General features: G+C 36.7%; 1 protein-coding gene across 4 annotated transcripts; it reads left to right on the forward strand.

Moving 5' to 3' along the window:
• Window positions 1-10,980: 10,980 nt before the first annotated feature.
• On the forward strand, window positions 10,981-105,585 carry FUT9 (fucosyltransferase 9). 4 transcript variants are annotated; one of them, XM_079298796.1, is made up of 3 exons: window positions 10,997-11,181; window positions 82,131-82,224; window positions 104,487-105,585. In XM_079298796.1, exons 2-3 carry the CDS (start codon window positions 82,158-82,160, stop codon window positions 105,572-105,574), a joined length of 1,155 nt encoding a protein of 384 aa, XP_079154922.1. In that variant the 5' UTR covers window positions 10,997-11,181; window positions 82,131-82,157; the 3' UTR covers window positions 105,575-105,585. The 4 variants fall into 4 exon arrangements, with proteins under 4 accessions (XP_079154921.1, XP_079154922.1, XP_079154920.1 ...); XM_079298794.1 differs by lacking the exon at window positions 10,997-11,181 and adding an exon at window positions 68,780-68,848; XM_079298797.1 differs by lacking the exon at window positions 10,997-11,181 and adding an exon at window positions 84,449-84,606 and having other exon boundaries at window positions 82,139-82,224.
• The last annotated feature ends 38,594 nt before the right edge of the window (window positions 105,586-144,179 follow it).

A 144,179-nucleotide genomic window follows, 5' to 3' on the forward strand; every position in this document is an offset into this window, starting at 1 on the left:
CAGAACCACTTATCTTTGATTACCCTGTTCATGGAGAGGTCTGAACTACAAATGTTTGAGTTTCAATAAGCAAAACTGCCACCTTCCCCCATCACCATCCTTGGCTTTTGACATGTCACTATTAACAATGGTAGCTCAAAATCTGTCATTGCATACATTTCTGGTAATTTCAAACCAAGCAAAAAGTCCTTTGTATGGAAGGATCCTAAGTAGAAGGATATCCAGTCAGCTAGTAGAAAATGCAAAGGAAGGAATGTCAAACTTTAGACAAGCTCGAAAAAAGTTAAACCTGATTATATTTTTGTATAAAAATGCCTTCTGATTTGGCTGTCAAGCAGAGTAAAGCGGAGCTTAATTGTTCCAGTGTGAAGTAATGCAGTTCTAAGGTGAACCTTCATTTAGTGCATCATTGTTCTGTGGTAAAATGATAATCTTCTGTAAAGTAAAAGGATTTGATTGGTGACAGAAAACAGTACAATGAGCAGAAGATACAGAGGGGAGCTCACAAAGAACAGATAATGTTCAATGAATGTGGATATCAGCCTTCTTTCTTTGACCAAAACTCCAGTTTGCATTTCTGAAATGTGCCAAAAAGCATTCTTCAGCTATCAGCAGCCAGGAACCTAAGCTATTTTCATTAAGGCTTCATTTGGTTTTTGTTAAAATATATTAAATGAGGAGAAGCAAGTGTTATTTTCAACCCTCAAAAAACCTCAAGAAATCACAAAGCTATGCCTTCAGTCCCTCCTGTGAACAGATTTAAGAGATGCCTGCTGAATAGTTGTCCTCAGACTTCCCAGTCTCTACTTAGATTGACAACATAAGGATTTGCAATACGTTTTTTTCTCAATAATCACTTCCTCCTTCAAATCATGTTTTATTATTATCATGCATACCAAAAGATTGCTTTACAGAAGATAACTTCCTGCTATTCCTGTGAAATGTCTAAAATGTACTTCCTAATGTTCCTGTGTGCCTTCTGCAATGCCCATTCATTACACAAGAGCAGCAAATGTTGCATATGCTGTATATTGTTACAGTATAAGATGGTTTATAGTCAGTGCCATCAGATGGAAAGTGTTTGATTCCTGCTCAAAGGTTTGCTAGGGACTGTGCAATCCTCAGGGATTTTAGAGGCTTGCCAGATTTGAAATACAGAGATTTTATACAGTGCTCTGTGGTGCCTGCTGAGTGCTTTTCTGCAGGTTGCATCAATTCACCACACTAATCAACTGATGACAGTAAACAAGACTCATTTAATTACTATTAAAGACCACTTTCTTCTTCTGGATATGAATGAGCAACTGCCAGTGACTTTAAAAAGAGGTACTAATCTGAGCCTAGGATCTAATTCTATGTTGTTTGGTCTTTTTCTATTGCTTAGTGGTTTCACTGCTAGTCCAAAGACCCAGACTATGTATTCAGGTACTATTACATTCCACATGCAGCCTGGGCAAGGCTAAAGTGGGAAGACTGCTGCTGCTGATCCTCCAAATTAAGGTCTTCACAGGGGCAACTCACCAGAACACGGCACATGTTGCTCAGTATTCCTCTTCTAAAATGTTACAATGCTGGTAGAGGTCACTATAAACTCTTAAACTCTGTGGTTGGTGTGAGAATGTGGAACCAGAGTCTGCCCACACTGTGACAAACAGGAAACCACACGGATGTGCCAGCATGGCTTATACTTTTTATTGCAAGTAGCCCAACAAAGATCCTCCTTCTCTTGGTCTCATTTTTCTACTAATTTTAGCAAAGCTGGGGCCAACATTATTCAATAACTGAATCATTCCTTAGAGTCATGAATTGAGGAAGAAATAAATGAAAAATCCAATCTAGTTGGTGTGATGTAAATTCCACCTTGCAACTACTACAGTAGGAGCTTCATTCTTGGAAATTCATAGGAAATTATTCAACATTAGAAATTAAAATGTTGGAGAGCTCATTATACTTTTAAGATTACCAGCTGTATTTGGTTTCCTGACTGGTACAACCCAAAGAGCTCTGAAAATGTATCTTTACCATGATTAGTATGTCAGGCTCAGGAACACGCATTTTGCTTCTCACCATTGCTAGTAGCCTGGTTTCCAAAAACTTGATTCACCTAATCTAATTTTCTAATTTTAGATTCTCAAATGAGATAAATAGTAGTAAAGTACATGCAGTATCCCCATGGCTAGTGACAAGTTACAGGTTTTTAATAACTGCAGGGGCTCAGGATGAGGTTTTCCTGATTCTTCCTGTCTGCTCTTGCCTTTGCCAGTGAGAAGGTTTACTCCAGTTTGCACAGCTGAAACTGCAAGTGCCTAATGGCCAGGTGAGCATCACCTAATTTATTTTAGCCTTTCTCAGCTTTGCATAATTTTGTGCTACAGCACCTATTGCTGTTATAATGTTGATATATGTCCTGTATATAACAGATATTGGTCAGAGGTAGCTGTTCTGGCAGCAGTCTGAGTAGAACAAAGTATCTATGGTTCCAGAAAAACAATGTGGTGTAGGGGGGAGGAGGAGGGGGAAAGAGGTAATGAGTAACAGATAACTTGAAAGAATTTTTGTAAATAATCAATCCAAGACATATGAACACTGATTTATAACAGTGTTGAGTGCTCACATCCACAAGGAAAAATATACTTGACCTATGTTGGATACATACTAAGTTCCCTAGAAAACCTAAGTATTGTGACCCTAAGGCTACAAAGGAGATTTTTAAAAATATATTTAGGCACCAAAAATCATGCCTATGAGGATTATCTCAGAAGATGAGAAATTAGATCCCTAACACGCATGAGTCAGAATTAGCATATCCTTAGGCTAATGATATCCTCAAACTAATTTGCTTACCTCCACTTTTAAGGTTTTAAATAATCTGTCTCCAAGTATGTGAAAACTGGCAGCTTGAACTTATATTATTGATAGGGCTGTCAGAAAAATAGTGGGAAAGCTATCGAAACATCTTAGCACCTGATGATGAGCAGGTTTACCCCACAGTAAAATGGACAATGCAAAAGAAACACAGCTCAAGCTATAGCTAGTCAGGTAAATCAAGTCTGTGTTGAGGGACAAGATATTTGTTTTTCTTCTTATTTTATTTTTTTTAAGAACCTGTAAGCATAACTAAAAAAAAGATAATGAATGAATGTACCGATACCCTTAAGAAATTCTTCCAAATGTCACACAATTTTCTCAGCCAGAGTGACTTCAACACCTTGTGAAACTTATTTCCAGGTTTTCTATGTGATCCACAACCTATTTAGGTGTATCAAAAGAAGTTTAAAAGGCAACTTGATCACAGTTCATAAGAAACCCAGAGGAAAAGACTTCAGATATTTGAGACACTTTAATCTGACAGACAACACCATAAAAAGATTCAGTTTCTGAGTAAGTTGGAGACAGAAAAGTAAAAATTATGAAGAAGAGACAGATTTTAGGAAGAACAGCAATTAATCATTGTTGCAGCTTGCCAAGGTAAGTGGCAAATTTATCATAACTGAGTCTTTAATTCAAGATTGAATGACTTTCCAAAGAATGGGAGGGAAACAATACATTTTGGTGCTATATAGCAAAAAAGAAAAAAAACTTCCTGAGGGAGAATATCTTCTGTCCTGTGATGTGCACACAATCAGGCTAAGTCCATGACTAGGATGCCTCTCATGATAAACAAGAGATGGACACATACTACAGGATGTACAGCATGCATTCACTGAATTCAGCACTTGTCTTCTGGCCATGGGGTGTGCCTTTGGTTTTTGTAATTGTTTGGCGTTTTTTTTCTCCAATAAATTAATTGCAGGTAAATATCATTAATTTTTTAACATTATATATCTGTTTCTTAATATGTATAAACACAAACACTCCTAGACTTCTGTTCTATAATAAATCCAATTAAAACCTGATCAAAGATGAAGGAAAACTACTATAGGGTGCAAATTGTTTACATCCAAAAATATACAATGACATTCCTGTTTTTTGCTTCTGCTGACATTTGTTTGCATTTGGTTTCAATACCATTATTTACAATTATATGAAGGTTTTAGATGCTCCAGAGATTGCATTCCTTATCAAGGGTAATATGAATAGTAAGAATAGATTTTATAATGGACTTTTTTCCCCAGAATTAAACATAAATATATATACACATATAGAAGTAAAAAAATAGGAGACATTAATTTTGAAAGATTTGTATTATTTTGTAGAAACCATAAATCTACATCTGAATTGTATGTTTCTAAAATTCAATGAAGCCTAAAAGATAGTCAGGAAACCTTGACAGGGAACAAGTTACTCTATATTGGACACTCCCTCAGGGATATTTTAGTCAATAAAGAGTGGTCATAATTAAGATGGTAGCAACTGGAAAAAGGGGAAGCGGAGGTGATTTTCCAAATCTATCACTTAGTTTTGCAACAGACATTTCCTTCCTCCACAGAACTTGCCTCTCTTACATCCCTAGGTTATCACAACTGCAACAGTAATTCTACAAATTAATACCTTTTTAATACTCTGACTCATCTTGTGGTTTGAGGTTGAGTAGTACATCCAAGGTTTTTGGAACATGTTTCCTTGGGAGAGTGAATTAAGCTGGAATATTGACATTCAGTGTAACTGATCATGTTTTGAATGCACAAATGGAGTTCTGGAGTTTGTCAATGATCAAAATACATTAATTACTGTATGGACTTTATTGAAATAGATCTTGGTGAGAAAAAAAATTTATCACCATTCAACTTGTTATTCAATCTTACAAACTCAAAAAAAAGTGGAAGCTTTTCCAAATCTACTTTCTTATAAGTTTCAATTGTTATATGCAAGTAGATTTTGTCCCTATTCTTTCTCTAATGGTTCATAAAGTATACAAGTGATTTATATGTTTAACCTCAACCAATATAAACAGTTCAAAATAGTGTCCTACTTTCTCTGCAATTTTTCAAACAATATTTAAACAATAATTCACCATTATCTGTCATGAAAACCTTTGACCTCATATATACTTGCAGTGGAGGTTTCCTAAGCTCCAAGTGTTCTTTTTCATCACATCTTCTGCATCTCCTGTGGTCAGCACAAAGGCAGCCTTTCAAATCCTTCTGTGGGTTACTAACTTTGGCTTGTCGACATGTCTACATACACAATCTTTTCACGGCTGCTTCCCACTCCATTGCATATTTTGCCAACATCAAAGGAATTTGAGGCTTTCCATATGTCCCAGCTGTCCAGCCCACGTGATTATAGGATTTGAAGCTGATGCATTGTTGTTATTGCTAGCTACTAGATGGAACCATGTTGGTGGACCATGATCCTTTTGTCCTACATATTGTAAGATGTGAGAACAAATGATGGTTTGTGACTCCACACACCTTATAGTCCTTCCAGACTAATGAGAGAAGCCAGGAATCTAAGAGAACAGTGAAAAAAAAAAAAAAAAGAGTCAGATCTATAATTAATCTTTAACCGTTGTAACTGATACTGAAGAAAAACACTCTGAGAGAATAGAGGATTAACCCTCACATGGGCAAGAAGGCTTTTAAAGTTTAATATGTCCCTTCAAGGACACTGTAAAATGAGTTACTGTGGAGTTAAATGTTTGTACTTCTCTTCATTAGTTTGGTCACACACATACAGATCAGCCTGTTCTAGTGGAAAATGTCCCTTTCCAGCACAAGGAGGGTTGCTACCGATCTGTAAGGTCCCTCCCAGCTCAAACCATTCTCTAATTGACTTTAGTTTCAAATAGAAAACATGCCCATTTTTCCAACTGTATGCTCTGCCTAGCCACACTGGGCTCTCACATGAAGAGGCTGTATTTCTATTCACCTCAGTGTTAGCAGCAAAAATGGTCAGACCAGCTGGGTCCTTATTTTCTTCCAGTAATGCACCCAGTAACAGTTTCTACATTCTACTGCCAGTTCCAACTTGAAATTCAGCTATGCCTACATTGCAGATTTCTCTGGACATAGACCTGTGATCCACTGATATGAAAATGTCTTACAGAAGCTCCTCTTAGAAGCATATTCGCATTTTAAAAAGAAAAGCTAAACAAAACAACCCACAAAAAACCCCAGAGCTTTTAGCTGTTAAATTTGTTCAGCTGCTTAGCTTGTTTAATTCAAAGGCAATCAAGTAAAGTATGCAATACATAACTTTCACAAGAGAAGCCACATCCTTTTTTAGGAAGATTTACTGCTATGGCACACCACTGTAGGAACAACTTCAAACCATTCCTAGTGAAGACACTGCCCTTAGTGAACAATTCTGTTGATGATACACAGAACAGACAGAGTTTTCAACCTAGTTGTATTGACTTGGTAGCACTGGACAATTTTCAAGAAAATTGGTAGATTTTTTGTTTCCAAAACCACCAGATTTAACACTGAACTAATATAGGAACAAATCTGTTGAAGTTTTTGTTCTTCCTTTTTCCTGTATTGAGCTTCCTTTTAGTGTACCATCAGTGAAATATATATATATATATATATATATATAAGGTATGAACAGTATAATACTGGTGCACAAGATAAGAGTCAAGGCAGGAAAGAGGCAGGAGAAATCTATAATTAGATTTTTCTCAGTGCATCCATCTTCATTTATCCAAGAGGCCAAAGTCATTATTATTTACTCAAGAACCTCCTTGGAGAGCAGAACTGTAAAGATTTACTGGATATTATGAGAATCTGTAAGTATATTGAAGTTCCTTAGTTCAATTATTTGTCCCTTTTACACTTGATTAAAATGGGAAGAAAGTTGTACCAGTGTCTGTATGTTTGGTTTCTGATTATATCTTCCCTCTCCTAAGTTGTTTCTGTAATAGAAAAGGAGTAACTTTAATGTATTTCATTTCTTCTCTCACACTTTTTACACCAGCTGAAATAAGCTTGCTTGTAAAATTCTTTGTATTTGGTAAGAGAAAACGACTAAATTTGCTAAGAAATTCATGACAGAAAGTCTTAACTAGAATAGTTGCAGTTTTCAGAGCCATCCTTTGAGCTCAGTGGAGTTTGAGGCTTAGATGCAAAAAGGTCCTTTTAAAGACAGTGCTACTTCATACCAGTCTGGATTCAAGAACTAAGTCCTTACTTTGTCTTGGCCAGTTAGAGCAAAACACTTTTTCAGGATCAGTCCTATGAGTCATAGTGAAAAAGCATTTAATTTTAAATTTTAAATCTGATTGTCCTGTATAATGTGAAACTGCTGTTTAGCAAACAGCTTTACTTAACAAAAGTGGAACTATGCATATACACACGAAAAAAACCAAACCCAAACCCCAAAGCTTCACAACAGATTACTCATTCTCACTTAATCTTTGTTTGTCCTTGATAAAACATAGGGCAAACAAATTTTCTGTGAATTACAGAAAGCTTTAATTTACCCTACTATCTACATTTCCATATAGAAAATATTTTTCAAAGTGATGTATTTTATTTTCTCTAAAATAAAGACATTGACAGTATAAAAGTGCCTAAAAAAGAGAGAATTAAACCCGTCAGATGTCAGTGTGTTTAGAGCACAAAGCTCTTTCTCAGATTCAAATATTAGCAATATTTTGTGTTATTTGTTTAACTTAATCAAACCCAAAGCCTCAGCCGGGGTTCAGTTCTCACTGTACAACACAGTTCTTGTCCCAGTCTAGAATCCTATGCCTTGTCCACAGCTTTGCAAACTGCATCAAGTCCCTGTGCTTATCAAGGTCATTAAGGCTGATTGCACAGCTCCAGGTACTGGCATCAGGCAATCCAGCTGAGAAACAGGGCCAAGTCTAAGGCAAGCCATGACTAATGGGTGTCAAGAACAGCAAGCCAGAGGATGATAGATTTTAAAATTATTCACTTAACCCCCAAGCCAACAGTCAATTACAAATAGTTAAATACACATGGGACTCCCACAAGCATTGGGTTCTGGGTCCATTTAAAATGCATGGACAAAAAGAGGAGTCCTATCCTTGCAAACACTGATGGGACTAACATTTGGAAACAACATCAGTGGAAGAGCACACATTTATGTATAGCATGTAGGAATTTCAGTAAGCTCTTAAATATAAATATTCAGATCATGTTAGATAAAAGACAAATCTTTTTACATGATCTTGATGAATATCAACTTTTGCAGTTGGGGAACTGATTGAGAATGGAATTGTTTCTTTTATTTTTGTATTATTGTTCTGTTTCTTTTGACCCTGACAGTATCGTGCTTTTTTACTTTTAAAATATTTATTAGTATCCACATTTTCCATTATGTGGATAAAACCTATTACTGTTCTCTCAGAAAATATTTTGGAACCTTCAGAGAGAAGACAGCATAAGTGTATTTCCAGTGTAAGGTGGCAAGCTCAGCAGCCAGCATTTGCAAAGGCAATTTATATAGCAACAGTATAATCACAAAGGGCTTACATTTTATCTTCAATGAGAAAAAAAATATTTACTGCAATTACAAATGTTTTATAGAAGAGATGAAAGCTCATATCTGAGAATATACTAGTTCACTACAATGACTTTGAAATGAAAAGGTCAATATTTGTATTCTTCATAAGCAAAATGCTGCTATAATTTAAAAACAGCTAAATCCTTGTACATAAACATAAACCCTTGCACAAATATATAAAGAACATGCAAGAATCTCAAGCAAAACCTGTAATTTCCTGAAGAACTGACCAATTTTCAACAAAATAATTTTGGTGAAAAAGATTTCTGTCGGCATATACGAGCTTGCTTTAATGCAAACTGAATTTGTAGTCAAAGATAGGAGAGCTGAAGCCCTTCATCTGAGGAAAGGCAGGACCTCAACAGTTCATTTCCTATTCTAAATTTCAGTGAAAAAATTGTTTACACTCAGTCTCTCATTTCTCAGGAATGACTCTAACTACCGGGCTACTATTACATTGTCTCTACTGAAGTCATTCATCAACACTAGAGAGCAAGTGAGAAGCAAGTGAGAGCCCAAATCTTTCCCACTGCCCAATTTCCCTTTTCTGACTTCTTCCATTTCTCTTGATAGCCTGGATCCTGTGCTGGAGAAGGCAAAGAGGAGGAGGGAGAGGGAAAAACACAGGCAAAATACAAAAATCTGCGAGTTAGAGGGCTGCTTAGATCTAATCCCAGGACTGAGAGCAGAGAAGAAAAAAGCACTGAAAGATTAATTTGTTCAGTTTTTCTGCAGGCAGCAATGGTTCAAAAGGAAACATTAAGATCTTCTCCTACTGACTTTAGTGATGCCCCAAACTGGACCTGTAATTTCCCTTCCCCTTCTTTTTGTATTTGGTAGCTTGGTTGAGCCTACAAGGACAGGAGACATCCTTTAGCCAGGGTCTGTAACCTGCCTTCTAGTACATATTTTTTGCCAACAGCTGCACGGAAACAGAGAGAGGTCCCTGACCTTCTCTGAATAATCTTATGAAAAAGATGCATATTTTAGTACCTTTTCCTACTCCCTGGGAGTAATTTTTCCTGTTCCCAGGGAGTTCTCACTAGAATAACTGCACTCCAAAATACATTCACGCCAACAGTAAGCTCACAGTGGTTTGAACCAATTCCCATCATGGTTATAGAAATATTAATATCGTCTACAGTGAATTTTGGGTCAGGCCTCTCTTTCCGAATAAACCTGCTAGAAGACCAGACCGACTCTCTAAGTGACTCTAGCCCTTACAGCAAATCAGCAGTTTGTGGAGCTACGTGGAAATCTACCCAATCTCTCTCTTTCCTGGCTTCACAAGCGGGAGCTGTTGATACCTGCACAGCTCCTGGTACAAGGCAGAGCAGGAGAGCACAGTAAGTTAATCTGCAAGCCATTCAGAAACGTCTAGGACAGAGACAGTGACACCAGGGAATCATATGTCTGCACTGAACATCTAGTAAATTGTTTACTTGCAGGGTTGATGAGAAACGTGCAAATGAACCTCTGAAGCAACTACTTGTCAGGTAAGGATACTAATGTGCTCTGATAAAAAGCAGTGTGCTCTCATCATTGCAGTATCTTTTCCCCAAACGTACTTGCAGCAGTTTATCAACATTATATAATGCAGGGAGAGTTCAGGGCAAGGATAAAGAGTTGATAGCCAGCTTTTGGTGTGCTTGTTTATTTGACTCACTTGATTCATAGGTCTCCTCTTTACACAATGTACTTTGAGTTGTTTTTTCCTTTATTTTTAATCATCAGTATTACTCTTGATCCTGAATAAACATCCAAGAAATCCTTTAGGTTTCAGGAGCAGACTTGAAAGACTGCTTTTTAAGAACTAATCCAGCATGGGGTTTATTTCTCATACAGTCAATGCTTGTTGTATTCTATGTTTCCTCTTGTTTACCCCCTTTTTTCCTACCACAGATCTGTTTTTTTCCTCCTGCCGTATGGGGGGGGGGGGGGGGGGGGGGGGGGGGGGGGAACCAAACCAAACAAAAAAAAAAAAGCAGAAGAAAGGAAGAGTAGGATAGGAAAGCTCGAACAGTGCTTTTTTTTTTTTGGTTTTTTTTTTTTTTTTTTTTTTAGGAGTTGTGGGGGCAGTGAGGGAGCGGGCTGGGAACCTGCTGCCCTTCAGAGGGGCAGGTCGCCCTTCCCGGGAGCAGGGAAAGAGGGGAGGGGAATGGTGCGAAAGCCCGGCGGGAGCAGCATCACGGCTGCCGTGGCCCCGGGGAGCTCCGGGGACACCCTGCAGCGAGAGGGACCGCGGGGGGACGGAGGCTCCGCGGCCCGGGGAGCGGAGCGGCTGAGGAATGGCGGGAACCATGGATGGATGGATGGATGAGGGATGAAGGATGAAGGAGGATAACGGGTGGAGGGGTGGAAGGATGAGGGAGGAATGGATGGGAGGATGCGGGATGCAGGGATGAGGAGAGAGAAGAGGTAGAAGAACGGGAAAATAAAGGGATGGAAGCGCCGAAGGACAGAGGGCTGCCAGAGAGAGCGCCCGAGCTTCCCAGCTGCTCCCCCTGCGCTGCGCGCCCCCGCGCCGCTCCCGGTCCCCCCTCCCCGCTCCGCCGCTGCGCGTGCCCGCGCCCGGGGCTGACTCTCCCTCGCATCCTCCTCCGGCGGCGGCGGCAGCGCCGGGGATGGGCAGCGAGAGCGCGCCCAGGAGCAGCCCGGGCCCCGCCGCTCGCCCCTGCTCCCGCGCCCGCTGCTGCTCCTGCCCCGCAGCCCCCCGCGCCCCGGGGGCAGCGCCGCCGCCGCGCCAGCCGCAGCCCCCTCCTCGGACGGGTGAGTCACGGGCCCTGCGCCTTCGCCCCAGGAGCACCTGCCCTGCGTCCCCCATCCCGGAGCGGCCCCGGGGATGAGCGCGGGGGGAGCGGGGGGCCCGGGGGAGGCTGCGCACCCCCTCCCTGTCCCCGCCCCGGGGGACCGAGGGTCCCGGCCCGCGATCGCACCCCCGCCCGTGCGGGAGGTCCGCGGGCAGCAGGGATGTCCCCGGGGTGTGAGGAAAGGGGCTCCCGCCCCGCTGCCCTCCCCGGACACCGCTGCCCGTTCCCACAGGATCTCGCACAAGCGGGCACGGACACCCCGACAGCGCCGCTGCCAGCCGGGGCCGGGACACCCCGAGCCCCCTTCTGCCGCAACCCCGGGCACCCGGGCAGGGGGCAGCGCCTTAACTTTTTGCAAGGGTCCATTTGGAGGTGGGCAGGCAGGACCCAGCCCAGCAGGACTGGCGGCTTCCCCGGAGCCGCCCGCAGGGAGGTGGCGGAGGTCCCGGTCCCCTCCCGGAGCCGCCGAGCGCGGCCCTTCCCGCGGGGCTCGGGGCGGCTTCGGGCAGGGTCAGCGCTCAGATGGACTTTGCTAACACTCCCTCCTCCATTACTAAATAAATAAAGTGCCGGGGGAGGCGGGGGGGAGGGCTAGGAGTCTGTGCTTCCTCTGCTTTCGCCACCCAGAGCCGCGAGTGCAAACGACGGGATGCTGCCTCTGAAAAGGGTTTTCTGGTTTTTATGTGTCATGATGCACACGGCTGGTGGTAGCTAGTATAGTAACTATCTGTATCCCAATAGTTCCCTGTCGAAGGGTTGTTATGGCAGCAGCGCTCCCCGCTTCTTTCATTTTTTTGTCTCTGGCACAGGGTAATGTTAACGACCTGGAAATTGCCTTAAATAAAAGGGGGGGAAAAGGAAAAAAAATTAATAAAGCAGCCTCTTGTCTCTTTGCCAAATAGACAACAAGTAGAAAAATAAGATTCGCACTCAATCTTCACTCCCTTCTCCAGAAGCTGGTGCTGTGATAACACTAATGACTGGAGGAGGCTGGGGGAAGATGTCATTCCCTCCACGCCTAATTCCTGCTTTTTGCTAAATTTTGTTGAATTTTTTCCTTGATTGTGCCTTGTGCTTCTTCATGTGTTTTACTGACACTTTTTCGTGGTGTTGTTTCTTACTCCCGAGGATTCCTTAGTCCTGTGTAATGCTGGGTAAGGGATTCAAGTGGTCTTGCATACAAGTAGAGCACATCATTTGCAAAACCTTGCAATTCTGTAGTTTTTGCTTTTCTGTACAAGTCACAGGATGATAGTTTTTTCCTTGTAATGCAGTGAGGAATCTCTCTGAGACTCATCTGAATGGTTTCAGCTGGTGGCAGTCTCAAACAATAAAATTTAAAGGTTATTGTGGAAGTGAGTTTCTCTATCACCTTTAATGGGCAGCCTATTCTCAGTCAAAACACATATAGTTCTAAGGGAATCACTCTGATTCTGATTTCAGTTCAGCCAGATTTTGGAACACAGTGTTCAAACCTGAAACTATTGAGGGGTATGGATGTTAAAAACACGTAAAATTGGTAGCAGGATATACCACTTGGACATTTTTACTCTGCACTTTTGTAGACACCATTTTTTGTCTTTGACCAGAGTTTGCTTGGGTAGAGACTGAGCAGTAAATGATAAGGACAGAGGATTTTGTCCTGGTAGCCCCTGCATTTTGATTTCCACCAGAATATTTGAAGACTGATATTGATACTGCAAAATGAAATGTTATTGAATTGTGATATCTTGTTTACAATTGTACATTTTGAAATGTTTGGCTTATCAGTAGGAAAGCAACATGTAAATGTAAACATGTAAATGTTTATTTAAGGATGAAAAAATGCTGTCCCAGGGTGATTCATGTGTAGAAACAGACTAGATTCAGGTTAAATAAGTGAACTAAAATAATGTAGTGCAAGTGATCCGTAACTAATTTTCACTCTTTATAATGAAAACAGGCACTCTTATCTTCGAGTTGGAATTTAGAGATGCTGGAAGAGATATGAAAAACAGCAAAATACATATCTTTAATGACAGATAAAACTCATGAATAAAGATCAGATATTTCTGAGGGAATGCAAGCACATTTCTTAGTATAACTTTGGTCATGATTCTGATCCCAGCTAAATCAGTATGAGATTCTCCCCAGGCACTGCTGTGAGCAGCATCAGAGAAAGACCTGCTATCCATTTTTGAGGAATGGGGACATGAAAAGATCATTTGTATTTTTCCCCATTATCATCACTGGAAGGGTTTATTTTGTATCTTATGTAGAATATTCCACACTTTACCCTCCTAAGCAGTAGTCAGGCCTACAATTCTTACCTGCCCACACAGCTCAGATAATTCTTGTGAGAAAGAATAATACATGTTGTGCTAGGGGCAGCTTTATTGTGATCAAATAATAGTCATGTTTACTGGAAAAAGGTTTGACTTTGAATGATATTTTCATATCTGTTACCACTAAATTTTCATGTTAGGGAGTGGGAATAACATGTTTCTTAAAATGGCATTATTTGCTGTTAGGTTCTGGTGCGAAAGGACTAGATTAATTTAATCAAGATGGAGGGTAGTTATTTCTATCTTTGGTGATTAAAAATATCCTTACTGATTTAAAAATAACTTTAAGTCGTAATGAAGAAAAGACAAATTTGGACACTCTGAAGAGGGTTCCAAATAAAGTTATTTGATATAAATGAACCAACAGATTGCACTTTTTTAACACCAGACAGAGATAAAATGAAACAATAGGGAAATCTGGCAAAAACTAGTCATCATGGGAAAAAATACACAGTATAAATCCTGAAAGACATGCAAAAATTGCCCAAGAGACCCCAACGTTATCTGTTTGACTCCCTTATGGAAGTCAAATGAAAAAAGCCCCATTGACTTCAGTAAACATTGACAGCATGAGCGTATGCTAAGGGAAAAGTAATTCAACCAAGTACCACGAGAATCCAGAGTGATAGTTTCTAAAATCAGATTAGAAATGTATGGGCTTTCTTCATTTGGAAGGAAGTCCTGATTTCACTGAAAATGAATTGGAGGCTTGCTATCTATTTTTGGGGGCCAAAATGTCAACCTGAGAATAACATTTCGAGTAGCTTTTGAAAAATGTGGCACTTTATAGTTAATCTGGTTTCAATTGATGTGATATTCTATTAAAATGATGCTACTTTTGCCAAGCTCAAGTTATTAATTAGTTATTAGTAATGGTTTTCCCTTTCTTTTTATATTTTTTTAAATGTCAGTTTTTAGAAATGGCAAGAAATACAAAACAGTCTTCTTGCAAGACTGCACTCATAAGCTGAATAATTCAAAGCCTGTACTGTCATAGTGGAATCAAATTTTTAATATGATGCTGTCAAAGTCATAAAAAAAGAAAATCAAATGTGACATCATAGAAGACAACATATATAGCTGACATGACATCTGAATGTTTTAATTTCCCCACGTTATATTTAGTGTTCAATGAAGATAGACTTTTCTTTCTTTCCTTTGAGGAAACTCTTAATACAACATATTAAATACAACCTACTGAAAACCTACTTTATTTTCATAAAAACATATGCAAGTTTTGTGAAGATAAGCCCTGAACATAAAGGAGATGCAATCATTTAAGAGATAATGTAAAGCCTTCACTGGGAAACAGAATTGAGATAATTTGTGGCTGATGAGAAAAATTACTGTCAGACAAATTTCCTAGAATATGGCAGGTAATATTTCAGCAAAGAACATTTTATTAACTGTCCTAACTACTGATGAACCTCTGTCTAAAGAAAGAGATAAAGGCACCCTTGCCCTCAAAAAATACAGCAATTTGTTTCTGCAGAAAGAAGCATTTTTTCTGCCGTATTTCTTCCTAAATTAAGTATATTTAATGCCAATGAAAAGTGCAAAGTAACAAATTAGCAGAAGTGGAAAATGAAACTGTTTTCACCCAACCTTTGTGGAGCACAGGAAGCAACAGTGCAGTGTGGTCACCCCAGAATGATCAGCTATTTCAGCCTGATTTGGCTGTAGCTTCTTGACATGGAGAAAATGTTTGCTCACCGAGATCTTCCAGGTGGCTAAGGACCAATTTGCTCCAAGTGATCAGAGTACTGAGGAAATTTGTCTGGAATGGGATTTTAGTTGGTAACCTCAGTCCCTGCCTTCCTCAAAGAAAGCAGCCCTGGCTGTGACTCCGTGAGGGGGTCCTGCAAGGAGCTTTCAGAAGTGCCAAGTGCCTGCTCAGGGTCCTCTAAGAAATGCAGGGAAATACCAGCTCATTTCACACAGGCCACAAACCAGCTTTCAAATCTCAATGATTTTCCATCACTACTGCATGTTGGCTGTATTTGAATCAGTGAACTAGAGGTGAAAGGCTCCAAAAATGTGATTACCAGTCCCCTGGGACATTTAGCTCTTCAAGGATAGCTTACTAGAAACACTTGTTTGTATTTCAGAAACTGGAGTAGAGAGAAATGAATTTAAAACACACAAACATTTTTATTTTGTTCTAAGAAAGCACTTTCACCATTTATTTTTGGTTTTATTTTCTTTGTTTTGTTTTATTTTATAGAGAGACTGTAAACATCTGATATCTGATTCTGGAATACGTACATAATCTGTGAGCATATACCCTCATAGATTCGTATTTCCTTACCATATAATGCTGCATTTTTGATCTGACAGTAGAAAATTATTTAGCCATACACTCCCATATCTGGATCTCCCAATCTAATTGAAACATTCTAATACTAATGTTTGGAGTGTTGGGTTTTCCCCCTCACATCTGCCACTAAAATATCAAATAAATACATAGATGTAAAAACAAGTGTAGACTAAATAAACATCTGTTATCATGGATTTTTATGTAAAATGGCTTATTTTGTCTAATTTAAGCCTAGTACTCTTTTGGGAAAAAAAAATCAGCTTATAGTTATTGTAATCATTTTATGTTATAGTCCAAACCTACTATGTAAATAATGCTACTGAATTAAGGAAAGCCACCAATACTGAAAATGAATATTTAATTAATAATCCATCTGTTCAATGGTGTCTCATCTTTTCTACAGATGTCTTCTTCCTCTTAGTTTATCCAGGACAGCTACTATAGGAATTTCAAACTGAGAAAGTGTGTTAGAGCTGAAATTGCAGGAAAGCCTGTTTTCCATTCCAGTGTTAGAATAGAGGTGAGAGGCAGGTATCCATAAGGTATAAACTTTGAAGATCACAATGACATAAAGCATATGCTTCCTTCAAGATTATTCTTCTCATTGAGGCAACAAATATGGGCTTTTAAAAATATGGAATATTGGGGGGAGTGGGCAGTGGGGTGCGTATTTTGTATTTTTCAAGAGCCTTTATTTTTAAAATTTAGCAGCATTAACTTCCTGTGTGTTCAAAGACTTTCTTGAAATGAGTCACCACATCTTGTGAAGTCAGGTACCAGCAGCAGTAGCCAGAGCAGATTACTAACCAAGGACAGATGGACGCAGGTGGCAAGGAGACCATGCCAGACACCACAGGGTGAAGCAGGCTCACAAAGCAGCAAAACCAATTTTCTCTGTTTATCAGAACAACATTTCAAACACCTCCTTTTGAAATAAAAGGCACAGATTCAGAAGTCCTCAAAAAACAGATTCTTCACTAAAATGTTTTGGATAGAATAAAAGGTATTGTATGTGTATTGTAATACACATACCAGCATATCAGAAACAATTTAAATATTTTTTTTCTGAGGTTTGTTCTTTTTTCAAACTAAAACCAGCAAAATTATTTGAGTTATGGGAAGCAAAATGTGTGGAACTCATACTCTGACAGGATAAGATTTCAGTAAAGTTTCTTCCATGGCTTAAGCAAGAGAAATAACACTTTCCATAAAATTAAGGTTGCGGTGAATGAAAGCATCAATCCTAAAATTATTTGTGTAGATGCAGAGCATGGGGAATGTGTGTATTCCAATAAATTAAATGATCATGTACATCAAGTTATTAATGTGACAAGTACTTTGTATTTATCAGGATTGAGTCCTTGCTGTTTGGCAAAGCAGTGAAAGTCATGTCTTAGAGGGAGAGGGTAGAACTTTTGGTAGAAATTGATCTGGAATTCTTCATCATGATTATTTTTCAATGGAAATAGTTCATGCTTTGAAATTAGAATTGGCATTAGTGTGAGTCAGTAATAGAAGGCTACTAATTTAACTTGAAAAACAGAAAAACATTAAGTTTTGCAATTTAGAATTTGAAATGGGAAATGTTTTACAGCCTCTACTGCTGAGTATTGCATTTAAATTGAGTGAGAGGACACCCAACTACACTTAGAAAGCAATTAAATTATTGCCTATATGTTATGTTTGGAATAAAATTTATCAGCCAAGGCTATCAACATAGACTATACTGATTTTATGATTTATTTAGGCTGACAATAGAAGATTTTCACAAACTAGCTGCTTAGGACTGTTATTCAGCAGTTCTAAATAGCCGCAGTTTAAAGGCCAATGTTTAAGCATAATGAAGTAAGATTGCTCTGACACAAATGCTAATTAGTTTCTTGAAACTACCCGACTTAAAAAAGAGTTTTTAAGCAACCTCATTTAGATGAATGGAGAAAGAAAATGCAGTAGTATCCAACAAATGGCTTTTGGGAACATAACAAGCTGGCTAATTCTAGAACTTGCAATAATTAGGAGACTTTCCAGTGAGAATATTTGCCACAAACAGCATTCACCTCAACCAGCTACACTGAGCCAGCTGATGTCCTACATTCAGTATTAGGATTGGTATTAGAGTTGGAAGGTAGGAGCTCAGGGAAGGGATTGAACTTCACTGCTTGGATGGTCTCCATGGCTTCCCTACAGATGCTCACCAGCCACCCTTTCTGGGCAGCATGCCTGGTGAGCAAAGGAACCACCAGCTGCCTCCCCAGCACAGCTTCCTGGGGAACACAGACAAAATCTCCAATTATTTCACCTCATGAGCCCAAATACTGTACACATTGCTTCCTGACCTGCTGCACCTCCAGCACTGGCCTGCGTGCCCACCTGCAGCAAGCTGACAGTATTTGGGATTCAAAAAGAATATTTAGGGAGAAAGCAATGAGAAATCTTTAAATTATGTTTAAAATATTTTGGCAGTTAAAATGTATATAGCTAAAAGTGTGTTTCCTTAAGGCCCTGTTGAGATGAAAATTCTTCTTTCCACAGACATTCTAGGGAAGGCAATTGCAAATAGATGAGAGAATATGTATGTTAAAAGCTATCACAACAACATAAAAAAACCAAAAAGTCCAAACAAAACAAAACCACAATAATTGCATCTGGTTTATAGATATTTCCAGACAATAGATGTTTAAGCCTTGCATGGCAAGTGGTACAAATATTCAATGAGAAGGAACTCCAAACTGCTTGCACTGGAGTGAAACACAGCAGCACTGCTATGAAACTCAATGCTGAGAATTTTTATACAGTAGATAAAATTTCATGAGCTTGAAAATAATTTAATTTCATTCAATAAATGAAATAAATAGGAAGATGGCTGCTATGTGTGTGTACCTGCAAACTACAGTATGAATGAATCAATTGAATTTAGTAAAAGTGCATAAGTAGAGTCTGTTATGTTATCAATGAAGCACTCAGCCATTTGAAAACATTATTTCATTTATAAAAATTTTATAGTTTAACCAGTTCTCCAAAAGAACAAAAACATAAATTGAGTGTTTAAGAAGTAGACCTTTTTTCAGTCAGTAATTCTGCTTTAGGTGAACTCAAAGGTAGATAAATTTAAAAGATTGACTATTTTAAAATCAAGCCAATTGGTTACTTCTTTATAATGCAAAAGACACTGCAGTGGAAAGGTATTTCAGAAGAGAAACCTTATAAATATACCTCTTTCAAAACAATTCTTTCTTAAAATATGCAAAATTCCAATTATTTTTTTCTTGGTATAAAAATATCATTCTTCCCAGAAAAAAATTTCATGCAGCTGTAGGTCTGCAGGAATGATATAATATCCTACCAGTTTTTACTGGGAAAACCTGCAGTTTTCTATGTTAGAGTATATAATAGCAGTGGTTTAATCTGATGAACAGAATCACTCTGTCTAAAGTATATTATTAGCCTGTATACATACATACCTATACATACATGTGTGTGTGTGTATATATATATATATATATAATTCTTTAGTGTATATATGCATATATACATATACATGCACTTATAAAGCAATATGCATATATATAAAAGTATATATATGTACATACACACAAATATATACTTTTGTTCTCCCTGGTCTGCAACAGCAGCTGATCTCCTCAGGTACCCTACCTGGTTAAAATCCTCTTCCCTGAAATTCAGCAGTTTTGTGGTTCTTTTCCCAATAGACCGATATGCTGTGGTGGATTTATGAAGTGACTTTTTGTCTTGAACTGTTTTGGATTGGCTTAATTTGTAATTCTTTTTGCTCACATTACTATGCAGATATTTGTTCCTTTCACTGGGTTGTTACAGAACAAGCAATTTTGATGCTTGTGTCTTGTTTTTGTAAGTGCTTAATGCTGTGTAATGGTTATGGATTATCTATGGTTTTCAGGTAAGTAGAAAAAAATAACTCCAGAATTATCCCTGCTTGGAGGTCAGAGAAGCACAGCTACAAATGGAAGCCAAGGCTCTAAGTTCCCAATGCCCATCTCCAGCCATGCCTCCTTGTATACAAAATTAGTTTAGCACAGATTTTCCCCAAAATATGGGCAACAATTTTGATCCCATAAAGGGGATGTAATATGCAGTAATCATAGGCTATTTCACCAGCAATGAGTAAAGGCTGGTACAGTCTTGAGAAGATAGTCTCTGATCAGAATAGATAGCTTTCTGCTGGTATGTATGCATTTGAATGTATACAAAATGATCTATATATATATATGGTATGTATATTTTTTAAGCTTTCTGCAAATCATTGCTTCAAAGTAATATTTTCTTCCTGATTCATTACCACCTGTTTTCCTTTCTAGTTTGTTCCCTCTTAGTCATTACTTAACATTTCCTTAACTTCTGTGAAATTTTCTTCTTGTTTGTTTTATTGCAATTCTTAATTTTCATCTTGTCCTTTGTATCATTTCCCCAATTATTCCTTCTTAATTATTGAAAAGTTGGGGGGTTTTTTGCCACAGGGAGGAAAAAAATGGGGGAAATTTGAAGTTTTCACTAACAATTATCTGTGATGAATGAGTGCAAAATCCACACAAGGACTTACAGCTCTGTAAATGTTTCTAGGCAGAAGAAAATGTGACTTGGATGTTTTTGTGAGTATTAGCAACCAATTCAGCAGAATGGGAGCAGAGCAGTAGATCAAAGTACCTGGTGTGGAGGTCCTTATATTTAAGCATGATCAATATGTTTTACTACAGACTAGATCCAGTTTGTTGTCTCAGACATAATACTGCTACCCTGAAAGCAGTTTGAGGCTATTTGAAGGACTAATTAGTTCATTAGTTCTTTGTGTCCCCACTGCAGGTTACAGTACATTTGGTACAGACTATAAGCAGAGGGTCCAGTTTACTTTGCTTTAAGACAAATGTGATCCATGCACACCAAGGCTGCTTCCAAAGCTAACCAAAGTATGGCAATTGGGATTCACTGCAAACCAGCATCATGTCCCAGTCAAGTGACGGTCTCCTAGGCTCCCAACAACAAACTCCACCACCTTCTCCTGAAATTGCACATTCCTAAATCACTTCTTAGCCTTAAAATTTTTATTTGCTTCTGTCCCCAGAAGAACCCTAAGTCTTCTGAAGGGTGAACAAGTCTGAGAACTGTAAATATGTCATTGTTCTGGCTCATGGACCAAGTACTGCAATCAGTTACTCATTCCTTGGGCAGCTGTGTCAGGGACTAGGCTAAAGAGTCATTCACCATTACTGTGTGGGTAAATAAATACTTATTTCCCTCATTCTGATCATGGTTCCTGCAGGTGTGGCCAACATTTTTATCTTGGTACAGTCTCTGGGAGTAGTAGGTTGCAGTGCCACAACTGTAGAAAGAAATTAGCAGAACTGAACGGTGACTGTCAATATTTTGGCTAGGAAATCTAGTCACAGTATTATTAGGACAACACCAGCACAGGTCTTATGATTTATTTTAAAAGAAAGCTTTGTTCTGTTCCTTTTTCCCCTCCCTTCAGTTTCTAAAAATAAGTTTTCTTTACTAACAAAATCTGAACCTGAACAGATAGATGGATCTCTTTTTAATTTTATACATGGGTTTAACTTCTGTCTGGGTAAAATTTTAAGCACTTTATGATTAACACTCTTCTCTGTATCAAAGTACCTTTTCAGTGCCATGACATTACATAGTTCTCTGGGTTTCCCACTACCCAGTCTGTACTGTTTACCTTCCTGACAGGTGCCCATACACCTCATAAACACTGAAATATGGATGGTTCATGGGGACAAGACACCAAAAGTGATGTAGTGAATTGGTCTGCTTTTAGCACCCTAACACTTTTGGATGCAACCATCAAGCATTGCAATGTCTAACTGACAGGTACTTGGTTTACAAGGACTTTCTCTACCCTGGTTAGGCTTTCTGCACCAAGCACAGGAGCTAGATGGCTAAGAGGGGCAACCAGGGAAATCATCAAGCAGAAGGAAGAATAGCAAGAAAATATGATGGGGCAGTAATACTTGTAAAACCTACACTTCTAATGAATCTCTTTTCAGCAGTGGAGAGATCTCTACTGTCCCCTGAAAATAAACATGTAAGACCAATCTGCCTTTTCTGCAAAAATATTAGAACATGCTGCTAATTGATGCCCAAATATCCAGTAATTAGAGCACTTACCACTGAGGGGGATGACCTTTTAAACACATAAACACACTCCTGAGTTGAGAAAAAATTTCACTCCTAGGCACTTTCAGGTCAGAAATGTGCCCTAGCTACTCACTGAATGGTTATTTTGGGATGAAGTTAGTGACTTTCTCCCCTTGAAACCTTGCCAATTTAGATAATTGATTAAATAGCGAATGGAGCAGGAACTTAAACCTGACCTCCTTTCTTCACTGAGAGCCGACTAACATTGGTCTGTGGAGTGAATTGCTCGCTATTTAGCTGAATAAATATTTAAAAGCAAACTAAATAGTTCCAAGAGGGGGAAATTAAAAAGTTGTCTTGTCAAATAATGAATACTTTCTGGTTAATGGGAACCTCCTGGGAGGCAGACAATCTGAAGTCTTATTCTCTCTGTAGATCAGATTAAGTGGGTTTGGTTTGTCTGTTTCCCGAGAGGGAATTTAATTTTCTGCAGTTTCAGAAAGTCTTAAGTCATGCTTCTGCCCTTTTTATTGTTGTTTTTTAATTTGTTTGTTTGTTGTGTTTTGTTTTGTTTAGTTTATGTGGAGGTTTTTGTTTTCCTACAGTGCATGCTATGACAAACATGCACTCAGAAAAAATAGTGGTTCTCTCTGTGGGGTGAGACTTTGAGACTGATACCTCTTGAAAAAAAGTTTGAGGTCCAAGAGCCTTGGCAGGGTCAGGGATGGAGGGACCTGGTGTGTGAGCACCATGAGCTTGGACTGTGCTGCTGTTGTCTGGAGGCTGGAAAGTGTTGGTGGTGTCTGAATGCTTAACTTGGTGTTGTGCAAAATGGCAACTGAATCCCTTGATAGAGTTGGTAGTCCATTTTAGGGCATTAAAAAGCAACACACAGAAATGCAGGAAAGTACTAATAACAGCAACATTTCATAAACTTAACATTTTAGAGCAAGATCTTGGTATCCAGTTTGGGGAACTAAAGATCTCTCTCCTTTCACATAGGAGATACAGTGTAGTGAGTGATAATATAGCTTTCCATCATTGCTTCATCACTTGCTCTCTTGTTAGAAGGTATCTAAGTGGCAAAAGCATAAAATAAGTTAATACTCAAAGGAGTAGGAAAATGTTTTAGTTTAGGAAATTAGGCTTCAGGTGAAAGTTAATATCACTTCCCATAAATAATCAGTTTTGACAGGCTATTTACTGAAAAAAATCTTTACCAGTCCTTTACTAGTTGCTCTTTGTATTGAAGACTTTTCAATCTTCATGGATCCTGTGTCCTTGAAAGCATCTCTGGATTAACACATTAGTTCAATTTAATCTAGCATAGCTTTTACATTTTATTTTACATAGGTTTTGGTAGCACTAAAACTGATTTTTTATGTTCTTAAAATATAATTTATTCAAGTTCAGCTAGGGATTCATACTTCCTAATGTTCCTTGAACAATTTTTAAGTCATAGGTATAAACACATAAATATAGCATAGATAGAGTTTTCCAGACAAAACTCTAATGTTTGTTGTAAGTCTTCCCTGATATGGAAAATTAAACAAAACAAACCCTTGACATTTATTATTCTCTGTTTAGAGTGGAAACTTCATGAAGCAGGATTAAGCTGAAAAGACCAGTAGAATTTCCCAAATACTTATTTTGTCAATGTCTGCAAAAGTATCTGCAATCTGTTGGTGGTAAGCAGGCTGTTAGCTGCCTTCACCTATTAAGCTTTTAGAACTTCCTCTAGCCCAAAGCAATGTGTTTTCATGAAAAAAAAAAAAAAAAAAAAAAAATCAAAGCTTTAACAGGTTGGGAAATGTTATTTTTCTAATTAGAATGTTTTGCTTCATTGTAAGGTGTGTAATTCCTTTTGGATGAGTACCCTCCAGTTCTGGGATAGACCAATTTTGGCTTGCATTCTTCCTGGACTTACAGTCCAGTGACTAGGATATATCTATTCCACAATACATTAATCTTTCAAATTATTCTTGGTTTGATGTCTCTCTGTGAGTTCTGCAAGTCTGTCTTTTCTTTCTCATGCATAGATATGCAAGAATGATCATAGTTTCCTGCTAGAGTCAAATCTTCAGCTCTGGGTTGGGTGCACAATAATACGTGTGGGAAAGCCAGCTTTCAATATTTGCATTTCGAAATCCCTCAGTTTGTATTACAGTCAATGAGTTAAGATACAGGTGTGTCTCTGACAGTTAAGTATTTAATTAATTTGAAAGACTGCCTAACCTTACATGTCATGCCACCTAAATTTTAGGTTTAAATATTTTGATCACCTTTTTTTTTCTCTCTTTGTAACTAGTAATCTGCACCTTTCTTTCTCATCTTTTCTAACAGTATTTTATCAGTCAGGATCATGATCTCACTTGCAATATTATATATAATTGACCCAAAATTGTGAGCTTGGAGAGGTTCAAAATGCACGCATGAGTGGTTTTCCCTTAGGTAACTTTAGCCACCAAGAAGTCAGCTAACCTTCAAGAGTTATTCTGTAGTTAGGAGAGGGAAAGCAATCCCAAGAGGGCAATTCACTGCACTTTCTGGACCTATCTCTTAAAGTCTTTCCCTCTGTAAAGGAGAGAGTCTATATAGCACTACAGAGGGGCTTCAGTGAGTACCATGGAGAATATGTACCATGGAGACTTCTTTTAGAAACAAGATGGCATTATTTAAGACCGGACATTATATTTCTACAAGACTTTGAGTTTCCAGTGTGGTAGATGTGGGTTATGTGTAGAGAGCAGGAAAGGAGCCAGACAGGCTTGCTGTGCTACCCCTGCAGTTGGGAAAGCAGAGCACTGTGACACACAGATATTTGAGCTGCCAGCACAGAAGTCATTGTGGAGCAGCACAGCTGTGTTCATGCAGCACTGCACACTGTGTAAAGAAACACTGCTGAAACCAGCCTAATTCACTGGCAGAACACAAAAATTCATATGATTTTTTTAATGGCAAACAGACTAGAAAAGCCTACATATTTAGCAAGTTTCTTCCAGATTACCACATTCTTTCAGTTTCTAACTTGGTTTTGGATGGACTATCACAAACCTTCAGAGACATTTTAGAGACATCTCACACAAGCCATTTGCTTCCACAGAGTGCATGCTCTCCTGAGAAGCAATGCAATCATTCCTTCACCCTCCAATTGCTACATGTATGCACATCTGTATTAAAGAACATGTTAAGCAGGAAAAAATTGAGAATACCATGATATTCTGTTCTGAAGGAATAATTCAACTTAAGTAAATTACAGAAAAGTCTTTTTGTTATTTTTTGTTAATGAATTCAAGCTGAATGCTATTAGACAAGTGCATGTCCTTAATTACTCCTAAACCAAAAGGATACATAACCCAAATTTTGCCATAAATACTCACGGTGCCCTTCCAAATAAGACATTCTGAAGCTTTTCATGATATATCAGTGCTTCTTTTAGAACTGCAAGACTATGGGGGATAAAACTGCAATTTTTCTGAAAGCCTGAGAAGCAAGTCTGGCTTTCTGTACAGTTATTATCATTTTACCAGCTGAATAGGTGTCATTGAAGCTAACTTCAACCCTGTAATATTACTGCTACACAGGGTTTTGCAAAAGCAAGTCTTTTGACTGGATAGAATCAAATTTATGTTTGCTGAGAAATATGTCTTTACATTGAAATAGAGACTGGCTTCCATTTTGGCTTACTACACTTTGTCACAAGTACAACTGTGTTGTTTCACCTAAAAGTACTTCTAGGTTGGGAAATAGCAATCTGTTGTATGGAAATCCTAAACAAATAAGTACAGGGCTCAGCTCATTTTATGACTGTCATTCTCAGCAGACATGAGCAGGGAGCTGACCTGCTCTGAAGGAACTGCTGGTGCCTCTCCCTGAGAACTGTCAGGGCAGCATGAGCACTTGAACTTGCTCTACTTCCCTAAGCAGCCTTTGTACTGGTAGAAAAGCAGGGAGACAGCAGGTTTGAGCTCTGTCTTATTGGAGCAGAAAGTTGACTTTAATTCTTTCACATACACATTGGTTTCTTACTGGACTTTTGATTTAAAAGTAACAAGGCACACAAAATAAGGGAACTAAAACTGGTTTTATAGCAGCAATATCTTTAAATTAACTCTGTTCCTAAAAATTCACTGCATAGTTTTGTTACCACTCATGGGCACATGATAGGGCTGGGGATACCTAATCTCATTAGTCTATGATGTATGCTATGATTTTTTTTTCTCTTAATGCTCCAACTTAGAAAATTATAGCATTGCATGAAACTCTCAAATACCATTATAGAGGAGGAAAAAAAGAGAGACAGCTAGAAATATACATACACTAATAGTACACTTTTTATGCAAAATCTTTTCCAGCAGCTAAGCATATTATTGTCTTCTCAGTTCTGATAGCAAACACTTAACTATTTAAAGTATTTAGGTTACACTAGATGTTTTAGCCTGAAACATTTAGCCTGAAAATTATCAACATGTACTAATGTGAGAAATTGAACTTCTCTGAGAAGTTGTAAGTTTCAGGTGACAGGATGAGGGTAGGTAGAAGTTAATCAAGGTAATCATATCTGTAAGCAGAAGATGATGAAGGATGATGTGTTTCAGAATCCTTCCTTCCCAGATATCATGAATATAGACAATGTCTTCAAAAGGCATCCCATAAGAAACAAAAACAAAAAACAAATGGAACAAAAACAAAATTGTGAAGTGTATTTTAGAAGCATTCATATGTCTTTGTTTTACATAATTTTGGGCACGTATCATAGCCTTATATGGTTTGAGCTACCATTTTTGAGCTCTTTTTTCAGTTCTACAGAAGAAATCTATACTAATGAGGTGATTCAGTTGGACCCTGGAGAGCGATAATGAATTTGAATGAGTCCACTGAAGTTGAATAAAACTGTCCTTCAAAAATGAGATGGAATTTTGTCTACTTTACACATACATTTTATGTAATTTGACACATTTTTTACTAGTTTTATTTTTCTTTACCCTTTTCAGAACTATGAAGTTGTGCAGAAATAAAGGCAATTTTTTGGTTTATAGAGGTTTTACTTCTTTTAACAAAAAGAAGAACAGCAGGAATAAAATCAGTCAATTTCTACACGGAATAGTTTTCATAGGCAACCTGTTAAGAAGTTATCTTTTTGATATATACTTTGAATTATCTGAACCTTGGTGAATCCTTATCCAAATTTATCTCCCATATTTGGATTATCATATACTTAAGCAGGTAGTACTATTCACATCAGTCTGCCTACTCACCAGTAGGAATTTACATCAGGGTGAGTAATCAGCCTGGAAATATCTAATACCATGATTATAATCTTTCACAAAGTGGTAGTCCCCTTGACTGTTCCTTTTGCTTCATAACTGAAGATAAGCCTTGTACTTTAATCTTTGGTTAGTCTGTGTGTTTTTTGGTTGTGAGGTAGGATGTGGGGAATTGGTGATGATGACTCATTATGATCTGATGCCATGAGCTGCAGCTTCCCAAGAGCAGCTGCCTTTTCTGATAAACATAATGCTCTAAACTAGGCCTTTGATTTTCTGCATATTTTACTTGCTCATTAGGGCTTGCTCTTTATATATTACTGCTTCATTCATCTCACCTATTCTATTGTATCTTCCAAGATAGTCAAGTATTTTCATCCTGTTTTTTCTATTTTTCTCTAGCAGAAATTGCTGAAGGTTTTATAAGCATAAGTGAATGCAGGTTTAAATTATACCTCAAGAAAACAGTGGGAGAAAGGTGTGATTGTAACAAAATTAGCCTAGTGGGGGGCAGAATACTAGGGGTGTACACTTTTCTACTGCAGTTTTGAGAGCAAAATCAGTTTTAGGAAGAGCTAAAGGTCTGCTGCATCATGGGCACATGCCACTTCTTGGAAACTGTTCCTCTGACTATCACTTTCCCTTGGAAAATACTCAGGTCCTTGGCTGTGTGCTGCCAACATTCATGCTGAACCCTGCACATGAACAGAGAAGGCATTGTTTAATATCTTCTGTATCTGATGCTTATCCACTTTCACGGGAGAGGTTCTTGTTTGAGTTTTGCCAGAGAAAAAAGGTAGTAGTAATTCTATCACTTACACTTCATGTTTACTAAGTAATTTATTTTATCATTAACCACAAAACATTGTATCTGAATTTTTTTATGTTTTAGGAGCTGGTAACTCCATAAGCATCTGGATTTTCTTCATGTATTATCAACATCTTTCTGTAACAGATTAAATATATTATCTACTTCATAATTTTAGGAATCAATGTATTTTCTTATTTTCTTTGGTAAAACTCAAAAGCAATTATAATTTTCATTTTGAATTTTAATCCCACACTATATTCTAAACCATGGTATTCTGAAGAAATATAACATCAGTGATTTAGTGGCCATATCAAACACATAGCATTTTGTTGCTAACATTTTCAGGTTTTGATTAGGTTTATGTTATCGAATTATAGATCACACTGTGTTTGATTTTGGTTTTGGTTTTCAGTTTTGGTTGGTTTTTTTCTTACACTTTTATTGAAGAGGTGGTCTACTTCACCAGCTTTTTTCTTCTTTTCCTTTTTGGCAAATGGATTTTGGAAATGGAAACCCTCAATTCAATTAATTTAATATAATATGTAATTACTTTGTAGAACAACAGAGTATCCTCTACATGACTTAAGGATCATAGTCCTCTTTTCCTATGCAGATGAATATTGATTTGTAGATAGATTTCACTCTCTTGCTTCTGGTACAAGACTGAGAAAGTCCTTGGAGAATTTTGAGCATTGGGTTGCCACCCTTAAGGGCCAGTTCTTACATCACTGGATGAGATTGAGAAGACTAATACTGGAGCACAGACTTCAGTGAATATTCAGTTGGGATATGGATTTTGGAAAGTTTTGTTATCTGGATTGCTAGCTGAGGTTTGCAGTGAGCATAATATTGCTCTAGACATTGACATGTAGCATTAAAGAAAACTTTATTTTTATTTGTTCTCTTCCTGTTGTTTCAAATTAGTAGTCTTCCATTTAGGGAGCCTCACAAACACCCAGCACAGGTGTCAGGCCTCCAGGAACACCTTCCCAGCATCACTCCCACTGCTCTGTATGAGCTGCCTTGTGCAAGGTCAGAACATCACAGATGTGTAGGAGCATCCAGAGAAATCAACAATCCATGTTATTCTAAGGGTTTGCCCCTCCCTGCAGCAGCCAGCACAGCTCCCTGGGTACCCTCCAGGCTTGTCTGCAAACTCTCATCAGCCGGGGAACTGTCACAGGGAACTTACTGCTGGCATAAAGGGAAACGTTTTAACCTCACAGTCCTTCACTAACGCCGTGGAAGGCTTCCAAAAGAGTCTTGAAAGATCTGGAAAAAGAGATCTTCTTCCTCACAGAGACCACAGAACAAACCCTGTTTTCAAAGGAAATTAAAGGAGTTCTCTAACACCTGTCTTCTGAGAAATCCTGAACACACACTTTTCACACCTGCTGAATAAAATTGTTTTCAAAACACTTTTCTATTTAAGGAAGTGTATTTTTCTCCCAAATAAAAGAAGCCTATCCCAAAATATTTCGTCATTGGCATTTTTCATGCTTGTTTAAAAGGATGTTTAAAAGAGCTCAGGTGTTACATACAATGTAATTTGATTTCTGTCTATTATGGGTACTGTAGTGCTATCAGTCCATTCTCCTGAACTTGCCAGCTCTTCAAAAAATCAAGAAACTTCAGTCCTCGGAAATGAACTTTATTTTTATGACTATGTCAAGATGAGTAAATTGGATTTAAAAATTGGTTTTCTTAATATATATTCATAGTAACACTAAATGAAGTTGAATTATGCTGATTATACATATATTTATTTTAAATAATGTGAAACTGCATGCATATCATTAGATCTTTAATGCTAATTTTAGAAAATTGCTTTAGTATGGTCAGCATAATCTATTTTTTTATCAGCACTACCAATTTTTTCTGGTTTTGATTCTTACTATCTTTTTACAGCAACAATCTTTTTTTTAATTTAAGAAAGTAATTAAACACAGTTCAGCATATATTTTTGGAGGCAGTATAAAAAGCTCTTGCTGTGATACAAAATGTGATATGTCTTCTTTCTGAGTGAAATTATTGCACTAATGATTAAGAATCTATTTTTTTATTCCACATTTAGAACTTTATTACCTATACCAATAGCATCACTAAAAAAAAAAACCCAAAATAGTTTCTTAACAAGTTCCTTTGGAGCGGAGAAAACTTACTGTGCTGTCCACACAGGCTGTTTTCCTAAAAACATTTAGACTCCATTGATTGATGCAGAAGAAGAGTAAATATAGTTTCAAAGTTTAAAAGAATTAACATTTTCTAACTCTTTATCTGGGATTTGGGGGAGTAAGTATGTGTTAGCTTGGCTTTTTTTCAGGGCACAGAATTTGCAGTGAATAAAAAAAAAAGTTTAAGATGTGACTTTTCAGATTTCTGCAGTTAGCCCTGGACACCTCAAATTTTACTCTATTTGAATGATGATGAACATGCTTGCATTGCTATTTCCTCAAGGAGGGATCATTTCCTTGTGAACCCAGCCTCATGAAGTTTTGGGTTGGTTTGTTTTTTATTTTTAACAAGATTCAGACATACTTTGTAAATTAATGATAACTTTATGTCCAAGAGGATGTGTCTTTTTATCAGTAAAGATTTTTATCTTTAAAAAGAAATTACAGTGAATATCATTCAGAGTGGGAGATTTAATGACCTTCCTGTTCTACTAAGTTATAGGGAATAAGGTTTTCTTAAATGCTAGAAATAATGATAGTGTGTAACAAAGCAAAAATGTTCATCCAGAGAAAGATCTTAAAGGAAATAGTTAAAGAACAGAAAAATTAAATTAAACCATTTTATGCTGAGAAGAGAGAGAGAAGAAAAGCTAAATGTTGAATACTGCAACAGCCACTGCAGATAAATTGTTGAAAACACAATGGCTGCATGACAAAAATTATTTCTCAGTGTGTTTCCAATTAGAGAAATAGAAATTACCTTTAAAATTAGCAACAAAGGAAAGCATATCTGTAGAAATTAAAGATTTTAATATAAATTTTAATGGACCAGTGATTTACTAAGACAAGTGCAATATGCATGGTTTATGCAGCCCGATTTGTGCACATTTCCCTCAAATTACATTCAAAGCTTTCTTATAAGGATAGTCACATATTAAGCAGTTGAAGAGACTGAGCTGCACTTTGCTAAAAATTAAAAAAAAAGACTAATGTAACTGGCAGCAAAAGTGGTCATGTCTAAATCCATGACATTTATGGCAGTATAACCCAGGCCACCTCATTCTACAAGGAAAATCACTTTCCTTTTGCCCTTCCCACTGCTGGGAACGGGATCATAACCTGCATGATAATCCCATTTCTCTCCCCCCCCCTTTCCCCCAAGACATGAATGAGATTACACTTATTTCAAATATTAAAAAATGTATGTTTCCTAGCTACCTTGCTTTCTATGTATTACTTACTTCAAGGGGGAAATTTGAATCAGTTTTATGCTAAAAGAGGGTTGTTCACCATTAAGAAAACATGGAAGTGGGAACTCTCAGGAGATAGGACTACATATAATTTCCACTTAGATAACCCTTTTTCATGTCTGTAGATATGGACTACTGCCAGTTTAAAATTAAGTCTGTTCTCTTACTATGCACAGAGCTTGATTAGCTAAAAAATCTCTGGGGACCTGCAGTGTATGGAATCCAGTCATGGCCTTAAAAGATCTTCCAAATTCAGGAATCTAAACAATTTTCATTGCTCCAGAAAATTTAATAAATATTTTCTCTTCAAATATATTTAAATAAATCTGGGTTTTATGCTCTAGTTTAGTGATTATCATCTGGCAGCAGGTATAGTGAAAATTTTAATTCTTGTGTCCTGCTCATGAACATAAGAAAAATGTTACAGTGGCTGTAAGAAGAAAGCAGAGCCAGAGGGAAATGTCCAAGCAAGGGATTGACCCTGTGATTATTTAGCCTTGAGCTCCTGCAACAGCACATAACTCCATATTACTAAAGGTGTCTAAAATTAATGAATAATAAAAACAATTTCCACTAGCTCTATTTATAGCCAAATATGACAGGTGGAGAATTGTTTCTTTTAAATCCTAAATCAGCAGCCAAATTAGTTCGAGGTGAGAGCTGTATTTGGGTACTGAATGAAGCAAAATAGTTATTTCTAACTCTTAAATTATTAGCAAAGGCACAAATATTTTCATCCTCATTTGAGTGTTGCTAGTCTCCTTACTATCAGAATGGTCTGCATAACGCCTTTTCTGCAGTTATGACATTTTCAATCTTCCTTGTTCTGTATCTTTTTTAATGACATAATCTTAAAAACAGAGGAAATATCACATCATGTCTCCGGACCCACCTTTATTATTGTTTGAAATTCAGCTTCATTATCTCCTACCTTTAAAGGGTCAGTGCTGCAGCCTGTAGCTGATCTTTCAGCTTGGGAAATGCTGTTACAGCATTCAGTTTTGTTCTGTTTTGCTGCCCTTAGTTGTCGCTAGGTAAAGCTTTTTCCATTCCTGAGAAGGCAGAGCCTCCTGTGAATAGTTCCCTTATAAAAGCACCCTTTGTCTAAGGTCTCCTCACCCAGCAGAATCAGCAGTGTAATAAAAAAAAACAGTTTAAGTTTTAGTAGGAAATGCTTGACTTTTTCAATAGGAGAGGAGCACTCAGTGTAGAAGCAGTTGTGAAAGCAAATGTCTTTTCACGACCGCTGGAATTAGAGGGCAGGGACAGTGAGGGAGAGAGCAAAGGGTGGGAAGCTGGCTTTTTTCCAAAATGAGAAAAAAGCTACATTTAAGGACATAATTGAATGATTTGGCATTACTTTGAAGAAGTAATACAGCATATCCTTTTTAAATGAATAAAACCTATGTGTATTATGTGAAAAATGCATATATGTTTGAAGTATCAATGGATGGATTTACAAATATTTTAAATGAAGAAAACAAGCAACAACAAAACTGCCATCTGAGTTTAAAACTACGAGGCAAATTATCTTCAATGAAGTAGCATCAGAAAAAAGAAATGAAGAAACTTAAAAAAAAATTAACATCTTGTCAGCACACTGACTTTACTGCTTGCTTAATAGAAAAGTCTGTTATCAGTTTTATTTCCTTTGAGGATAGTGAAGAAGCTATTACAGTGTAAAATCCCTCGTGCCTATGAGAAAAGAGCTGAAAATAGATTGAAAAATGTGGGGGAAAAGCAGGCATAATCAAAACTAGTTACTCTGCAGGAACATTTCATTTTTTTATATCCTAGCTAATGATACATGTTGCACATTTTTCTGTTTACCTAAAGAAGATTCTTATAGTATTTTATGTAAGCACAGAAAGGAAAGAAACTGAATAATAGGTGGTTTGAAGAGAACACCAATAATTGCTGCAAAAGGCATACTTAAGCAAAGATATTCAGACCAAAGAAGAAGGGGCATTCTGATAAATACTAATAGAGTCTAATTAACCGAGAATCATAGTTGACTCTGTGACATCCCACAAAGGCTAAATATTGTTTTGTGTGCCTAGAAACATGTGTGGGAAGCAAGAAAAATAAGAGCTGTTCATCTCAGAAGCACGGTGAAACTTGTCAATAGCAACCTTGCAAAGGGCAAAACTTTCATCATCTTTGTATCCAATGGCTGCATAATGTAGGATGATTAATGTAAGGCATGTCTCCTGGGGGCAGGGGTTTGTGCTTACGATAGGTAGAAGTGACTGTCAAGTGACTGGTAATATTTATCTTGTTCTGAGACATGGTTTTTCTTTCCCTTTTTGTGAGCAGGCCTGGCATAGCTGTGTGATCCCAAATATTGGAAGCCTGTGTGATGGCTAGATTTGAGAACAACAAGATCAAAACACATTTCAAGGGGTGGTCAGCACCAAAATGGGAATTTGTGTTTATGTTGCCCGGGAGGTAGAGATGTCTCTGCTACTGATTAGGGCTTTTTACAGCAAGAATAAGACTGGAGTGTTGAAAGGTTATTTAGCAGGGGATTTATAAGGGGAAAGATTTGGGATGTCATGGAAAGGCACATATACCAAGAATGCCAAACTCTTTGTCCCCAGCTAAGCCTTCTCACTTCTTCCTCCAGGGCTTTCTATGTGAGGAAGTCAAACAAAAATCTGGCTTAATATCGATTTTTTTGTATTATTGTCTTGGCTGCTTTCTTTGGCTGCTTTCTCCATCTCTTGTATTATAATGTGTTTTCACTGCAAAATTCGCAATACAGCAGGAAACAAAGCACAGAGGAATGTATGGCATAAAAATTGATTGAAGAGATGTTGGCAATGAAAAATGGAACAAGTCAAACTAGCATAAACACAAGAATAAGCAGGGAAAATTAGCCAAAGAGCTGATATCTGTCTTATCCACTGCTACTGGATAAAAACCTTCTGTTGGTTGAAGTGCCCCAGAAACCACCACAAACCCTCAGAGAAGTTCCACTTTGGTTGCTCTTTTCCAAAGAATAAAGTGTGAAAATGCCACAAATTATTTCCACTTTTTAACTTTTAATATTGTTTCTCAAGTGCTCATAAGTTTCAAGCTAACACATGGTGGTGTTCTGCTTTAGTTTATTATAGCAGTATGGCAGCACACTCTTTTGGTTACCAAGTGCAGTACTAGCTGAATACATCGTCTTTGACCCAAATTGCAATTGCACAATTTCTCTGAGAAAATGCAAACACTGCTGTATGTAATAGAATCATAGAATTGGGTAGGTTGGGAAAGCTCTAGGATCATCGAGTGCAACCATAAACCCAGTACTGCCAAGTCCAACACTAATGTCCCTAAATTCCACGTTTGCATGTCTTTCAAATACCTCCAGAGACTGACACTACCATTTCCCTAGGAAGCCTGTTCTAATGCATGACAACCCTCTACATGAATAAACTTTGAATGATGCCCAGTCTAAGTTTCCTCTGGCACAACATGCTGGTTGGACCTGATAGCCTGGTCATCCCCCAAATGCCACGTGATGGCACTGAGGATCAGCATTTTGTGAGGAAAAACTCCTGAAATGAACCAACAAAAATATATAATTAGTCTAAAACATGCAAACAGACCAAAGAAAGCTGTTTACCAATCAAGTATCTACTCCAAAATGCCCTAAAATTTTCTTTTCCCATAATTTATAAAAATCATCCCCAATTCACTTGAAATGGAAGCAATCACATCTTATGCAGAATATTATAAGATATATTCCCATTCATAAATATCTCTGTACTATATTGCCAAACTTTTGGTGAGCACATATTTTTGGGTTAATAAATTATAGTCCAGTTTCATTATAACATAAAGATAAACAAAAACTAACACAGAAATGACATCTTTATTGCTTAGCTTTCAGCATCTTCTCCATCAGAATGTTCCCAAAGATCCTGTTTTGCTACTGCAAGGACAGGGAGCCAGCATGGTAGCTTCCATGTATTTGAATAGCTTAGGATTTCACTTTTAGAAGAGCCTGAATTCCATGTTGGATACGTGACAAAAGGAAGGGTATGTACTCTTCAAAACCTGGAGGAGCTATTGTTTGAGATAGAATAAGAAAACCTAACACTTGCCAACAATCTTTTTCTCCTTCCTTTTTCAAGATGCATTTTCTGACAGATTCATCTGCACTGCTTGCCTAATAATAGCAATTGTCTGTGTAATTGGGAGCATAAAAAGAGGTGGGTAAGCCTTTGAGGAAAGCCAGCTAAGCATGCAAATACTGCTTGTAATTGGTACATAAATTTAGATGGTCTAGTTGCATATGTATTTCCTACTTAATGGCAATATTTAGAAACTTGATACTTGTTCTGCTTCCCACCGAGCTTCCCAAGCTCTAATCAATGATCCTTCAATGTATTTCATTTTACATAGCTTTGACAAGACTCTAACCCAGAACTGGTTGGTAGAAATGATATGTATTTCATCCATCTGCCTTTTGCACAAAAAATAATAACGAAAAAGCAGGAACAATATGTATATATGGAATGATACTTGGCAGATAATTCATTGCTTTCTCTTGTGTTGTTTCAAATTTAGGTTTGAGCTGCTCAGATTGAGCTTTGTCTGAACTGTCTTCTGCACAAAGTGGTTTTGAGAATATACTTGACTTATCATTATTCTTTTTCAAAATTCAAGTTCAAGGTTGTTTCCTTCCATATTTTCCTTCACCCAGAGCAGAAAACAAACCTAAGTGGTTCACATATTCAAGTTTCTTCAGGATTCTCTTTTCATCAATAAGATATATTTCATTAGTCTCCATTGAACTCATCAACATCTTCCAAAACCAGCTAATTTTTATTCTGATCCTAACTTTACTCTGCTTTTACTTTCTGTAATCCCATATTCTTCCATTCCAACCTTCCATTTACTAAATTAATTAATTCTTCTACTTTTTGTAGAATTTTGCAAAGAAAAGCAATAATTTGATGAAGCTGAACCCAAAAAAATACACCTGTCCATTAGCCAGCAATCTAAAATTGTGTTCACACCTTTTCTTATTGAAACCAAAGCTCATACATAGGATAGGAGATTTGCTGAAAAATACTAAATTGGGATCCAGTAAGTATGTATGGTGATAGTGCTGATGACCCCTTAATAGGTAGCAGCAGTTACATATTTAGTCCCCCTTGTTATAATTCCATACAGTGATTGTCCCATTCAGTCTGTGTGCAGGTTTTAAATTGAGACATTATGAGGTGATGAGTAGATGTTCCACTGACATCCCAATTATATACACTGTCTCCCCATGCAATCATGAATGTGATTGTATGCATGAATACTGGCATTGCCATTAAATTATGTAAAAACTGGATAGCTTAGAAAAATAAGAGACTGCCTGTTGTTTATTTTACTACTTTTCACAGCTATTGTCATTCTAGGAGTTTGGACTCTGCTAAGGTTCACAGGAGGTTTGGGTTTTTTTTGGTTTTTTTTGTAGCATACTGTGGCTGAACCATTCTATGTGATTTCCACTTGATTTAAAAAATACTTAAATGTTACTAGATTGTGGTATAGATTTTAATTTTCTGAATAAATAATATAAATCTATAATCTCTTTTAGAAAGACCTCTTTTAGAATCTCATTTTAACACTGAGAAATGAGGAGGAGAAAGTAAGAAGGCACATACACAGGACTAGTTAGACAATTCTTTATTCATAAATTTAATAAAACACAAAATATGTTATCATTAATAATATTTGACTGAGTTCTTGCAGGGGCTTTTATGTAGCAAGAGGTCATGAGTCAGGTCCAAAGTTAAAGCCTCATTCTCAGCTGCACTGAGAAGAAACCTGGAACCTCAATTTACAGAGAAGTTTTTTATTATTGAATTAATTATATGATAGCTTCTTAGAGGAATTTATTGGTTAAATTATCAGTGGCTTTTGCATTTCAGTTTAATTATTCTTTTAATCTCCCATTTTTACTGTTATATATTTGTAAAAAATCACCACAAACCCTCTTATTCTCATCTTTATTAGGCCTCTTAACTTTTCTTAAAAAAGAGATGACCTTCTTTAGGTCATCATAGTGGGCCTTTTTACATAATTTTTCTGAATTAATATATTTCACCTAAACTGAAGGAATAAAATTGTCTGTTTATGAAAACTTACAAGGGAGAATTTTATTTCCTAAGATAGAACTATTTTCTGATAGAAATGGGAAAAAAATCATTAGTTGCTTTTTAAACTGGGACAAATATGATAGCAAATTTCCTGATGAAAGAATCTAACCCAAATATGATAGAAAAGTAAACGTGAGATTTAGATGGTGATAGATGTTATACAGACATTGCAGAAGATGCTGTCACAGGAAGATTTTGAAGGTACGTGTTAGAAAACACACCCCACTGCAGATAGATTTTTCTGGGATTAGTCCTTTGAGACTCATGTCCTTACAACTAGTATATATTAATTGAGAAACAGGACAAAACTGAAACAAACTTGTTTTCATTCATTCAGCTGAGTATGCAGTTAAGTATAAAGGAAGATCAGAGAAAAGGATAGCCAGGTAAGGAGAAAAACAGCAGTATATCTTTCTTTCTTTCTTTCTTTCTCTCTTTCTTTCTTTCTTTCTTTCTTTCTTTCTTTCTTTCTTTCTTTCTTTCTTTCTTTCTTTCTTTCTTTCTTTCTTTCTTTCTTTCTTTCTTTCTTTCTTTCTTTCTTTCTTTCTTTCTTTCTTTCTTTCTTTCTTTCTTTCTTTCTTTCTTTCTTTCTTTCTTTCTTTCTTTCTTTCTTTCTTTCCTTTTCTTTCTCTCTCTCTCTTTTTCTCTCTTTCTCTCTCTCTCTTTTTTTTTTCTCTTTGGCAGCAAATTCCATAGCACTGAAGTTTTCAACACCTCTGTTCAATCATAGTGCCCACAGCAACATTATTTAATTAAACCATGGCACCCATCTGCTATACTCTAGGAAATTATAGGTCCTTCACTGTCATCATTTGATTAACTTGTAACTTACTGATGAGATGAGAAAAACTTCAATCTGAGAGAAAAACATTTGCCAACATAAAAATATATTTCACGGTACAAGAAGATGCACAAAGGAGTCTTAATTTGCCTTTATATATCTCATTGAATATATTTTTTTAAACACAGGACATAAAAAGAGAACACATTTTCTTTCTGTAGTATAGTATAACACACAAAGATTTATTTTTATATCCTTTCAGAAGAGCAGGTGTTTCAGACACAGTTTTGACAAACTATAATAAATATCTATTAAAATATAAAGGGAGCAGAGATGAAAAAAAATGCTAATCTCTTAGGGTAGTCATAACTTTTTTTCCTGAAAAATAGTTGTAAAAACCTGATTGATCCATTACCCTCTCCTTTGTGTTTTAAAGATAATTGTAAATTGCAAAGAGAGAAAAAAAATCAAAAAACAAAGCTAAAACCATGAGAAGCAATTTGCCATCTGAGAAAGAAGACAAGAGCAGCATGTATGAGCAAACACTTATCCACTCATTGCTGGATGTAGGCAGTCTTTTCACTGAATTTGCTAACATCTGCTGAAACCTTTCATTTTCAGTTTCACTAATATGCAAATATTGAGCCTTATGGCCATTCCAGATGTTTTAGCCTGGGCACATGGTCCTGATTGCTCTAAAGCTCATCTCCAGAAGTACCTTCAGGACTTTTTATTATACTGACTGTTAGCAGGAAAGACACTGTTATTTCTAGGAGAAACATTATATGCTCTGAAACATAAAACACACAGTTATGGCAGTAATACAACTTAAGTATAAAAATACCATAAAGCATGAAGTAAGAATTTTATGATTAATTTTTACAATTTATAGAGTACAAATAAAATAAAGATAAAGCTGAAATCAATATCTCTTTTATATTTCCCTTTTACAAATTTGCTTGCAGCTCACTCTAGATATCATTAATTATTCAACAATTCTATATTGTATTGAAAACTTAGCAAAGGTACTTCTTTCAACAGTTTTCTGCAATATATCAAAAAAAAAAAAAAAAAACAGACAGCAAAAATCCCTTCTTTTCTATCTTTTTTTTTTCCACCAACAATTTGATTTTCCCGTTGGGACCAGTATGCTGCTAATCCTTGTGTTTTCCCTATTCTGAAGCTTCCTGTACAAGCAAGCATTACTCCCAAAACACAGAAAGCCCTTTTGCTAAAAGTCAATCCTGGTCACCCTTGCAGGTCACAGCAACAGTATGTGGCAGGATAAATCATCTTTGCCGTGGTAGCCTGTGACCTGTGGGGGATCTCAAACTCTTCCAGCCAACAAACAGCTGCTGTAGTTTGGAGAGGGTCATTTCCAGTCTCACCAGCCACTGAATGGGATTCTAACTGCACTGTGTTTTTTGTGACCAGGATCCAGGTATCTAAACTGAAGGCCCAGAACGAAAAGAGTGATTGGCAATTTTGTTCTGCTGGCAAAGGGAAACCTTTCCAAGGACAGTAAATCTTATTAAACAGAAAACAATGGTTTTGCTGGGGCCAGTCTGAGATTGAGAAATCGACTCGTCCAGGAGGCAAGGTCCAGAACAAGTTGAATGCCATCCTCCTTTCCAAGTGGAAATTAGATTTTCTTAACCTTTCCTTCTGCAACATAAACATTTAGACAAACAGTCAGACGAGCATTATATGTTGTAAAACAAAACATTACACAGTAGACACATCTTCCCCTGGGGAGAGGAATGAAAGAATAAACATGTAACAAGCATTAGTCACATTGCTTAATGCACTACTGGAAAGCACTCAAATATTCATTGTGAGTGTGCTATAAAGAGATATATGAAGTATAATAAGTGTGCTATACAACTTGTCAGATAATTTACTGCACTCTGGATCAGCCTGAGTTAGAATAAATTTGAAGAGTTGTTCCAGTACAGTTGAGAAGAAGATCAAAATCTTGTAAAAAAAAAAAAATTTTGCATTTGTCTTCCTTAGTGCAGGTATGAAAAACATTCCTGATTTTTTTTAAATATAATTCTTTAGCAGCATCCATAGTTGGTAAATTGACAAAGGCCATCTAGATTGACAAATTGTAGAGAAATATCCTGAATAAGAGGATACTGTCCTTCTCATCACCATCATCTGACTGTTTCCTAGCAACCTTTCAGTATCATCTCAGTTTATTTCCATTTCCATAGGGACTGAGACAGCAGCAGTTAACTACAGCATGTAGATACAGCCTAGGAATAGAGAGCAGCCACTGGAAGCTGAACAGAAGTAAATTGAAATTACTGCTGTGCTCAGCAGAAAGTTTTTGGAAATACTTGGGGGGTCCCTTCTAAGTAGAATATTCTATGATTCTATTATTCTATACATAGGTGGAACTTTCATCTCTGATTGAAAGTTCAAATTTACAGCCAGTCACTTGCAGTCTATAGTTTATAAGCACTATTTTTTAGAACAGAATGGACATTGCAGTTGGAAGCACAAATCAGTTCTTCACACATATGAACTCGAGAGAGTTAAAAAAAAATGCCACTATCCTGAGTTGTCCACACCAAGACAATTGATGATCTCAGGTATGGAATATTCAAGACAACAATATTGAAAATTCATCAGCAGTCAGAGACACGCTCTGTGTTCTATAATTGTGCTCTGCTGCCAGAATTAAATTTTCTGACATAATTATAAAGTTTGTGATGAAAACAGGTTTGCAGTAGAATTTAAATAGAACTGTTTTCTAAATGTTTTGATTTTGGGGAGAGAGGATTGTTATTCATATTTTTGTCCATTTATTTTGCTTACATGGAATATTTCTCTGTTTCTTATCATGTCTTATCCCCTGGCATGGGATTTTCAAATTGCATTAGATGGAAGTCACTTCTCTCACAATTTTTCCTTCATGCCAGTCAGTGGTAAAAGGTGAAGCATAGCACATCTTACCAAGGGTGAATCCAAACTGCCCTAGTTTTCTACTTTTCCTGTCACTTGCTCATATGTTGTCATCTTGTATATAATTTAACTTCTGGGTTCCACTGCAGTCACTGCAAGTTGTTCAGAATCTTATTCTCATATGGTGCAGGAATAACTGAGACCATGAGCTGTGGGCAGAACTGGACAGCAGGTCTGTGTGGACAGGTCCAAAGTGTGCAGCTGAGTGTGCTTCTCTGAGCATTTCTGCACACTCTGCATCATGCTGGGGAGACAGACCTACTCTTGACTGCAGAATTTAGGGGCCCACCTCTGTTTCTTAGGTCAGGATTGCAGAATTTTATTACATGGGGTCTCCAATGCCCATTTGATTAAAATCATTTGGCTTTAGTGAGTGGTTGAGGAGACCTGGCAGAGTTGCCATTGATGAGGGAGAATCTGGATGTACCATGCAATGCTTCTGCTCACTTCTGAGTTGTGTAAGCTGTGTGTCCAGTTAATTACTCAATATTTTGGTGCTAATGGTGCTATAGTTGTGGCACAGGAGTTTGCACAGGCTAAGCCCGAACTTTTCTGAGGGTATGGAAAAGAAAGAGTAGATCAGCAAGTATACTGTCAGCCAGGTAAGTAAGATGCACACACAGATAAGACAATTTGAAAGTGGAGGAGAATGGAAGGAAGGATTTGATTCATTAAAACATTTGCTGATGCAGTATAGGAATTTCAACAGCTATGTGTAATGACTCCTACAGAGTAAATTATTTACTCTCTTACAGAGAGTAAATTATGCAAAACTCTGCCAGACAGTATCTAGCCTTACACAGGCTTCAGTGGTTCCAGGATTTAATCAAGTCATCTCAAGCACCACAAAATTAATGTTTCTCTTCAAAAAGCAGCAAATCAAGCTTTAAGTAGGTAAAATGTTATACCTCTCACTTGTAATGCATGGATTGAGGCACAAATTTTAGACTTAAGTTTACCCTCCATTAGTTAAATTGCTATTTATCTGTATATGTTATTTATATCAAAGGTGCAATTCACAGAGAGAGATTTTGTACAAAACTGTAGGCTAAAGTAAACAACCCTTTACTTCTCTTGCAATTTGGTCAATTCTGGTTTTATTTCTCTCTTTGGCTTTGCAGTGAACTTTGAACAGCTTCTTTTACATAATCACTGAATCCTTAAATGGGAAGGGACCTCTTGAGAACACACTGTCCAATTCCCTTGCTCAACTTCACTTCCTTTCACCATAGCTGCTATCACTTTTTACCCTCAACTCCCAGTACTGCAAGTGCATCATCCATAGCCACCTCTTCTGAGCATTCTTCCATGGTAAATGTTTATGCCAGTCACAGGCAGCCATTGACTCCATATAGGAGATAATCCAGTTTAGACCTTTGCCTGAGAGCAGCAGGGAATGGTGCTGGAAGAGGCAGATGCTGTGCCCTGGGTAAAGGCAGGCAGTGTAAACTGCATCAGATGGACAAACCACTGTACCATTGCTTGGTGGGTGTGGAAGGGTTGGAGGGATGTGGGGCAAGGGAAGCTCTGGGTGCAGAGCTGAAGTCTTGGGCAGCAGCAGGAGCTATGGGAATTTCTGCCTTCTGGGTGCCCACTCAGGGCCCAAAAGGTTTGTGCTCACTGACAGGGTGATGTGCAGGTCAGCAGCTTCCTCAGGAGCAGGGTGCTGGGGGCCAAGGGCAGCCCTGGTGCAGGGTTCAGTGCCCACAGGGATGGGTGCAGCCCCACAGCACCCCAGACAGCTGAGACAAGCAGGGTGATGGCAACAGGCCCTGATGGCAGGTTGAGGAGCACCAGGAAAAAAGTGGGTAACAATTCAGGGCCAAGGACAAGCCAGGAAATCAAAACAATTGCTCAAGAACCAGGCTGGAGACCCCACAGCATCTCTGGAGAATGCTTAACAGGGATCCTGGGCTGTGGGCTGGTTTAGGGTAGCTAGGCAGGGACAGTCAGGTCCACAATTCTTTCACAGCCCTGAGAAGGTCTCTTTTTACTACCCAGTGTACTTTAGGATGTGTTGTGAATAAAAAATTATAAGTGACTGCTGCGAAGTAAAATAGCATTCACTCAAGCTGAAAAAAAATTGAGTGACACCATTTCATTTTTTTTAACTGCAATAAACGGCTGAGAAAACATAAATTATAAGAAAATGGTTTGTACTGGCAAAGTAAGTGATGTCACTGATGCTGCAAGGTGATCTCATTATTTAGAAAGTTCAAACCTATCTCCCTTAAAGTCCACTGGATTTTGCTCTGATACTATATTCCCTAGGAATACAGCATACAAATACAAATCAAGTTGATTTGTTAGGGAGAACAATGATCTAAATGCAAGAACCGAAGTGTATGTAATTGAATTTCAAATGGAGGGACATTAACCCACTCACTACACTTTAGTGCAGACACTTGAATTGTTCCAAAGATAAAAATAAACTCTTTTTTAGTTGGAGAATTTCCCTGCCAGAAAGTACATTTTAAGGATGAGAAAAACTTTGTTGTGATTTTTTTTGTTTTAATATGTTATTCCAAATTACTTTTAGAATGATCTAATACCTGCTTTCTTAATATTATAATCTTAAACTGTATTTTAAGATTTGCTATAGGTATATAATTTATATATATGATTTATTATTATAGCTTTTCCAACATGTCACATTAGAGCATAAGGACCAAAGGAGTAAAGTGATGGAGAAATTTCAAGGCCAGGGAAAAAATGTGAATCAGTCTATTTTTTATTCTGAGCATTGGGAGAGTTCAGCACATTCTGACTTTGAGCTACAGTCAAGAAAAGAAATTTATTGTAAATTTTATGCCATTATGCTTTGAAAGTAACTTTTGCTTTACAGGAGTTGTATTCTACCAGCTCCTTATTATACTGTCAATTCCTCTGAATAATTAAGATTATTAAACTTCCTCTTAAAAATGAATTTCTCTTGCTAATAATAGGAGCATCCCTGCTCTCCAAAAAAATAAACTGTATTTGAATTGATCCAGCCTGGTAGTATTCCCTTCTTCCAGTGCTGCTTTTTGTGAGTAAATAATAAAAAAATTATATGGGTTTGGTTTTGGGTTGTTTTTTTTTTAAGTGTTCTTATCTGTTGGACTTCTGCAAGATATAATTAACTGAATTGCTAGTTTGAGCAATTTCCTTTCTCATTTCTTTACTGTTTGCAGGTTGGTATCCCTCTATATTGCTTGTGAGCCACATAATGATGTCACTCCACAATAATCATTAATTGTGGTCTTAAGTATGGTGTTCTGCATCTATCATTTATCTCTGTATTTTCATCTGCAATTCCATAGGTCATACTTTTAAATATCCTATGAGGAAAACGAAAGAACAAATGCAAGCTCATGGTATGGTGTTGTCAAAAGCTTTCCTGTTTCTAACACTTATTCATTATCATTCCATCCCCCTCCTTTTTCTGTTTCCCTTTTCAAATCTACCTCTTACTTTGTGCTCTTCCTTGTCCTCTATTTTCCTTTTCTCTTCATATGTGGTTTTCTCTGTTCTTTGTTTATTTTCTTTGTTTCTCTCCAGGGTATCTAGTGGGAATATGTATTAGCAGTATAATTCAGACTTCCCCAGCTAATTTTGCTGTAAGCTTGACAAACATACATGGAAATTCTCTTGTCCATGATCACACAAGTGGTTGTATTTCATTGTAACAGTTCTAGCTGGTGTTTTTAAAGTATCAATCTCCTGCTTATTTGAGGAAAATCAAATGGCAGCTAAACTTGGGATTCTGGCATTTCAGACCCAATTTAAAGCACTCTTGTGTTGTTAAGAGAGATTTATTTTTTCTTCCATTTATGATGGATTGATTGCATCTTGTAGGTCCTTACCTTATCTTTACTAAAGGATAAAACAACTGAATATTCCACAGGTCACAACTGTGTTTGACTGATCAAAAAATCCTGTGGTCTCAAATCTGTCTATAAGACTATGATGAGAAGATTTATTGTGGGTGTTGAGACAGGAACTAGACCAAGATATTGTGCAGAACTTTAAGAAATGTATTTTTAAAAATTAAATAGGATAAAAATAAAAAACAATGTATTAATAAATTATTTAATTTGCAGATATCGTGACATGGAATATTTGTTTTATTTTACTTTATTTTTGACACTTTAAGAGACCCCTCCAAACATGAATTTTAAACACATGGATTACAAAGCCAGTGTTGGATAATGACATTCTGAATTTTAAAAGCCAGTGGCTAAAGGATAATTGAAGCAAAAATGTTGTGATCTTGATGTCCGGCATGCACTACAGTATTTTCAATTTTGAGTGAGCATGGAATTCAGCCACAGGATCTATCCTGAAATAGCTTGTTATCTGCAATACATTGACCTTAGAAATATTTAAGCCTATCTTAAAGATGATATGAGAGCCTAGAACCTGAACTGCAATCAGTCTTCCTCTAAACACTAAATTGTGTTAGTTGATGTGATCACCTCTCAGAAAGTGAGCTCACTTCTGTTCTCCTTGCTTCTCGACTCAGCTTCTGCAGTTTCAGTACAGTAACAGAAAAAAAAGATGATAAAAAACCCAAGTCAGTAGTGACATTTCTACAGAGTAGCCATCATTTACATTTTAGTGTGGGTAACAGGAGACACTGGGATTGCTGCCCTAAAGAAAAAGATTTTGAAGATAAGAATACAAAACTGCAAAGCATGCAAGTAAACAGAGATTTTTTTTTGTCATTTTTTGCTCTTTTATCTCCCTTATCAAGATTATAAATTCCAACACCCATAGCAAGGAATCAGAATTCAACAATAAGCATCATAATTTATTGGGAATAGATTAAAAAACATTATTTTCTGCATAGATATGAAGTGTTTTCCCCAAACTACAGACCAGCTCTAAGGAAAATACATCTTACCTCTTTCCAGCTTAGTTTGCAAGCTGCTAGAGACTCCTTGTCATTTCTCCATTCTAGAAAAACCACTCCTAAAAAATTACTTCTTCTGGCCAAACCTATGGAAAATGGAATAGCATCAGAAGGAAAAATTCAAATGGGAGTGATTAGTGAGGTCTCTTGATTTCTGGTGACATATTTTAAGAAATGGTCATCCTTTCTTATTTGCTCCAGAATTTTTCTGCCTTAGCAGCAGAAGTTAATGTCTATTATCTTCTTGGTCATGGTACCCTGTGGCTCAGCATATCATTTGAAACAGAAATGTGTGGCTTCTATGTGAGTGTCATAGGTTATGCACAGTGGCAGCTCAGAGGACAGTGCCCTTTCACTTTTCTTATCAGCTAGCAGTAGGCCAATATCTATAGGAAAACAGTAATATCTTAAAAAGCCACTGTTGACCAGTTAGAGCCTTGACCCCATACTGGTAAAATGGAATTAAAATAAAGCTCACCCACCTGTTGCAATGACTCATTATTAGTATAGAGAAGTCAGCATGAGCAGCAAAAGACCCTTCTTATTACTGTTAAGCAGAAGGTATTTGGAGTCTAAGACAACAATTACCCAGAAAAGGAGCAGTGGTATATGTCTCACTTGCACAAAGCCATTAAACAGACAACTCAAGTAGTAAGACTAACAGAGAAATGTGAGGAAAGAAGCAGCTTTCAGACAGACACTCTTTGTCACCAGTGGGTTTCCTGTATCCTTGAGCATCTCAGCTGAACTGCTATTTTAGAGAGCACTGTTACCAACTGCTTCCATGAGCTATCATAACACATATGTATATTAATTGTCAAAGGTGTTAAATAAATCTTTCTGCATCTTGGCTTTCTTACACATGACAGCCTACACAGAATGCATTCTTGCTTTGTTATAGCCTGTTATACTTCAAGTGAAATAATATACTGGATTTGTGCCATTGACTTACACCCTGTGCATCCTACTTATTCCAGTAGATTTATGTGTTGCTGTCAATAGGGACAGACCATAATCATATATTTCCCCCTTCCATTTTAGTGGAGAAAAATTAATATATCTGATTAAAATATGTTCACAGACTGACAGGGACAGCAGTATCAGTACAAGGGAGATTCTCATTGTGTTTGAAAATTACCTGAGGGGTTTCAGATGGTCTTTTAATTAATTTATAATAACTTCTGAGTATAAATTACAATACAAAATCAAATCATTGAAACAAAATGCCTGAATGACATTTGAATTTTATTCAGTAATTCAACAGGCTTGCTGAATTGAGATTGCTTCATCATATGGCAAAGATTCAAGAAATTTCCAACACAGAATAAATGACCGGGATGACACTTTGCACATTAGAGTACTCAAGACATTTATCTATTGGAACATATGTATTACTACAGGTCTAACTCCAAAGAATCTGCTCTTGGACTTGTTTCATCATCACCTGTACCTTTGAATGATGCCCAAATTACCATCTGAAATACATTTGCTGGTAGGTCTTTACACCCATTTTGGATACTCTGAAGGTGTCTTCACAGCGATGCCAGTATAATTATACACTTAAAGCAAATAGCGAAAATGTTACTTGTGCAAATTTATTTTAAAATTAGATTTCTGGCAAGTACATGAGAAAGGATTCAGAATATGTTAAAATATCTGAAAATAATTGCCACTAAGTTTAATCAGTTATGTGAAATGTGAAGTCAACCCAAGGTCACCTTAAAAAGGAAAAGAACTATTTCAGCAGCCATTGCACAGAAGCAGATGGCATGACTGGGAGGTTAAAAGCAAGAAAGGACAGAGTTGTGTAAATTTGTTAATGTATGCAACTAGAATAATGTAAATGAAAGATTTGCTGATTATTTACGGATTAAATTCACTAATTTTATAATTAATCAAGAATTGAATGGAGATAACAAGCTTAAGACACATACAATATTTCCTATTAATATGAATAAAAGGCCCAGATATTTTCTTTAAGAATTTTTGTACTGTTCATAGACATCTCCTGCTCTTCAGGCTCCCCCTACTCATTTCAGAGTGTAAAGAAGATCAGGCAGGCTGCAGGTCTGCTCCTGCCAGCTCCTGCCAGCCTCTCTACAGAGATCTTCAAGGTTATTTCTATTTTATGTCCTTTTATCCTACATTTTAATAGAGATAGGAAAATAGTAATCTCATAATTAGGCATGTATAATTTATCCTAGTCTATCAAATTTACCCTTCAGACTATCAGTTCCCCTTGTGTTCTTCCCATCATCTCACATCTGTACTCCAGAAGATAACTTTACAAACCTTTAAAACTATTATTGACTTTGCTGCTGCTTAAGTCACTTGTCTTTCATGGTACCAAAGGCCTTTGCATTTGTAATTTAGCTACTATTGTACTAGTTACTGAATAGTTGTTAGCAGCTAAAAGCCAAATGCTCACCAGAGACATCTAACAGAATACTGGACCTGAAGCCAAGTACTGCCTTGGAAGCAAGCATAGCCATACTAGATAAATAGGCACTGCTTGAATAAAGCATGAACAGCAGAACCATGTTTTTAACTATTTATTCTGACTATAATCAGATGTAGGAGGACAATTTTCAAGGAAGACTCTATGATAAACCTGAAGTCCAGTGTTGATGTAAAGCAGGACATCAATGTCCTTCTGGATCTTACATCCCCAAGCACAAACAGGGAATAAGAGTAACTTTCTGCTCTTTGAGATCAGTAGAATTGGCATAAATACAGTTCAGAAACTAGTTGGAATGAGGCTGCATGGTTAGTGTGTGTGTGTGAATGTGTGGGTGAAGGAGGAAAATACTTGATAGGAATTTACAGCGAATGGCTTCTCCAGGGGGAAAGACTTGGTCACTATTGGAGGAGTGAGATTAAAGAAGTGTTTTGCCATTTAAAAATCCTGTGCTATGATTAACATTATGACTCCATTTATTAGCACTATTTACATTCCCTGATAGGATGATATCCCTGTTTAACACTGGGACCTTAAAAACCAGGCATCTTAACCCAAGAAAGGCTCCTTCCATAGCAGTTTAGGTACCCTGTTGGGCACTTAGCTATTATGAAGAGTTAAAATCACAGGATCAAGGATGGAAGAGTCCTCAGAACATTTCTCATCCAAGTCACTGTTTCCCAGAACTTTAGCCAGCTCAGCCTGGGAAACCTCCAAGGGTAGAGACAGCACAACCTCTCTACAGAACCTATTCCACTGTTTCCATTTCTATCTAGTCTGAACATTTCATATTTCAAGCTATGCCCACTGTCCCTCTCTGAACCCCTCCATTGTCCACAACTGTGAGGGCCAGCTTCACTTTCTCAGAGACCATGAGCAGCTAACAGTGGGCTGCTGTTCAGTCTCCCCAGAGCTCCTTTTCTCCTGCTGAGCTCCCTCAGCCTCTCCTGAGGACAAGTACTCCAGCTCACTGAGCATCTTGGTTGCCCTTGCTGTGTCATCTCCAAGTTGTTGCCTTTCCTGGACTTCAGGCATTGAGAGATGAGAATTTCATCCTCCAGGTCACAGACAAAAGGGTTGAGGAGAAGGGGTCCCCATTTAGACCCTGTGATAATCACTTGTTACTAGTCTTCATGTAGAGTATGACCAGTTAAATGCCAGCCCCTCAGTCTAACCCTCCAGTCATCTTTCCATCCTTAAATTTTCTACTCAGTCATCGTGTTCTTACTTGCATACAATAACACTGTGAGAGCCAGTGAAAAGCCTTGCTAAAACCCATGCTAATGACATCCACTGCTCTGTCCTTGTCCACAGATCCTTTCACTTTACTGTAGAAAGAATAAAGTCAGTCACTTGGTTTACCACCTGCTTGCACAGACTAGAAGTATGAACTGCCCACATTAGATGTTTCTGTACTGCAAAAATAAGATTTAAAAAAATCCTAGAATTAGTCTTTCATGTTTATAGGATTTTTTAAATTATGATGTCCATTTTAAACACAGAACTGTTTCCATCACCAACAGTTGGAACACTATGAGTCCTTACAGCAAATGAAAGAGGTTTCAAGAGACAAAATCGTGGCATTGCTGTCAAAAATGAGGGGTTTCTTTTTTGACAGACAGGATGGTAATTGAAATATCAGGTATCCTGCCATTTTAGGCTGTCTCCTCATTGCAGCTCAACTTGGCAGAGTTAACATTGACACAAAAGCTGATTAATTATGGTTACATGTTTTTGTCAAGTTTGCCATTTAATCTCCCATTAAAACAATTGATAAATCTTCCACTGCCTTTTGTGGAAACCATGTTATGCCATAAGAACAATCCAGAAAATCCAGCTTGTCTCATTTGGTTTTGAGATGATGGAGAAGAGCAGCTTATACTGGGAATTGGGTTGTTCTGAAAGAAGAGAGAAATATTTGCTTAGAAAAAGAATGTTCAGAATCTAGACACTAATTTCCAAACCTAGAATACTTCATTGGCCCTAGTCAAATAGGACTTCTACAATACATAAAAGGACAGAAAATTAGCCAGTGCATTTATCTGAGGAGTTCCTAAGAATATTTCAAGCTCAGACCTAATTTGTAGCACTTAATAATAAAAAAACCTCAACAACAATGCCAACAAACAAACATACAAGCAAACCACACTTTTAAATTTAAAGTGTCCCCTAAATAAAAAAAAATACATATTTTACATTTCTAACAATGTTGCATACAGCTATTGCCAGTGCAGTAGGCATTATGGTCGAGAAAACATTATGTATTTTGGCACCTCTTTCTTCTCAGACTGGCAAGGAAGCCCCTTCAGACTATATAACTTTAATATAGTTTGTTTTCTTCTTATCCAGCCAGCTCTAAGTGCTGTTCCATTTGCCCATCTGCTGGGGTTGTTTCCATATTAAGACATAATTGCAAGATCCACTATCACAAGATTGTTTGATATTCTTTTAAATCATCTGTACATGTACAGCTAAGTGGTTAGCAAGACTCAAAACCTCATATTGTCTCTATACATGAATGGCTTCTAGTTCCCAGTTTCAAGTAGTTGTCTCTAAACCCAACTTTAGCTGTTATTCAGAATGAATCATGGGACTCAAGACCCCCTCACAGGCAAATACTCAAGCAGGCAATCTATCCATTGGGAGGAAGTAAAGAGACTGACCTATAACATAATAATAAGCTAGGAGTATGCAGTAGGAGAGGGCTAATGGATGGCATGTTATTTATAGCTACAACAAAACTCACTGCCTACAGTTTATAGATAGGTACATTCAAAGCAGAAATACGAGACATGTTTCTACCAGTGAGAGAAAATAGCCATTGGGTCACTTTATGAAGGAAAGTAGTAGATTTTCTGTCCATCATACAACATTTTAAAATCAATAATGGGTTTCTTTCCAGACATGTACTGTATTAAACCATAAATTATTGGATTTCATGTGGTTGTCATTGGGTGGGGTGTTACTGCCTATGTCACATTATGGGTCAGACTAAATGAAGGCAGTGTTCTCCTCTGGCCTAAAAGCTATGAAGTGATCAATGGCTGTTTCAGGGCTACATCCATGGCAAAGAGCAATTATTACTTATGGCTGAAAGGAAAAGGAGACACCATGTGACATGGTAGGACTGGTCAGTCAATAACAACCTTTGGAGACTCCTGGCACTCCTAAGGCAAAAAGTAATCAAATATATCTGAGCTGTGCTTTCTCCTTTGTAAAAACTCAGTAATTTATCATTTTTACTCTCCTGCAAAGAATGTCATGGGCTCTGTTAAGATGTCATTTCATTTCATGGAAAGATGCAAGTACTCAAATGAGAGTGGTGTCCTAATCTATATAAACAATGGGTGTCCTTCCTTCCTGTAATTCTCATCAGGGGTCTATTTTACCCTTTTCTGACCTGAATGCCTCCTTTCCATTTGAATATCTTCTCTCACGTTTTTCTCCCTGATTCCCCTGCCCAGCTTTGTACTAATGAATCATTTACACTTTTGCATTTATTTATGATTAAGGAGAAGGTGGCTGGAAAAAATAGGATTAAAAAAAATACTGATGATTTAATGAGACAACTCAGAAGGAATGAAAGAGCATTGAAAACCATTATTCTTTGCTTTCCTAAAAATTTTGTATATATTATGACCCAGATAAGTACTTTTTTTTTTTTAATAACAAAATTAAGAACTAGTTCAGACAGAAAAATTCTGCAAAGACCACAGTCTGACCTTGTATATTATCACAGAGTCAGAAAACTGTAGAATGGTTAGGGCTGAAAGGCACTCCTGAAGATCATCTGGTCCAACCCATCTGCTAAAATAGATTGCAGAGGATCAAGTCCACACAGATTTTAAATAACTCCAGAGAAGGAGACTTTACCACTTCTTTCAGCAACTTTGTCAACATCAAAATAAAGAAGTTTTTAGTCATATTCAGATGGAAGTTCCTGTGTCTCAATTTGTGCCTATTGTCCCTTGTACTGTCACTGTCCTGAAAATGTGCTATCTTATTTCTTTTGTGCTATTAATTATGTGCTATCTTAATTAATTTAGCTCTAAATTAACCTTCAGGATTCCTGTGCAGTCTGTCTAGAAGGTCACTAGAATACTAATGAATTCTCATGTCTTCTTTAGAAATTCTGTGTACAGTAGGCTGTGCAGTGAGAAATTACTGAAATTTCTTCGAGACATTTATTAAAAAATTTTTTTTCTTCTCAGAAATATGCATTACATGGGGTTCAAGGAAAGTTTTAAAAATATGAATAAATTCTGCATGGTACTTATGAGGAACCTTCATTTTTGTTTTCATGATGAAAATCAATTTCTCCTATTGAGTGCAGAGCACTGTGACAAGATGCTAGTGGAAGATGGATTATAGATAGATAGACACAGATATATAGATATGGATATATAAATTGTTCCATGATCCTGAGATAAAAGCAGACAGGAGGATGGAAGGAATATCTCATAACTGTCTGTGACATAATTTTGTTGCATGGGAAAAACTTTTCCTCTCCCAATCTCATTTAAATATTTTATTTCAAAAATTGAATGTCTAGGCTACATACCTAAGTTGATATCTTTTCATGTTTTGTACCTTACAAAAAAGTTTCTCAAACAGCTGAGTGAAAGGATCTTGTACATGCATGGGAATTACGTGAAAGGGATTCATTTCTTATCATGATGTACAGTTATATCAAGCCCACCAAAATCCTTTCCATCTTAAAGGAACTGACAATTCAGCCACGATTTATAGACATGTACGTAAAATGCTACAGCCTCATTCTGCATCATTGTATCAGCAATGTGTAGATTAAATGATTCTTAATAATATACTTTGCTATAGTACAAGATGACAGGTTTTCTTCTAAGGATTACAAAGCATTGTATCATTCTGTGCTGTTACTGTCTATGTAGAGTGATATGCCTTTAAACTGCCAGAGTGAGACGTAGCTCATCTTTTCATGAACAGTTGAACAGCATCCTTTTGCCTTCATTTAATTGTAAATTCCACAATATGTACTGAAAAAAAAGCAACATTTTTTTCTTTGTTCTGGTTCATTATGAACCTGTATAGTTCGAATTGAAAGGACTAAATTTAAAAAAAATAAGCTTGAGAATATTATCTGATTGATTATTCTGAATTTCCTCTAAGTTTCTTTGGCAGTTGTAATGCTACTTAGCATCTAGAATAATTATTTGGGAAGAAAAATAGAATCAAAGAGATATCTTCTGTGATCTGTTGCTATCAAGTGTATTGAGCAATTTAAAACCTGAAATTTGTGCAACTTGCTGAATGTCTTGAAAAGATCAAAACAAATTCCTCTTGGAAGAAATAAAAAATAAGAAAACATCTTCACAGAAAGAATACTTATTATTAAGGAAATATTTTAAATGTTGTACAACCAAAATGCACACACACTTCAATAATTTGATTATATTTTGATACCCAGTCTAAAGAATCAACTTCAGATGTGGTCATATCTCTAAAAGTAGTACATAAAGCCTAATTAGAAAATGACATCTCACTATGAGCAAGAGCACTAAAATCAGCAGGAGCATCAGCTTAAACCTTATAATTTATTATATTTAAATTTTTATTATATATAAAAGCTTAATGAAATATTATTATATAATTTTATATATAGAAATAAAATTTTAAAACTTATAATTCAAGATCACTTTAAACCTTTAAAGCCTTAAAGCTTAAAGTAATTTCAGTCCTGAGTGCTTGGTAATGAAGACCCTGGTACTCAAAGAAGAAAACAGCATATGCACCCTAGTGCTGTAGGGTGGCCATCTGCAGAGGTTCCCTGCTCCTACAAGCAAGAATGGGAATGAAAAGCATCAGAGCATCCATGTTAGCCAAGAGCCTGAGTACCCATCACTGCAAATCAGGAAAGGAAAAACACCTTGGGGTATTCTCTGCTATTTAAAGCATCATAGCAAGACCACTAAATAAAGGAGAGAGGTGAGTCACACTGATGCTTGATGACTTGCCACAGATTTCTCTATAACTTCTGTCAAAAAATGAGCTGAGGCCTTTCTCAGTACTGACCTTACTTTGGTCAAAATGAACATAACAATTCCTCTCACCTGCTTCAGATGCTTTGTGGCCAGTGCCTTTGTACTCAGGGATTCAGAGTGATTGTACTGAAAGGTTGGGCTGATCTTCTAATGCCCTTTTCTGTTGACTAGAAATATTTACATTTTGCTGAACTTCTGAAAATTATAGCCCTGAAAATGAAGGGAAGACTGGAATGTAGGACACTAGGGCTACATCAGCATTAGCAAAACAAGCAAGGCACTATTATCATCAAACATTAGTTTCCAACATGTCCCCTGCCTTAATTTTCTTTGAAGCTAAGAAATGTTGAAACATGGTTTGGAGTCAGGCAAAACACACAGAGTCAATTCAGCCAGCTGTATTGATAAATCTACCCCACTTCAGGAGAAATAGGTTTGTCCATGGCCACGTGGCATAAGTCATGCTCAGGCTCTGACTTGGGTTTTGATCTCCAAGTATGACCTTAAATTCATTGCCATCAGCCATCTTTCTTTAATTAAATGCTTGAACTGAGCCTTCAATATCTGACCTTATCTCTCTCCAATCCCGTGTTAAAGGTAATTTACACAGGAGGAATCTGGTCATGCTTGTGGCTCTGACCAGAAGTTTCATTACAGGTTGAAGATCACTTATTGGAAAAAAGCAAGCAGAATTAAATGCATTATTTCACCAATTTTGCTTCTAAAAATTCATTATTTTCTTATTTAAAAATATTGAATCCAAATCTGTTAAAAAAGAGCTTCCTCTTTTGTTTCAAGAGCAAAACATTTTTACCTTGGAATTATAGGGGGGTTTTTTATTCTCTCTGTACATATTTGCACTAGTTTTATTGTGAACAGGATGTAAAAATTATTTTACACTGGTTTGATTTTTCAATGGCAGAATACAAAATTCTAAGTATTACTGATCAGTTGCAGCTCATAATTTTTGAAAAATGAGAAAAAGACATTAAATCTTGACTAATGGTGTTTTAAGACTTAGCATTTATACATACTCAGCAGTCAGAAGCTGGCTTTCAAATTTTTTGAAGCACTACTGTATCCTAACATAAGACTTTGGTGAAGCCATGGATGTATGTTTACATGTACACTGCCAAATATTATTCTAACATAAGAAATACTAGTCCAGTCCATCAGCTGCATTCATTAATCTCCTATACTAAATTTAGAGCTCGTTCTTCTAGACTTTCCTGGTGCTGAGATAGTGTGTAAGGGCAGCTTGTTTATCTACCAGTACTAGCAGCAGACAGCATCCAAAACAAAGCAGTGCGTTCAGCATAGTGCAGCATGGCAGAACACAGCATAGCAACAGAACCTTATTAACTTCCATATTTCATGGCCTTCAGCTCTTATACTTCCCAGTACAAATACTGTGGAAATTATACATGGCTCAAGGATTCAGAAAACACCCAAAAATGGAGAATTATGGACACATCCTAGTATCTCACATTCAAACTCAGATCACCTTTTCTATTATAATGGTACCTAACAGCACACATACTTTGGTTTCATATTCATGTCTTTTTTCAGTACACATATTTAGAAAGAGTATATCTCAAGCATAAAAGAGATCAGTTCAGAAAGTGAAGGTCTTAAACAAATGTATTATTTTAACACTGCTAGAAATTCACCATGTCTACTGAAGCAAAAGAAGATTTGCCTCAGAGTATCCTAAAAGCAATTTTGTAGGCTGTGTCAGTTAGTAATTGGGGGGAAAGGAGAATTCAACTTAAACAAGAGAACAAGCCAAAGATTTCAATGAGACTGAGATGAAATAATAAATAATGCATTTTAGTGCATCAGTCATAGCTGTAACTTAATTCACATCATATTCATACAACTAGAGCATTCCACAGCCTCAGAAATATTGATCTCTAAGTTTTACAGATGTAGAGCTTATATTATACTTATTTAGAACTTAAATTTTATTTATTTCTCATGCAATTAGTTTATTTGAAATTTGCTGATAATACTGCAGAAGAAAGTTGTGGCTGATAATTATATGTTGAAATAGATTATTTTAATAAAAAATGTATTTGTCAAAATAAATGTTACAAAATGCAGTGTAAATTAATCCAGATCAGTTACATTTATAGCTGTTGGCTCTGAACTGGAAAAGAACTTCAATAACATTAAAAAGAACAGCACTGAATATAGAATACACAGCACACACACACACACAGAGTGATTTAATTTTAAAGGCTGAGTGGTTTCTCTCTCTGTTGGTTAGCCTTTGGCATGTTCAACTAATGCACTTCCTTCTCTTCTTGACCCTTTCACTGTTCAAGCTTTTTCTCCTGATGCAGGATGAAAACTGCAAAGCTTTTTGAATAGTTAAGTGAGCCTGTCTGACAACAAGTACAAAATAATTCCCAATAATTGGAATTATAAAGGAGCTCCATTATAAAGGAGCTCTGTTTCTTTTAAGTTTTATTTTGCATTCTAAGCCAAATGGAATTAATTTCTGATATTTCAGCCAGCACACAGAATTTAGTTGGCATTTGGCTTAGTGGGTATTAGGCACTTAACTTATAGAACTTCAGTTTTGGTACAAAATTAAACTGTCTGAAGGGAAGGTCTTCTTCACTTCTCACCTTTATTACCAAGTATTTACCACTGCAAAGTGGGGAAAAAAAAAAAAAAAAAAAAAAAAAAAAAGAAAAAAGAAAAAAGAAAAAAAAAAATGGACATAAACCACCATGGCTCTGATGTTTTTATACCAACTTAGCAGATTTGTGAGTGGTTGCACGAGATATAGTGAGAACAATCCTGAGATTACCAGACTGGCATTGTATCCTGCATTATACAATAAAAATGGAATAAAAAATAAGACCTGCCATAATTATTACTGTTGCTACTTAGAAACCTCATGAAAAGTCTTGAGGCTTCATGTTTTCCTGTTTTGAGGCTCAAATAAGCCTCTGTGAGATCTGGAGAAAGCACCTAACTGAGAAATACAGATGTATTGTTAAAAAAAAAAAAAAAGAAGTAAAAAGAAAAAAGTTCCTAGAATCTATCTCTAAACCCTATAGCACTGGTTAAAAAGAGGCAAGACATTGCCTAGCAGAATTCCTAGAAATCTACTATAGAACATTAATTCCTGTTTCATCTGAAAGTACTTTAAATTACAAAGGTTATTTTTGCAACCTAGCTCTTATGAATGAATAGCCTGAATTAGTAAAGAACATAGACGTGAATAAAATAAAAGTACAGATATGAATTGAAGGATTGGCCCCTTATTTAATGAGCACTATGTTAAATGAAGTCACAAAAAATAAAAGAAGATCATTTTGGAGTCAAAATGCAGCAACAGATTGATGACACATGGCAGCAAAATAGAGATGTTAAGAAGTGAAAAAGGAAACCTGTCTTTTCCAGTTCAATTGCAAAAGCAATATGACAGGAATTACCCACATGCAAATTGGCCAAGAGACCATATTCATATTCATGAGATCATATCCATAAAACTCAGCTTAAATTGAACCTCTTTCTAGATATACCTTTACTTGTTTTTACTAAACTCATTATCTAGGCACTTGAGAGAATTTACACTTAATGATTAAGTGCTGAGTAACTTGCTCAGTCCTTGTGACATGTTATGGTCCAGAATTAGACTTAAAGAGGAAATAGAATTTTGGCAATTTATAAGAAATGAAAATTTTCTCTTGAATTATTTGACAGTGGTATTTCAATTAATAGGTCTTACTTGCTGAACCAAAGTTTTGTGGCAGGTGCACAGAAGGGTGGGGACAGAGACCAGGCATTCACTCCACACCTGGGATTCACTTACTGGGCAGGGGAATAAATTCATTCTCCTTATAGCAGCAAAGCAGAGTCCAGACGGGTATGAAAATGCTTATTTGCCTTCACAAGCTGAGGATTTTGACCTGAAAGAGCACAGACCCTTATTCTTTTAGGAAATAGGATTGGCCTAGATGAAGTCTTTTCTTTCTGTGCTTTTTTAGTTAGTGACCTCTTAGAAAAAGAAACTAAATTATTTGAAATTAAATATTACAGTTGTAAGGATTCCATACACTGAAAACTACTCATACATGCCAGAATAACTACATTGCAAGATTTGTGTAGTCTTGTAATGCTTTGCTTTTGAATAAGAATCCTCAAATCAAACATTATATCAGACACTATTTCACCTTCATCCTGCAGCCAGTCACTTGTTTCAATTTTATTACGTTCCTAGCAGGCTATTTCTGTGAATAATCTCAATAATCAGTCTGAAAGTGAAGCACAGCTCCATGTCACTACATAGAGCTGTACCGAGTATCTATATGACAGCACACTTTAGCTACAGAGAGCAATATGTTTGGAAATAAACTTATCTTCTCTAGAAGCTATTTTCCTTGACACAGCTTTCTTTTTAAAACATGAAAATTAAATAATACTCTGTCTTTTCATTTCTTTCTGGTTTTGTCTAACAGATTGCTTGTCACTGTATTTATTGTTACTCCTTCAGTTCTGATTGCTCTTTGAATTCCCAAAGTTTGTGCTCATTTTCACTGCCATTAGGAGTGTGCAGATGTGCACTCTGTCCATTTTACTAGCCAATCCTTCAGGTGCACATTGTAGTGGTATTTCTGTTGGCACACTGCAGGCACCTCAGCTGCTTCAAGGTGGGTATTTTATCCTCAAGTTCCTCTCAATTGTCCCATGACCCTTTCTTTCCTTTACGATCTCCTTTTACACCATTCTAAAACACCTACAGGGCTCCTACTCTCTCCTTTAAATCCCTTCTGATCAGCCTGTTCTGCTGTGATGTCTGCAAGAATCTTATCAGTCATTTATCAGCTTAGATATGTTGTATCTATTTATCTAGGTGGCATAATAAATAAACCTGATTTGGATCTATCCTTTCAAATATTGACACAGTTGTGATAAAATATGACCCTGTTATACAGGGAACTTCTCTACTTTTACTGTACCATCCTTCTGCCTTCATTCTTCAGTCTTATACATGTAGCAAAATTTGGTATATTTTCTTTGAGTGAGGATCTTCATGGTTCAGCACAAATATTTGATCATTACTTGGAAACAAATTACAATGCTAATTAAGTTTTTGCAACTGGAAACACAAACATGTTTAGCTTGTAAAGGCAAAAATGCACTTTCTCTTTTTTTAATTCCTCTAATTATGTGTCTCATGCTAGGGATGTATTTCAAAATACTTTTCACTCATTAAATAGTTTAATAATATTAATTGAGGACTTGGAGAAAGTATCATCTAATATTTTCAGTCTAGAGAATAGATAGTAAACAAAAAAAGAAACCATATTTAGGATTTGAGAAATACAAAAAAAAAGGGTTATCAAATACTATACCAATGAGTTAAAAATCAGATAGGGATTTACTCCTGAAGAAAAATATTTTCTGCTAATGGTGTAATGACACTGACAATCTCTGAAAGAGAGTAAGGAGAACAAAGGGATGACTGCATAAAAGAATGATCAACATAAATCACAAAAAATGTGGCTTAATATCAAATATACTTTGAATAATGAAAGACAGCATTATCCTAAAAAGTGGGAAAAAATGAACTAAGAAAAACAAATTATATAATTAGAAGGTCATCTAGCAGAGTTGCAGGTATCATAGCATTTTATCTGGGAAATGGCATGTGCTCTTACAAATGAAGATACAAATTATGGCACTTCAGAGGCCACAGTGAGAATGTTAGCATCTAACTCCAAGAAAACAATTCAAATTTTAAAAGCACTTTTGAAATACTGCTTCATATCATGGAGAATTTTCCCTTTAGGGATCAGAAAATGCTAATTCAATTACCTGTGCCTGCACATACTCCACAATGTGTTGGAAATACAATTTCAAGGAGTAATTTTTATTTTAGTAAAATATGTGTTAGGTCACACAACAAATGAGTCCTCCCTTTTCTTTGCCTGGTTTTTATTGGCATGGATAATCACTGAAGATTCTCTGCCAAAATCTCTTATTCAGAGGGACAGGACCTGCCCCCTCCTCTGCATTGCCAAAAATCTATGTTATCCCTAGTGACTTTGAGGGAAGAAACATAAGGACAGAAAGGGAAACAGATATTTTGGACCATCACATCAGTAGTAGCCCCTGTCAGAATATCAGAACCCAATGCACAAATGAAAAAACTGAAAGTAAAAAAGCTATTTGGAGTCTGGGATGATTTGTGTATGACGGTACATATTGATGTCTCATCTTTCTCTTCTTTGAAGATGTTCTTAGAATATTAATGAATGAAAAAAGTAAAATATGACTGTTAGAGATCTTAAAAACAAGAGCTGAATAGCATATATGGTTAAGATCTTCTGTGCAGGGCAGTTGTTTGCAAATGTCTCTGTGGTGCTGTATTGTGTTCCTCCTTTCTGAACTGTAACTTTCTCATTATTCTGAGAATTTTATGTTTAAAAAGCCTTCTGTTCACAGTATATTATCCCACACCCTCTCATGTTGTTCTTTTTTTAAAACCAATTATATTCCTGTTGTGAAATTTCAGTATCATATAGTCTAAAAGGTGTACCTCTATTGGGCAGTGTTTCTTTCTTTCAGATATGTGCCTGTCACTTTTTTTGTTGAAGCATGATCCCAAATTCTCCTGGGGAGCTGGGCTAATACAAGATCATCAGACATAAGGGTTTATATTACACCCATGGCAGCAGGGCATGATCACCTATTCTAGCAAACTGGCACAAAGATTTAATTTATTTTTTGCCTGAACATTAAACTTGGAAGACACATCATGTTTTAAAATTACAGCAGGTCACTATTTTAGAAACCACCAGTCTGGGACAAATCACACATAGTGACTAATGCAGACCAATAAAATCTATGTTTCTCTAGCTTGGTTTATTTCAATGCTTTCAACAGAAAGCATACAGTATTTCTGTAATATTTTGTATGTGACATATAAGCACTTTAAGTCCTCATAAAAAGTATCTTTTTTTTTCACACTCCCTAGAAAAAAAAAAAATCAGTTCTTTCTATACTGACTTAATATTAGTAAATTTTTATAGTTTTTTGTCAAATATCTTCATTAGTTGTGACATTTATGCACATTATCCTTAATTGCTTAATGGATTTTTGTTTGTTTTGATCCCAAAGTATATAGCTGGGAAACTCCTCAACTTTAAAAATATAGATATTTCCATTTGAATTCTTTAATTTGATAAAAAATTAATTTCAGTCTCAGAAAAGTGATGCCTTTTGTCATTTTACAGCCCAGGAGATTACTCTTCTGCTGTAATTATATATATATATGTATATAAAAACTCTACTGATAAAACGTATATACTCTTGTATTTGAATATAATTCCAGAATCACAGTTTTAGTGTGATTTCTGAAAATAGTTCGATATCTGGCTTTTTGTGTAACTTGCAAAGAATTCCACTCTTGTTCTTAGGATGAAACTAGGCAGTGCTCTGATTTGTGTATTTTTATGATTTCATATTCCAAGGGGATGCATTCCCCAATCAGAAATTTTTAACACCTTCCACAGCCAATTTAATTTGCACGTTTCTCATTACTTTAGGATAATCACAGTAGTTTCTTAATTATGCAGACAATGGTGAAAGCATGCAGCTGTTAATGGCGACAGTGTTTAAAAAGCGATCAATTCTAATATCAAAATACATTGAAAGGAATAATATAAATTTTCCAGTTCTGAAATAAGAAACACAAAGAAGGGAAATATAGGAGTAATGATAGAGCATGTGTATGTGTATATATATATATGTAATCTCTTTTGTTGTGATATTGCATTGCCTTTCTCCTCCTTGTCTTGAACATGGCCACCACAACAGCTGCTCTTTGCTGATGATGTTTAATTGCACAGCTCTTTCATCTATCACTCTTGGACTCTTGATATCTAAGGGACAGTGAGGACTGCCACCCTCCCAAACTGAACTTTTTCCATTCCTCTTTCAATGCATTGTGTGCTTCTGTCCCATGCTATTCTGTCTCATGAGCTCTTACAGTTTCCATGAGATCCTCTTTTAAGAGTAACAAATTTCAAGTAATGGATTGGAATAAAAAGGGAGACAAATGTGTAACAAGAAAGGAGAAGGAAGCAGGGAGTTAGAGAATAATTAGAGAAGAAATATTCACTTCAAGCATAGAGACAACTTGGAGAACTTCCAAAATGTAGAATGAGGAAGAAAGACAGAATGGAAGTATTTAGAAGGTAAAAGGAAAATTAATAGACAAAAAAGATAATTTTAAACTACATTTATTAGTAGTATGGAGACTCGTGACCCAGCACAACAAACATAAATGGAAACATGCATCCACTCAAAGTTAATACAGTTCATAAAAACTTTATAAGCTTTGTTATAATAATGTGTAATTATATAGATAGTGTGTACAGATTTTAAAAGTAAATTTTCCAGATATATCATAAGTGCCTTTAATTTCACAAATAATATTTTTTCAGCAGAGAATATAACCAGGAAAAAAATCAGTCTACTAGGTACAAAATTGATAACCTTGACAAAGGTCGTTATAGGATAAAATTGATGTCTTTCTGTTTGAAATAATTTTTGAATGGTAAATCAAGGAAAAAAAAGTTAACATTTATAGTTTCTTTAGTATGTAGTTTCTTTACATCCAAATCTTCATTTAAACTAGAAAAGACTACCTTGCATGGCTGGCTTTTTGGATTAAATAAATTAGACTTAAAACGGAGCCTAAGGATAGTGCTGCTGTGTTGACAGTCACTTGAGCATTATTAACTTGCTTTTAAAAATGTTTTGGTAGCATATCTAGAATTCTGTATTCCTTGATTAAATAATAAATTGAATAATGCAATTCATCTTGTTCTGGGATTCAATCCATTAAAAAGCTTTTGTGTTTTCTTTCTGCTAAGACTTTTTCTTTGGGGATTTTTATAGATTTTATAAATTATACAGGTAAACAAGAAGAGAGCTATAAGAGTTCCATATGCAGTTCATTTTCCCTTGATTGAGCACTGAATCATTATATTTTATTTGTTAGTGTTATAGGACATCAGTGAATGTACTCATCTGAAAGGATGAAAAAGGATGGAAAAATGTGAAAAATCAAACACTTAAGTCACTGCAACTGTGCACAGAAATTGGCTTACTCTTTCTTTTTTTTCCTGTAAGTAGGTGGTACTGAAGTATTTACGAAGTCTGTGACACATTTAAACAGATTTGGGCATTAAACCTAGTGCTCCAGTAAGTTTGTTAGCTACAGTCCTCTCTGATTACAGTTCAATGTAGTATTCTCATTTAAAGCCTTCAATAGATTGTGGTTTCCTAGACCATGCAAGATCACCCAACTGAGCTGGCAGTGCCATTCAGTAAGAATCTGAGAATAATTCAGACAGGAGTGGACCTTGCAGCATTTCTAGTCCAATGTCCTGCTCAAAGTGGTCTCAGATGTGAGGTCAGACCAGGTGCTCAGGTTTGTCCAGCTGAGTCTTGTAATCCTCCAAGGACAGAGACTACTTGATATCTCTGAGCAGCTTGACTGTCTTCAGAATAAAAAATTTTCCCCATTTTTTAGAGTTTATGTCCATCATGTCTTGTTCTCTCTCCATGTACCCCTAGAGAGGATCATGGCTTATTTTTCTTAGGGACCACCTTGTAGGTTTGAAGAGCTGATAAGTGTCCCCAAAGCCACCTCTTCTCCAGGCTCTAAGTCCCTCAGCTCCTCCTCACAGGTCATGCTCCAGCCCCACGAGCATCTTGGTGGTTCTTCACTGAACTGACCCAGTTTATCAGTCTTGTACTGGGGGAGAGGTACCTTGCCACAGGGTCTAGGTGTGATCTGGGCTCTGAACAGTGGTTGTTAATAAATTCTCTTGATCTATTGGCTGGATCCCCAGATGCTGCTGGCCTTTCCTGCCAGGGCACAGTAATTGCTCACATTCAGTTTCCAGTCTGCCAAGATCTTCAGTTCCTTTACAGACCAGTTCCCCAGTCATCACAAGGTGCAAGACTTGGCATTTGTTGGTGAAATTTGCAGTCTTTCTTCTGTGCCATTCCTCCAGCCTGCTTAAATCACTCTGAATCACAGCCCTGGCCATTAGCCCCTACCTACTTACTTGGTCACCAAGGCAAAAAAATTTCTTACCAAAAACACTGGCCACCAAGAAACATCTTAGTTAACTAAAGACAAAAGCTTATGTGAGATGGTCATTCACAAGTCAACCTAACAGGAAGTTCATGAAAGCTAAGCCATTCTTAGTCCAAACTAACCCATTTTTTACTGAAATGGTCATTTTTTGGTGGACATTTCTTTGCATTTTCTTTTCTTCTGAATAGGGCTTCTTTAGAAGAACACATGGTCTAAACCACCTTTGTTGAAAGCAGTACCAAGCTTGTTCAAATCTTCAAATAATACCTTTTTCATTCTTTCTTGATATCAAAAATACCACTCATTGGTTTTTAAGTGCCAGAAATCCTAGGGCAAGGATTGTCTTCAACAGACAGATCCATTCATTGACATGTTCTTTTTTCCTTCATTGGAGTATATAGGGATTTTCTTCTCATAAAAAAAAAAAAAAAAAAAAAAAAAAAAAAAAAAAAAAAAAAAAAAAAAAAAAAAAAAAAAAGAGAGAAAAAAGTAAACACATCCCTTCTGGCTTTCTTCCCTTCCAGATGTACCATTCAAACAATTCATATGGTAAACTAAGGAGTGCCCTTTTGGAAGCTGGTATTAAAACTTTTTCATCAAACCACACGCCAAGTAATTTCTTCAGTATTTCATTTTATATTCATATATCAAGATTAATATATTTCATTTCAGGTCAACAAAAGAGTTTCTTTCCAATTGGATGGCAGTGTGTCTGTGGTCAGTAGGGTGAGAGGTCAGTCACCTGTCCTCACACAATGGCAGATCAGTCAGTCACAGCTCAGAGTGAGCAAGGTTCAACACTTTCCACAGCCCCATGCACTGAATTTAGACTGAATTAATATCCTGCCCCATAAGCTGCTTAGCACCATAAACACACGTGATCTTTACATTTTCCTTGCCCAGTGTCAAAGAGATAGCCATGGAAAAAGAGAAAAGGATACAGCCTGAGGACAGTCACTATAGGAGTCAGCATGGCCAATTCTTTCTCCCAGCTCGTTTAACATGAACATGCTACTGAAATAAAAATCTAGCAGTGTTCTCTATCATCTGTATTCAATTTGCCTTTTCTATTACCATTGCTTTCAAATTTTAGTCAGCCTACTGAGCTCTTTTACCAGATCATCTTGGAATCAGATCACTGGGCTACCAATCCCCAAACGCCCTATTATTCCAGCAACATTTCCCTGCATGACTATAAAGCATGCCCATATTCATTGTCATCTTTCATCCTCAGTCACTGATTACCTACAGATTTCTTTTAGCTTTTTGAACTCTCTCATAAATCAATGCCTTCAGGACTCTATCACTTTGTTTCCATTTATTTCATGGCCTTAGTCTGTTTTCATCAGTATCCTCTGAAGCCTTCCTGTCCAGGACTGTGTCCTCCCACAACTGCTACTAAGAGACATTGTAATATTTATTTTTTTTTTTTTCCATCTGATGATGCCTTTACATAAACAGTCCATGTTATTTTACTTTAGTTCAGTTTATTTGTGACTACCATAGTCTGAGAAAACTCTAAACAAATACTGAACTGGAACATATTTCTTTAGTTCTCTGGTAACCCTGGCAGCTTCTATTCTCTTCACTATGGATCTCAGCCTTGTAATTTTCTTTTCAAAGTAAACACTTTATATTTGCTTTATTTGTTTGTTGACTGGTCAAACATGTTAATAGCAGCTCAGGCGAACATTGCAACAGTAAGCAAAGTTACAGAGATCAAGAGCTGAGATAGCAGAGTTGATTTTGCCTTGAACAGTCTAACCTGAATTTTGCAGTAGCTCTATATCAGATTCTAGAGAACCTAGATAAACATCTAATGCTAAGCCAAATACTCAAACAAACCGAAAAAGAAACCTGAGACTTTTTTTTGCATTCAGGTTTGGGTGAGTGGATGGAATTTTCCTTTTTTTTTTTTTTTTTAATTTAATATATTTACAATTAATGTTTTATAAAATAAAACTAAAAAAATTAAATAAAAGTTAAATTGAAAAAAATTCAAGGTTGTTTATCATCTTTAGATGATCCAGCTTCATTTAAGTTTTCTCTGTGATCAAAAAAGGTCAAGGTTTCGAATAGAAATCGGAACAGATAGTTTCTGTTTTGTTCAAAGCACCTTTCCTCTTAATAAGAATCTTCTCGTCACAGCAATATTTTTCTAAATCTACTTGCATTTTATTCTACAAGACATCGTATAGGAAAATCTGAGACTGTTCCTGCTGCAGCTTTGAGCAGATGACAGAAAGTTTTCCTCATTAGTCCATAGTGACTACAGGACATTCTTAGGCACTCAAATGAATACAGTAAAGATGACTTTTATGCAGTGCCTCACAAAAGGAAAAAAAAAAAATGCCATGTGTTAACTTCTCAATTCTTCTACCAAACATAATGATTTTACAATAATTTCTTCCTAGTTTAAAGTGTCATCCTTGTACTCCTCCTTTAGAGCTGTTTGCTGCTATCCATTTTACATACGCCATTGATACCTTTACATCTTTGCCACAAGCTCCACACCTCCCAGTCACCTGAGTTCCTCTCAGCCAGGACAGCTTCTCATAAAGCCACAAGGAATCTCTATGCAGTAGATGATGAGTTCAACATCATATTTAATGCTTTTAAGTGTTTGAAATCACAGCCTTAATATTCCTCTATTTTTTTATGCATCAAATTGTTAAATTTAAGCAAATTTTTTTTAAAAATCAAATAACCTTTAGATCTGTTTCCTTATGTTTGGTGCTCAATTTTTATCTTCTCCTTTGTGTTTCCTCATTGCTTCATGTTTTATAGCATGTCAGATACCATAATGGTTATATGCCTCATACCTGACTATTTCTATGCTCAAATTTGCTGGAATGTTTACTGGAAACTTTCCAAAATCACAAGAGCAACAAATAATCTTCATAAAATAGAACAGATGGCAGCCACCTTTGTCCTCATTATGGCATTGCTGCTTTAGAAATGTACAGGTGCAGATGCTAAGAAAAAGATGGATCTTTGTTCACTGAGACCAATATCTGCAGCTTGTTTCATACCGTGTTAAATTTATGGTAAATATGTCATCTTTTTATGACTCACTAGATTGGCTTTATATGTGCAATTGCCTGTGGGCCTTTGTTTTCCTATTTCATTTTAATCAGAAAGTTGTAGGCTCAAATGTAATCTCAGAATTGTAGAAGTCAAAAAATCCCATCCTATTCATGCTGTTCTTTGCTGATGAACTCATACCGAGTTCATGTTCATCAGGCTGGGGCTAAGCTGTGAGAACTGAGCAAGAGTTGAGGTCTCAGCTTCCTCAATGCAGGATAGATAGATTGGCAGAACTGAAAAAGAAATGGGAGATTAAATGTTTCCTAGGATCTAGTTTCCACAGGTATTTTTAGGAGTACATTTTTTACTTCAGAAAAGTTTCAACAAACAGTCTCTTTTCTATGAGAAACTAGTGTAGCTGAGTAAAAGCATATAAGAATCCCTCCAAAGCTGCTATTGGTCTGTTTTTAAACTACAATGTTCAAATACTATTCTACTGTAGACTAACTTGGAAATCCAATTAAGTCTCTTTCCTTTACCTGCAGATTGAAGATATAGATACTGTAGGTAAACTTACCTGGGAGGAAGATAAATAATTACATGCTATGGTAAAGAGCAGAGGAGTTTCCTCAGAGGCATGAAAAAATACAGAATAACATGATGATGTCAAATCAATGCTTCCTGAAAGCAAAGTAGGAAAAGTTACTCATATAATTTAGGTACAATGAATTCACATTATTTGGAAAGTTGTGCAATACTTGAATTTAGTTCAGACTATTCTTTTGTTTATTTGAACCACACTTCCTACAAATGTTAATTCACATAAGCCAATTCTCCACCCACAGAAAATGGATTGAAGAATGTTACTTGGGTTGGAAAGCCAAAACACAGAGCTGGGGAGTGTCAGAGTCAAGGTTTGTCACTATCAGTCTACCCTCATGTGAATGTGTGTGTCATACTTTAATTGCACAATCCCATACTGGTTTTCCCAAAGCACCTTGCCTCACTGATCACAAAAGTTTGAAAATTCCCAATGAATGGCAAAAATAAAGGCTCAGCTGTTCAAAAGACACTGCTATAATAAGGATGAAGACTTTTTTGGCCAATAGAACAAACCCGATAAAAAAGGAAGTTATTTTCACTTTATAGAGGTGAAGCAAGTGAACATATAGGGTTGGCATCAAAATGTCTAAATACTGGTAAATTTTTGACATGGAAGTCCATTGGAAGTATTCAGTTTTCTTACAGAATGTTTAGAATATTTAAATATTTTAATGCAAACAAACTTTAAAAGGATCAAGCTCTTTGACTTCTACTTACATTAATTGCAGCTGCCCAGCTGAATTCTTCAGCAGCAGCTCAAGTTTTCCTCCACACTGCATTTTATAAAAGAGATTATAATGCACAGGATGAAACAAATTATAAGACAGCCCAGTTCCACAGATAAATTATAAAGTAAGCAAATATCTTTAGTTGTATTTAATTGCTAGTCAGTTGAACTACTGGGGAAAAAAAGTAATGCTAATTTCAGTACCAGGAAGATAGCAACAGAAGAATAAGAATATTGTGGATGATCAGGTAGTTTCAGCATGTGGAGCATAGCTGAAAAATCATTAGAGACACAAAACCATACTGCTCCCACTCAGCCTCAGTCTGCAGTTTTTCTCTGATTATATTTTGCCTTTCCTTATGGTTATTCACCATCTGGAAGAGTCCTTAGCGGGCCAAAACCAGGAGACAAGACCTGAGGAAGGATATAAAGTACTTAGCTCACATACTCCAGAAGAAATATTAAATCAAAAGCAATCAGTACCATTACTCAGGATTTTTCACCATGTTCTGAAGAAAAAAGTAAGAAGTAAAGCAGTGGCCTAAAAGTCAACTTCCAATTGCTAAAGCCCATGTTATTTATGATAGCCAGAGTAAAAAGCACAAAGACCATCTCTCTTGTGCATAATGTTTTCTAGGTAAATAATCAAGTTGAAGGCAGATGGGAATAAACAAAGACAAGATTAATTCACCTACTATTGTTATAGTCATTCCATAATCTGGTGATTTCTAAGATATTAGATGCTATGTCATCCAATAAAGCTCACTTCTATCTATAGCTAATCAGCAGCTTAACTTCCACCACAGACATGCCTGGTCAAATTGATTCATGAGTGCTTGACATAAAATCTCACTACTTTGCCTTCTGTCCACAAAGCAAAACTTCCAAGTCAGAAAATCAGTTTTAAAGACATTTATGTTACTTTTCCACCTAGCAAACCAGTATGGTATGAAAGCACAAAGTAGATCTAAATGAAAGGAAGGGAAATCTGCAGAGGTAAAACAGTCATGTGGTGAGAGTCGTGCAAATAATTTGAAATATAAATCACATAAGTCTCATTGAGTTGCCTGCACTTTTAAACTCTGTCAGAGAAACACAGAAACTTTTCCCCTGCATGTCTTACTTTCCCATTACTTATTTAGTGTCCAGTTATGTCCAGCCTATTTCAGGCTTTGACAAATAGCTATTTTATGCTTTAAATTGAAATATCTGCGTAATCTTTTTTGTGCAATTCATAGGCACCTAATCTGCAAGAAAAACAAAAATTATTTTTGCCTTTCCAGTCTCATTCTAATATTTCTTGTGTGTGTGTGCTTAAATAAGTCTCTGTTTTTATGAATTTTTACCTGACCTGTTGGTTTGACTTTATTTTTCCTGAAAAAGGTTTTACTTACTCTATTTATTCTATGGGGGTTTTTTTGTCAAAAGCATAGCTAGCTTCAATTTTATTTTGATAAATTGCTACATAAGTATAGGTTTGAACTACACATAGAATTACAGAAGGTAGGATGAAGAACAGATCACTTAACAAAAGCAATTACAGAAACAGATTATTAAAACAGAAAATAAATTTGACCTAGGTATGTCATTTTTTTCTGAAGCTTGGCATTTGAAGCAGCTAAGCTTTGATCCTGCAAAGGCATGCTCATAGGCTTGGTTTAACTCACTAAAATCAAGGGGGCTCTTAGCAATGCAAAAGAGTTCATCCATCTTTCTAGCACTAAAGCATAGATGTGCCAATAATCAAAAGTATGCATGAAAGCTCAGGGTCTCATTGTTTAACAGTTTTTAGAGAAAGCGATAATAATTATGTTAGTCTGAACTCCATATTTATCTTGACTTATATTTGCTAAAGATAAAAAAAAGACTCAGTCTGAACAAAAAAAATAAAAGAATATGGTACTGAAGAGAAGGACTATGATACTAAAGAGACAATCACCTTCATGATGTGCTTCCACAAAAGAATTGCTCACCATAATATGGCTTTCGATTTTTTTCTTTTCTTCAACCATTATCATTACAAAGAAATTAATGCAAAACTAATTTAAATCAGGCAAACCATTTTCTCTTACAAGCTTTGGATCACTAAGAAAAAAATTAACAGATGCACTTCCAAGAAAATAAGTCTTTTAAATTGTTAAGAACTTTGGTGAAAATGGGGCAATGGTTGTCACAGGGTTGATTCTGGCCATGCTTAGTCTCTGCAGTGATTTTTTTCCATCTGATCAACTTTCAGTAGCTTAAAGGTAGCTGATGGTTTAGTAGATAATACAAAAGATTTTTCTCACTCAAGTCTGCAGGAAAATACACACTGATAGTAATGAAATTAGGCTTTGTTTTGGTTTTTAACTTTCTCTTAACTTCCGGCCCAAGTGTAAAGGGATAATCTTGGTTTATGAAAATAATGAGACTCGAGTGGTGTGACTTCAGAGAGGTCCCAACCAGCATTTCATGCATCTACTGAACACTTTAGATGATTAATTTGCATTTTAACAGTATACCATGAATACTGGAGACCTTAAAGTTATGGATTATCTATAAACCAACAGATTATCTATAAACTAGCTAAATATAAACTGAGATTAACTATAAACAACAGAAGAGATTATTATAACAAACTAACTACATTTTTTAAAAGTGTATTTCATAATTTTATTTTAAACCAAGCATTCTGTCTCAGAAAGAGTTGGTAGACACAGAGAAGTGCTGTTCTTTGTTGGAACTGCAAACCTGAATCGTAGGAATGTTTACTTATTTTTCTTGTAACTGATGTCTTAATTATTTTGCATTATTTAAAAGTGAGTCAATGATTTAAAAAAAAATATTTTAACTTAAATGTAAAGTTATTTATATATTTATTGATTTCTTTTGCTATTTCTTTTCCCATCCTCTGTCACCAGATGAAAATGAAATACAAATGTGGTTCTTTGCCCAAAAGATTGGGCAAAGAATCATTTGGTGTGGTGTTTGGTTTTTGTTTTAATTTTGTTTGTTTGTTTTAATTGTGGAAAATCTCCCTTATCCATTCCATTCCTTTATTTGAATTTGGATTCTTCTATAAGGCAATAGTGCCTTCTTTGGTACTAAAGTAGTATCAGTAGGAAGCTGAACAGATTCTTATTCAGCTTTCATAGTGGCTGGATATTTTAATTCCTGTGCAGAGGAAAAAAAACATTTTTGCAATGCAACTATTTTGATTAGATAAATGTTAAATTCTACATTAGCTGTAACACTCTTTTGGTGGCATAAATCACTCCTGTGTGAAGGACACACCAACAAAAGGACAAAAATGAGCTGGTTAGAACTGGCCATTTGCAACATTAAGGACATTTCACTTCAGAGAAAAATTCTATACAAATGGATTAAAATATTTTATAATTCTCTGGAAAGGAAGTCTTCTGCACATAAAATCTATGCTACATCACTTAATCTTCTTAAGTGGATGAGGGGGAAATGCAGCAAAAAGTCACTTATCTTGTGCTAGTTCTAATATTGCCAACTCATGTGTGTCAGTTTTAGGAATAACAACTGGAAAGAGCAAGCAGGGAATAGCTCCAAGGTATATAGTTTGCCCTAATACATACTGATGGAAATTCTAGGGCCAGCACAGGTCAGGCTTGTACTATCTAGCACTGCAGAAATACAGCAAAAATATAAAGTTGCTATATATTCCCAAGACAAGAGTTCTCATATTGTAAAATATTTTACCCTAAATCTCAGCTTGTGTTCCTTCTTTGTGTATTTTTTCCCTCTAAGGACCTGTAGCCTTGGACACTTGCCAGCCTGCTAGTAAAAAAAACTGATCATGCAATCTTTATTCAAACAAAACCGTTGTTGATTTTTATTAAGCCTGTTCTGCTCTCTCATATTTACCTACACATAGCTACTCTGTCTCCAAAGGACACAGGATACAGACATAAATGCTAGGGAAAATATAAATCTTGATTTGGGAATTGATCATGAACTTTTCAATCAAGCAGAACTTCCAGAAGAAAATAACTTTTTTTTTTTTTTTTTTTTTTTTTTTATTTATTGGCCAGGCTACTGTGCTATTATCCCACATTACAGCTGTCCATATTCACTTTTTTTAGATTGAGGCACCAAAAATTTTGTACGCATATGTAGGTATGATGAATCATGTGCATGTGTCTTAGTCTTGCCTTTTTCAAACCAAAAATGGGACACTTGAATCCAAATTGCTTCAGTACAATATTCTCTAAATAACTACCCAGAGATGATCATTATCTTAAAATTATTCCTGTGTAATGCTTTTGCATGTGCTTAATTCTTTACACATGAGTAACAGCTCAGTAGAATTATCAAAACACATTAATGTAAATTACTTTTATAGCTCCTCTAGAAAGTTAGTACAATAAGGGGTACCAACATCCTTAGAATATTTTGAATTTTGGAGAAAGAGTAATTCTAGTTCAATGCAAAATGTTTTGCTTATATTGCAAATTATATTAAAATCTGGTTTGAGTCTTGATATAGGTCAATTAATAAACTACTAACTGCCATTTTTGTGAGTGGAATAGATTTATATCATAGCTAGTTTGATAAGAGCATAAGAAATAGTTCAAGAAAAATTATATTGTCAACTAAGAAATAGCAAAAAATCACTTCTAGGAAAAAAAAGCATCACCAAGATCAGATTAAATTGGGACAATGAAAAAGACACAGAAAACTGACAAAAAAAGTCAAATTAAGATAACTAATGGATAACAAACACAAAAAAACCCCAAATCTGAGATACAGTGAATGCCATTTCATCTCCAAAGATAAAGGAAGTTATCTGATGTTTTAAAAGTAACAGAGAAGAACTTGTGGTGGAAAGAGCTTTCTCAACTCTTTTGATGAACAAAGTGGATGGGCTGTCAATCAACTTAACGATGCAGGAAGAGAAACTACTTGAGGCTGAAGCAGCAGATTTTTGTTATAAAAAGACTAGACATTCACTTCAATAATTTTTTTAATTAGATAATTCTATATATGACCTGAATATACAGCCAGCAAAAGGAGATAAAATGTTAAATAGTTGTGAAACATTTTAGCTCTTAGTAAAGACAATTATGTAGTTCTTTGTAACAGAACAACTGTAAATCTTTATCTATTTTCCAGTTCTATTTAGATACTTACTGGTGGTTTTGTGCATATATGAACTCAGAAAGAAATTATCAACAAGCATCACTATAATGCAGGAAGTCTCTGAGGTCTTAAGAGACTAGTTCCATTCTAGAAAGTGATGCTGCCTGATTCCCATGAGAACAACTTACCTAGTGCATGCATCCACGACAAACAGGCTTTCTCAGATGAAGCTAGAGAAAGTTTTAAAAGATTTGTGAGGTTTTCAAAGTTCTTTCCCAAAGAGAAGAGAGCTTTCCCATCAGATCAGAAGCAGCTAATTTGTAATTTGGAACCAAAGTAGCCATGCTGTTTGTGTATATGAGTTGGCAGATAAGGGAGACAAGTTTCTACTAACCCAGACAGGAACCCTAGATATAGCTTGCTTCGTGTCCATGACCATACAAATACATTTTTGTGTTCAATGCTAAGGTCATGAGTAATTCTGCTTAGTTTAAGTGAACATTCAGGAGGTTCAAATGGAAAAAAATAATAATTTCTGAGTCTAAATTCAAGCTTCATAGGTGAATATTCTGTTTTGAAAATGAGTGTTTTAAGGCAACAATACCTATTCTGGCTTTATGCCTCCTCCACACAGGAAGAATTCACTTCTTATCTTTTCAATTAACTCCAGGTCAAACATTATATTTAATGAGTATCTACAGTTGAGCATGTTGGCAGGATTCCTCTAGAACACTCTTCCTTAGGTGAATGTTGTAACAGCAAAGCTCTACACTGGTGAGATGTGGAAAACACACAAGCCTTTCATCCTCCATTTCTTTCATATTCTTGGCTGACAAAATGCAACAGGGGAAAAAAATACAAGTTGTTTCACCAACATCTTTCCACAATGATTTTGTTGGTTTATCAGCTAGGTCTCTCTGAAAACACTTCCTCATACTCGGATTTGATGCTCTCAAAGGTCTTTTCCAACCTTACTAATTCTGAGTGCTGTACTCTACAGTCATGTATCCTTCACATGCTAGGAAGGAAAGGTCACTTAACTCCTTATTTGGTGGCCAAAGTCAGGGGCTGTGCTTCAGGACCATATTCCAGTTTAAGAGACATGACACCTGTCATCTGAAAATGCCTACTTGTAAGCAAAATGCAATTGTAGAGTGCCCCTGCTCCGGACTGATTTAAGCACCAAATTGTTTCAGCTGCTAAGTGTAAATCCCTCTAGTACACATCTAGATGTCCAATTCATTCAAGGGATTTTGTATTGCAAACCCATCTCCAAATTCTCCCCTTCTCAGTAGCACAGTGCACTCCTCAGCACAAATATTACACTTGCCTCCAAGTGTGGAAGTTCAAGGCATTGCAGTATTAAACTGTATCTGCCTGAACCCTTTTCTAGTTCTTGAGAAAAGTGACTCTGAGCACTGTATTCTTCCATTCTCCAATTTCCTTTCACTAGAAGATTTGCCACAAGATTTGGATTATAAGGCAGAAAAGCCAAGAAAAGTGTCCACTCTGCTGCCTGGATGAATGAATAGAAGATGCATATGATTTCAGAGCAGAGGAAATTACCCCTAACACTGTGCAGGGTGTATTTCAAAGAGTGTTTAAGATGATTTTACCTTGGAGATTTATGTTAAAATTGAAGTGAGTGGGTGCAGGATGGAAAGACAATTTGTGAATGTTATCCAGGATGGAATCTTTCAGCTGGGGAAAGAATTGTAGTATGCCAGGGCAATCTTAGGGCTATTTTACACTCATATATCATACTTGTAATTTGATGGGAAAAAAGATGATGAAAAATGGGTAAGAAAATTATTTAACTGAGGAGCAATGCAATTATTGAGACATAATTCAGACAAACAGCATCCCTGTTATTGCCTTTTGGCTTCTACTTGTGGTGTATAACTGCATTTTATAAACCTCCCTCCTCACCTGTGTTTCAAGAGGACATATCCTGTAGAAAAGGTCTCTTCTTTAAAGGGATTAAGGGGACAGAACTTTCATTGTGGTAGTCACACTGCAAAAGGAGAAAGAGAAGACAATGTTGGCCTCTGTGGAGGCCAAGACAGCATCCACTCGAGTTCTGCATCTCAGAGGTTAAGTGCAGAATTAGTTGTCCACTCAAAAAGATAATAAATAATGCAATTAGATTTATTTAAAGAGTCCAGATTATTCATTCAGAGTATTCAGCAAGCACCAAGCAAACAGAAATCAGCCTGGACAGACTGAATACCATGCAGGAAAATATTTGATATATAGAAAAATTGTAAAGTACACTGAAAAGAAAGGGAATCAGCCATAATAACATTGACTTAGTGTGTGGACATAGGAATACTCTGCATTTTTCTTACCTAGATGTTCCATCCCTTCTCACCATTAGACTGGATTGCCATGAAGTAATACTTGGAGATTGTTCAGATAATTCAAACATTAAAAAAACAGTGATGCCTTAACTTGCAAGAGAAAATTTTCAGTTCCTCCTTTTCCATTGCCTTTATTGCCATAAGGCCATGTGGTTCCTTCAGATGAGCTTACACTGTGTTTTCTTTTATTGCTGCTAAAGCCCTCATCTGCTTTTTTTACGTTTTTAACCAGGCTCTTTGCCATCACTTACGGTATCTTGGCTCAGGCAAAATATTTCTTGCGAAGAGTTTTCCACCTGCAAGGGAATGTTCATAATGCGAACACAATGAAATTTTTGTTTTGATGAAACCCTCCAAGAACTTGACAAATGATATGTCATTACTGTAGTATTTTAGAAACTACAATTGTTACATCAACCTTTTAAACTACATCTTTAGAAAGAACCAGGTTCTGTGGTCATATAGTTTGTAACATATTTAAAAATTTTGAGCTACCTGATGGCCCAATTCAACTCAGTTTGAGACAGGTTCTGTCCATCATCTATTAAGCAAGACATCACTCCTAACACAAAAGTGCAAGTCAAATTCCAATTCCACTGAATAATAAATGCATTGTATACAAAAAAAAGTTCTTCAGGTTTTCAGTTTGAGCAAAAGAGACAATTTTTCTTATGATATATATCATAATTTAGAGCCATCAAGAAGTAACAACTTTCATTTGCAGTCTTAACTTTATTATTTTCCACGCATTTTATAGTACAGCTACCATTTATATGTATTTAAGTATTTCTCAAATAATGTAACACATCCTATCTTTTTTATTTGTAATAGCTAACATTTAAAAAGTCTTTAAAACAACAGCAAAGAAATCTTAAGGCTGAAAACCCAGTTTTGCAGATGCTAGAACCTTACATCTAGTTATTCTATTTATGATCTCTAAGAGCATTGAGCTTACTCATTCAGTCCCCAAGCTCACATTTGCAGGAGGAAATTCAAAAACAGCTGAACAAATGCATATGTTAAGCAACCTGACCTTGACTCTGTACTCTGTACATCATGTTAGGGATGTCTTTGTAAAGGGAAGTTTCACCTGAGTTAATGAGTACAATTCCTAGACAAGATCAGACTGAGAGCTCGGGACAATGCAGGTGACTCAGAGCTAATGTGATATCAGATGGAGCAAGAAAAAAGAACAAAGGCACACATTCACTTTTGATTTCCCTGAGGGGGTAAACAGAAACACTGGGAAAAAAAAGTCTATTGGAAGAGAGGGAGTGGGGAAAAATGCCTTTGGTAAGTATAGGGAGTTAAGAGGTTTTTTGCTGCAATTCATTTTCAATATTCTGTGTAAAAAACTGCTCAGAGCATCCAGGAGAGTCACTCGCTGGGAAATCTCACTGTAGCAAGTAGCTGCCAATTCCATTTTAAATTAGTGTGTGCTCCTGAAGTACAACTTTGGCCTTTTAAGAGCACATCTAAGGAATGCTTTAAGCCAAGTGCTCTTCAGCTGCTTGAAGGTAAGGCTGTGCAGCATGGGGCTGATCCCCTGGAGCTGTGCTCCAGCACCTGCAGTGTGTTTGGCACAGCCCCAGCTGTATCCTTAGCACACCACAGAGTTTTAAGGCAAGCTACAGCACTCAGCTGAAATCTTCACCCTACACACCAGCAAGCTGGCAATATTCAAAAAGCTTTGACCCATCTTTGAAGGAGAATTTGGCATACTCCAGAGAAAACCAGAGGCTAATCAAGAGACATTTTACTGAGAAAGTTGATAAGAGTGACTTTTTGTGTATTAACCAGATAAAAATCAATTTTTTTCACATTTTTTACCTTTAAAAAGCAAGAAACTCTTCTATTTATGTCTGAAAATACCCAAACTACAACTGAAATATTTAATGGATTTGAAATAGAAAGGAGAAGGGGAAAAAGGCTATGAGTACAAAATGAGAAGCCTCATGTTTTGTATGTTTGGTTGTTTACCCTGAAGGTCAGACTGGAGAGGTGTGACAAACACATGGGAAAGTTGGACAAAAGGAATTAAAAAAAAGAATAAACATACTGCACCTTTTTTATATTCTAATTGCATTTCTTCCTCCTGCTTCTTCAAATCACATCTGACACTTATATAGTTAGATTAATCTAATAGATTTAAAATGTATTCCAGGGTTGCAAATGTATTTGGCACATTAAAAATGTAATCATATTGGTCAAAAACATCTGCATCTTGTCCTTCTAAGGGCATTCAAATTTTTTTTACCAGTAAGCCATAAATAGGGAGGGTGTTTAGTTGGCACTCTTACTTTGTTCTAAACATTATTTAACATACTTGCTACACAGTTTATATCTGTCATTTAAACTTGTCATGCCCCATGTGGCTGGGATACCCATAGCGTTCAATAATATGAAATTGTACTTTTTGCATCCCTGTATTATTTTCTGTGAATTTAAGACCAATCATACTGCAAAATATTTAATTCTCTTCAAGTCTGATAGAAGAGATTATGATTCTGCCCTGAAAGGCTGTTTTTCTTCATCATAGTAAAACTTATTCATATTTTTGCAAGGTATTGATACCATTATAAATTATAAGGATTAAATTATAATTTCAAATCATAAATAAAATAAATAAGTAAATAACAGCAATCTATTCCATATTTTCTAATTGCTTTATTGTGTTGTCTTTATCACAGCACTTTTATAAACCATTTTTTTGGATCTGTGTTTATTGTGGACAGATATTATTTTCTCGGGCTTTTTTGGGGCAGTTTTTGGGTTTTTTTGTTTGTTTGATTCATTTCATGCCTATAAAGGCATGGTGGAATTTATATCCTGAGCTGGTGCTTGCAGTTTTCAAATAAAAAGCTCTTCACAGCACCTGCAACATCCTAGGTAGAGAAACTAACCTTCAGATTTTTATTTTGGAAGATAGTAGAAAAGACATGTACAGACAAGAGTTCTCTGTACACTGTTTTATAACTTGTTTATAACAGTTCAAGATCTATAGTTCAACTTAGGCTATGGTCAAGGTATAGAATGTTTCTGATGTCATTGCATTTTATACTACTGTTCATGAGAATACATCCATGCAAACACCACAGAGCAAAATTAAATGTAGATAGGAAAGTGTACTAACCCTGGTTTTGTAGTCTTGTTACATGTTTTGTGTGAAAGCATTAGAATTTTCTACATGCAAAATAAAATGATTTTTTATAAGCAGAAAGGATACATCCATCCTCTCCTAGTTTATGCTGACAAATAAATCAGGTGGGAAGTTTCACTTGCTTAGCTCCAACAGATATTTAAAGAAGTTGAAGACCTTTGTCAGCACACCCCAATCCAAGGTAACAATACACAAAATAAGGCAAATCTTCATTAAAAAGATCATTACCTCTTTCTATTGAACTATGCTGGAAATTTTTGAAGATTTTTGTTGGCAATTACTTGTTGATTCAAAATACTTGTTCATCACAAGTATTACTTTGTAATTTCTCTGAACAATCCATCAACACCAATTAGAGTGCATTTGGTATCTATGTTGCCTTTTTCTTGTAACTATTGCTTGAGAGGTTTGCTTAATATTCTGTGTGGGCCAGACCTATGCTTCAGGAGTTGATCACCTGCAAAACAAATTTTGTCTGTTGCCTACCAGTGTATTCACCAGCTCAGTCAGAAGCAGAAAGCTGTAGGGCTTTTCCATTCTCCAGGACATGCACACTAAGCCTGAAGACAAGGAGTTCTGTGCTGATCTGGGGGGTTTAAAACCATTAACTTGGTTTAAATCAACTTGTTAATATATTTTACCTGGAAGACACTCCTTACTCATCTTTCTGTGGAACTGGCAGCTGCAAGCCTTGGAGGTAGACTTGAACATCATTGTTGTCTACTGCTTCTGAGAGTAATTTGGGCATTAATTGCATTTAAGAGACGTGAGAAGGACTTTACATTTGTTGCTCAATGCATTACAGTCAGGGTAGTTGTTGGATGCAGGGCTATAAAAAGTAAGGGTTTTTGTATGATAAAATAGCTGGGCAAAAAATATCAGAGCTTGGTAATAGCAAATGAATGTTAATCATTCATCACGCTCTGCAATCCTCTCCATATTCTCTCGGAAGATATAAATACTAAAAAATTAAAGGCCCACAACCTCTCAGCAAGTTGACTGTCATTATTTCTGTTTTATAGAAAAACTGCAGGGCACAAAAATTAAATACTTTGACTAAAGTCACGGAGTAAGTCTGCTGAAGATAGATTCAAACTCTGCTGATTCCTATTTTGGTTTTCTAACCTAAGAACAGGAGGGGGGTTTGCTACATTTCTCTCATTCATTAAACATCTCTTGCACAGTTTAAATTAGGAGCACCATTAAGAAGTGAAGTTAATTAGCTTCTCTCCTTTTAAAAGCTATTTGATGGTTTCTATATTAAATAGATTTAAACAGGTTTTTCTCATGCATGAATGGTAAAATATCTAAACACAAATATGAAAATAATCATGCTGTTTCTCCATGTTTTCATGGTATAAACAGCCAATAACACCCACAGCAACTTTATTAAGACAAAGATTAGCAAATATAGAGGTTTAATTGGATTCTGTTTTCAAACACATCAAAGCCATAAAAGACTAATATTTACACTCTCCTTTATTTCTTCTTTATGTGCAAACCTGATGTTATGAACATTAAGTCAGTGTTTGAACCAACAAACCTTCTGCATTTTTCTAGTGACTTGGGAGGGTAATTTTTCACAGTATGTTATAAAAGAATTTCTAAAAGCTCATTTTCAAAAGCAAGTACAAGGCATGGAGAGGGCAGAATTTGAAGGTAGGAATGTTAATTGCTTAATGTAATACCCAGAATCTTTAGGAAATCCCCCCTGGCGTATTATTTGCATTTTTAGGTCCTGACATAAAGCATTTGACGTGCAGGCACTTCTGGAAATATTTCATGTAGAGACTAGAGAGTCAGAGTTTCATTGAAGAGGACTTAGGCAGCAGCTTCATGTTCTTAAGTTCAAATGTTTAGCCACTTGTGGGACATTCTACCCTCTCAGCTGCTGTGTAGGTTTTCTGTCTCTGGAGACCTTTTCATCCAAATTGTTGGTGAAGTCTCCAGCATAAAAATCCACACATTGGCTCCTTGGCTCTGAGGAAACCACAGATCTTTCTACTGTGACTGAGCTACCAAAAGCCTGGGGACATCTCATTACCCTCCTAGGACTCTCAAACCACAATGTGTTCTCCCTCTAGTATGTCTCACCCCTTCATGATTTTTGGAGCATGACTGAACTTCACATAAGTCAGGTCAGAGAGAGAGAGAGAGAGAGAGAGAGAGGAAGGGTACCTAATTGACCTGTAGCTGAAGCACTGACTTATGATGTCACAAGATGTCCTTAAAATGTGTTTTGTTTCATTTTAAAACAGATATTTACCCATTCTGCAATCTGTCACATGAAGCTGCTGTATTCTAGGATGCATCACAGATGGAAGATTTTGTCTCCACAGCCACAATGTTCTGGTGAGAATCACATTCTGTTACAGTAGTTAAGTATTTAAGTCTCACCTGTGATGCACAAAGACCTTAATTTCTGAATTCCTCCTTACAGCTTAGTTGTTAGGTTTCTTTCCTGCAAGATAAGAACCCAAGTCCGACACAGGAGGTATTTGGATTTGATTCTCCTATTTTCTAGAATAGCAATTAAGACGTGCTTCTTACAATCCCCACCTGCCAATCCAGAAAGAGCTGACCCTACTTCATTCACTTGACTCCAAAAGAGAATTACTAACTCTACATCCCTAGAGGAAATAAGAAATTACCATCTAGTCTCCCTAAAAGACAGCTATTTTGTGGACTACTTACTGAGTAGTCTCTCTCCTTTAATATGAAAATAGATCATACAAACAATTTAGAAAACATGCCTAACCTTTAGAAGATTGAAGTCCCAGTTGAAATGTGTTGGTTAGTTTTGAAAACAGTGATGGATTTCTAAAGTATATGGATATCAGGTGATTTTCAAAAGTGTGACCTTATTCCTTCCATGAATAGGATGCAAGTGCATTTCATCAAATTACACTGTTTTGACTTGGGACTTTGTAGAATTCTGCAACATACAGCTCAAGTTTAAATGACACTTTTTCTCAAAACCATTAGTATGTACTAAACAAGGAATTGAATGTGACCATCATCATTAGACTCACATGGTAAGAGCTAACATTTTTTTCTGTGTAAAAGAGTTAATTTCATTACGATTCTTCGTTAGATTGCTAGTCCAAAATTAAGTGATTTATTTATACTCCTTGCAAAATAAAATATAAATTATAAAATACTCTGTAAGAAGCTTTAAAATCTAATTTTATATATAGGTCTTTGCAGAGAAATGGAAATGCTGACGCTTAATATTTAATCTTCTTGTTGTCACAACACCTTTTTTTAGCTACCACATAGAAGGGATTTGAAAGAAAATAGAAATAAGAGTCTTCATTCATCCTTATAACTAAGTTTATATAACAATATTGTGAGCTTATGAAGAGCATATTAAAGTTATAATACAGAAAAAAAGAATTATCTGTGATCACTGCTGTATGTCATATGTCATTAAAAAGATAGCTTTGAATTGAAAATTGTGTTTTGGGAAAATAATCTGAAGTAGCTGAGAGAAGAAAACCAAAGAAGGAATTTGGTGTAACTTTTGCCTCAGGGTACACACAGCCGAAAACTTTAAAGCCCTCTCAAAAATAACCTTTGTTAATGAATTTTAATAGCAACATGCTACTATGGCATAATGACACTGATAATGCAGTAAGAAAGAAGTTAACACAGGGCAGAACTCCATAAATACTTTTTTTTCTTTTTTTTCTAATGTGTAACTGCTGTATTCTACTTCTTCTTATTAATTTCTTTGGGTTTAGATCCATGCTAGCTAAAAAAGCATTTGAAATATCTTTGCAAGAATGGAATAGATGAACAGAGACTGCTAATTCTACTCTACCACCAAGTCTCTAAACAAATGGTATAGAAAGGGAGAGAAAATGTAATAATAATAATAATAATAATAGCTGTACTGCATATCAGCTTGGGGTATATTTGCCAAGTTTGCTTTTCCTCTGCCCCCATCAGTTTTATCCTTCTTCATATCACCTTGAGAATAAAAAGTGCTTTTTCTTGGCTTTGATGTTACACTAGGATAGAAAGTTTATTTTCTCTACTTTAAAACTTGGTGTCAATAAAAGAAAGTGCATGGCAATCTTTCAAATGGGAAATCCTTTACACACAAGACCCATGCAGTGTATTACTATCACCTGTACGTGCCTGCTGTGAGCAAAGTTCTGACCCCATTGCTCTTCTGTGTAAAGCAGTAGAATTCTAGCAAACTGTGATTCATAAGGACTGCCACAATGTCTATGCTGTGCAGGATTTTGCTGCACAGTGGATCTGGCCATACTCAAGAGGTGAGCCAGCTCTACTCTGTGCAGTCAGCTTCCCTCAAAGCCACGATGAAAGGTTGGATTCATGAGCTCATGTAAATTACAGCAGGTGCTCCCATGATATCTGAGCTAAAACAAATTATTTTGGTCTTACTTGGAAAACAAACACCTTGAGGCTATGATCTGGTGATCTGGACCTACCAGAGATGCAAATCAGAGTTTCTTCTGCAATCACTACAACCTACCTTGTTCACTTGACGTGACACTGAGATTAGGAAGTAATCTGATAGATCACTTTTTGGTTTTTGCTCTTCCAGTCTGCTGAATCCCACCTGCGCTGATTTGCAAGCCCAAAGCTGTCACAGATCCCAATCACTCACTTAACAGAGGATTCAGTCAGTACAAGAGAAACAGTTACATGATATTAGTTACACAGTAATTTCTGTACCTACTTTCAGAATGCTGTACAAACAAGGTGAGTCTCTTTAACTCCATTTTTCGTTTGGGGCGACTAAATCAAGGCATAAGATATGACTTGCCAGTGTCCCCATCAGCTCTTTTAACATTCAAGCAGACCAGGTAAAATGTCATCAACACTCAGACTTATAATAGGTTGCTCTCATTTCTAATTTCTGTCAAAAGTGCCATCACAGCTTCTCTTTTATGGCAGTCTAAAATACAGTTGCATATGTAAAAGAATTAAATTCTATTTTTAAAATGGATGGAAGTTTGCAGTAAAATAAACTCTTCCTTTTGGTGCACAGGGAGATTTTATTTATGTAACATATATCTTTCAATTAAAGCAAAATTTAATACCAGACCAGTCATTATGCTTGCCACAGTTTCTTCAAAAAACAGGTTTGTTTACAGGTAATATATCTGGCTCCAAACCCAGGCAATTGCTGTGTCAGCAATCCTTTGGGTACAATGCTGAAAACTTATACCTTGATTAAGTAGCAAGATTGACAATCTGAGGAAAAAACTGTGGAAGAGACTAAAATGTGAATGGAAACTCCACGTGCATTTGGGAAGACTTGCTGCAGACCAATGTCCTATTCAGAACACACAGCTTTGATGGCTCAGGATGAAGTTTTTGCCCAAGAACAGATTCTAGATCTGAGAGCTCTGTAAGGATCCTGACTTCTTTTTTCTTTTTTCTTCTTTTTTTTTCTTTTTTCTTTTTTTTTTTTTTTTTTTTTTTTTTAATAACATACTAAGGAAAGAGGCACTTTTAGCTATTTATAGCATAAGTAGCTCTGAAACCTTTTTTTAGACTTCAGTGTATCTTTCCCCAGCAGAATAAAAGTTTCATGCATTTTTTTGCACAAAGTAAATGTATTCTTCATATTTCTTCACATTTTAGGAGCTAGGACAGTTCTGGCAAACCACAGACATTGCTTTCTTCACCAAATGTGCAGACAGCAGTGTGTACACCATTCTCGAGGAAGAGGGGAAACTTTTTGTTTCACTAGTGTTCTCACTGGTAGAGAAGTCAGCAGAGGATAGGAGTGTAGATTTATGGATCATTTTAGGAGAAAAACAAACAAAAAAATAAAACAAAATGCACAGAAAATACTTCACCTCACATGCTAATAACATTGCCTTAACATGCAGTAGAACAGGACAGGAGATCTAATTAATGGCAAATTCCTCCAAATTAGAGCAGTTATTCTGTAACAGTAATAGAGCTATATCTGTTCAGACCATATTCATTCCACACTTTTGATGAGCTCCAAATCACACAAAGTATCACTCAAACATTTTTCTACTCTGGGTCTACTCAATTGCTAAACCTGTTCCTAATGAAGCATTGCAGCCGAGTGTGTCCAGTGCAACTTTTGTTCCCGACACAAAATTGTCTGCAGTCATGGTTCAGATCCATGTGGCATCAAAAGAAGAAAAAAATATAGAAAAGGTAAAAAAGAGCATTTGTTTGAGACTATTTCAAGCCTTCCACGTTAAGAGCTCTCTGCCTTGAGAGAACAAGCAGAGAGTTCGTTATACTCTGTTGGAAATAGCAGTGAAACTCAGGAGCTGCTTTCCCAAAATCTCCTAATAGGATTTTTTTTCAGTCAGTACTGTATTTTTTCATCTTAGTTTTTGGGGTAGAGTACATTACTTTTTCAAGCTCTGCAGTACAGCTGTGATTCCCAGAAATGCATCTCCTTGGGAAAATGGAAGTTCTGTGCATTCACAGTACTGCAGAGCCCAGGAACCTCAGGCTTCCTGGATTCAAGTTTACCATGAAATTGAACCAAAAACAATGGTAAAAACATTTTTAATAATTTTATGGTGTGGGATTTTTTGGTATGTGAATTCATATGCATGTATTCAAGCATACAGGAAAGATACTAAAAGGCAGAAATTATATTGGTCATGCTCCTTCTTTACCATCCTTCAGTGTTCCAGGGTCCCAGGAGTGAGGTGCACTGAAGTCTGGCAATTCCCATCCATGTTTAGCTGCTCCTCAGCAGCTGTGTAAGCCAGAGCAGTTCACAGCATAGGTTTACTCCCCTGCCATGTTTAGTTGTTCAGATCTACGTTCCATGGTGTCTGGGAGGTTGATCAAGCTATGATTATTTAGAGATGTTGCTCAGCTGTTTGGTTGCAATGCTGGTACTTCCCTCATCGCAGACATTTTGATTAAAAATCTGCTGTGAGAGTCACAAAGGACAATGCTGATGTAATTAGGATGCTAAAATGACAGGGACACAATGTTAGCTGAGCTGTGGGAGTGACATTCAAGTGGTGGTTTTGTGCTCTGTGTTTACAACCAAAATACACCTTCAGACATATGAGGCACAATAGCAAACATCTACCACCCCCATTACAGAGAAAGTGGAGCTTATTATTCAGGGAGCAACAACAGCTTTCAAAGCAAAAGGCAAAGTGCTGATCAGTGAAGACCAGGAAAGTCTACATTTGTGCTTCCCCTATCTTTCTGCCCTTAGAAAAATGTCTATCCATCACCCTATCCCAAGCAGCTGTTTGGAATTATTCTCCTTAGGAGACTTTTCTCTTGAAGTTAAAAGGGAGGAGGCTAAGAATTGCCTTCACTCAATCATTTATTAAGCTTCCCTTGCTCTGCTTTATCTAAGTGATTTTCTTCACTGGCAGCTAAAGAAGGAATGACTTCAGTATGTTGTACTGTTTGACAATATTTATACTCTATATCATTCTGTGGTTTTGTTAATTATGCTGCTTTTTTGTGGAATCATAACTTAACCAGTGTGGCCTATAAGTATCTCGATAGCTTAGTGGTCATATTTGTACTGGGGCCAATCAGAAGGGAAAGCTCAAGAACAGTGATTCCCAATTACATACAAATATAGAAAGCTTACAAATACATATATAAGCATATTAAAAGTCAGGTCTAGTATGGAACCTCACTAAAGATAGTACAGGACCAGGTACATGTTGGGCCGGATGCAGGCTCAGAATCAGGTATGTTAAGGAAGATGGGAAAAAGCAGTTTGGATCAGAGTATCATAACTAGTCACAGTGCTGTCACTTGCAGCCAGTCTTCTAGAAGTACTGAGAAGCAGGACACACACGAAACTGTGTTTGGGAACAGACAGAGCTGAACAGAGACAGAAGAATACAATATTTCTTATTTTAAATGAGGTATTTGCATGGAAATCTACACAAAGCCTGCAGTCACAGGTCCATAAAGTGTGCAAAATAGTGTTATAACCAAATTCATGGGATTTTTCATTCATGCTCATTAACTGGGTAATGATTACACTTGAAAGTGTCAGTGATTAGATCCTGCAGTCATTTCTAATTTGGAGTGTCTGCTGCTAGAGTAATGAGATCTAACTCTAGTAATGAATGAGTGGAGTGAAGCTGGTATGAAATGCATGTAAGATTAAGAGCCTACACCAAATGTCAGGGTTGTAATGCACCCTGCACCTTGTCTCTATGAAAGTAACAATGCTCTTAGTGTAAACACTCATAGGCATGGAAATTAATTATACATCATAAATAACATAGCAAACCCATAATTCTTCAATTCTGATTCAATAATACAGAATAAATAGCACATTAGGACATAAATATATTATGTCTTTAACAGAAAAATAACTATCAAGAAACTGCCTCTGTTCTGCCACTTTTACCTGCCTCTGATAATCTGCCTCTGTTTCTGTCACCTGAAGAATCTGGAGATCTGGTTGCTCCTGCATACTCTTGGAGCCTTAAGGCTTCCAGTTCATTAATATTCCTTGTCTGACCACTGATAATCTTTCCCCTTTCTCAGAGGAATAGTACACAATGAAAAAAAAAATCAATGCCTCCAAGTTCTTTTCTCCCAGTCTTCTCATAGATCTTTATTCCACAAATTTCCACACATGAAATAATTGTTGGATTAACATCCTGAGCCCTATAAAGAACACTCAAAGTACTGCTAATGTGTGTTAAAATATGTAAATGCACAGTAAATAAAAGATACTTTAATTTTGACAAAGTATAGCAAAAGAGGCATTGGCAGTGTTATTTGAAGTGGTTTGTATGTTTTTGGGCTGACAGATTTCCCTAGTTGTTTCTGATTCTGAGAAATTGAAAGGTTCTGACATTGCCCCAAAAAGAAAAGGAGTAAGAATGAAAACAGGGTCAGAAAAATTATGAACAGGGAACAGTAGAAGAAAAAAAATGATAGAGAGGCAGTTAAGAGAGCAGGTCAATCTACTTGTAAGACCATGATATCCGAGGTTACAACCATAAGGAGACTCAGAAGCACTGTACATGTGCATGTTCAGGTACAAGCTCCTTAAGGCAGGTCCTCTGAGGTGCCCTCACCTGAAATCTTAGGGGATAATGGGAAGCTTAGGGCACACTGGTACTCCCATGGGTGCTTGCTGCTAGAGCAACCATTGCTGGATTGCCTCCTGATGGAAACTACTAATTGCTCAGGCTAGGTCTGTATCAAGGTGAGATACATTTCTTCCCCTCTTTCTTTGTTTCAGAAGGTAATTCAGTCTTACAGCTCATGAGCAGGATGTGATGCTCTTGTCATGTCCCATCCTGACAGCATGTGACCATGTGTATCTCTCCACCAAGCTTGACAGCAGAAGAAATCTTCCATCCATTAAGGGAACCTTAATGATAGCTGGGATGATTTTTTGTCCCCTGCAAATTTTTGTGATTTTGAAATGTTCCCTTTTTATTCAGAGCAAACTAATCTCTCCCTAATGAGACACACTGACATTAAAGCATCTTAAAGCTTCCCTGAAAATTTGTTTCAAATATGACAAAAAAAATCCCTGAGAAAATGTCAGCAAACTCAACTTTCCCAAGGTAGATTTTTGTATTGACAAACTGATAATAGAAAAAGAAATAAACATTTTGTGGTCGAGTCTATTTGAACTGCATAGATCAAAATATAGTTTTATGCATGATGCATCAAAAAATCAGAAGCAGTTTATGAAGAGAGAATAGGGAACAAAGGACACAATTCATCTTGTCCAATGAAAATAAGAAAGTCATTTCCACCATGGTTTATAGCTTCTGTCCAGTAAATCTGAGTTTGTCCTCCACTGGCAGAGAACAGGTTATACACTGCAGGATTTTGGAAAATAAATTTTAAAAGTTTACTTCAAATAATTATAGCAGTGGAAAGGTTTCTATTGTTCTTAAATTTTGTAAATCAATCAATTCCAAAGCTAAATTCTGATCCACATTTTCCTACATGCTGTCATTTTTACCTTATTTTCTTTATATGAGGCAGGTAAATAAAACCATGATGTAAAATCCAAAAATGGAAAATAAATCTAGCTATTGTAATCATATCATCAAAACATCAGCTCTGCAAGACTCTGCCATGCTTCCTTGCATCAAATGACAATTTAAAGTATCTTTCCAGAAGTCTCATGAAGGTTATGGTATTTTATTCTCTATTTAGGATTTTAAAAAATCTTAGGCAACCTATTTGAAGTCTTCAGTGAAATACTTACAGTTCAGTTCAGCATTATATGCCAGTTTCAGAGAGCTTGAAGAGTAATTTATTTCATTTTACTTTCATCAGCAAGTCAAGTTCATCCATCCAAAACCAGCTCTTCTGGATGCACACATTTCATTTGTTATCATTTTAGGTAGCACAGAGTGCACTCAAATTCCAATATCTGTCAATAGCACACAAGTACTGTTAGGTAATAGTTTACTTTCTATTTAAATGCTTACACCATAAACATTAAATAAATGCTTGCTTGGCATTCAAATAAACAGCTTAAAGCAGAAAAACTGCCTTTAAATTGTACAGAATTTTCTAAGTATTTGATGGCTATCTGAAAATTCTATTTTCCAGTTAATACTAAATTATTTGGAATCTATAAAAAAGTATTCTGCTCATGTAGTTACACCTCTAAAAATCCTAAGTAACTCAATTTTTAAAAATACTCCTCTGATCTTCAGTTTTTCTCTTCATTTGTTGTACCAAACTCTACTTACATTTTGATCTTCCCTTTTGGCACTGCAGAGCATAATTTCAGAACAATAAATAACAAAACCAGATGCTAAGCTGTCGAACCTGAATAACTAAAAAAAAAATAAACAGAAAAATGTAGAAAAAGCCTTTTAAAGGCTTTATTCTAACATGTTCTTAGAAATTTTTTATTACTTTTTTAACATGCTCATAAATCCTAGGCATCTGTATTGGCAACTAAAATTAATCCACTAGAAATAGCTGGTTGAAAACGATTATGTTTGTCTTATTCATAACTCAAAACCTTAAAGAACAGAAGACTTGAAAGAAACTGAGTGGTAATAAAAAAGAAGTTGATAATAATTGCTGATGCTGAAAATGCAAAAAGGGACAGAATATGAATGAAGCTTAAATTACAATTTAAGAATCATTTATCTTTAAAGCTTTCTCTTCGTATCAGCTGTATCAATAAACATGCTTGTTTGCCTAATGGGGAGTAAATTTACCCAATTCCCCCACAACATATTTCATCAGAATTCTAGTCTGAGCATCTGCCTTCCACTCCTTGCTAGACTTTTTTCAGAAATCTAAAGGCAGATTTCCCATCTCCAGTAATTTACACAGAGGTTTCATCCATCTCACGCTGTAAGTAACTTTCAGGATTGCAGGATTCATCCTGCTGCTGTGTTTCCTGCTGAGATAATTGTTTCTGAGCAATATATTCCTTCATTTCCTCTCCAACAAAAGAGTTAAGGCACAGAAGAAAGAAAAATATTTTATTTCTGCTGTAATATTACCTGTATCTACTTTCTGCCTTCTTTTCACTGGAGCTCAGTGCCCCAGTGAATTCAGTGCTCTGTTTCCCTCCTTTCTATTTGCCAGGATGGCAGCAGTAGTGACTCCAGTGCTTTCTGCACCCACTGGCTGTCACATTGCAGCACATCTCTTAGGGAAAACACAGCAGTAGCACTTCCCATTGGGACACAGTCTCCACCCTGCCAGCAGCTTGGCCAGTGGGGCCAAAACATCCATAAATTCATTTTGTGTACGTGTGTGTGTGTGTGTGTGTGTGTGTGTGTGTGTGTGTGTGTGTTTGCATACTACACATGTGGAGAAGTAATGGCATGGATACAATGAAATATAAACCACAATTGATAAATTACATTTCAGGGAATCTGAGGAATTAAGCCTGCTACAAATACCACATAAATTGTGTGTGTGTATATACACATATATATATATAAGTATACATATAAGTATGTGTTCATAAAATGTTACAGGTGTGAAAACTGAGAAACACTTCAAAAAGGTGATTAATTTTTTTCCTAAGTTATAGATTGTGTGTGGCACTGCATGTGCATGTATAAGGGAGGGTGTTTATTATTTGCACCTTATTCCAACTTTTAGATTCCCTGTGCTCTGACTTACATCACTATTGCTGTCTTCTGAGTTGCCCTAGGGTTTTTATTTCTAAGTTAACTCTAAGGAACACAAAGGAATAGCTTTTGAGCTGTCTTTTATTCTCTTCTTACATATTGCTGCAATTCACTGAAAGAACAAAACCCTAACCATTCTGAAATTAAAAGGTTTTCCAGTGTTTCTGTGAGCAAGATTTCGTCTGTAATACTTCTTGTCTTTCAGCAAATCCAGCTTTGCTGGTAGAATTTCAACTATAGTTCTGCAAAAGGGTTGTAGCTTTTCTTATTTTAAAGATCAAGAGGTCACTGACTTTAATCTGATTTAATCTTCATTTCCCTGACTAATTTACCTCAACCAAGAAGATTTGGATGTGTTTTCAGGGATTTGAAACAAAGATACATAAGAAAGATATCTGGTCTGAATAAGTGTGATATGACTACCTTCTGGTGAATTTTTTTTGCAGTAAAATACTCTATCCCACAGATTCAACTCTTTTGATGAAAATTTAAGTCATAGTTGTTCAAATTTTCTTTATATTATGAAAATTACTATCTTTCCTGGGCTTGATTTCCACCCCTCTTTTACTCCACAGAAAGCAGTTTCAGTAATAATTTTCTGACTGTGCTGTGATTAAAACTTTATTCTTGCAAAAGTCAAAAATATTCTTTAGGGTAATTTCAAAAGTGAATGTATTGTTATTACTAGAGCAGCATTTATTTTCCTTCTATGGTACTCTTAATTGGTAGGTTTGAAAGTATTTTATTAAAGAAAAGTAGTCTTACACTATAGGTATCTAAAAGAAAGTGATTAGTGCCTAACTCAAATTAAATTCTACTCAACTAAACTCATGCTAAACTGACAAAAGAGCCAGGAAGTTCTGTACCCCTTTGTTCTGTGTCCTGTGTATGACACTTGTCAGGGCATCAGCAGACTCTATTGCTAAGGTAAAACAGTGCTGTCCAGCAGACCAATGTGCTCATCAGTGAGATAAAGACTTCCTAACATTATTATTATTATTGCTTTTGATTAAACTTCCTTTAGGACTCCTTACATAGACATATATTCTAGAGAAATTCCATTTGATTTGGCTGGGAAGAAGTCTTTGTAGTACTTTAACATGTGTTTTGTGTGACATTTGATCACAACTGTCCACAGAGATCAAAGGCTGCTCTCAACAACCACCAGTGCTGGCCATCAGCAGGTCTGGTTGTTAGCCCAAAAGCTTCATTTGGGTTCCTGGAGCCGCCATCTAATGCAGACAATCTGTTGGGCACCTACAAGGGCAACACACCCACAAACAGCAAAACAGCAAAAGAGGCTGCCCAGGACAGGACTGGGATGTGTCTTCCTCCATCCTTCACCAAGATGCATCCAACACTCTAAAGGACTGGATCCTTCTTGGGATTCAAAGCTGGGAATCCTCCCTCAAGAGCAGGGATCTTGATCATTCCTTTTATGAAGAAGTTAGAAAATTACACCTTCTGAAGTACAGCCTGAAAATTATTCACCCAAAATAAAGATCAGGTTTTGTGTCTTTCCAACAATGGACATTTAAACCTCCTCTTTCACCTTCTCTTTACAGGGCTGTAAACTGCATGGGAAAGGAAGCTGACTCTACCTTCTACTGCTGCAGATGTGCCCCTGAGCATAAATCATTAGGAAGTCAATAGGCAGGAGACAGAAAGAGGTCAAAAGAAAATAGGATTGTCTTGATTAGCAACTAGGACTCCAATGAGGAGATAAGGATTGCTCACCTCTATTCCTAAAGCTCTTACAAAATTGTTAAATCAACAGACGTTGTCTAGGAGCTGAAAAACCTTTAAGGAAATTGGAATATCGAGGTCTGAATCACTTCAGGCTGAAGAAAGATTCATATCTAATAGGTCATAGCTTCAATTTCTGCATAAAGGGACTTCATCCTATGCCTGTTTCCTTTAAATTCAAACAAACAAAAGGCAGCTGTTACCAGTGCATTTAGGATGGAGTCTGCTCTTGTAGGTACATCTATTTCCTTAGGGCTGAGAGCTGCGGTAATAGCTGGTTTATTGATTTTGAGTGGCCATTCCTTGTGAAGAATGAGCACCTTCTGGGATGTGCTGGCACCAGGCAGCCAAGAGCACGGGAGTCTGAAAGGCAGAGGGTCAGAGAGAGTTTAAGACCAGCACTAAAAGACAAATGAACAGAGGTTTTCAGGATTTGAGGGTTGCAGCATGTCCCCTGATCCCTACTAGTAGAGCCTGTTTCTGGTTAAGGGTTTCTTAGGACTTGGAGTAGCCTAATCAACCAGGGATTTAGGTTCTTGATAACATTTTTGTCACCAATTTAGTCCTACCCACATTTGCTAAACTGAATTAACTGCATGGATTCTCAGTCTGTTTGAAAACGCAGCTGCTTGCCATCATGCTTTTTTTACACCAATGTCCTTAAAGCAAAGGAATACAGAATTAAGTGCTGCTGACCTCATATCTAGACCCCTTTTTTAATATTTACAGTTTATTTCCCTTGGTCTTTTTCTTTCTTCATGTGTTTCCTCCCACCTATCTCTGCAGACTTACTTTAGAAAGTTTCTGAGTAAGATTGTTACATAAAGTCTTCCTTGCACTGTAGGAACAAAGGAAATCTCTTTCTTTCCACTTTTTAAATGGCTAGTTTTAATAGGCAGTAAAGTTTTACCAGAGAAATACTGTGGGCTGCAAACCTTAAGATGGGAAAAAGACTACTGGGCAAATTGTATTTCTAAAATACAGTAAATAATTGTATATTGAATTGTTACTGTAGTGGCAAAACATTCATTAATTCATTATGGAATTTTTTCCTTTATTTAGAGCAGAATAATGCATGACACTAAAATCCAGTAATTGAACATTAAAATCAAGTGCAAATTGAATATTAGAATTAAACTTAGACTGCAAACATTTAACTTCTCTTTTTAAGATGCTTAAAAGGAATACAATAGACTAAAAAATAGCAAATAGCTTGAGCTTTTTCAAAAGAAGTATGATCTCTGAACTAGCTGCTGCTCTGCCTTGTACAATGTTTTGTCAGCATCCTGTGCAGAATATTCTTCATTGCTGTGTTCTAAACTTGAGTTGCTCTCAGAGGCATCAGTGCTGTGTTAACCTGGACAGTGAGTAGTAAAAAGAAAACATCACCTTAGAACATGTTGGTGTTTGTAGCTACTGGAGGATTTTTTCAGACAATTGCTCCTCCAACCCATTACTCTTGTGTATTTGCTATTTCTTCACTGAAGGGCTTCAAGTTTTTTCTTTTCTACAGAAAGTGTCTTTAGTGACTTTGTTCAGTTTTGTATTTCTTAGCTTGTTATACTTGTAGTTCCAGCTGTCTGCTCTTCCTTTTGTTATGCACACAAAGAGACACTCCAAGAAATTAACGACTGCTTTCTCTCAACTGCAATTTTGTTTTCTCAGAAGAGTGTGTAGTTTGAGAAGCTGAGGGATTGTTAGTTTTGCTGGTTTTATAGTATACACTATCCAAAATATATATTGTTTTTAAAATATGCTTTCATTCTTGTTTTATCACGCATTGGGTTTTGTGTGATTAATGGGGTTTTTTTTTTTTCCGTTTGTGTGCATGCATATGTTTAAACTTCTTATTAGGAAAGTTTCTGAATTTCCTTTTTGTGGATCTTGCTCTTTCTCCCTGTGTTTGAGTAAAAAGGCACTTCTATCAGATCTTAAGTCTCCTGCTTTTTTTCCAGTGTCCAAATTTTGCAGTGTAGTATAATCTTTATAGTGAATTACTAATCTTGCTCCAGCAAGACAAGTATTTCATTCAAGAGTCTTGTTTTATAATCACTTTCCATCTTACACTTAAGAGCTTATTCTTTTAAAATATTTGGTACTACCAACACAAGTAATCTTGACAACATAGCTGTTAGTGCACAATGAAAATGATTGGTGTTGTTTTGCCATTCTTCCAATTAGTGCTGGTGTCCTCACACAAATGCTCTACAATCTGTCACTTATTTGAATTGCACTTTTCCCAAATGAAAAATAAGTAACCATTGTTTTTGGCACTCAGGATATTACAATATGAAGGATTTGCATTCTCTATGCACAGAATCTAACCTGAAGCTTTGAGTCAATGATGGACTTTTAAGAAAGGTGGATCAGTGAGGAGTTCTGCTCAAGTTCTATATTTTGACACCTAGCAGAACCTGGAAGAAGACACCTGGTTACCCTGAATCCTCTTGACCAACACTTAGTTACTTCTCAGCTCAGATTAGTCAAGAAACCAAATTCTGTTGGTTGTATTTGTAAATTAATGCCCATTCTTCCATTCTGTGAGGGGGAAAACATCTCATTTGCAAAGAATATGGGCATATTTGTTAAAAGTAAGCCTATAAATGGTCACATCTCTTCTCTGTTAATGTAGCAGTAAATGACATTCTCCAACTCAGTCACAGATCAGATTGCAACTGATTTGAGAACTTCAGTAGCTTTCTTTTCTCTCTAGGGCAGTTATTGTCTCACTGGCAACTAATACCCAATCGAGCACAGAAGATTTTTTAAATTAAAGCAAGAACATTGATCTGCATCCTAAAAAACCAATTATATCAGTACAGATTCCAAACCTAAAGGTATAAGGAGTCTCTTAAGGAAAAGGAGCTAGGCATGCAGAGAAGTGAAATGTTAAGCAGAGATCAGATTATGGGGATTTATGGTATTTCTTAAAGGCCTCTCAGGCCTTCTTTCCCAGCTACAGAGCTATCTCACAAGTTGTGTTGCCACTGGCAAAATTCTCAGATCTATGAAGTTGTATCTGCAAAAAAGGCAGCATTAAATCTCAATTAAATTTTTTGAGCTTGCTTATGCAGCAAGATACAGCAGTGTAACTACTGCACCTAGTCTCTAATCATATTTACACAAACAGCTGGTGCTCAGAGCTCCACAAGCCTTGCTTTGCCACAGAACTAATATACCCTTGAGTAAGTGTTCAATATTATAAGTAGACATCCTCTGCTTTTTCCTGATTCTGAAAATTTATCTTCTTCACAGGAGGAGGTGTTTTTCCACTATACAAGGGAACTACATATTAGGAAAACAGTCAGAAGCAACAGTGATTTTTTGATGGGGAGTTTAACTTATGTGCACAGGAATGCCTATGGTTCTTCTGCTGCTGCTTCATGCTCACTCTCTGTTTGGCTGCTCTCACATCATTTTCCCAGCACTGTGAGTTAGTCAGGGCTTTCTGGTGGGCAGGTGGCCATCACAAATACATGGCTTGTGCAGGTATGTTATTCATACTTCAGCTGGCCGGCTGCACTTTTACAAGCCGGTCACAAAGCTGCTGAAGAGCTCTTTCTGCAATTCTGGCAGAATCAGAGAGAACAGCAGTTTGCTGTTCCCAAACCACATGGAAAGAAGAGAGGAAGAGACCACTTGCTTTAGGAGTGCTTTTCTTTGATCAGGTTCATTTTGTGCAGAGCCTTTTCAGGGCTTTTTAAAGAGGCATGGACTGGCTTGTGCTGCATAACTAGGATGAGCTTCATATTCAGGAAGATAAAAAGCTCTTTCCTGACAAGGCAGATAAAATTTGCTATTAAGCTACAGTGGTGAAGAGCTCCAGTTTCTGTACCTAGCACAGTATGGAAAGCCACCACCCCTTTCACAGGTTGCTGTCGGTCATAAACTAGATGTGATGTGGACAAGCAAACGTGGAAGTTAAGGTAAAAAAGGTTCTGTCTGCATGCTACCAAGGATGGCAATGCTGCTGAGGTTCTGATCACTTTGCATGGCATTTATTTTCCATTTGTGCCAAGGAAAGGAAAGGGTGCCTTATGAGACAAACTCAAAGGCTCATGATTAGAAAGCAATTCTGTTGATATGTGGAGTGTTCTGACACTAAACTGGATTGTCTGGAAAAGTTTCTTGCTGGCAGGACTGTATCTTTTTTATACGTGGCAGTGCTGGTGGATGTAGAGTCACTCCTATATGGTCAGCAGTGCTTTAGCCATTTCCCCCTGCTGTTCTGAGAGACTCTGTGTCCCTGGCTAATATCTTTTACTGTACAGTTGGATCACAGTAAGAAACCACTGAGTTGTTGCATAAGCAGCTGGAGAGTGACAGAGTGTGACTGCCATGGAGAGGAGAGGGTAGATGACAGGGGGAGTGCTGGGGGCTGCTGAGCCATAGAATAGAGTTTTCTTTAGGAGGGGTCAAGATTCAGATATTGACAAAATAAGCAGCAGTACCCCATCTAGCAAATGACAGGAAGATTTAGGTTAAGCCTTTGAAAATAGAGACTTTGTAGTTGCTGTTGTCCTCATAATTTTTATACTTTCCTTCACATTTTCACTCTGTACTGTGTGGCTATTTCATAGTTTGCAAGACAACTTTGAGGATAGGGGAGGTTTTTACTCATTTATTCTGCAGTTCTTTGCAGTTTTGGACTGACAGTTTGTGTTTTTATTAGGTGCATTTTATAAGAATCTGTGTATAATGTTATGAGCACAAAGCTGGAAGGAATCAAGTGAGGGCATTCTAGCCCAGCCCTAGGACCTGGGGGCACAATCTGATCTCTCATTGCTTAGTGGTGCTTGTCTAACCTTGTTTTTACCAGTCTCCAGTGATAGGTTCTGCATCATCTCTAAGCAATCTATCTTAATGGCTACCTGTCCTCAGGGTGCTTTTAGGTCATTTTTCTAAAACTGTTCAAAGTAAAATTTACCACCACAGAATGAAATGATTCTATACTGTTCTCAGAGTGCAAATACACAAAACTGGAATGTGTGGAATTAAGAAATAACTTGAAAACAAAGGAGGTGGAGAGGGGATGAAAAAGGACGTTGTAAACAGTAGAATAAAAATATGCAGTCTGAGATCAGCAGCTCATTCAGTTTTCAGCCTTTTAACTCTGTGCAGCTCTGTTGAGTCTTTTCATGCTGGGCTGTTTTCAGAAATCTGTGGACAGGCATGGAAATGTGTGGAAGCAAGCCTGTGTTTGGTTGTTGGAGGGGAAAAATCCACTGTCCTGGTTGCAACAGAGGAAGCTTAACCAGGAGCAGTGAGAGTTAATTCCAATAAAAAGGAGCACTCTTCAGTTCTAGAGAGCTAAAGTAAAAGCACTTGGGGGCATGTCCATACAGCAGTGACTTGGAGATAAGAAGTTGCACACTGGCTATCCTGAGGCAATCAGGTTTTCTTTAATACAGCAGGTGAAAAACCTCCAGATAATTGAAAGTGTGCTCTAAGAAAGTCCAGCTGTTATCATAAATGCAGATATGCCATGGCCAGGGCTGGTAAAAAATGCCAGAGAACAGGGAGAGCAATCTCAAATGAACCTTCTTTCTAACAAATTGTTTGCTTGTGATTTCTGTCAGTCCCCACTTTAATAGCCCTGAAGTATCTACCTAGATTGTCTGCTTCTAGAGGTACCTACCTCTGGCACCTCTGTTAACCTCAAAGTCCTTCTGCTCTTCACCTACTCTGATCCCAGGAGTGATCCTGAGACTGTCTTGAGGTCAAGTATTTCTACCTGAAGAATTCTGAGGCCAGCTGGTGGTGAAGACAAGAGTTAGCCCCGATTTCTTAAGAATTCTAAGGTGTGAAAAGTAATATGATTTTTTGTTCATTATTCAGTGTCCATGCTTTTAAGCATCTTTGCTTCATTTTTATTTTAAAATACTATCCTTTTCCTTTGGAAAATATCAGTACTGGACTAGTAATGAAAGTTATACCTCTGCAAGCAGTGACATATTTTGGGTTACTGGTGAAACCTTGAGAAACTGGAGAAATTGGTGCAAAAAATGCCAGAGAAATAGGCATCAATATTCTTGACAAGAAAGGTTATATTTTCTCCCATCTGCACTATTGCATAATCAGAAAAAAAAGCCAAAACATATCTATCCCTTCTGGAATGACTGAGAAGTCCCAAATGCAATGAAAATATGATAAAACAATGTGCATAAAATTCAGTTTTCTTTCTTAATAAACATAATGCATTAAAAAAAAAAAACATATTTTTTGCAAGCCTTGCCTGGTAAACCTGGGGTTAACAGAGCTGATACCCCATTACTGTCTCTCTGTGTGTGTTGCTGCTAAATGCAGTTGCTTGCTGATGAAATGCCAAGACTTGCACTTAAAAAGAAGCCTTGCAGAGTTTTGTACTGAGAAAAACAGTCTTGTACTGATGAAATGCTATACTTTTAACTTGGGGAAAAAAAGCACCCTAGAAAATACTTGCTACACCACAACATTCTGAAATGTACTTTATAACAAAGCTATCAGAAATACAAAATTTTTCCAGCTGGCAAAAACTCAGTAAACTTTCTCAGTAACCTCTTTGACAAAGTTTTCCTTTCAGACTCTGACATGCATGGGGGAGGGAATCCACAGAAAGGAAATTTGTGATTCTGTGGTGGAAGGAAAGCCATAAAAGAGAAAGGGTGAACTGAGGTGACTTGCCTGTAACAAATGTCTCCTTAGTGTCACCTTTATAGTGAGAATTACAGTGGGATGTTAATGGTTATCTTGGGCACAAAAAAGAAGGACATAAATAAATATGGAAAAGACTCTCCATTTAGGAGATTATTATGGAAAAAATAATCTTAGAATTCTTGTGCACCATAACCTTTATGTCCTAATGCTACACACAAGCTACTTCTCAAAAAAATCCTTTCCAACCAAAACCATTTTATGATGCTATGCAAATAATATTTGTCAACAAGAGCTTAACATATGCCTTCACTGTACTTACTGCTGCCTGACTGTGCACAGGACTCAGTCCCAAAAGCCATGAAAGCAGAGTTTGCTGGTCCATTCCACAGGTTCCTCAGTCTTGTGAAGCACAGAAATTATTGATTCTGTTAGTACTTCATCATGAAAAATTGCTGCTATTCCCAGTATACATCTTAAAAGTTATTACTGTATTATACAAAATGGAATTCAAAAATAGAACTCCATGAAAAAAATCCTGTCTGGCTCTTCAGTGTTTAGCTACTTTTAGGAGTCTGCTCAGGTCCTCTGCTTCCTTGCAGGACTCTCATTCAATTTTTTAATGCATCCTGCTATTAGAACCCTTTTCCACCATCCCATTAACAGCAGTTCCAGAGCAAAGCATGCCAGTGATGCCAATACACCTAATGGATCTGTGAGTCTGCATAAGGAGTGGTTTGTTCTCTTAATCCAAAGGATGCAGGACTATAAAGGACCATACAGCCTGGATATAGGTTGTTTTTTAGTAAAAGGCAAAAACTAAGAACCATGATCCCAGAGCAGGAAGGGAGACATGCATTCACAGGGCAGCAAAGTCAGGAGAGAAAATTAACCTAGAAGAGACAAAAATTAGTAAACTCATCTGTTTAACATGGTCAGATGATAATATTGGTACTTGGGGTAGCACAAACAAAAAGTGATTATCCTCACATTGGCTCTACAGTTCAAAAACTTCCTACACAAATGCAACAGTCTGGACAAACTGGAATTTCAAGAAGAGAACATAATATCTGGCCATTTCCTATGTAGTAAGAATTGTCATATGATGATGCCGGGGTTTGTTATTAGTCAGCAGAAGAGCTTAGTGTAAAATAATCCCTGTCAGAGACTTGAGGCTTTTAGCTGGAGGGTGGCTATGTTACAAGGCACAATATTAAAATCCTTTTCTGATTTTTCATCATTCTTTTCAATCCCTAGAAAATTATCAGCTCCTGTGAATAAATATGTTTCTCAATCTATTGTTCAAACTCAGCTCACACTATCTGTTCAGTGATAAGTTATACCTATTCTGTGTATTGCTTTCAAAAGCACAGAAACAAAGAAGAGCTTTACATGAATATGGGCTCAGATTCTTGCTTTTTCCTTGAACTGCATCTCCTGGAGCATTCAACCAAAATCCCTTCTTCCTTAAAAGTCCCATTCTCACTTTCCCCATGGTAGGGCAAGGAAGCAGTCTTAGGCTCTCATAGGTCATAACCTTCCTTCTAGACATATTTTCCAGCAACAATCAACACAGGCTAAAAAAATCCAATGTAATGTTGCTGTAAAGCCTTGTTTTTCTTTCAGAGGGATTTAAACTGATGAGGATAAGTAGAAAAGCCATGGACGTGCACTTCTCCACCTTTACTCCCCTCATGATCATTTTGCTGAAAGCAGAGAGGGCCTGCTAAACTATGTCCAGAAAAAGGGCACCAGATACCATTTATTTTCTACCATATATTGTATACAATTGTAGGAGGTGTTTGTGCCCAGGCACTGGCAGTGGGACTGCCACACAGCCTCTCTGAAGAGTGCCCGGGGCCACCCCTGACAATTCCAGCATATTCCAACACACCCACTGCAGAGCATGGCTAAGCCCTGCAGGTAGCACCTCTGGAAAAGTGTGTTTAATAAAGGCACAAGCAGGGGAGAATGAGGGGGAAAATGTGAGAAACAACCTTGTGAGCACCAAGGCCCTAGAGCAGATTCCCCTGCAGCCCCCGGTGGCCTGGGGAGGATCCAGAGCAGCAGGATTGGTCCTGTAGAAACAGCATCCCATGGACAGCCCACTCAGTAGCCAAGTAGTTTTTTTTTTTCCTGATGGAACTGTATTCCATAGGAAGGACTCATTAAGGAGGAAGGGAAATGTATGAGGAGGAAGGAACAGCCAAGACAAATAGCTGTGGACTGATCACAAACCTCCATTCCCCATCCCCCTGCACTGCTCAGGGGTGAGTAGGAGGTATAGGAGTTGGAAATGAAGCTCAGCCTGGAAAGAAGATGAGAGGGTAAATTTATTTTAATATTTGTCTTTGTTTCTCACTATATAAATCTATTTTAAATGGCAATAAATTACATTCTTTTGCCCCAAGATGAGTCTGTTTAACCTATGACAGTAACTGGTAAGCGACCTTTCTGTCCTTACTTCAATCCAAGAGACTTTCATCTTATTTTCTTCCCATATTTTGCTGAAGAGAGTTAGTGAAAGAGTGGTTGGACAGACAAGGCTAATCCTATAACTAAAACCAGAATTAAGCCCATCCATCTTCCCAAAACCAGGGTAGATACTGTGGTAAATTCCCTTTTCTTCAAGATACAGTATTAGAGTAAAGCTAAGCATGGTGTTCTCTCCTTTTCCTTTTCTCAACAATGAATGTGGAAACATTTCTATTGTAACTGTAGTGCTACACTCACACATCAGTTTTTACACTCACAAAGGCAGCAAAGTTAAGTGCCATTAGTGGACCTCTGAATCACATTCTACCATGTCCTCATTCTGAATTTAATGACTTATTTCATAGGTAGGAAGAGATGAGCTATAAAAATGGTTTAAAAGGCCTGAAATTCACTTTCTGCTTTCTTTGACTTTGATTATATATATATAAAAATATACACATGCACATACATTTATATAATATTATATATTTTTCTATTTATAGGGGTGGGGTTTTTATAAAAATTTTTGTGGGGCTGCCTAGTCAAGATAAGAAAATGCAAAAGATTGAAAAATGTGCAGAAAAAAGAAATTCAGACACAATTTTCAGTAATTATAATGCATTGTAGAATCTATGTGTGAGTATGTTCAGAACATTTTTTTCCCCTCCTTTTCCCTTGTATGCCATGGTGCTGCATGGTTAACTTTTTCTTAGTTTTAGAACATCTGTGAGTTCTAGGGCTACATTCAGGATCAAAGGTTAGCAATTAACTACCCCTAACCTTGTTATGTTTTGCAAGAACCGTATGGAAGAGTAGTTCTGGAAAGAGATTGATCACTTCTGTCAGGAGCAAACAACTAGAGCAAGAACAAAGGAGGCTATATTAACTCCTCAGCCCTATCTCCACAAGGAAAAAAAAGAATGCCTTACAACAATGCAGAATATGTCTACTTTTTCTAATTTTTAACACACAAAAAACATCATGAAATATGCAACAACTTCTTTTATATTAATTTTTATTTCTTTTCTTTATGTGGGAAATAAATGAGATGTGTCTGCACAGGGAAACCCTCTATTTGTGCTTCCTTCCCTAGGTACTTTAGAAGTCCCCTGGAGAAGGCATGAATGTTCATCCCTATGGACATCCCACTGGACATGAACTACTTTTCTAATAAGAGTCTTATTGATTGCACAATTAAAGTTCTAGTCCCTTCCTTCTTCAATCCTCTGATCCTATGTCCTCCACCTTCACACAAATGCAAATGCAACAAATCTTCAACCTGTTATCCTTTACACAGACACAAGGATAGAATTCAAGGGTAATTTTATCTGTCTTCTGTGTTCCAAATGCTTGGCCTAGGTTCTGAGCAAAAAACCTTCTAATATATACTGTTTCACCAAGTATGAGACATATTAAAAAACAGCCTTGAATTTGTCAGTGAGCTTTTAATGTGAGGAAGAGAAATATTGTCACTTTGTCATAGTGTGCAAGAACCCATGTCCTCTCCATTCAAAGGAAATTTCTGAGGTTGCAGTTCAGTGCTATTGAAGTTCTAACTATTGTGATTGTTTTAACAGGACATTATATATATGTAATTTAATACCTGATATTATTTTCTCTCTTTCTCTTCCTCTTTTTTTTTCTCAGAGCAAATTATGACATCAACATCTAAAGGAATTTTCCGGCCATTTTTTATTATCTTCATTATCCTTGGTTGTTTCATGGCATTTATATTAATTTATATCAAACCAACAAACAGCTGGATTTCTGGTCCTATAGAATCAGCCAGTTCAGTGTTGAAAATGAAGAACTTCTTTTCTTCCAAAACTGATAATCTCAATGAAACCACTGTTTTGATCTGGGTTTGGCCATTTGGTCAGACATTTGATCTAACATCCTGCCAAACCATGTTCAACATCCCTGGGTGCCATCTGACTATTGACCGCTCGCTGTATAACAGATCCCACGCTGTTCTCATTCATCACAGAGACATTAGCTGGGATCTGGCTAACTTACCTCAGCAAGCCAGGCCACCATTCCAGAAGTGGATTTGGATGAACTTGGAGTCTCCAACGCATACCCCACAAAAGAGTGGCATTGAGCACCTGTTTAACCTGACCCTGACTTACCGGCGTGATTCGGATATCCAGGTGCCTTACGGCTTCATGATGGTCGGTACGAGCTCCTTCACATTTGAAGTACCAAGTAAGGAGAACTTGGTCTGTTGGGTTGTAAGTAACTGGAACCCTGAGCACGCCCGAGTCAAGTATTACAACGAGCTTAGCAAATACATTGAAATCCACACTTACGGACAAGCCTTCGGAGACTACGTCAACGACAAAAACTTGATTCCAACTATCTCCACGTGCAAATTCTACCTGTCCTTTGAGAATTCAATCCACAAAGATTACATTACTGAGAAACTTTACAATGCTCTTCTGGCTGGATCAGTACCAGTTGTACTGGGCCCTTCCAGAGAAAATTATGAGAATTATATTCCAGCAGACTCTTTCATACATGTGGAAGATTTTCTCTCCCCCAGAGAGCTGGCAGAATATCTTCTGATGCTTGACAAAAATAACAAGATGTATCTTAGTTATTTCAACTGGAAGAAAGATTTTTCAGTGCATCTCCCTAGGTTCTGGGAATCACACGCGTGTCTTGCTTGTGATCATGTGAAAAGACACCAGGAATACAAGTCCATTGGAAATTTAGAAAAATGGTTTTGGAATTAATCTATGGGGGATGTGTGCAGGTGTGTGTGGCTGTGTGCTTGTGTGTGCACTATCCAGAAAGGACTTCAGTCCAAGTGGAGAGGAAAGGAAAAGAGAAAAAAAGGAAGGAAAAGAGACTCATGTCATGGTTTATCAGTTATTCTCTCTTGGCTATCCTATTTATATTTTGTAAGAAATTTTAAAAGATCAGCAGCAGCAGTCATCAGTACTCAGTTTCAAATTATAATAGAGACACTAATTATGTGCACTGAAGAGTATTTGATTGCTTATAAATTTAAAACAAGATTTTCCACATTTTCTGTGAAATGTGTCCTGGTCTTACACTTGAAGTCGTCATTTCTAACAACTTTTTTTTTTTCTTTTTAACATTATCTTTTATTGTTTAACCTATTTGGGAAATGAGGAAACACTCTTTAAATGTCAGAGAAAATTTTAAGAACATAATTTGTTGTTCCAAACTGAAATGTGTGTAATACTTCCAAAGATAGTCAAGTTTCATATGTACACCTTGCATTTAAGAGCACAGTAGAGTACAACACCTAACATTATGGAAGTGTCATTAATTGCCCCCTTTTTAAGGGTAATGAACTTAGAACTATGGTTTTTTAAATGTATTAGAATAATGGATAGTTTTTGTTTCTAAAAAGGTTTCCTAACCAACGGTCCCATTATGTTGCTTCAGGAATATATCTCTTCTTACCCTCTGAAGAAAACAGAAGTCAGATTTAGAAAAAATGACCAATCCTGGTGACCAAAGCCTAGATTCATCCAATTTTTGAATATATTAAAATGCAGCACACCCTTGGCTCTCAATATGTCTCAAGTATTTTTAACCTGAACAAGGGTTTTAAGTAGTGTTACACTGAGATAAACAGATTTTAACAAAGGTGTTTTATTACATCAGCCTCGTGCACTGAATTCAGCTGGTAATTATGGATTTTTAGAAGCAGTTTGCTGACAAATTTTAGAAAGCTATCTCGTATAATTTCTTGAATAATAGTGAATTTTCCCCAAATTCTGAAAGATCTGTTGAGTTTTAACTGTAGCTGGACAACTTGATGCTATGACATATAAATGTGGGGAAAAAATTACTAAGCAGTCGATTTTCTGAGAGAAATAGGCTGAATATAAAAATAAGCTTTCAGGCTGACATATAACCTTTCAATTTCTTAAGCTAATGAATTTGGGGGTATGAAAATACTTATATGAGTGGTATTAAAATGCATTCTTCAGAGCAACAACTGCTATCAATATTTGATAATATAAGTAGGTTTTTAAGTATTAAATTTGCTCTAATAGCAAACACAAAATTGTGATGATTGTCTAACTGTTTAAAATGTCTGATTTAAACATGCATCATTTGATTTTGCTGCTTCTTTCAGCTCAGACAAATTTCTGATTGCCATATATATTCATATATACAAGGTTGGTTTAATGACATGGGTATGTTTTGGTATCAAATGAAAGCAAATAAGCTTGGATTTTCAGGTTAAAGTGCTGCAAATCACACCTGCTACTGGAAAAAAAGAAAAAAGTTAGACTGGAATGACTTCTGTTTATGAGATGTATAAGACCCTGATCAAGTAAAGTAGTCAATCAAGTAACTAAGATTAAATTTGCAGAAAGATTTAATTTGGTGAAGTAAATGAGAGTTAAATGATAAATATTTATCAGAAGACAATATGACTTTTCAGATTTTTATTTTCTTTTTATTCCAGGCTGGAATAGAAACACAAAAGGCTGTAAGAGTAACTAGTTAAATTTCTAGAACTCAAAACCCCATGGAAAAGTCATAGAATCACTTTTGCTCTCCCTATGGTTTCAAAAGCCAGCTAGCTTTCAATATACTGTGAATCACCTAAACTCACCAGCATTCTAGTATGCAGCAAGACAAGCTTACCTTGAAAATTAATGCAATACAAGGAAACTGAGTCTTCTAAAAACCAAGCTTCTGACATGCATGTAATATGAGAAATATTTTATCATTTTGAAGGCAATGGTTCTGACTTATAGTCTATCCTACAGGGCATCATAACATTTTGTTCTCAGGAGGACTGTGAAATTCTCAGTGACTGAACATACCACTAGTTTGGCTCAATAACCTGATTTCCTCAGTGCTGGAATTTGGAAGTCCTTTGCATTGACTTCAGTGAAAGGTGAATGTGTACAATCCTTTATTCCATTCCTCACTTCAGATCAGCAGAGTTGTTCTGTGGATTAGAAGGCCTTAGGTCAAATCAGACCAGTTTCTTGGCAGCAAGTTCAGCTAAGTCCTTACAGTAATAATAAACAAGCATGTATAAGATATATGTACTGTTACTACAGATATTTGTCAGTGTATGCACTGGAATGCTTTGAAATATACACTAAATTTTAATTCTGTAATGTCTTCACCTTTGCAAGCACAAGATCCAGTCAAAGTGGTTAATCTTAGGCTGAATTTTAAGAAATGTGAAATTCTTTTGAAGGAACTGGAAAAAGTGTGGTTCTCTTTACAAGAAGAGAAGTGCCACATAAGGCACTACATTTCATTCAGGAAACCTTGCTAAAATTGCTTCAAAGATTAATAAAACAGGAGAAAATCTAATCCAGAACTACACATAAGAATCATTACCAAATCCTGGAAAGTATACATGACCCTAATGCCTCACTGGCATTCTTTAAGAGTAAGGACTGGACCAAAATTGAGCCAATATTTATGAGGATTTTAAGGGGATCTGCAGGTATCATACCTAAAGCAGTTCTGGATATAAAGATCTTTGTTGACAGAAGGTGAAGCATTTTTGGGCATGTCCAGCCTATGTAGTAAATGATGTGAAGCAATGGATATAAAACATCTGTGCACCACGCATGCATAAAGACTGCCTGCCTAGACCTAGACACTTAACTCACCTAAAGCTGCTTCCAGTCTGCATCTGACATTCAATTTTGTGAGGTCTGTGCTTCTTTTGTGATCTACTCTACATGAACAGCAAGCACAAACAGGCTCAAATACCAAAACACTGTGAAAGACAATGAGCAAATGCAACCCACTATGGAAGGGTAAATTACATGGGACTAGACAAAACAGGTATTGTGCTTTGATACCACCGGCAAAATAAGATAATTGTACCAGAAAAGAGAACTAAAAGTTGGGAAATCACACCAGTTCTAACAATTTTCTCAACAACTTTCTTTCAGACATTCAGTTTATTTTGTTTGCCAGTCCATAGCAGTCTTGAGTTGCACTCATCACAAGTTAACTAAGCAGTCAGTGAAGACAGAGAGTAATCACCATTCTTTCTTTTACAGTGGCTTACTTTGGATGTTTTTACATTCTTTGTCATGCACTGAGCTATCAACATTACTGCTTTTCTCAGTGTGGAAAATAAGTCCCAAACCAGGTAAAATATTAACTGCACATGCTACCCCACTGAATGTGAGCAGGTATAAGACAAAATTGGCAGCAGATCCTTCGACAGCAGTTTTCTTCTCATTTCATAAACAATGTTCACAGCAGATCTTGCTTAGTATGAGATCCCCATTCCTTAATGAATCCTGTTGTCAGTTTATTTGAATGCCTCTTTCCATATGTCTACACCCACAGTGAGCAAGCAACCTGAGTAAGGCCCACAGAAAGTGTGAGACATCCAGCAACATATTTGTCTTTTAAGAAACAGATCAAATAAAATGAAAGTTCAACTGAGAGAGCATGAATGTGGGGAATTTGTAGAGTTCATGTAGACTGAGCAAGATGTGGAAAACTGACACCACTGAACACAATGAAGAACTGCTTGCTCTCTCTAGATACTCATGTTTGTTTGTTAAAGTAGGCTTTAAAAAAACACATAACTTGCTCCCATCTCTAAACAAGCAGTTAAATAACCAATAACTGTTCCTATTTATTCAAGAATGGGACACCTGTTGGCCTTGTAATATGTTTTTTATTAGAGGCAGAATAACATTCAGAAGAGAGGAGTCTAACAGTAAGATAATTCTATTTCTTATCTAGATTCAAGGATCTTTATTCTTATTTTCTTTTTTGATTTGTAAGCCCTCATGCAGCAACACTTTCTGGACATGACCAGAAAAGACCTTAAGAGTATACAGATGACATGAAAATTAAGCAAGTACTTGATTTTAAGAGCATCTTAAATTTGTTAATGCACTGGGGCTCCAGAAAATGTTTTCATTGCCTTTAGGAACTGTGCCAAAGAGTGTGATCTATAGATATCAGAGACCAATTTGTGTGCCCTCTTTTGCATCATGTACGTAGTGGGTAAAGACTGGCTGAGTAGTAAGTGAATAATCCACCCTGAAAACCTTGGATTCACTCTGGTCTGGTATCTAATAAATCTTGGCCCAACTCTTGTGCTTCAGCATACTAAATGTGCCTCCACCCCTTCAGGCCATCCCTTCAGCACAGCATCCCAGCTTCCAGCCTGCCCATGCTATTCAGGGTCACTGAACTTTCATGTGGCATAAAAAAAAGCCAGAGTGGCTGAGGATGCTGAGATAGTATTTTGAAGACTGTCCAAGGATGAAAACAAAACCTGGTCATGTCCAAAAATCTGGACTCAGTGTGCCCTACAGAGAGTCAGTATCAGCCACACCTGGTTTTCCTCTGAGGAAAGTATTTGGTTCATTCTAGGTGAGACTGTGAGTAATCACTGTGTGTGCAAAGTGGGAACAAGAGGTGTCTCTGTGTAGGCTGACAAGGAAGCTTCTGACCTATTTAAACCTAGCAGTGAAAATTAAACAAATACTCAAATGTTTCCTTGGTCAAAACTAGTATGTTATTGAGAAGAGACTTCAGGGGAATATTTGTATACCTACCTACCAGCTGCTGGACTTTTTCATTAATTTTGGCTGACAGTTCTGTTTTGGCTTTTTTTTTTTTTTTTTTTTTTTTTTTTTTAAATAAAAGTGACTTTAAAATGTTAGAAATCGATCAATATGATTCATAAAAAATAGCTATTTCACCTCTATCTTTTGCTTCTTGCTTGGGCAAATTTTCTACCAGACTTAGGAGGTGATTTGGGAGTTTCCTATGCTAGTAACAAAGGATGGAGCAAAGGGTGAAATGCTTTGGGTAAAAAACCCCTGTCTTATTCATGGATATTTCCCTTCTAATATTTTAATATGTAGCTAGTGCTATGGCCAGTTCTACATTTACAGAATCAATATTAAAAGCATGCTGGTTAGATATGCTCATAAAAGGTACAAAAATACCAATAAATTGATTAAATAAACAATGCAGTGGTAATTTTAATTCATGGCACTGTTGCTCCAGGGTGATACAGATGACAAAACTATCAACTCATAAGAAATAACTTGGCCTAGAGACATCATCCAGCAGTTTCCGTACTGGAGGAAGTCACTTCATCACTCTAGAGCAGATGTAATTAATTGGCAGTGTTTTGTGTCCCCATATTCTCTACACAATTGACTGAAAACCACAGTCTGTGTCCAGTGAATGGTTCAGAGATTTGCTCATGTGGCAGAGAGTCTTTCACCCCCAGGTTAACAGCCTGAGTTATAAGTCAGTTGGTCCAGACCAGTTTTTGGCAACCTCTAGGAGATGATTCCGTGCTCTCAGGTTTTTCATTGCTGCTTTCAGCCCAGGAAGTCAAAGAACTGAGTTGAGACTCATCTGATGCCCTCTGTGCATTTCATGGCACACTCACAGGGTAGCTTAAGACACTCTCACTCCTGTAGCCTACACCCTGCCTGTTTGTGAGAATGCAGAAGACTTTGCTGCTGCAAGTAATAAGAGAGGTGTGGTGCCAGTCTGTACAAAGGAATTATTAATACTTGGGGGAACTCCTCATTACCATTCTTATGTAAACAATTACCAGAAAAATGATTTAATTATTGCAATTTGGCAGCAAAAACAACTGTTTGTTGTCCTTTATTATGAATTAGTCCAGTAGAAAAGAGGTTTGATGAAACTTCATCCCCCTGGTTTGTTATAGCCTGGTTGGATCCACATATAGAAACATGTTTGATAGCAAAATTTGAAAGATATATGGCAAACCAACACACATACATGTAAAGTTGGGACAAATTTCCTATAGAACCTTGAAACTATAAATAAGCACTTTAGCAGTCACCAGATGGAAAATGTTCCCATCAATCCATTTCTTTATAATATCATAAGAAAAACCAGTCTGATATAAGCCAATAGACAAATAAATTAATTACAAAACCTACATTTTCTTTGCTGCTTTGTAACACACATAAAAGCTGAGATTAAAAGTTTGGAAAGTTAACTCCCTTGGTGTAATTTAATGTTTTAAAGAATCTGTGGATACACTGAAAAGAAGTAAGTGAGAAACTTTTCCACCTATATGAAATCCTAATGTGCCAAACTGTTTCCAGTGAATGAACAAAACAGTTAAGTATACTGACTTTTTATTAGGATTTGCAAAATCTTCTATTAACGCACTGTAATTTTGCACTATTTTGTAAGAAAATTTTAAAAAAGGAAAAAGAAAAAAAGGAACTGAAAAACAGAAAAAAGTCTAAAAATAGATGCCAAATGTATCATTTGTAAAATACTATTTTTCTGATATGTCATTACATTGTGATTCTAACTGTGTTATTGTAAACTGTGAAAAATGTGATGTTCTGTTGTGACACAGCCTATGAAGGGCCATTTCTAACACAGATTATTCACCTGGACTTGTTTATATGAAACATATTCATAAATCTGAGATCACTTTTATACTTATTTTTTGTAGACTATTTTTCCACATTTGCAACACAACTGTTATTTTATATCAAACATTAATTTTGCTTTTAAATATTATTTGAATAGGTGGGTGAGTGTCTTAAATGTGCCAGAGATTCAAATCTGTAACAGAGATAATTCAGAAACTCTTCTTTGCCAAACTGTAATGCTACTAAAATCAATGATGTTTTGTTGAAAAATAGGCACACTTTCAATAAACATAAGTTTCTAGTCCGATAATGATGACAATGTTACATTTTCTAGGATGATTGCCTGGTAGTTATGAGCTGCATTTCCCTGCTGTGTTTGTGTATATTGAGGAAACAAAACTGTGTGCCATAGCTGAACGTCATAGATACTCAGTCACTTAAATAACATGCCATGGATTTGACCTCTGGGGTACATTAATGAGGATTAGGAGAAAAAAAACAAGCTGTTTGTCCTGATTCAAACTCAGTTTCTGTGATGGGTCACATGAAAATGGGGTGGTTGTCAAGGCAGGACTGGGACAATCTCAGTAGAGACAGTAAGTTCTGTGCACAGAAACTTGGGGACGACATTTATTGTGTTAGTGCAAGATCAGGACCAAAGTCCCTTTCTTGTACATTTGAAGTTACACATGTAGCACTGAGTGAGATCTGATAGGAGCCCTTTCTTCATGTTCCCAGCTAATGATATTCCTTGTACTGACAAATTTTATGTGTCTTATATAGTATGTGTATAATGCATAAATTCATGTGTAAGAAAGAGTAAACATGGCAAATTGAATCTTAATAAAAATAATATAAATAATTCTTACTCACAGGCACATTATAAGATGCCATGTTGAAAGTTCTTGTAAAAAGCTGTATTTTTTATTTATTAGTGACTGTGTATTTTGCCCCATGATCTAGACATTTTATATCAGGGAGTCAACCAAAAGCCTGGTTTTTGTTCCCTTTGAACACTACCATCACCCTGAGATGCATCTGGAAAATGTAGAGGTCAACCACTGATGTTTTGTGGCATTTTTTTTTAATATGATGTTGTTGTTGAACTTTCTTCTGATTACCTATAGCTATGTTCAGAGTTTTCAACATAATTTAATTGCAAACTGATGATATCTACTGAATGAAACTACAGGTAACCATAATTATTTCAAAGACTTTCACCATTTATGTGAAATTAATATTTCAGAACACTGATTCCAAGGTGGTTAACGAGCAGCTCATTGACTCTTATTTATTGAGCACTGGAATACTCCCTAAAGGATAAACACTGAATCATGTAAATAATAGTGCTCTATATAAGCCTAACATAATATTGTAATAGGTATATTTAAAATAAAAAGAGAACATTCCAAGTGTACTACAGTCTTTGATCATTATTTTATAGGTCTGATGTCATCCTTTTTCTTCTTGTGATACTTCTCATCAAGACCCTGATTCCAACATTGTTGATACTCATAACCCTGACATCTGGCAGAGATCTCACAAACAGAATTTTGGTTCTTTTTAAGCTGTTGCACATGAAATTCCTGTAAGTGCTAGGGGTCTTCAAAAATCCTTTTCCTTTCTGTCAGACAGGCAAATTTACTCCTGAGCTAACAAACTTTTGTTAATTTGGATACATTCATTAAAATTTTATTTAACTCTTGCCATTTACTAAAAGCAAACTTACCATCATCTTGAACTCATCCTTGACAAGTACAGACACACATAGACTTTTCTACAGTACATGTGACAGAAGCCCCTACCACATTTCACACACACACACACACACACACACAGACAGCCATTTCACATTCTTGCATTGAAATTCCACTTCAAAAATTCAATCTAGGGCAGAACATACAATTTTCTGTCTTTAAAATGGGCCTTTTTTTTTCTTAAATTATTCATTCCTGCTTCCTCTCATATCCATCTACTTCCTCTGCTATCCTCTCACCTGGATATGCCAGCAAAGTCTTGTTTGTTTGGAAAGCCAGGTTTCTGCCCTGAATGTCAGTAGCAGTCAGCTTAATGACATGCTTCTGAAAGCACAGCACTGAAGTGAAACCTGAAAGAGAAAAGGGTCAGGCATAGAAGGTGTGTAGGTTTCTAGCCCTGCCAGCAACAGTGTACTATTACAGATGCTGAAACTACATCTCTGGGTGATAAGGCTGCTGCTGGCCCAACTTCTTCATGCAGTGAAACAAGCAATAAACTCTACACAGGATGATACTTCAGCACCAAACACTTCATTGAAACAAGTGTGCTGCCAGTGAGCCTGAGTAGGCTAGTGCCACTCAAAATACAAAATACTCCATGTCAATTCTCACACAGACTAGCACAGAAGCCTCCTTTCAAGAAACGTATCATCCTAACATATATTTTAGTTCTGATAAACCCTTTGGATAGAATAACAAGTCTTTAGACCAAAGACCTACTGGTAGTTTAAGATACCTCAGAACAAGGTTTTACAGGTAGGTGTACAAAAGAGAATTGAATTCCTAAATTTTCAGTATATACAAGGTAGTCACAAGTTTGAAAAAGTAAATGGGGTCTAAGAGTAATTCAGTTCACCTACTCAGTGTTTTCTTTTAGCTTTAACCCTATATAAGATCACATTAAAAATAACTTAGTGTCTTGCAGTTCAATAGAAATGTTATTACAATTTATTTTGATGTACAACGAGTCAGAGGAAGGAAAGAAAATAAAACTACTTGTGATGAAATGTGAAAAATTATCAGGTTTCATTTTCCAGTCAAAATCAGTTGTATGTGATGTTCTAATTGGTGGTTTATGAAAGATCAAAATGACTTTAAAAAGTCCTGTCTTTAATCAAAAACTTAAGATTTCAGAAATTGCTAAATTAAAGTAATTTGAGAAATTTCATGCTAATTTTAACACTTTTTTCTGAAAGGGTTTTTTTTTCCTGAAGGAGTCTGTTTTTCTATGACAGGACTCTTGAATGAGGAAAATATGACAATAGCATTTTCATTCTTCTCTTGGCTTCTGTCATCTGAATTCTCTCATATGTGAAGAGCACATACTCAGTGGGATATGGTTAATCGATATGAAAGAGTTGCAAATGGTTTCAATGTAATTTCTGTATAGTCACAGACTGTTGCCATACCACAATTATGTTACTCCTGCAACAGCAGCAATCATTTAATGGCTGATTTCTGGCTTCAAGACATACACACTGTCAAGTTATGAACTTCACTCTGCTTTTTAAGCTGCCCAGTCCTATTACCACAGTTTCTGATATTTGTTGACATTCTATTCATCTTATATCCATGTGGCTTCTTCAGACATATGATCATGCCCTGTCCTTCTACACCAACTATATATCTTTACATTCTCTGTCCACATTATGACATTAAAAAAATCTATTTCCAGTTACAAATACAAGACTCTGTAACCTTGAAGTAGTGAGCCCTACACCCTTATGCCACTGCCCCTTCCTTGCCACTGAATTAGATTTAATTCACATTAAGTTTAATGCACCGAAATGAAATGTAACAAGGTACATGTGCAATCAGGGATTTTTAATCAGTTCTGCTTGTCAAACAAATATATTGCACTGCAATCAGTTGGATGTTACAATTACATCCAGAGTGGTGGTTTTACCCTTGAAACCTTTTATTCAAATGCAGATGCAAGATGCCATGTGGTTGTACCATACTAGTCCCAGTCTTGAGCTCAAAGACAGCAAGTGATGCTGAAGGGACCAATAGCACAGGATAATAATTTAGGCAGTTATCCAACACTCCCTGATTTACAAGAGAAAAAATCCAACCAAAATACATCTAGACAGACCATATCATTTCCTACAGTGATATCTGCCCTCACAGGCTCAGTTTGTGTACAGCAGAGTTTATCAGCTCTGTCTCAGCACAGCCCTTGAATCTCAGTCTAGAATCTGACTGGCACTTCTGGCTGCTTTGAATCCACAGAACTCTCCAGCACCTGGATAAGTTTCCCAGAAATAAAGTGCAGATGCATCTCCAAGCATTCCTGAGAGCTGGATAGCACTGCCTGGTGTGCAGGATTAATCCTGTAGGCCACTTATTAGCTATACAAGAGCTAGGTCAACGAGAGAATGTGTTCAAAAGCTCAGCTTTCTTCATTTCCATTATTTTTCAAGTCTTTCATGTTGAATGTCTAAAAAATTCTTTTATCTTCCATTTGTTTGATATTAAAAAGCTCTGTAAGCAATGGCACTTAATATGATCACTCACAACCTCTTACAAAAATTACAGAATCAAAACCTTAATCTTTGTAGTGATTTTACATGTCTCTGATGCATTAAATTTTAGTATGTGTTCAAGATTATTACATTCACAGATAAACATATTGCATAGCAAGGCAGAGCCCATTTACCTTTTTTGTAAGTCTCAAATATGTATTTGTACATCAAAATATAGTTTATGAGCTCTATCTTATCAGCAAAAATATGCAGGAATGTGCACCAAAATGATAAAAATTCTTACACTACCAGTCCCTTTCAACCAAGGAGATCAAAGAGTTGGTGAAATAGATCTGACCCTTCAGCATCTATAAAAACGTTTTTCTTTGATGTTGCAAATTGTAGGCTTAAATGGTTTTGAGACTCTTTTCACACTTATGTAAAGCATCTGCACAAGTGTTTTCAGAATTATGGCCTTTACTTTCCAGAAAACTGGTGCCTTACATAAATATTTTATTTTATAAATGCATTTTATTTTTATATAGAACTTATTATATAAATATCAGCTTTTCATCCTTGCATTAGAGAACTGAGGCAGAGCTAATGAGTGACATTACACTTGAGCTATCTGGGCTGTGTGCACAGGCCACTGCAGTCATGAGCAGAGTGAAGCAGCTCTGCTGTTGCACAGCATGGCTCTACAGTGAGCTGAGCAAGCTCACTTCAAACCATTGCACTTCTGCAAAGGACCTGCTAAACCTTTCAACTCAAAAAATCTCTAGAATCCTCCATGAAAGTTAGTCAGCAAACAGGCCTTAGGCACCTAGTCATGCCCTTCATTATGGATTAAGAAATTTAGAGTAAGTCACCTGGGAGCATCTCCCTGGGGTGGATATTAATGCATACTTTCAAAGTTCACCACAACATTAATAAAAATGACTCAAATATTCTTCTCTTACTCTCTCAGCACAATCATTGTAAGATTACAACCTGTCATCAGTGAAACATTTAAGGTCTTGGAAAACTCTTATTGAAGGGAGAGTTGTCTGCTTCCTACCAATTGGTTTTCTAGTAGCCTTTTGTCTTTTTTATGCAGTTGATGACAATATGACATGGAAGATTTAAGACTTGACTGGAAAGGACACTGTAGGCCAGGACACCCAGAATTAGCAATTCTCGGCAAATCCAAATGTGCAATTCATACTTATGCTTAAAATTACTTTTGAAGGTGTTTTGCTGCTCTGAAATCTCACATTCTTGAGTCAGAACATTCCTTCTCCATTTTTAGTTTGCTCTCATTGCTTTCCACATCACGGGTTTGCTATCCCCTGATATTCTTAGCTGCTAGGAGGAATTTATCCTTCCTGAATCTGAGTGATTAGACATCTACACAGTGCTTGAGATGCTTGGCCATGCCAGTTTCAAAATTTAAAAAATTGTTGATAACTTTTCCATCTTCCTCCCCAAGGGACACCCTTATTGGTGGTGTCTTGGGTCTTGTAGTGGTTTCTTATTGTTCTCCCAGTGGTTGATTGCTTAGTTTGAGAGCATTTCTCAATTCCTTTAAGAGTTTCTCAGCCACTTATTCCCACTACAAGAGAATTCCCTTCATTCACTTACCAGCTCAGCACCCTAATGTTATCTAAAAAGTCTTATATAGCTTTTGTTTTCCCAATTTAATGCATTAGCATAATATAATTGAAATTGCTTGTGAAGTCCAGAAACATTAATTTCAAGGCATTGTTGATTTCAATGTTCTAATATCTTCATTGTATAACACTACACCCCATGGACAGAAGAATACATGCTTAATAAGCTTTGTTATCTCCTCTGAAGATAATTGCTTCTGTGGGTTTTCATTCACAATGCGTTCTGGTTTTAAAAACTTTCTCAAAACATCCCACTTCACCATTATTTTTTAACCCAGACAATATGGTGTTCTTCCTTATTCTGTTTACCAAAAATAACAATGTCCCTCCACAGCAGTCTTTCAGCAAAGCTTATCAGCAGCCCCATCCTCTTAACACACATATAATCATTTTAAGATCCTCTAGCAGAGGAAGCAATGAAGTCTAGCTTATGAATTCAGGCCTTGTAGTTGAATTCTCTAGCATATAATTAGTCATGATATCTGATTAAAGCTTTACTCACAATTAGGGCACTCATAATTGTTCTCTACTGTGGATTCCCTTGTCTCTGGGGGGCTGCATTCATAAATCAGATTCTTTTTCAGAAAGAGGACTTTAAAGGTCTGCTTGGATATTCAATTGTCCATTTTGATGAACATAATAATGTGAACATATTATCTTTGCATTACTAACACTGGGAAAGCACCTGATATGCTGATTAGGAAGTTAGGAAGTGTGAAAGAGGATGGCAGAAAGAGATACACGGGTAGAGACAAGCAGAGAAGGAGAGAAAGTAATCATTTGGGCCTCATATCCTTAGGGAATATCTAATATGTCGAATTCTGATACACATCTCTTCTACCATACATCAGTATAAATATGTGCCATTTTTACACACCTGGACAAATGCAGGTTTAACCATTCACCTTCCATATAACATGAAAGGAAAGCCAGGCTCTGCTGTAACAACTGCTGCTTCACTTTTAACCCAATTTCAAATCTTTTACTCCTTCTCAGACTGTCAGGATTTTTTAAGTTTTGCATAAAGTTCTTTTCACACAAAAACACGTCTCACATACAAAAACTCTGCTTCTCAAATGTCCAGATAAAATGTTTTAAACATGAGAATGACAGCTAAGAATTTTTGCTAAAGGAGAACCATTTCCCAACTGCTCACTCAAACACAAGCTGCTCACAAATAAGCATTCAGCCAAACAGTCATTAAAAAAGGATTCTTCGGCAGCCTACGATATTGCACATTTGACATCTGCTTGTGTCTGTTCTTGGAGACAGACCACCCGCTGGAGAGACTCCTAGTCTGCCCAGTTTGATCCTTCTTAAGTCCTCACACAAAGAGCCATGGTGAGCTTTCCATGGCAGCATCTCAAAACTGGCCCACAGGTGGTCAGTGCTTTTCATTCTGGAGACCAACGTCAGCACCATGTTCACTGCCCAGCTTCTAAAAGTTCTGTCTTAGCTATTTAACAGTGTGCACACCTCAGGCAATCCCAGCAGCATGCACCTCTCTTGTCCAGCCTCAGACACAGCAGCAGGTGGCAGACCTGTGTAACAGCATCATTTAGATCAAAGTAAGTCTCTTGAGTGAGTCAATTGAAAGTTTACCTGTCTGCACCTGCACAAGTGCTAAACAACGTGCTGCCAGGGACAAAACTGCACACCTTGGAGACAGCAGTGTGTGGATAGAGCTGCCCCACTACTACTGTCAGCATCATGACACTGGGGGTGGAATCACTAACAGAGTTCTTGGTCTTTTTCTGTAAAATATAAGCCTGTTTCTGTTAACTAATTCCAGAGCCAGCATCAGCCTCTTGGAGTCACAGATGAGTGAAAGATACAGTTCTCTCATTTCTCTCATAATTGTCAGAAGACTCTTCCTTGCTTGGATCTACAGACTTCCACAACTTTTGACCCCACAGAAATTCATTCCCAATCTGCCCCTAAAGCAACTGAGGAATGCACAAATCACTCTTAAATCTGCTTTTGGTGAAACTATGGGCCAAATATTCAAATGCAGATAAAGACAGTGGGAACCATATACTCAACGTCACTTTTTCCATCACATCCCAATCTTTGTAATCTGATGTAGTATGTTACATTGTTAGAGGGATCTAGATAACTACATTATTAGAGTGAACCCTGCTTCCACTTATGCTTCAGACCACTGCTGCCCTCCCAGTACCTCCCTAGCATATTTCAGGAGTCATCTCATGCCAAGAGGCACTTAATTAATATGTGACTGTTCTGTTCTGGTGGATAGATTGACTGGTGTGGATACAGGTGGCTACTGTAGCTGCTCCCAAAGAATGGTCATGGACATATTTCATTAGAAAAATGCAGCTAAATTTAAAGTATAGATTTAAGCATTTAATACAAGCTACCTATTTAAATTCAAGAACAGTCTTTCTCATGGACTAAAACAGCATCACATCCCACCACCTGCAAGAGGCATTGTCATATTCTCTGGGAATAGTAATCACGTTATGCTAAAACAGCCATAAACTCAATTTAGGGAAAATCTTTTTCTGTTACAGTTCAATGCATGATCAGTTTGGCAGAGTTCTAACAATTTACTCTCCTGTATTTAATGCGAATTTGCCCCTCTTTAGTGGCAATTCCTCCTTAATGAAATAAATTTTTTTTACAACTGGTATGACATAAAATGTGAACCTAATCTATGTCTAAATTTTGTGCTGTTTAATGACCTCCCTCCCCTTGATTACTATGAAAGCCCTCCTGTAGAGTTCAATTGTTTAAGAGGGAACTCAGCCTTTTTACAGGTATTTGGAAAATTGGTAGTTCTTGATTAAACAGTCCATTCATTAAACCACAGCACATAATATTTTTTTCAGGCAAAAATGGATAGCTTCCATATAATTGAAATAGAAGGCAAGATTCTGTGCATATTTCCAAATACAAGCTGCACAGAACAAGAACTGGTAGTCAAGAGAAATTCAAAGCAAGTAGAAGAAATAAGCATCTGATGAAAATCTTTGAATTTTTGGGATGCATTTTTGACCAAACTGTGACTGAATATATCTGTAGAAACATAGAAATTCACCATGGCAGATCAGATGCCCGGCATGGAAGAATTTTGATCAATCAAATGAATATTTGAATGTTTTCAGACAACTGAATAGATATTCCAAGTTCACCTAATTCACATATATTGTATTTCACTTTTCAAAAGGAAGTTAGGATATTAATCCATTATTTAGGTCAACATGCTTCAAAAATTCCATACCATTCAGATAATCCCAAAACAGAATAATTTGAAATACATTGTTTTGGTTTGAGTTTTTTGAGATTTTGAGTAAGGAATGTGGAACCTAGTAGATCTAAAATTTAAGATCTAAAAGTGATGTAGACAAGATAAAGCATTCCTAGCAAATTTACAACCCCACCACTATTTTTTTGTGTTCTAATTTTCCTACAATACAAGAAAATAAGATTCTCCATCCAAAACTCTTGGCTAGCACAGCATTTCTTTCCAAAGTAATGGGTTATGACTTCATCATCAAAACTCAGCAAAACAAATTTGCATAACAACACAGCATACACATAAACATGAGAGACAGTTAGAACCAGCTGAATGAACAACATTTCTTAAAAAAAAAAAAAAAAAAAAGAAAACCACCAGGTTATGCTGAGCTGAATTTATATCCAATATCCCAAGCTGTTGTGAATCAACCTCATGGCAGCAAGACAGTACCATCAGATGTCTTGGCTGAGCGTGAATGAAAGATGTACATTTTGAAATGTTATTTATTCTTTTTGTTTCTGCTTCAGATCCTGTCTTTCTTCCTCCTGTTTCTGCAGAATCCTCAATAAAGTGACAAGATGCTTCTATTTCATTCTTGGGGTGACAACACTCAGTTGTTCCTATGGCACTCATAAACTTTGACCATAGGGATATGTTCACTTACCTTTTTTCCTGAATGGACATTATTGACTGCAGCAGGATTATTGGGGTTTTTATGTACATGATTATTGGATCAACTTCTGCACAATGTTAAACCCTCATGCAACTGCAAGCAAGGCTGATTATTGTAATAAAGCTTGCTTACTTTTTAATATCTTTTGAACTATCAAGGAAAATACTCTACTTTATCCCTCTTTTGTATTTTGCCATGTTTAATTTTCAGGTGCAGTTTACATCTAAACTCACTGGTAATACCTACAAGCAGAATTCTTTATCAAAATATTGTGACCTAGCAGCCTTTGTAGGTGAATGTCTATTTTTTTTTCACTGAGGAACATAACTAGTATAGTACACAATTAATGCACACTAGATTATTCTGCAACAACACCAGATCCATGAGGCTCAACAAACAGTCTGCTGGAGAAAAATCTATTTTAGCTCCAAAATCACATAAAGCAAATTTCACTGGAATTTGTTCTAAAATTATGTCAACATATCCTTTGATTTTAGTCTGTTTTCTAAGTTCTTTTGTGTTGATTTTCAATTGATACCCACTGACTTACCTAGTAAGCATATAATCTGTTAGTAGAACTGAATCTGCATATGTATGGGTTCCCAGCTGGACAAAGCTCATATTCTGGTAGGCATAAATTATAATTTAATAGACACATAGAAAGAAAAAATCCCTGCCCATCTGTTTCATCCTTCAACTAAATATTTTGGAAGAAATTCACCTTGGCAAGATTCCACAGTAAATTATGAATAGAATAAATAAGTCTCCATGTATTTCTGTTTGTACTTGCATTGTCTCTCAAGTTAGGACAATTTATATTCATCTCTTTTGAAACATTTTCACAGTAAATGAATAAACATCCACTGTTCTTAAAGTCCAACTGGTTTCAGAGATTATGTTACAGAACCAAAAGCATTTTTTCAGGGAGAGAACTTAAGAATTGAACATGGTATGTGGAGGTAAACTGGTTTTAACTGCAACATCTCTGGCCAATGAGGTGCCAGAAACCACCCAGGAAGAACCTTCTCATACTACAAAGGAGCAATAAAGTGATTTTTCTCTGAGTAGCTGCCTTGAATGCAAAGTGCTTGCTGCAAAGTAACTCTTCTCTTACCTCTGATCACTGTGGAGAATATCCTTATACTTACATTTTGGTAGCCACAGCCTGCTGCCATCTTCCCATCTGTTCTGTTTTCTAGATCAAATAAAATAAACCCAACTGCTTCCCATGTGCTTTTTCTTTAATTTCAGTGGTCTTTCACTAGGTTTTTATAGATGCTTCTTTAAATCTGTTGCCCAAGTTCCAGTTTCGCACCAGCCCTTAACAGAGGAAGTAATTTGTTCCTTTATACACCATTCTTGCTAATACAACACAGAATGAGAGATAGTTTTTCTTTCATTATAAAATCCCAGCAGGGAATCATATTTCATTTGTGATCTGCTACAACTCTCACAGCCTTCAATTCAGTATGTCTGACAACCCAGTTATTACCCATTTTGTACTTACACATTTGATTTTGCCTTCCTGATAGCTGAACTTGCATTTAGTGAATTTTGCCTTTTCAATTTTAGATTATTTCTTCCATTTATAAAGAGCCATTGTATTCTGATCTTTCTGATTTCTCTTTGAAGTTATTTGGCCGATAATAAGGTGAGCTGGACTGGATTGCTGTACACCACATACATTTATCAAAGGATTTATCCTGTGAGGTGACCAGTACTGTGTGGTGGGAGGAGTGAAAGAATTGCCACCCACCACTATCAGTTTGCTCCAGGAAAGTTCATGGGCCCAAACTCAAAGCCCATGAACTTTACAAAAGGTACTGGGAGCAGAAATGTGAGTAAGGTGCAATGGCTGCAACTATGTAAGGTATATAGAATTTTCTGTCCTAATGTCCCACCAAGTGGGGAGGGAACACTTCTACCTGCCACATCCTCCCCTACATGTGTGGGGTTGTGATGCCTGGCTGCAGCTAAAGAAAAGACATCTCTTCCTGCAGCACCACAGCTCAGCACCAGCTCCCTGCTGCTTGCATGGCAAAAAAAAATAATTACTTTGGGCTGAAAACACAACAATTTCAGTGTCATAGCAGCAAAGCAGCAAATGGGACAGAATTTCACTGCTATTCTAGAAGAACTATAAGCAAGAAGGAAGTAACTTTGGGAAATTGGATTTTATTACATAAAAGATGGGAGTGAAAATTATTGAAAGCCTGATAGATTCAAAAAGAAGCATCTCTCAGCGAAGTCAAAAGCAAATAAGACATTTCTTAGAAATTACACAATCCACAAAATTTGCTATTGTGAACTTATGGATTCAACTAGAAAAAAAAATAAGTACATGAACGAAATGCTTCAAGGGCAGGAAGGAAGGAATATGTTTACTGGTTTGTATTGTGCTGTCCAGACTTTTGCATTTTTATCATCTATTTCCATTTATTTTCAAGGAAAAATTAATAGAGGGCCTGTGTCTGTTATGATATACCACACATTTGCTCTGCACACAAAATTTCTAGGGGTAGTGAGACAAATATTTCTGAAATCAAAGATCTCAAAAACAAAAAATATAGTTCATAAGCAATGTGGAACAGCTGGGTAGATCTAAACAATCCTGAAGAGATCACTTTTTCTAAAACCATTACTACTTTTTCATGTTATTTCACAGCTAGTTAACTATTCTAGCACATCCTCAGTTATACCACCTGATGTGAATTTGACTGCCTCTCACCTCAACATCCAGCAAAAGATTGGCTGGAAATACATTTACACAAACAGTTTTGGCTTGCAAGAAAGAAACAAAATAAAAAACAGGAAGTAATTTGGTAATGTACAGGGACCAGTGGCCTCACAGCTGGAATGAGCACAAAGGAACCAATACAATTTTTGGTAAAGTTGTTTTATAGGACCTAAGTTTATCTGTCTTAAGGCTGGGCATATAGTTCAACATCTAAGTCTAGACACCTAGGCTTTCTCTTTTCAAATATCTCCATGGAATGACTAACAAGATATATATTTTAAATATTTAAGATCAATATATACTTGAAGCTGCCTGTCTCTCTCCACTAACTGCAAATGAAGTTTAGGTAAATGGCTGAAAGTATATAATATAAATATATAAATAATTTAGACATATAAATATATAAATCCTGGGCAGATAAATTAGATGAAGCATATACTACCTTAGAAGTCCAGCATGAAAAAACATCATTTTGATGTGCACAGATTTTTCAGTCTTGAATGATCAAAGAACTGTTGTTCTGTGTGCAGAGGGCATTAAATTAGAGTAAAGGGAAGGGAAAGGATTATGGTGAGTGTAAAACATAAATTGTAGAGGAAGATTTTCTGTGGGAATGTTAATTTTCTGGAGCAACGGCTAAAATCAAGATAAAAACAGCTTTCTGCTTGTTAGTTTTGAAAGATAAACATGAATTGGCTAGTTTTACCTGAGGGCTGTTTTGGAAACTAGGAGAATACACAATTACAGTTATAAAGTTTAAGAGAAAGCTGAAAGAAGTTATTACAAAATGAAACTTTTGTATTTCACCTTGTCACTACATGACATTCTCTAAATAAAATAGAGTTGGAGTTTTGCTTTGGATCTCAGACAAACACAGCACAGGATTTGAAAATCAATGTGTACTACCACTAGAGACACTGGAAAAGCAGAAGGAAGGCATGGTAAACCAAAATACTCTACTTCTTGTGGCTGATATAATTTAAGTATCTCTTCCAGGACCTGCACTGAGTTTTAGAGAACTGACTTCTGCCACTGCTATATAATCAGTGATAAAAGATCACCTAACGTTATTATACAGGTTCTGTTTAAATTCTTGTAAAAATCCACTGAGTTTTCAGAACTTACATTCAGATAAATTAATGGTGATGAAAGGATAACCTAGCTGACTTGTATCATTTTTGTAAGGCAAAGTCAAGTCTTTCCAAGTTTATTCTTCCTAGCTGATTTTTTTTTTTACATTGGCTTGATCTCTAAAATGTCTTTGAGATACAAAGCTGAATGGGTACAAATCTGTCCATAATTTGTACATTTCCTCCAGACTTATAAAAATGCAAACAGCTGCAAGCTATACAGAACAATCCCATTTTGAAGAGCTATTTAAAAAGTTTGAGTGGCAATACCCTTCATATGGCATATGAGGCAATAAACACAGAGCAGTTTATTTTTGTGTACTTCACTCTTAAATTATAAAGCACTTTTCTTGCAGAGATGGTTTTTATTTCATTCTCTGTGCTCTGAAGTCTATGCAAAGCAAAGCTGCTTGATGGACACTTGACTTTTATTTTTTTTCTTGTTCTTCTTTAGCTTAAAATAAAGGTAATCAGTGGGGAAAGACAGTATGTTGGGAAAGATCATTCTAATTACCTTAAAATAAATAATGCTATAGTCCCTATTTAATTGTTTTGGTTGAAAGGAAGTAGTTATAGCTGCTTCTAACTTCAATGATTTTTGCTTTAGCAACATTTAAAATTTATTGTTGTTTAAAAAGTGCATTTATTAATAAACCATTAAAGTTCTAAAACCAGCCTGGCTTTGCAGTGTTGTGAATTGAGAGAAAAAAAAAAACAATTAATCGATATGATAGAATTCCACCTGATATTTTATGAGCAGAAATATTACAGCTGATTTAATAACTGAATCATCTTAACTTCAGGGTCAGCCTTCAGAATGACATCAAGAGTTTTGAATGGGCCTAATTGAATTCCTACCTTTCCATTTAAGGTAGAAAGACTTTTCATGGCCCAGCTTCAAAATTCTATGCTGTTAGCAGGAGTATTTACAAATTGATTGTTAGAAGGGCAAGAGATATTAGATACAAATTAGATATTAGAAAAAAAACCCCATAAATTAGATATTATAAAAACAACACCAATGTAATTTTGGAGTTTCTTTTCCCTTTATGGAAGACATGATGCTCTATTTATTTAGTCGTGGAGTAGCCTGAGTGACTTCAGCTTTGACTTGGAGATGAGATACAGACATCCAACATGTAATGAGATTAAATCCTGGCTAGCATGTGGAAGTAAATCTCTCCCTGAGTCTGCAGCATGTGTGTCTGTGGGTTAAGGGAAAGGGGCAGATTGCAATTAGCTTCACTGAATGCTCAGGATTTCTGAACTCTACAGAAAATATATGGAATCACTATGATATACAAAATCTCACTCCAAAGGGGTCCTTTGTATAGTCATAGAAGAGATCATTAATCTGCACCAACACTCCTACAGCTCATGGCAAGGTCCTAACAGTAAAAAGGAAAAGTTAATTCAAACAGCAAACTCAACAAGGCCTCATTTCATGCTATTTTCTGATTCAATCTGAACTACTGTCATTACCAGTTGCTGCTTTTCATTTCACTTTCAGTACCCACGCATAAGCAACTTAAGTTTAACTGCTTCCTGCTTTCCAAAACAGAGCCTGTAAGTAATCCAATCCACCCTCAAGCACCTGATATTATTGGAAAGCCAGTGCATATATTACAAGAAGGGAAAGTACAGTCTTAACAACATCCCAAGACACAGTTCCCCAGCTTATATATATTAGAGTGTTATAAACATGGTGGGTAATTCTAAACAGATCTCCTATTTACACAGAGTTTCACTAAAGAGATTAATCCTTGTATATTTGAGTCTGTGATGAAACTTGTTCCACAAAATATTCAGGTTTTCTTTGCAAGTCCTTTTAAGAACTGGCATGAAATTCCAGGAGGATACAGAGCAAAAAAGCTCCAAATTCTGCAAAGACCAGCAGGCCTAATTGGAAAGTTCTTTATCAGAAAATCCAGGGGCTACCCAACAGCAGAAATTCATTTCTGTCTAATGCAGCAGTTTTCTTTACAGGTGAAGTCACTGTGGAGATGAACACACCTACCAAAGCTGCACTGAGGCACCTCCTCTTCTGCAGCCACTGTGGACTGGAGGATCAGCTTCAGGAGAGGCACTGGGCAGGCACTGCACTGAATTAGAGCCAGCAAGAGATTCCACCTCCAAGCTTCAAGGTTTGTGGTCCAGGAGATCTGTCAGTCCTTGTGCCTAGACACAATGGGCACTGAGATGAGGCAGGATCCTAGCCCTAAAGTGCTAGCCTAAAAACATCCACAGGTTCCTCTTACCCACTCCTCCCATTGAGTAATGTCTTCATTCCCTGGAAAAAAGCTCATTCCATTGTGTTCTGTTCTGAAATGTTGTGGACTTCGTCCTATGTGGCAGCAGTTTCTGTCTGATTTTCATGCACTTTGCTCTGTGAGAGACTTCTGGGAAAGAGAATTTCAAGACTCAGCAGTGGGGATAAGGAAAAGGAGAACTGTTAGGCAGCAAAAGAGTTCTTGCCACAGTTTTGTTTACTGCTTTATTGACCATCAATGTCAAGTAGTTAAGCAAGGAACCTGTGGCTCATTTTCATTCTTTGTGGTGCTTTAATACAGAAACATCCCTGTGGAGCTTCCTCAGCTGGACCTCAGCTTCTTCAAGCTCGAAGGTAAGATCTCTTCAAGAATTAAATGTCCTGTTACACAAAAGTATTGTAGGATGTCCTAATCTCCATACCTTCCACTTATGTAGATGCAAATGTGGCATTTCGTTCAAGATATGTTCCCATGTGCAGGAATACAAATGAATAGGAAACGTTTCATTTAATTATATAAGAAAAAGCAATAGTCAAAAGCAGCTGTCTACAGTGTCTGCTGTGGTGGTGGTTTTGCAAGCACTTTACAATCAGTATTGAATATGCAAACAGTTAGTTCATTTAATCTGGGACTATTTAATGTTTCAAAGTTTAGCAGATGCCTAATTGCAACGTTCACAGAGCAGTAACAATGCTTGAAGTTAATGGTCCCTGACAGTTTTTATTAGAATACTTATTTTAGATAAGTTTTTCTTTCCCATACATGATTTATAGCTGGTGGGTTCCTTTAAACCCAGCAATTTATAGATTATAAAGTCAAATTATTCTATCCCATTTCTTCAAGTAAGCAAGTGTTAGGTACATACAGAAAGAATTTAATTGGACTTATTAAAAAGTTCTTTGTTTCCCTGGTCATCTAGCTCACAGTGCAAGAATGCTTTTGTCACCTTTCTCAGGCCTGATCCCTCATTGTCCAAACTGGAGAATGTGGGAAAACATGCCATGGGTCTTCACCTTAGCAGTACAAACCTTCTTTTAATGGAAACCAGGGTCAGGCAGATGTATAAATGTGGTTCATGCCTGTCTCCTTTGCCAATAGGGAGTGAGGCTGTGGCTTGGATGTGCATCTGCTCTGAGGAGCTGTGAACCTGCCCCAGATCCCACAATATTCATATAATGAAGTGTGAACTATTTTGGTGAGAGGAGAGCAGATTCTCTGGCACAGCCTGTCTCTTATCCCCCGACCACATTTCATGCTATTTTGGTTTCTAAAAGGTTCTGTGAAACCTCAGTGTATTGCATAATTGTGTTAATGATAATGCAAAAATTAAAGCACAACAATTCTGAATTCAGAATCAAAGCAGCCTAATACTTAATGGCTTATAAGCTTTGACATTTCATAGGTCTTCTGGGACACTTACAAAATATCCATCTTCTTTTGTGAAACTCAGCTGAATATTTTACTGCTATTCTTTATTAGCATTTGGTACTATTTGAAGGCTTTCTCAAAGGATTTCAAAGGATTTCTGGTAGGCTGCAAGTGCAATACTTCCTCCCCCTTCCTTTTGTTTTATAGGTGCAGTATAGACAGGCTGCTTACAACCAATGGAAGGTTTACACTAAAGGATATAGTCATCATAAAAAGTAATGAGCCAAAATTCAGAATTCCTCCCTACATAGAATCAAGTGCCTGTAGCCTAGTAATTACTCCAGTGCAAGACATTAAGTCAAAGCTTCTGAGAGCTCCTTCTTTTTGCAGCTGCTAAATGATTAATATCACATTGGTAGATTTCGCAGGAGAATCTGTTAAATAAAGGAAAGTTCAGTGCAAAGTTTCCATTCCGCACAATTTGGTTTAAAGTCAACACACAATATTGCATATTTCATGGTTCCAAGAGGAGTGCAGCATTCATTAAGAAAATACAGATGGTCTTCAGATAGCTAACAAGATTTCACAGCCATTTCATTTCTCCCTGTTGTGAAACTTGAAGAGAAAATAACAGTGACAATCAACTCACTATGGCTGAACCTCAAGGCTCATTTCTGTCAAAATATCAGAATCCTGAATTGATCTTAGCAGTCAAGTTCCACCAAGTTTAACAGAGCTAAGCTATTTACAGGACTTTTCTCCAGCAGTACTTTTCTCTCCTTGAGAAAATCCAGCATTTTTGGGGATGAGACTGTCAATTTATTGTGAGCCCTGAATAGGCAGCAGTGTGCAGATGAAACTGCACAGCAGTCTGAATCTTCAGACTCAGGGAATGAGAATTCAGTCCTTGGGAGATTTAGGAGAAAACAATCAAATTGGCACCACAGATACAGAGATTCTGTCTTACCCTGCCATGCACTGCCCTGCACTAGTGTGGGGTGGAGGAAGGACTGAAGAGATGAGCGTCAAACTCCCTCTGCTGCATTTCTCTGCACAGCAGGACCTAATGGTGCCTGAAATCTGCATTCAGCAGGCTAATATCCTATGGAATTTGGGGAAAACAACATATAACAAGCATGGTTTGCTGATCTGAATCCACTCAGGAATAACTGATTTCTCTCATGGTTTTCTTGGGTAAAAAAATAAGGATTTCAGGATTTCTTCCCACGTTATTTCTGCCGGCAGTAAGGGAATATTTATGAATGATGCAAGTATGGACACTGAAAAACAAACATCAGACCATTGGAATTTAGATCAGGAAGTTTGTGTTACCTTCACCTTATACTCTTAAAAATATTATGCATTCTGTCTCCGGTGTCTGTGTTTGACTTCCCCTCTGTTATTCTAATGTATTTACTATTTTTCTCCTGGAACATCTAAGAATAAGAACAAACACATACCTTGAGCATGCACACAAAGACAGATATATATTGTTAATGACCCAAAAGACCTTCCACATTAAAATAAAATTAAGATATATAAAAAGTTGAAAATATTTGAAAAAATTATGCTTGCTATATCAAAGTCTCTTCACCACTGTGGTGAGCTGGCTTTCACTGGAATGGAGTTAATTTTCCTCATAGCAGCTAGTATGGGCTGTGTTTTCAATTTGTGCTGAAAGCAGTGTTGATAACAGAGGGATGTTGTCATTATTGCCGAGCAGTGCTTGCACAGAGTCAAGGAATTTTCTGCTTCTCACCCCACCCCAGCAGTGAGGAAGCTGAGGGTACACAAGCTGAGACAGCTGACCCCAGCTGACCACAGGCATACCATTACCATATGGTGTCATGCACAGCTTATAAATCTGGGGGAAAGGAAGGGATAAGGGATATTTGGAATGATGCTCTTTGTCTTTACAAGTCCCTGTTATGCTTGATGGAGCCCTGCTTCCCTGGGGATGGCTGAACACCTGCCTGTCAATGGAAAATGAATTAATTCCTTGTTTTGCTTTGCTTTTGTGCACAGTTTTTTCTTTACCTGTTAAACTGTCTTTATCTCAGCTCATCAGTTTTTCACTTTTACCCTTCTGATTCTCTCCCGTGTTCCACCAGGGGGGAGTGAGGGAGCAGCTGCACGAGGCTGAGCTGGCAGCTGAGACCAAACCATGGCAAGCACCCCCAAGAATATCTGAGCTGTATTCACACCCTAGGATGCAGTGCTGGGCCGTCACACAAGCACTTCACAATTAAGGGAAAATACTACTTTATGGCCACTGTTGCTCAAATACAGTTTGCTCTCACCCTTACTGTCAAAACTGGGGATTTAGCCATTATTTAAATCTTCAGTGAAGAGCTTGTAATCTGCTTAATTTCAGGATCTGCCAGACCTTTTGCAGACAGCTCTGAGCTTGCTCTGTTTGTACTTGGAGCTGGCAGAGGGCAAGCAAGGTCTCATCCAGAATTCCCATGGCTTCCTTGGGCAGCACTTTGCTCTGGGCAAGGCTTTCTGTGATACTCCAGGCATGGTGCTCTCCATTTAAATCTGGTGTGTACATTGTTGACTTACAGTACAGGTGAAACAAGCTTCTGTAAAAGCAAAAAAACCATCTCTGCAAAAGTATATGTTTATAAATATTTATGGTCTGACACTATTAGCCAGGATGTCAGGCTGCAGGCTCTTATTGATATTTTAAAATCCTACTTGGAGCTCAGGCTTAAGGCTATAGCTGTCATACAGAGTCTCACACATGCAAATGCAGAACTTGTACTGCAGACAAGTTTTTTCACAAAAACAAAACCAAAATCACTGTCTACTTTGTATTTATTCTATCTGAGTACAATGGCTGCCTCTACACCTGCATTTATCCATATTGCTTACCTAGGGAAACATTCTTGCAGCAGTTTTGCAGGAGGTGTCTCAAGAAGCAGAATAATTTTTGAAATATGGAACAGATTTATTTAGTGTCTGTGTGGACCTTGAAGCTCTGGACCCCCTGACTTAGGCCAGTGGATTGGGCAGAGAGATTGCCACATGATCTTGCCAGCTTTGTCAACTTCTGTGCTCTACTGTAGGTTAACATGTAAACCCAATATTCTTATTGGGAATTTCTATTTTGTAATGGTATCTCCAGACTGAAAGTGAAGGGTTACTGCAGACTCTCTTAAAACTAGCTATACTTTAATTATGGTTCTAGTGAAATCTCTATAGAGGTTTTACTATTGATATGAAAACCTGTCTTAAAAGACTTCTGCTACAATATTAATGGAATATTTCATATATTATATTAATTATATATATAATACTAATGGAATATTTTATATGAAGCATATATATAGCATATACTTGTGATATTATTCAATATTTTAGTGGAATTTTATCATATAACTTTACTTTTAAAGCCTCCTATTCAAAAGCAGCTGTATTATAATGGCAGGAAAAAGTATGTTTAAATCTAAATATTCAGTGAATTCTTCATTGGATACAGTGAATCATGATTCCAGTCTCTCTAACATACACATGCAAGGTTACTTTAGTTAATACTCCATTGATAAAACATCCAAGATTATTATATGTCTGAGAGTATAAGTATTACTTTTGGATATTTTCTTATTTATTTCACTTTTTGCAGTTTCTTTTTGACCTATTTGTTTTTATGGCTTGAGTGTGAAGACAAGTGGCAACCACGAGTCTTCTTAGAACTCCTAAAAATCCTTGAAGCTTTTGTTTCTCTGTCTGGTGTATTTTAACTCCGTGTAACCTGAGTGACTTTTAGTCTGATTGCTCATGTGGAATTCAAACACTAATGTTGCTAAAAACTTTAGACCTCATCGTGCTACCCTGCAGTCTCATTACACACTTTGCTCTGATCTAGATGTAAGAAAAACCTTTCAAAGAATAAAAATCCCATCATTTGTTGCCATGTCAAAAACTTTCCTCATCAAGCCATGACAGAAAAGGTGCCTTTGTGAAAAGGAAATTGAGACCCAGAATGAAGCCAGAACTGCCAAAATAGATCTGGTGTTTTAAAGGGAACCTGCCATGAATTCTAACCATGCTGAATGAAATTACCCTCAACCTCTCTTGCTTATGAAGCACTCCTCTTACCTAGAAAAATACTTAACTATGTTCAACAGGCATACCAGGCTTTTTCATCCATTTGTCTTTCCACTCAAAATACACAAGTCATCTTGTTATTGCAGTAAACATTCTTCTCAAATAGACCCAAATTCTTAAAAAAATAAAGGGAGTTTCATCTTAATAAATCCAGGCAAAGGAGAATAGCCTCAACTCAACTTTTGGAAATTACCCAATGAATAATGGCATAGAAGAGGTGTGGAATGAAACAAGTAAAATCACAAATTTTTCAAGTGCAGCTTTGTTTTACTGTAATTTTTACTGGCTTGAAAAAAACCCAAAAAAGCCCCAACAACTACTTAAAACATCCACAAACCACAAACTAAGTCACAAACCAAAAACAAAACATTAATAGATGCTGCATTATATCAAACTTTTTAATTTAGCTCTTATATGTTTGAATAGGTCAATGAGTTAATATAGTATTATATTTACTAACACTTACTATTCAACAAATTGTGCAATCACAAATCATTATCAGAAAACCTGAAATAATTATTATAAGGAATGAGAGCAAAAATACATTTCTTGTTTCTGATTTCCAAATTTATAATATAAGAACTCTGTTGAAGTGCAAGATACATCGACTATGTTCTGGAAAGACAATGAGGTTAAAGAACATGCGTATGTGTGTCAATAAATAATAAAGAAAGCTATTAACCTCTTTTCTGTGGGTCATTTTTTTCTGCAGTGATATCATCTATGCATTTTTATTATGGCATTTGCACTATTGCCACCAGATTTAAAATCCCATGTGCCTCATATAATAAATTATTTTTATGGAAATTAAATAAATATACATTAACTTAAAATTACCAGTTTGTACAACCCTAGCACTAACTATCCAGATTAAACAGATAACATTGTGAGTAGGAAAGTTTAAGTTTCCAACAAAGGACAAATAATTTATATATCTAATTAATTCTCCCTCAGCTTTACATGTGCATGACTACCACATAATATCTGCTGCCCTACCTTCACATGTTTTTTGTATACACACACACATTGTCCAGTGTAAATAGCTTGAAATAATTACAGACAAGAGGCTGTAATAATAGTCTGTTCATCACTGTGTTATTTTTGTCAAGAGCAAAGAAATTGAAACTGAGCAGTCCTGAAATTGCTCGGAATGACTCATGACAGTGTGAAAGTAAATTATATTCTCCTCATCTATTGAAATGGGGGTAGTGATATTTACAGTGTCTGGTTTTGTTTATGAAGTGATTTGGAGATGAAAGGCTCAGTTTCACCCTGACTCCTTCTGTTGTGCCAAAAAAGTGTCTTACATTTCCTTTCTGTGGAGCCATATGTCCCACAAGGACAAAGCTTTGAGTGTCAAAGTGCTCTGCAGATACAATCCTTAACACAATTATTAGGTTAATAACTATGTGGAGCTGCTGTTACAAATTGGAGCACAATCTTTGGTAACAATATTATCCTGAATGTCACTGTATATATGTATATATTTCCCTAATATTAATATTACCTTCCTGCCTAATGTAATTCTGTTGCTGTGCTTTCGTTTCAAGTTTTAAAAAGCAACAGAACAGGATTTCATAAAATCAGTGTCAGGAACATAACATGAATGTAGATGAATTCTGATGTCTTTCAGCTCCAGAAACAGAAGTCTTCAAAACAATTTTAAGTGAAAAACTTTTTGTAATTGTAAGTGCAAGTTGTCTCTTATCCTTTCTGTGGAAAAAACGCCAGAAGGCTATACAGCATTTTCAACCACATATCCTTAATTGCAACACATTACACAGTGGAAGTACTGGCAGCTGTACCACCTTCTCAGAAATTATGTAGTCTGTGTCTTTGTCTCAACAGATGGTATTTTTATGACCCACAGTTCCTATCCTATGCTCAGAAAATCTAGAGAAGAAAATAGAAACCAAGCAAAATTGGGAATATAATTCTTGTTTTGCATTTCAAAAGGCAGCAGCCAAAGTTTTCCAAACTTAAGCCAAACTTAATAATAGCCTTAACATTAAGAATTATGGGACTAAATGTTCTGGTTTCAGAGATACACAGTAATAGTAATTGCCCTTTAAATACAGTTTCATGTGGAAATCCAGTCAGTTATGTAGGTGCCTCTACCAAGTATTAGTGACTTGGGTAGAAGAATACCAAGGGAACAAGTGTTGTTTGCAAAGAAAACCTGTATAAGATCCTGGAAAAACACACCCATCCCTGCTGTTCAATTTTTATAAGGCTGAGTTCCAGCAAAGGTTTTCAGCATCCCACATCAATTCCATATAGCATGGTCACTTTAATGTATGAATAACAGATCATATCAAACTGTTTCACCTTCACAAGTATGGATTTAACCAAGAATACCAAAATATATGCCTCTCTTAATTCTTATCCCAACCCACATGCTTAATCAAATTTCATTTTGTGCTCATTTTGCCTGGAGTGGAGTAAATTTCCTTCATAGCAGGTAGCATAGGGCACCATAGGCTGTCATGCAAAGCTTATAAAGCTGAAAAAGGAAAAAGGGAAAAGGGTGTGACCTCCAGAGTGATGGCATTTGTCTCCCCAAACTGTTGTAAGTGATGGAGTCTTGCTTTCCTGGGGATGGCTGAACAGCTGCCTGCCCATGCAAAGTGATGAATGAATTCCCTGTTTGGATTTGCCTGAATGTGCAGCTTTTGCTTTGGCTGTTAAACTGTCTTTATCTCATCCCCCAAGTTCTTTTGCTTTTACTCTTGTGATTCTACCCCCATCCCACTGTCAGAGAAGTGAGAGAGCAGATGTGTAGGACTTGGTTGTTGGCTGCATTAAACCATGACACATTCCAAACTGATGTTTTGAAAATGGCATAGATGATTTAAAGTTTTTATATATTTTTATGTATTCAAAGATAAGCAACTGAGCTTAGCTGTGATAAACAGCAAAAATACTTAAAAGTAGCTCCATATCTTTTAGTTCATTATTATCATGTGAATATTCTGGTTCATACTATACACCATTTAATAAACACCTTTCTCTGGACATACAAATACAGATGCACTATCATGCACTCAGTTCTGATCCTTGCACTGCTGTAAATTTACCATAACTCCTCATTGGCAATCTCTTTGGATTTCTATCAGTACAAACAGAGGACAAATATGACCACCCTAACTGAGTGTTTTGTGCAGTCCTCTAAAACTTCACTGAGAAAACAAAACTGTGGACAGCTTCTAGCCCTTGATCAGCTTGTGAGAAATAGAATAAAACAAACAAGTAATTTCCCAGCTGTAAGAACACCTAAAGAAACTGTCATTCTGATAAATCCCAGACTACTTTTTGAGTAAACAAGTGTTTATATCTAAAAGCCACAATGTCATTCTAAAGATTTCTTTCTATCCCACTCATTGCTCATGGTTAGAGCTAATTGGAAGCCATTTTCTCAGTCTATTGATGATTAATGAGCAGCATTTTGGTTTTATAAACACAGTATTCTTTCATCCAATGTAGAAAGGCAGAAGAAATTAGTGGCTTCTTAACTTAGAATTTCAGATTTAAATGGTGAAAAGGCAAAGGAGAGGACACACCACAAGCCTTATTTAAACAAATCCCCCACTGAGAGCTAGGAGAGTTTGGGACCACAAGTAGTAAGCAAAATCAATTAATTTTGGTCTAACTCGAGTAAAGTTATTGATTTTATTTAAGGATTTGATCTTCTACGCTTGTTAGTTGCCAGCATGAAAAATTAATCTCTTTTGACAGGAGAGCATTAAATGCAGAGATTGCAAGGCTCTGAGTTAAAAAAGAAGAGGGTGAAAGACACTCTATTTATATACTCAGAATTGCTTGGTGGTGTGTGGGATGTCTTTCATTTTTTCTTTTTAAAATATATAAAACCATGAATATCCATTCAAAGTTTAGCTTTCTTGCCCAACACTGTACCTCCTTTCATGCTCTGAGCACAAAAGTTATGACATATCGTGTTTGAATAGACATCTTCATAAGCTCCTCAAAGAATGATGAATGCCATTCACATTTCTATAATCCAAAATCAAATTAGAAAAAAAAAAAATTGTTGAAAGATGTGTCCACAAAAAAGAAGAGAAAATAAAGAAAAATATAAATTAAAAAAGCCAAATGTTAATGAGCTTCAGGGGTGATACTGCTTCTAGCTGGCCCTGGAAAATGACAATCCACTCTAGCCTTTGATTCTGAAGTTACTGAAAGTAGCGGATTTTAGATCAAGACCTGGAATTTCAGCTCCCAAAGATCAATAGAGTTTGGAAGTAGCCAACCATATCAGAGGTGAATCTTTGCATTTGCACCTCAGAATTGTGGAAAGACACCCTCCTCATTCTCTGCTGCCTTGCATTGTGTGAAGTCATCAAAATTTCATCTGTACAGATGTTCATATGCAAATGTTCATAAATGACAATCACTGATGGAACATGCCACTTGAACTAGGTATGAAAATACTGAGTGGAAGGAAGCCCTATAACGTTTCAAAGATAACATTATTGCAGATTTTTCCACTTTGATTCATTAGTTTCTATTTGATCCTAGACAATTATTTGCTCTGTGCTGCTTTTCTACTAACTTCCAAGGTTTTTTTGAGGGCAGGAAAAGTTTTTCTGTCTTATCACCCAAAGTGTAGACAAAAGATTATTTATTGTCAACTTGAAAATATGAATGATAGTCTGAGAAACCATCATAAGGCAGATATCCTTATAATAAACACATTCCCACAGCAACTAGATTACAGTGACACCAGAAAAAAAAGTGAGCTTAGTTTTCCCTCTCAATCCCAAAAGCAATCTCTGCTTTCCAATGCTAAGACAGGGCAACAGGCCCAGGACCTCACATACAAAGCAACTGCACTGATCCCATGTGAAGCAAAAGCATCTCTCACTTCATGCTAAAGAGCAGACCCAAGACCCCAAGCAGGCAGATGTCCCAGGCAGCACATTGCTGAGAGTGAGCTGGGTATGGCTCACTTCTCACCACAGCTATTCCAGAGCCCTGAAAAAAATCAGCTTGCTTTGCTGCTGCCATCCAGGAGAGGATGAGAGGTGAAGGTCACTGCTTTGGTGCTCTGACCTCCATAAAAACCTCAAACCCTATGCTCTGCCATTGCCATCCCTCTTGCCTCAATTGAAACAGCAAGCTGGTTTCCCAGGATTTCTCCCTTGACTCCTCATCCACCTCTGTCCCCTTTCTTCTGTGCTGCTCTGGCAGGAGCAACCCTGGGTCAGTCAAAACCTGAACTGCCTTTTAATAGCAGCGTATTAAATTTTGCCAATAAAGTCAAAAATCACTGCACTACCTCTGAAAAAACATAAGCTCAGAGCCAGGACTTAGTTCTGTGCAACACAGCACTGGATCCTGCTCTGACCTTAAAGTATGTTCTAAACCTCCTGTCTTCAAGCAGATTAGCTGGGTTTGAGCATATACTTAATTGCTGTCTTGAGCTAGGCTAGATTAAACCTCTAGGTCTGTCAAAACAGAAATATTTTAAAGAGCACACAAAAAAATAATCCAAAAGAGGGACAAATTCCATCAGCTAGAATTAATTTTTTCCTTCTGCATGTAGAAAGTGAACTGGGTCATTCAGCATTCAGTGACTTTTTTTCTTACATGCTTTACCACACACAGCGATTGCTTCTCTAGATCTAGATCACAGTCACAGGAGGTTTAGTATTTTAATATTTTAAAATGGAGTGGCACTTCAAATTAAAGGGGCGCAAATACTGTTTGAACATGGCAAATGCTGATCATATAATTACATGGCAATTAATTTTTCTGTGGTATCTGTGTGATTATAAGATAAATTTATGGCTTTTCTGTCTTCCAAACAGCACAGCAGTTTACAGTTAATTACTTTTAGATCTGCTTAGTGTAATTACACTGTAATCCATGAAAGTCTGTACATATTCTGTCATTACTTCTTGTTTACTGATAACAGCACACAATTGCCTTTAGGTCAGATCTCATCCTTTCCTCTTCAGTATCCTGACATCGTGGCATGGATGTACTTCTACAGAGGAAAAGGAATGCAGGAATTTAGGAGGATTTCCTGGGTGCTCTACATCTTCTATACAATGTGCAATGTGCTCTGGTTCTGCTGTATTTCTTGCTCTGCAATGTAATGAGATTTCCAAGGTCATTGCTAGAATTTGAATTTTCTTATTTTGGATGTAGGATGAAGAGAGGGGCTGAATAGCTCTGCAACCATTCAACTACATTTTTTTCCTGAGTTGCTTTATTTAAATGCAACAATACTTAATGTTCTCTGTGTTTCTTCCAAACTTCACATATCACCAGTTCATGAAAGTATCTCAGTGTCTCAGACAAAGAAATAGTTCAGTTGAAGAAAAAGAATCCAAATCTCATCAAGCAACTTCTCCATGTCCAAGAGAAAGATCCTCCCACCTGCAGCTGGAAAAGAAGTGAGGGAAGGGCAAGAATGTGCAGTTGTTCTCTGTTCTCACTGAGTTCAAATTTAGCAGGCTGCTGTTCCAGTATGAGACATTACAATGATGAGCATTATCCCACATATGATATGAATGGAGAAAAGACATAATAAAACTATAGTAGCTCTATATAACTTGTGCCCTGTGGTTTGAATGTCTGCTATGGGCTCAGTCTGTGTGTATTGTTCTTATTGTGCAAATGCAACTTTTTGTCAAGGGGAGAGAAAATGCTGCAAGGCATTTACATTTGCATTTGCATTTACAATTATTTACTGGATCCCCTAATTCACACTCATGCTTAGATATGTAACTTAAGCTCCCCTCAGTGACTGACATCTTATCTAGGGCGTTGTGCATTACTATGTTTTGGCAATGTTGCTTAAACATGATATGGAAAAAAATGGGCTGAAAGACAACATAACTAACAATGGGAATACTTAATATATTATTAAATCAAAGGGGGAGGGTTTAGGAGGTTCCAGATTAAAATTTTGAAGACTAAGAAATACCCTTCCTGATGAAAGCAAATATCAAGAGAACTGACTTTTAACAAGCTATGCAAAAGAAATTATTTTTTCTAGAGCCATGATTCATAAATCATCTTCAAGACAAACCATTGTGACCACTGTGGTGGCAGTTTCAACATCACAAGCTATACATCATTCTGAAACAAATGGCAGCTTAAAATGTCCTTGTTAATGGCATAATAATGCTAGATCTTTACTCAGATAATGAATTTTCAATATATCCAAACTTACAGCATCAGACTTCAGAATGTCTTTGTTATTATGTTTTACTTGCTGAAGTCAACAGTGTTTTGAAAAGCCTTTTAAAATGTTAATTTATGCACTGGAAGTTAGACATGATTCACCATCTGCCACTGGTTATATTTGGATCCATTAATAAACTCATAGGTTGCAGAGGAGTAAAGGTGAGCCACCCCCCCAGTGGAAGGAGCTGGCCCAAATCTTTGCTTTGTTTCAGGGCCAAGCTGTTAAAGTTCATTCTGACTCAGAGAAATTACATAGTATGGAAAAGATAAGTTAGTCACTCTGTCTGCAAAACAACCCACCCATATGGATCCCGGTTGGATTGCAGGTCTGGCCATGCCTAGCAAGCAGGATGACACCTTGCCTTCCTCTGCCCGTGGAGTTCAACATGAGCTTCAGGAGACTCACAGAATTTAAAACTCTCTGAGGACCTTTGTGTACATCTCTTCACTTTTTAAGTTTGAAGTCTGAGCTAAAAGGTTCAAAGCTGGCAGCATTTCTGACCTTTAGCAAGGAATTGACATCACACATGTCTCTCCCTGACTTTTCCAGATTGCATCATTGTTAAGCATTTCTGCTTCCCTCTGTGTTTCTAATTGGTTTGCTTGTTGGAGATATTTACACCAAAGGGACCTGCTTTTCAGCCTAGCATTGTCTGAGCAGCACAAGAGATCTCAGAGACCACATTAACTGTAAGCATCAGTTTTCTGAGTGCATTTCAATTGCATTTCTGAAGTTTGAAGAAGAGAGGTAATCTGGAGATAAGAGAAACTAGAGAATCTGTTCAAAACCTTATCCATTCTCCTTCATGAGAAAATTGACAGAGATAAAACTCCAGTGGGAGAAAGCTAAAAAGGGATTTGAGTAGTCTACTTTAGCATTTTAGTTCAAATCAGGAATGCATTTTTTTAAAATAAATCTCCAGACTGTAGCCATTTACCATACTTCAGTTCACAATGCAAAGCAGACTCAAAATAAAGGAATAGGATTTCTTTCACTATATGTCCAAAATAGAAACTTCTATATTTAAAGGTACAAGCTAACACCAGTCTGAGAAGGAAGCAATACACTTAACAGACCACAAAAGCACACAAAAACACAAAAACACACACACAAAAAAAAAAAAAATTTAGATGTATTTTAAATTATTCTTCTTTCTCTTCATGGGAAAGAACATTCAAAATTTTCTGGAAGCAGAAACAGATCCTCAGTTTCCATTAGTCATTATTTTGGAGGAATTGTGCTCCAAAGTGAAGGAAACTGAAAGCTGGAGTCCATCAGGTAAGTAAACTGTAAAAACTCTGGCAAATTTCCAGCTGATGGTTATCTGTCTAGAATAGCTCACAAGATCTATCCCACAGTTTCATTACAACTTCAGAGGAGGTATGAGACAGTGTTCCAGTAGTGTTACTGATTCCATGTGAAGAATAAAATCTGTTAACCTTGCATTGAATAAGTTAAGTATATCTTTCTAGTTTATATTAAACTATTACATTATGAAGCTTTAAAATTTGACTTTTATCTCCCTGGAGTTACAGATACTCATCTGTTTAAGCATCTGGGGACCTGTTTTTAAGAAAACTTAAAGAGAATCTAGATGAAGGCAACTTGAGGTTAATATGTTATGGATAAGGATTCATTACGCCCTTCAGTTTCCTGTGATCATAAATGACAAAATCAAATTTAGTTTTTCAATGCTAATTTCACATGGTCAGGTATATCATAAGAAATAAGGATCTGTAGTTGCATACCATGCCTGACACTATAGTGAGAATATCACTAGGATATCTTATTAAATATATACCTGGAAACTATATTGAATTTAGTGAATTAAATTTTATTTCATTTTTTAGAAAAATTCCATAAAAAGACAAACTGAAAAATCTGTGAAACATCAAAACACTATAGCTTAAAAGAGAATGAGCCAACATATTATTTGTTGCTCTTCAATTTACTGTTAGTCTTTAATGGCAATCTGTCAATATCTGACAGATATCTGGCATATGAAAACCTACCACACACTTATATGTGAGACTGACTGTGCTTGTGCATATATTCACAAGAGTGGGAAAAAATCTCTTACACTAATAGCCATATACATGCAGATACATAGGTAATCTGTTTGACAAAACTGTAAATAAAATGGTGTTTTTCGCTTCCTTCATAGGAAAGAAAGACTGGGAGAGATCCAGCCTCAGAAATCTCTCTCACTACATTCCTGTGAAACTCTACCAAGAATGAAGGAAATAATTTCAGCTACTTTCTCATTTGCCATTTTCTTGCAAAATGCTTTGAAAACTGGACCAGCCCATCCTCAAATTTCTCCTCTTTAGGTAGATACCATGAATTCCTTCCTTCTCAAAGCTCTCAGGATAATTAACACATTACCATTAGGATTATTCCAGTCTTAAAGATCAGTGTCCAGGAGTGGGCTTTTCCTTGCATCAAGATTCATCCTTTTCTCAGCTTCATTTTCAGAGGAAGAGGCTACAGTGATCTTGTCTCTTTGTGTTCATCTGTGTACCTACCCTGAAAAAATCTCAATTCAGAGGCCAGCTTCTACCAAGCTCAACAAGGAGGCAAAAGTTCAAAGATATTCACTTCTGACATGCTTGAGGGTTGGGATGAGGACAAGGTAAGTATTTCCTTTGCAATGCAATTCATCCTGTATTAGATGTCAAAACAAACAAAAAAAAATCCATAGGAAATGACGACTCTATTCTTGTGAGAGAAACTTGCATCACCAGCAAAATGTAACTAATTTCCCTTACTGTGGAGCAGGGATTGTGATGATTGAGTTCTGAGTACATAAAAAATTGACAAGAGATTATAACCTTTCTCTTCATGGTAATAAAACCTTTGTTTATCTTGGCCTGCTTATGCCTTGCAAATCTCAGAGCACGAAAAACCAAGGACCCTACAGTAAAATTCAAGTTCATCCTGCTCTAGAGAAAGTGAGATTTATTTTATAAAGATACAGAAGTTACAATATAAAAAAGTGGCTGGAAGATATACATGTGAGTTCACTGCTTACTTATTTTGAGAGTTAACATGTCCTCCTTATACTAATCAAACCATGCAAAAAATACATCAATATTTGTGAATGATTTATCTTAGAGATTAGAAATAAAAATGTATATTGCATTGCATTGTAATTCATTTTTATATAAGCATGGCTTAGCTATGAAGTATACAGGTGTTGTGAGAGAAATAAGGATGGGAAAAGCCTCAACAGAAAGGCAGGGAGAGGTCAGAGGCAGCTGAAGGAAAACAAGACTTGGTTCATTTCTCATACCCACATGCAATGACAGCTTATAAGAAGGACTGTG

This window comes from Erithacus rubecula (genome assembly GCF_903797595.1).
Source record: "Erithacus rubecula genome assembly, chromosome: 2".
Taxonomy (NCBI): domain Eukaryota; kingdom Metazoa; phylum Chordata; class Aves; order Passeriformes; family Muscicapidae; genus Erithacus; species Erithacus rubecula.

Bases quoted from the DNA above. Each gene is read 5' to 3' on its own strand.
- FUT9 (XM_079298794.1), top strand. From the start codon at position 68,795: ATGTTACTTGGGTTGGAAAGCCAAAACACAGAGCTGGGGAGTGTCAGA. The intron at 68,849-82,130 runs GTTTGTCACTAT...ATTTTAAAACAG, and splicing joins TGGGGAGTGTCAGAGTCAAG to ATATTTACCCATTCTGCAAT. The intron at 82,225-104,486 runs GTGAGAATCACA...TTTTTTTCTCAG, and splicing joins TCCACAGCCACAATGTTCTG to AGCAAATTATGACATCAACA.